The sequence below is a fragment of the Schistocerca nitens genome, chromosome 4, assembly GCF_023898315.1.
Source record: "Schistocerca nitens isolate TAMUIC-IGC-003100 chromosome 4, iqSchNite1.1, whole genome shotgun sequence".
NCBI lineage: Eukaryota > Metazoa > Arthropoda > Insecta > Orthoptera > Acrididae > Schistocerca > Schistocerca nitens.
Genome location: NC_064617.1, coordinates 125,423,451 through 125,545,346, shown reverse-complemented (window position 1 = coordinate 125,545,346; position 121,896 = coordinate 125,423,451). Strand labels below are relative to the sequence as shown.

General features: G+C 41.4%; 1 protein-coding gene across 1 annotated transcript; it reads left to right on the top strand.

The window, feature by feature from the left end:
* Positions 1-5,451: 5,451 nt before the first annotated feature.
* On the top strand, positions 5,452-67,446 carry LOC126252854 (E3 UFM1-protein ligase 1 homolog). The gene is made up of 13 exons (XM_049953805.1): positions 5,452-5,709; positions 5,797-5,942; positions 6,059-6,300; positions 6,383-6,572; positions 19,316-19,465; positions 19,576-19,751; positions 21,691-21,879; positions 34,045-34,191; positions 36,125-36,336; positions 55,447-55,744; positions 66,574-66,746; positions 66,824-67,035; positions 67,114-67,446. The coding sequence occupies exons 1-13, from the start codon at positions 5,630-5,632 to the stop codon at positions 67,266-67,268; spliced, it is 2,370 nt and encodes a 789-aa protein (XP_049809762.1). The 5' UTR covers positions 5,452-5,629; the 3' UTR covers positions 67,269-67,446.
* Positions 67,447-121,896: the final 54,450 nt, after the last annotated feature.

Below are 121,896 nucleotides of genomic sequence, written 5' to 3'. Positions count from 1 at the left end.
ACATTTCTCATGGGGAGGTTACACTTGGCGACATCCGGACCAGGATCGTATTTCTTTGTGAATCTTCTGAGAAGTAGTCATATGTCTGCTCTTATTTACATAATATAATTAGCATTTGGCGCAACGCTTTTACTAACTTTGTCACTTTCTTCCACAGATCATCAGCAATTTGTTGCTCTTTGTTGTAATAGTGTTTGTTGGATTTTGCATTGTCTTTGTTCCACTTGTGAATAATTGTGATTAGTGTTAATATGCCGCGAAAAACTGTTAATAGTACATCGCGAGGTATAGTGAGTGAAATAACCGAGTTAAACAACTTGACCGATAGTACTTGCGACATGCAGTATAATGATGACAATCCTCCATTTGCAGACAATCAGTGTGTACCGACCACCAATGTTGATTTTGATCCTAGTGATGAACAGACGAATAGGGGAGAGAGTGTGGCAGATATGATACTCGAGTTATGATGGAAGTCATTAAAGCAAAGACGTTTTTCGTCGCGGCGAAATTTACGAAATTTCAGTCACCAACTTTGTCTTCCGAATGCGAAAATATTTTGTTGAGCCCAACCTACGTAGGTAGGAATGATCATCGAAATAAAATAAGAGAAATCAGAGCTCGAACATAAAGGTTTAGGTGTTCGTTTTTCCCGTGCGCTGTTCGGGAGTGGAATGGTAGGGAGATAGTATGATTGTGGTTCGATGAACCCTCTGTCAAGCACTTAAATGTGAATTGCAGAGTAATCATGTAGATGTAGAGATGTAGAATGCGTATGTTGCTGAACTTAGTCTTTTGGATAAATCCACGATGTCGTTTGACCAATTCAGTTTGCTATCAATATGCAAGCCTAGGTATTTTGAGGAATCTACCCTGGTTATTGTCTGCTCACCTATTTTTATTACCATGTCCTCATCTTTGGATGTTTTGTGGAACTGAATGTATTTTGTTTTACAGTAATTTAAAGAAAGACCATTAATGTTGAACCAATTCACCGTTTCATTTAAAACCTTATTTGATGTGACCTCAAGTTTATCTACTGAATTATCAATAAGTAGTGTAGTGTCACCCGCAAAAACGGTGAATCTACAATATTCCGTAGAGAGAGGGAGATCATTTATAAATATAATAAAAAGTAGGGGGGCCAGAACTGTGCCCTGTGGCACTCCACATGTGATGGTACCCCATTCTGAAGATACTGGGACATCATCTTGACCATCTACTACAACTTTTTGTTTCATGTTTGACAGATATGAGTCGAGCCATTTCCCTGCTGCACCACTTATACTGAGGTGTGCAGCTTTTTGTAAAAGAATTTGGTGATTTACACAGCCAAATGCTTTTGTTAGGTCACAAAATATGCCAATCACTTTCAGTTTTTTGTTGATAGATTCCAAGAGTTTGCCAGTAAATGCAAATATTGCACCTTCTGTTGACAAACATTTCTGAAATCCAAACTGACTTTTGCTAAAGCTATTGTGTTCAATGAGATGCTTAACAATCCTGGCATGCATTAGTTTCTCTAACAGCTTTGAAAAGCTTGTCAGTAGTGATATTGGCCTATAGTTAGCAGTATCCGTCTTATCCCCCTTCTTATATAGCGGTTTTACAACTGCATACTTTAGCCTATTCCTTGCTTAAGTGACACATCAAAAATGTATCAAAGGACTTTACTTACATGGCTGGTGCAGTATTTTAATAATTTGTTAGAAATGTTGTCAATTCCAGCAGAGTTTTTACTTTTCAGGGATTTAATAACTCTTTCAATTTCTTGAACAGTGACTGTTTTTATCTTCATGTGTTGTACTGAACCAGGTACTCTAGCTTTCAAAAGATTGATGGCTTGCTTCATGGACCCTTGTAAACCTATTTTTTCTGTTACTGTTAAAACATTGTTGTTGAATGTGTCTGCAACTGTTTTTGGATCGCTAACAAAATTACCCTCACTTTTGATTTGGATATTTTCACTACAAACTGCATTTTCCCCTGTTTCCTTGTTTAGAAATTTCCAGATAGTTTTTACTTTATTGCTCGAGTTGTCAATTTCTGCCTTCAAGCACATGTTTTTGCTGCCTGAATGGTCTTATTCAGAACTTTATTGTAGATTTTATAGTGTGTAATCCTACTGTTATCATTTGAACTCCTGGCTGCCGCATATAGTTCTCTTCTTGTTTTACAAGAGAGTTCGATGCCTTTAGTAATCCGAGGCTTGTTTCCAGATTTGAACAGGTTTCCTCTCACTGATTTTTTAGGAAATGCTTTTTCAAAAAGGCTTGTAACTTCATTGATAAATATATTACATTTTGAATTAACGTCAACTGTAGCACTTCACAAGCCGTAATTGCTGATTAAAGGTTTCAGTGGTGTGTCTGTTTATAATCCTAAATGTTTTCCAAATGAAATTTTCGTTTCTTTGTAAATTCATTTGGTTTAGAGTGAGGAAATGCCCTTCATGATCAGAGAGACCATTTATAATATTTTTCATGGTTAAATTATTGTAAATATCCTTATCTACAAATACATCCTCTATTAAAGTGCTAGAGCTGGGAGTTACTCTAGTTGGAGTGTCCACCACTGGTACTAAATAAGTCTGTCTTATTTCTATTTTCTGTTAAAAGGTCCACATTGAAGTCACCTGTAACAATGATGTATTTAGTTTTCCTACATAGGTGGGCCAGAAGTGATTCAGTTTGTCTTAGAAATAGATTTCCAGCAGGTGCCCTGTAGACAGCCAGAACAATAACAGTTGCACTGTCTGCTGTTAATGGCACACACCTCAAAATGTTGCTCATCACAGTATTTGCTTAAATCTAGGGATTTATACACTATATTATTTTTTATAAATATTGCAACACCACATTTTTCCATAACAGATCTACAGTAATGAGTAGCTGAACTAAAGTTCTCAATCTGTAGCATGTGGATCCCACTCATAACGTGATGTTCTGAGAAACACAGTATATCAGGCTCACTTTCACACTCGTCTTTTAAATTTATGCAACTGGTCTTTTTTATTCTTGAGGCCACATATATTTTGGTGGAATAAAGACAAAGTTTGATTTTTTCTCACCACTGCATTTGCGTGATGTTTGCTAGGAGTGGCTTTTTTCAGTACATTAGATGATAGTATTGCTTGAGGTGTGGAGAACTCATATTGAACACACGAGGGAGATACTTCACGCAACTTTGAATCCTCATCTCTCGTGTTACTCACTATAAAAAAAGTGCTGAGTTTGTTTTCTGTTGCGTGCAGGACGGGCAGTAGTTGCCGCTGAATGTGTTGTTTTAGCTGTTGGTTCCGCCACTGACGATTCTGCTGCTTTTGAGGATGCTTCTTTTTCTTTTGCTGAGACTGGTCCCATACCGGTATATGAAATTTTTCTGTTCGTTCTCTCTCTGTTCGCAATGATTTCATTTATCATTTTACATACAAAGTTTTTTCCTTCATAATTTAGATGCATTCCGTGTTTGGTATGCTGGCATCTGTCCAATTTGCCTATATCAAGGACGCTACATTTTCCAAACAAAGAACACATCTGCTTTATTTTAATGTTAGTTTTACGAATTTCTTTTTTTACACACGAGTGATACATTAGATCATATCTGTGTGTTTATGTCATAGAGTAAATATCTCTGGAGTGAGCACTCACATGCGCAGAACAGATTTTGTGTTGTCAACATACATTGCCGGCCTGGTCACGTGATCTCGGGACGTCGTGTGTTTGATGGTATAGCGCCCTGTATATTTAGAATGTCACTACATCCTAGTACAGACGGATTCTTTTCGTACGTGTTGTCTATTATTTATATATGTTGCGAAGACATTTTAACAGTATCCATTTGATACCGGGAATAAACCAGCTACGTAACTTTTAAGGGCAAGTGATATTACATTCAGCTTCTTTGCGATAGGTGTCATAGTTCAGATGCACTCGATTTTTGGTAGTTTTTGGTATGATACCGCACTCTGTAGTATTACAGAGCCTGAAGTACATTTTTGCAGTGATAGTCCTGCAAAACGACTTGACAGTACGTTAGTACTTTCGCAAGTGTCCGAAAAACACCGAATTTACCACACATTAGCGATTATATCCCTGCTAATTCCTCCTTTTTTCTTGTATTTCTGCGTATTTATTTTCTCGTTTTTGCGACCTGAAGCACAATTTTTCTTACTGGTGGCACTTTGAGGTATTTATTTAACGCATTTTAAGTACTTGCTCCCAGTTTGTTAAATAAACAGTAGACGGGGTAATCTATATACATAATTGACAAGTCACTGATAAATGCATGGAGGATAGTATTTACTGAAACAACTAACCTTTCCTTTTCCTGTTCCACTAGCAAATTTACGAGAGGAAGCGACTGTTTGTAAGCTTTTGTACGAGCCGTAATATCTATTATATAGTCATAAAATCGTAGAAAAATATGTCTACAGAATCAAGTCTTAATTATAATGCGTCTCGAAATTTTTAAACGTATACAGTGTCTCTTACTAAAATGAAAACTATAATTAGAGCTATATGGAATGTACCCATGAAAAGTTACTATCCCTCCTTTCACATATTTTTCTTTCCATCCGTAGCAACAACGTAATTCACCATCGCTATTACACTATCAACAAACGGTGAAACACAACAAAAACTCTTGGTATTATAAACTTCAAACGCTGCAGAAAGCACACAGGCACAGCGAAGTCCCGAGATCACGTGACAATCCTGGTTTAATGTTGACAACATGCGTAGAACGCAATGCTCACTCCAGAGATATTTACTCTATGGGTTATGTTGCAACTATCGTATTTTTTTGTTTACTGCGTTCCAGGAATTTCTTTAGTTCAGTGAGACAGTTATTTGCTTCGTTTTTCGCAACATCATTTGCACCCGCTATACACACGACATAATTTATACCGACATTTTGTCTTGTAAATCAACACCAATAATGTTTTTTGCTGTTGCTCCTGGCTTCACAAAACCTGTTGTGTCGTATTTCGTGTTTTCTTTGAATAGTCTCGTCATTTTTCTGCCGTGACTGTCCGTTAAAAATAATACATTACTTTCGTGTTTGCACTGTTGTACATTTTGGTTGATAGTGTCTTTCTCATTACTACGTGCAATAGATGTCCCATTATTATGTACAATAGATGGCACGCTCAATTTCGCACCTTCATTGTTTGCGTTAATGCTGAATTCAGAGCCTGTATCACCATTCTGATTACAAAGTTTGTTCAAAAGTCCATGTTCCCTTACCGATGTTAGGCCTAAATCCGCCTCTTCCGAAGTTCAATCGCTAACAGACGGTCAAAGGACGGTTATTCTAAAGCTACGTATAATGAATTTTGTTTATCATAAAACCATGTTCACACACGCAACTACAGTGACGCCACTGCTCGTGGCACGATAGTTGCATGTGTGCACACATAAAAGTTATCTTTTATCACTGTAGCGTCAGCACATCTCTGACACCGCACAGGTGAGCGCCTGGCAGTTGTGGAGTAATATCCTGATCAACGAAAGAACATAGATTTAGTAATTAATGATATGCTGTCGGTTGTACCTTCTTTTTGCTGTTGATTCTTGAAAGGAAAGAAACGATTTAAACATAAAACTGTGCTGTGATATCGATATCAAATATGACAGCTGTTGACTGGAATGAGGTTAAGCGTTTAGCAGCTGATTTTCAAAGGGCTCAGCTAAGCTCCACTGTTCAGAGGTAAGGCGCAAAAAATCTTTTAGTTCCTGTTATGTCCATTATTCTGTGTTGAAAAGCACAACTAACAAATTTTCCGCTATGTTTTAGATTGTCGGAAAGAAACTGTATAGAAATTGTCACCAAACTTGTTGAGTTGAAGTTGTTGGATGTGATCTTCACCAATGATGGGAAGGGCTACGTCACTCCACAGCAGTTAACAACAGAAATCCGCGACGAACTGTATGTGCATGGAGGTAACGCTGATTTCTGTCCCTTTATTTAGCAGTTTTTGTCACTTTACAATAAAACTATTTCTTGCGATTGGCAGTTTGTTATATTGTTTACTGATTAGAATCCCTTGTCTGTGCAGGTCGCATTAATTTGGTGGATCTTGCAAAAATCTTATGCGTGGATTTGAGTCATATTTCAGCTCGAGCAGCAGAAATCGAACGCACAGAATCAGGATGCACTGTTGTGCTTGGCCAATTGATTGATAAAACCTATCTTAATCAGATAGCGCAAGAAATTAATGATAAACTAGTTCAGGAAGGTCAGGTGTCTATAGGAGAGCTGACTAGGATTTATGACTTACCAGCTGATTTCTTGCAGTCAGTACGTTGTTGTCATGTAAATTTTAAAGTGCAGTAATGTTTTAAGCCACTTAGCTCCATATTTATACATGGATTGTTTGCAGGTTGTCCAGAACCATCTTGGGAAGGTTATACATGCAAAACAAGACAAAACTGACCCTCGAGTTTTCTTCACAGACTCGTACATTGCTCGTAACAAAGCTTGTATACGTGGAGCATTGGCTGCAGCAACTGCGCCTATTCGTATAGCGACACTGGTTAAACAATGTGGCTTAAATGAACGGCTGTTCTATGGTATGTGGAAGTCTGAGCTTGCATTATCAACTAAAGCACTAAGCTGCATGCGCAGTTTGCTTTCCGGTGTATTAATGAGGTAGCTTTGTTAAATATCATTTTGAGTAAACACACATGGACATATTTACTTTCATATTGTGATATGTTGACATGATTGCTCTGTGTGTGTGTGTGTGTGTGTGTGTGTGTGTGTGTGTGTGTGTTAGAATATTGCTGTTATAATAGTATTAGCTGTTGTCATTATTTTATTGATTGGTGTTCATATGCAAGTTAGTGAAAGAGAAATATGGTTGTGTAGATTTCTAACGTGGTAAAGTCAGTGGTTTGGAAGGAAAAACATGGTGTCATTAACACTTTGGTATTTCTTATTTTTTTGACTGTCCTAATGCTCTTCATTTGTAGAAAAGTTATGTTTTGCATCCAGATGTGTTCTCCATGCTACACTCATCCATTCCACTTTGTCTTTACACATGTACACCAGTACCGAAAATTTGTGTAGCATGTACTTTTTATCTGTGATTTGTGTTAAAAGTGCATTTGCCTACAGTTAACACACTGCAATGTCATTGTGGGATTTCCTGGCAATTTAATTAGCAACTTGCATAAGCTTAATTAATTAATGCTGCATATGGGCTAAAGTGGAGATAAGGGCCAGCAGCAGTCACAGCAGCGCTTATTTACTGCTCATAGGTTTGAAACACTTAAGTTTCACAGTCAGTGGGATGATCCTTTGACGTAATCAATGAGAGGCAAGAAGAGAGGCAACATATTTCTAGTGTCAAAATTGAAACCATTGTTTTGTTTGCTGATTTTTGATATATCAGTGAATTTTGAGAAATATTTTGTGGTAATGGCAGTGAATGCTGTAAAGTGGATTGATGTTGGTGTATGCCTCATTGATTAATTGCAGAGTCACAAAAGTGTATCAAATGTGGTGGTGAAATGACTACCCAGTCGATCTGCGCAAGCACACAGGTGGATCAGTGTTTATTCACAATAGAGTTGCACAGTCGATATATAAATAAATATTGATTCACTTTCCATCTCCCATGATTTAATTAAAAAAAACATTAATCCACCTACCTACACCCATGATTTAGTCAAAAACATTGATCTAGCCACTTTCTCCCACGATTTAATTAAAAAATATTGATCCTTTAACTCTGGGTACTCATGCAGATTGATTGCAAAGCAACACAGACTAGAAAAATATTTCACTGCTTTTTCAAATATATCATGGGTTAAGACACTGTCCTTGGTTTGCAGATACTAGCATGGTTTAAATAGATGTCTTAAACAAGGAGCAATTAAATTTATAATTGTTATTTACAGCAATATTTAACCCTTTCTTCCAAATGTTTACATCGAAATATGTCGTCTGCTTGCTGCTCTGTCATTGGCTGCAAAACACAAACATCTGACACATCATCTTTTGTTCGCATCTTATCTCACACCAAGTGCTGACAACATTCTAGAACAAAACACAAAAGTACACGACTGGCCCTATTCTCGACTTTGATCACGCATATGACCCAGATGGCTTGATTTGGGCTTAAAATATTATTTGAGTTCAAAATATGCTGCTTGACAACAAGTAGTAAAAGTGTGTGAAGTTTAAGGGTGTTATGGGTTCCAGCAGTAGACAGCATTCTTACTGTCACGGTATCTGTGTTTAGCTCTTGCAGGAGATTATATGAAGGTGCATTCAGTGATAGTTTACCATCTTCTCTCAGTCCCAGAAATCTAATTATATTCTGCTTCACTAATCATGCCAACATCATATGGGAGCTAGATGCTAGCTGTGATCAGATTAATGTGCAAGTAATTGGACGTTCCCTGTTTTATTGCAACTGAGAGGCGACCAAGAGATACTTCTCTTTAGATTATAATTTATGATAATACTCAGTTCCTAATCTAAATCTATAACAATTATGCTTGCTTAATCTTCATACAAAACCACTTCACAATTATCTTTAATGCTTGAAGAAATGTTATTAATGTAAATTTGACATGGTTAGGTTCTGCTCGTGATTAATATGCGTGTGTCATGAGCTAACATTACATTTTTGAGAGTGAGATTTTCACTCTGCAGCAGTGTGTGCACTGGTATGAAACTTTCTGGCAGATTAATCTGCCAGGAAGTTTCATTAAGTTTTTGATTTTTCGCTTCAGCTGATCTTCCATTTGTTGACAAAATCTCATTCAAGATAGACAGACTGCGCCGGCCGAAGTGGCCTTGCGGTTAAAGGCGCTGCAGTCTGGAACCGCAAGACCGCTACGGTAGCAGGTTCGAATCCTGCCTCGGGCATGGATGTTTGTGATGTCCTTAGGTTAGTTAGGTTTAACTAGTTCTAGGTTCTAGGGGACTAATGACCTCAGCAGTTGAGTCCCATAGTGCTCAGAGCCATTTGAACCATAGACAGAATGCTTTGGAAATTTCAAGCTAAAATTGTTTTCCATCCACCATCTAACATAGCAGACATTTTTGTTCAATGAAAGGTAATCTGTTATGTTAGGCTGGAGTATATGAAATACAGTGTTAGCCAAATGATCTGCATATTTCAAAGCACCATTTATTTACAATTGTACAACCTGCAAAGATGGGTGTTACATGAGAACATAGACACACTCATAAAGTGTCTGATACATTCTACAAATGTTCAGTGTGTTCGTCACCTGGCACACATCCAAACAGTAATCCAGTTCTGTCCGTATGTTTACTAGTGCGTTTTCATCAGTGTCCATCACAGCAGCAGCTGACTGTTCCTGCAGTTCTTGCAGCATTGTTGGCATTGGGGAATATAAACTTTGTTCTCAACATAACCCCACAAGAAGAAATCATGACACAAGATCTGGCGACCTGGGGTGCCATGGAAACCATATAACACCTCCCAAACCAGCGTACCCTATCCAGTAATGTGGCAGTTCTCTCTTGAGAAAGCCGTGGACAATTGTGCTCCATTGAGATGGAGCCCTGTCCATTTCAAAGATGAAATTCGATTAGTCATTGGTATATCCATCACACGAAAACTCTTCTGCATTGCCACCATCTTGTAGAGTACTGTCACAGGGCTCCCATCTAGCACAGGATGGGCTTCTTAAACATGGTGAGTGTACCTATTTCTTCATGTATCAACTGTATTTGTACACTGCATACTTGTTAATAAATAGTGCTTTGACACCCGTTGAATCATTTAGTCTGATCCTCTACCTTGCCAATACAGTACAGCTTATTAAGGTTGGACCACATGCACAATGGAAGAACATTACGTAGGATATCAATTTTACCATTGGGTTTTGCCATTGCTGAACATTGTATTTCCACCGAGTGTACAAGGGAATACAATAAAACATCATTTTGATTACTGCTGATTCATTTTGGAGTTCCGTTATTAAAGAGTCTACTTAGGTATAAATGGCACAAAGCATTATTAATGCAACAGCAATTGTCAGTTGGTTAATGCATGGGTTGCTATTATTTCCATGACTTGCTCCCAGCAAAAACAATAGAGAATGCCTAGGGCTTAGTGAGTGGCAACCCACCAGACATCGGAGTTTCGCAATTCTGCCAATGATAGTTGTTTCATTATTGTTGGCCTTGCAGTTATGATCATGACACATGCAAATTACATACAGTGTGCTAATAAATTGTATGACATGGATAGCAACTGTCAGCCTTAGACAGCTCACCTGAAGTCACCTGACAAGTGCCCAAATGTAGTATTGTCCATGATATGAAACAAAAACTGGTTACATTCCCGAAACATAATTGAGGACATGTGTGCTGTCTGTCTTGTCTGAGTGTGTCAGTGACTTGTATTTAGTATTGGTGTTGTATGGTAACTGATGCAGCATTTGTGACTAGTGGAATATGGCAGTGGTATTTGGATACAGTAATTGCGTAACTCTTTAACTGTTATCTAGAAAGTCTGTTCCTCACACACGCCATCATCTGTACATTGCCAGCCAATATCAGTATGACAAGAGTTTTGACTTTATTTATGGAAATATGCCCCACTTGACATGATATATTTCTCAGGAAAAATTTCAGTCTCTTTTCGGTTATGGAGAAGCCTTCTTTCTGAATTATCGTGAGTGTTTTGGCCACAACCTTCAACCAAAGTGCACTTATTGTGTCTGCGACTCTTCTGTTGTGTGTGTCTGCAGCTCGTGGTGACGTTATCACTTCTTGAGCATGGGGTTCTGGGTTCGATTCCCGGTGGCATCAGGGATTTTCACCTGTCTCGAGCTGACTGGGTGTTTGTGTTGCCCTCATCATTTCATCATCATTCATGAACATGGCGAGATTGGGCTGAGCAAAGGTTGGGAATTTGTGCGGGCGCTGATAACCGCGCAGTTGAGTGCCCAACAAACCTATCATCATCTTCTTCTTCTGTTGTGTGCTTCTGTTGGCAGTTCGTTGTCATCAATCTTCGCCAATAGAATGACAGTATATGGTAGCTCAATCTCATCATGTTTTGTTTCTGAAAATCTCTCAATTTCTGAGGCTTTGGACAGGTTGAGATGTAGCCTAAATAACTATGAGTGAAAGAAGCAGCTATAATAGTTATAATGTTGGTTTTCACAAATATTTGGCTGCTTTCCCACAATACATTGCATTTCAGATTGAGGTTAGGATGTGACTTAATAGCTTATCTTACATTGCTGTGAGTGAAACACCTATGAAGGGTCTTGCGGAGCTTTCGACATAAAACTGTCTTTCATGTAAGCACACCAGTCGAAGAAAATGGATGGCTGGAAAGTACTACCTAACTTCATTGACAAAGCATAGGGAATTACAGAGAAGCAATGTGGTTGGTTACCCACATCTGACTAATAATTCATTATGTTCATTCCCCATTATTCATCACGGGAACAATTATCAATAGCAGCATGCAATGGGAAAGAATGGACACGATAAGTGCTGCTTTACCCAGCCTTCTGTGTCTCCTCATTACAATCCAGTCTTGAACCGTCCACATGCATTTTCAGTTCTGGGAAAAGTAACAGATCAGTAAATAATGTAGATGGTGTAATGTTGAGACCTTATTTTATGGCTGTTCATTGCTACAGCAGAAAAGTAAGGTAATGAGAACCAAGCAAGTTGAAGCTAGCAAGAATTTTAACACTTCCTAATGGAATTTCTTATTTATTGTTCTAGCTAGACACAAGAAGTTTTTATGTATTGTGAAGCTGCTGTAGGAAATGTAGTCAATATCAAAACTATTTTCTGATGCCTCATAAGCCTCCTGAATCAATTCACATTTCTTTTTCACTGAAAATCTGGGTTTTTAGCAATATGTATGTAGTAACACTGTTCACGTTACGTCGCACTTCACTTAGCGTAGACCGGGACTGTGTCCTAGGCATGCCCGATGTTAACTGACTGGGCACGGCCCGTGCTGCCAGAGTTGTTGTTGTTGTTGTTGTTGTTGTTGTTCTTGTTGTTACGCCGGCAGAGGTCGCGTCCGAATTCTCGCGTGCCCTCTGGTGGAAGGGACTCTACTTGCGGCAACTACCGCCCGTGACGCGCCGTGCCAATGTGCACCTCCCGCGATCTTTCTGGTGGCTACTACACTCCTCCTCCTTCGGGGGGTGAAGCCACTGTGATCCACTGCGTCGGAAGGTAGAGCGTCGGGCAGGAGCGATGACCTCCACATCCATTGGATGGCCGGAGTCGAGGGGATCTGCCAACCATCGAGCTGGAACCTTCGAATACGGCTGGAAGTGACCCACACGAAGAGGCCCCCGTCATCCCACAACCGGAGCTCGGGACAGAACGGGTGACAAGCTGTCGAACTCCGGATCCTGTTCCACGTCGGGAGGGGCAAGACCCAGTGGCGGGGACGACCACAGGTGAACTAGCCCCCTGAGAAACCGGGCCTGCTAGGGGGGCCGGCTCTCGCTGGGGCATCTCGAATGATGGCGATGCCGGTGCTGGAGCTACTGGAGGCTGCCAAGCCTGAGAACCATCGCAGTGCGGCAGAGTCACAGCGAGGAAAGGAGGTAACGTCCCCTGTGAACCCAATACAGGTGCCGGCAATGGGGAAGCCGGTGTCCGAGAGGTTGGAGGGCAGGTGCCCGAACGTGGACGTAGCTGATTTTGGTGACGACGTACCACCCGATCCCCCGCCTGCAAGGTATAGAGCCGGCGGCCATTTCGGCGCAGGACCACCGCCGGTATCCAACGTGGATTGCGACCAAACCCACGGGCCCAGACCGACATACCCAGTGGAAAGCCAGGTACTCCGTTTTGTGAAGACTGGCGAGGACCAGGCCGGAGGAGGTGCAGCAGAGTCCTAGGTTGACGCCCATGGAGGAGCTCTGCGGGGCTGCGTTCGCCCATTGGTGTGGTCCGGTATGCTGTCAAGAAAAATGTCAATGCTTCCTCTGCAGGAAATTCGTGCACATACTTTTTCATCTGAGTCTTAAATGTGCGCACCATGCGCTCGGCTTCCCCATTTGATTGTGGATGGAAGGGGGGAGAGCAAACGTGCCGAATACCGAAGCGCCTACAAAAATCCTGGAAGGTTTGCGAAATAAACTGCGGTCCATTGTCTGAGACCAGGGTGATTGGCAGACCTTCCACAGAAAAGATTTTTGCTAGTGCCTGGATTGCAACTTCTGAAGTGGTTGAGGAGCAGCGAACCACATATGGGAATCGGGAATAAGCATCAATAACAGTGAGCCAAAAGCCATTGAGAAACGGGCCCGCAAAATCGATGTGAACACGTTCCCATGCTTGGGTTGCCGGCGGCCATGAAGAGAACGCTGCCCTGGGAGATGCTTGTTGGCTCGCACACTGGGAACAGGCGGCCACCAAGTGCTCAATTTCTCTGTCAATACCGGGCCAGTACACATGTATGCGAGCCAAGGTTTTAGTACGGGAAAAACCCCAGTGCCCCGCATGTAATAACGTGAGGACCTCCCTTCGTAAACCTGCAGGAACAACCACGCGAGGAGCTGTATCATCGGTAGCCAGAAGGAGAGCTCCTTCCAAGACCGAGAGGCGGTCTCGTAGAAGAAAATAATTACGAAGAGGGTCCGCCGCCGTTTCCCTGGCGACTCGAGAACTAGTGATCGGGAAGCCATCAACTGCTTGGCGGGACGCCACGTCCAAATGAAAACACACAATCTCCTCTCGATCGAACGTAGGATCCGGGCCCACCGGAAGACGGGAAAGAGCGTCGGCGTTGGCATGCTGTCCTGTAGGGCGAAAATGAATGTCATAATGGTACTTAGAGAGGAACAAGGCCCAGCGCTGTAGTCTGTGGGCCGCCCTATCCGGAATCTGAGAGGCGGGGCCAAATAACGATATTAACGGCTTATGGTCAGTGATTAACTGAAACTTCGTGCCATACAAGAAAGGGTGAAACTTGGTAACAGCGTAGACAATGGCCAAAGCCTCTTTTTCCACCTGGGAGTAATGGGCCTGCCCGGGACTAAGCGTTTTAGACGCAAATGCCAGTGGTTGCTCGGAACCATCTGCGTTGCGATGGGCCAGGACTGCCCCCACCCCATACTGCGAAGCATCTGTAGCCAGGACCAACGGCTTATGGGGATCAAAAGTAGCCAAACAAGGGGCTGAAGTGAGGAGGCCCTTCAACGAGGTGAACGCTCGCTCGCATGCAGGCGACCAATCAAAAGGAACACCCTTGTGCAGAAGGCAGTACAGGGGGTGGGCTATAGTGGAAGCCCTGGGAATGAACCGGTGGTAATAGGCTATCTTGCCTAAAAAAGCTTGTAACTCTTTCAGTGAAGTGGGCCGAGGAAGGTTGACGATACCTTGGACCAAACTTCCTAGTGGCTGGATGCCATGCTGAGATATGGTGTAGCCCACATACTCAATGGACGGTTGGAAGAAGGTTGACTTATGCAGGTTGCAACGCAAGCCCACAGACCTGAATTTGAGAAAGAGGGTGTGAAGGTTGTGCAAGTGTTCCTTCGTGCTGCGGCCTGTGACAATTATGTCATCCAGGTAATTAATACAATGAGGGATTGTCGACGTGACATGCTCAAGATAATGCTGGAATATCGCCGGGGCACTGGATATTCCAAAAGCCAACCGCTGGTATTGGTAAACGGGGTGTTGACGACTGCCAGCCGTTTGGAGTCCTCATCAAGTGGTATCTGATGATAAGCCTCCGACAGATCGATTTTCGAAAAATATTGGCCTCCCGCCACGGCGGAGAACAATTCATCAGCATGAGGCAAAGGATAGGTGTCCACCACCAATTGGGAATTAATGGTGGCCTTGAAATCGCCACAAAGACGTAAGTTTCCCGAGGGCTTCTTGACAATAACGAGGGGCGAAGCCCACTCACTGGAAGAAACGGGAAGAACGACCCCTAGGGCTGTCAGCCGGTCTAGCTCTTCCTTTACCTGAGGGCAGAGAGCCAAGGGGATCTGCCTCGCATGTAGAAAACGCGGGCGAGCCGACTCCTTCAACGTTAAGTGAGCTTCAAACTTGGAAACACGCCCCAGACCCTCCTCAAAAATATCTGGAAAGTCTGAGATCAAAGATTCCAATGAGTGATAGGGAACGTCTTCGGAGACCAACTGTATGGTGTCAGCAATAGAAAAACCGAAAGCTTGAAAGGCATCCAGGCCAAAAAGGTTAGCGGAGCTCGCATCACTGACAACAATAAAAGTAATAGGCCGAGTGACTGATTTGTAAGTCACGTCGGTAGTGAATTGACCCAATAGGGGAATGAACTGTTTACCATAACCGCGTAGACGCCGGTAAACTGGCGCCAACGGGGGCGATCCAAGGTCGGAATAAGTTTGTGCATTCAACAACGAAACTGCCGCGCCCATATCTACTTGCAGTTGTAACCGGCGTGACCGAACCGACACCTCGATAAAGAGTTTGCGTGCCGATGCGTCGGGAGCCTGGCCCGATGAAACTTCCTGAATGTCAACGTCCATGTCCGCTGTACTTGCTTCCTTCGATTCTTTCGAGGCTGAGCGGCAAACTTTAGCAATGTGACCTTTTTTATTACATTTGCGACAAACGGCCCAACGCCGGGGGCACTCTGACCGACCATGATGTATATAGCACGACGCACGGGACGGCAACAGGGGCCGGCGGCCGGAATTCTGTTTACGCGCCGTGCGGGAGCGGCCGTAACAGCCGGATTGTACCGCTCGCACGTCGTCCACCCCGGACACAGTGGACGCGGCCGCGCCGCCCTGAACCTCCGTGACGTCGCACCACGCTTCCAGCTGTTGACCTGCTGCGTGAGAGACTTCATACGATTGAGCAATGGACAGGACTTCCTCGAGGGAAGGGTCTTCTAACTGCAGGGCCCGTTGCCGGACCTCCCTATCAGGGGCCAACGAACAATGACGTCGTGTACCATAACGTGGGCATATGACTCTCGCGACTGCTCCGTGACAAAATGACACTTGCGACTAAGACCGTGCAGGGTAGCGGCCCACGCCTGGTAAGATTGATGGGGCTGTTTCTTGCATTGATAGAACTCGACCCTAGCCGCCACAGCATGCGTGCAGCAGCGATAATATGAAGACAGCAACGAACACAATGCGTCAAAAGACAAGGACGAGGGTTCCTGCAACGGTGCTAGCTGCCGCAAAACTTGATACAGCGAGGGAGATATCCAAGACAAGAAGAGAGCACGACATACCTCCGCATCGGCAACATGAAACGCCTGGAAATACTGCCGAAGGCGATGTTCATATGCGTCCCAATCCTCCGCCGTCTCGTCATACGGGGGAAAGGGTGGAGGGAACTGCGCCGGAGCAGACGGCGTGGAGAGCAACGCCGGAAGCACTTGTTTCATGGTGGCCATGAGCTCCGTCTACTGCGCCACCAAAACCCGCACCAAATCCTCCATGCCGTGGAGAAGCTGCGGAACCGTAACAACGACGCAACACACGAAAGAATGGCCCTACTCATTGCCAATTGTGTAGTAACACTGTTCACGTTACGTCGCACTTCACTTAGCGTAGACCGGGACTGTGTCCTAGGCATGCCCGATGTTAACTGACTGGGCACGGCCCGTGCTGCCGGAGTTGTTGTTGTTCTTGTTGTTACGCCGGCAGAGGTCGCGTCCGAATTCTCGCGTGCCCTCTGGTGGACGGGACTCTACTTGCGGCAACTACCGCCCGTGACGCGCCGTGCCAATGTGCGCCTCCCGCGATCTTTCTGGTGGCTACTACAATGTAACTACTGTTGCCTGCTATTCTTCCTTACAATGTCTTGTCAGGTGTCTGTGGTATTTAACAATGATACCTAGAGTGATTCCCCTTTTGGAAAGGGAAGTAACTTCAGGTACTGTTTTTGAAATTATAAAATTTGCACCTCTTAGCTTCAGTTTTTCATCCATTCATTGTGTGTGCAGTTATCGTAAACCTCAGGAAGAATGTATAGCATTTGACTTATTTCACAGTAGCAGCTGGTTGTGTTTTACTTTAATACCAGAATATTTACAGCTAGTGCTGACGAGAGTGAAATGAAGATTTCTGCATGAATTCTCAGGCAGGTACTGTACATGATTTCTGAATATGAGGACTAAAAAGTGTGTTTATTGCCGGTTCACATTTTTTATGTAATACTTCTGCATCTCTGACAGTGCTCATAAATCTCTAGATTTGAGTCCCATTCACTGTTGTTCATATTTTGCTTTGAGACACCTCAACACCATTAACACGAGGGTAAGTAAATTATTATCCGCAAAGTAGTTATAAAAACTTGTTGTAATCAAATAGGAAACTTACAAGAACATCATTTTTCGACATAGTCTCCTTGCGTTTCAACGCACATGGTCCGTAGTTGTACAAGCTTCCTGATGCCCTCATAAAAGGAGGTTCTCGGTTGAGCTGCGAGCCAGGAATGTATCGCTTCTTTCACTGCTTCGTCTGAGGCATATTGACGTCCCCTTAATGCCTGTTTGAGTGGACCAAACAAGTGATAGTCAGAAGGGGCAAGATTGGGGCTATATGGAGGATGATTCAGTACTTCAAATTTGAGTTTCTGGAGCGTTTCAGCAGTGTGGGCAGCAGTATGTGGACAGGCATTGTCGTGCAACAACACAACACCTTTTGACAGCAATCCTCGGTATTTGCTTTGAAATGCAGGCTTTAGCCTGGCAGTAAGCATCTCACTGTAACATACGCTGTTTATTGTTATACACCTTTCCCCATAATGTTCCAGTACTGGACCTTGTGCATCCCAAAAAACCGTAAGCATCAGTTTTCCTGTGGACAGTTGGGTCTTGAACATTTTCTTGCACGGCGAATTGGATGTTTCCATTCCATACTCTGCCGTTTACTCTCTGGCTCGTAATGATGGGTCCATGTTTCGTCACCAGTAATGATCCTGTCTAAAAAGTTGTCCCCTTGATTATCATAGCAATCCAAATGTCTTTTGCAGATGTCAAGTGTGTTTGTTTATTCAACTGTGTGAGTTGTTTGGTACCCATCTTGCACAAACTTTATGAAATGCAAGTCTGTCGTGGATGATTTCGTAGGCAGAACAGTGACTAATTTGCAGACGATGTGCCACTTCATCAATAGTGAATCATCTGTCTAAGAAAATCATTTCAGGTGAACGCGCAATGGTTTCTTCATTTGTGGTGGTATCCAGTCGTCCAGCTCCTTCATCATGCGTAACACTTGTGTGACCATTTCAAAATTTTTCAATCCATTCGTAGACACTCCGTTGTGGCAAAACACTGTTCCTGTACTGTACCGAAAGTCTTCGATGAATTTCGGCCTCTGATACGCCTTCTGATGACCAAAAAACAGATCACTGAATGTTGCTTTTCTTTGGTGCAAATAGACAGTGGAGCAGGCATGATTAACAGCACTGCAGTGATAATGAAACTAAACTAGCAGCTTGAAAATTGCAAAGATATAACAACAAATAAACAAAGCATGCCATCATCACTGTAATTTTACAGTACTACCAAAATAAACAAAATATAACTAAATCGCGGATAATAATTGACTTACCCTTGTATTTATTTATTGTGATATTACCACCCTAGGCTAACATTCCAAAGCTTTTTTCAGACATTACCTTCAGTTTTGCCAGGTGTTCATGTCTAAATCTGGACAATACTTTGAAGTTTTCAGTGGTACTTTTTTAAATTCTGGTGGTTCTGGATGTTGGTTAAGTTTTTCAGGGGGTGAAATTAGTGATTTCACTGACATGTTTGTAGAAGTACGTTGTACTTCATCTGGATGTTGTAACACCACCATTATGCCACCTATGAATTTGAGATATCACAGATGTCAGCTTGCACCGTTGTCATTAGGAAAGTCCTTGGTTGTGAGAGATTTCTTTCCTTGTCATTATTTTAGTCAGACATGGAAAAGTAATCTGATTAGTGTTTGCATCCCAGAACTTCCTGTGTTTTGTATAAGTAAATGTTGTAGAACTGATTCTAGTTAGATCCAATGATCCTATATAACACAGTGAACTTCTTTTGTTGACTAATTTTGAAACCTTGCTGCACTGAGTGGTATTGACAACAATGTTTTTGCGTTGGTCTTTACTTTTGTGCACATTTCTGTTTGCTACAATTATTTCATACATTTTAATGTTTCCTGATCAACAACAAAGAATGGTCACCCAGTAGATAGCTAAATTTTCTGATCTTTTTGCGTACTTATGCACAATCCATCATTCATCTGAAGGTGAGTGGTTGTCTCCTCATTTTTGTTTCTGTTTCCTTCTTAGAATTACCTTTATAGTAATGTCTCTTAATTGGTTTCAGCTATAATAGATAACCTGATTGAGAAAAAAGAAGTGCAAGGATTTTTGAGTGGCCGACAGGCTGGAAGTAGCAGTGTTTATATGCCAGCAATTTTTGCCAAATCATTACAGGATTATGCAGACAACTTTTATAAGCAGAATGGATACTTAGGTGAGCTTTGGTTTCAGTAGTATAAGAATGATTCAGGAGAGAAAGCTAAACATAATTCTTAGTTGCATTATGAAATTAGAAAGAAAAAGTGCATTGAGTTTAATTTCCAGATTATGATGACCTCTCAAGAATGGGTGTAAACAATGTACATACTTTCGTTAATGAAAGATTCCCAAAAGAAAAGCTTATAAAAATTAAAAACTTTGCTGTGGGCCCTCAACTTATTGGTCAAATTGAATCAGTTGTTGAGGAAGCAATGTCAACTGGATCATGGGTAGACATAAAGGTAAGTTTTGAAGTGCCTTACATATAAAGCAGATTTATTTATTTCACATGTCCAGGATTTAGATATACAAAATAATTAAAATACAACATGATAAATAAAAGTACAGTACAGTAACACAAGATACTCTGTCATAACATAATACAGCAAGACACATATGGTTTTCTATTATATGGACCACAAGCTCCATAATTCCTACCTGGTTACTGTCCCTTGCCCCTGGCACTGGGTGGCTTTCCCAGTATCTTTAAGCCCTGACCAGCCTTTTTTTGTTTAATCATTTGTTTTCTTCCCAAAGAAAGAGCCCCAGATCCAAAACCTGAGTGTTTTATATACTACTTTTTCTTTTCATCTGCCACTATTTTGTGAGTATATTTTCTCTATATGTCAGATATATTCAAGAGAAGGGCTTCATAAACTCAACAAGTCAATAACACATTGGTCCACCTCTGGCCCTTATCCAAGCAGGTATTCGGCGTGACATCCATCAATAGAGCTGTTGGATTCCTCTTCAGGGATATCTTGCCAAATTCTGTCCATTTGGTGCATCAGATCATCAAAATCCTGAGATGGTTGGAGAGCTCTGCCCATAATTCTCCAAACATTTTCAATTTGGCAGTGACCTTGCTGGCCAAGGTAGGGTTTGGAAACCACAAAGACAAGCATTAGAAACTCTCAGCTGTGTGCTGATGGGCATTATCTTGGAAACGTAAGCGCAGAATGGATTGCTATGAAGGGCAACAAAACGGGGTGTAGCATATTGTCGAAGTACCGCTATGCTGTAAAAGTCCTGTTGATTATAACAAAAGGGGTCGTGCTGTCAAAAGACATCCTGCCGCTACCTGGGGCACCTCCAGACATATCATCTGACCATTGGGGCTCAGTTAATACAATTCTACTCCAGTCAATGTGATTCCAGGCTGAAGATATGACTGGAGACTCCTCAGACAGCAGTGGTATGCCCACTTTACTGTCACCCACCATATGGCCCGAAAAGCAGGGCTAATGGTCTAGGGTTCAATTATTTTTTTCTGTAGACCCCTTTAGTTGTCATCTGTGGCACCTTTTACTGCACGGTGTATGTCAACGATATTCTACCCCCTGATTTGTTGTCCTTCATGGCAAACCATCCCTGGGATGCATTTTAGCAAGATAACTCCCGCCCACACTTGGCAAGAGTTTCTAGTTTGTCTACGTGCATGCCAAACCCTAGCTTAGCTGGCTAGGTCACTGGATTTCTTCCCACTTGAGAACATTCGCAGTTTTATGGGCAGGGCCCTCCAGCTATCTGGGGATTTTGATGATCTAACACACCACATGGACCAAATTTGGTAAGATATCCCTCAGCAGGACATCCAGCCCCACTATCAATTAATGACAAGCTGAAAAACCAATGCATTATTGAATTCTTAATGTGTGAAGTTCTTAGCATTAAGATTTTTCAGAAATTGTACTCATTTGTTTGTCTGTACATGTACAACACATCTACAGATTTCTGTCCCATTTGGATGAATCCTTTGTGATTGCATCCCCCCCCCCCCCTATTTTTTTGTCTTGCAGTGTAATTTTCAATTATTTGATAATTTCTGTGTCATAAACTGCATAAACTGGACAGTATAGTAGTCAGTGGCAGGATATTGTTCTAAGATACCCAATACAAAATCTCTGTTTTACAAGCTCTCTCTTATCACTAAGTTTCCAATACATATTAAAAAGTCACTTCTCTGAAAACTATAGTGTATTTTGATTGTGAACTTATTCAATGCAGGGCACTATTTTCATATATTTTGCAAATAAATTGGTCTGCTTGCACATTGATCTGTAATTTGTAAGTGTTTGGGAAGACATCTAGCTATTCTTGCCATTGAATAGAGCACTTTCTATGTTAAAAACACACAAGTAAAGTTACAGTTATGTATATTCCTCTGCATTTTATCCACAGGATATTATTCCACCAGTATTTGAGAAAGAAGATGCTGAACATATGTTGGAAAGAGTTGTAAAGAATGTTAAAAATAAGTTCCCGAATCAAGAAATGCATATATTTAACAAGACTATTTTGGTTTCTGATGCCTTTTTACATCTGCTTCTTAAATCTTTCGACACAGTGATTCAGAAGAAAGCAGAAAATGTGAGTTGTTATATTTCTTCTTATCTTAGTTATTCACGAGAAAGTATTTTCCCTCTGATATAATGAGGCAGTTTATGCTTTTTTTTTTTTAATTATTTAATAGCACAGAATGAACAATGAGCATCCACATTATAATTGACTAAATTTATTGGCAACCATACAAAATGACTCTCATATGTTTGGTTTGGACATTTTTGATTTAATAAAATTATTATTGTATAACCACTTAGTAAACCCCAAGTTGTCTCTTTTTATTTCGACATAAACTTAAAATTCAACGTTTACTCAGGCAACTTGTGAACAAACCTTGGAAATATTAAAACTTCCCTTATACCCATTCAGTGTAGATAATTCAGTGTCACTCACTAGTGAGTTGTCAGGCAGGCATTTGTAGCCTTCCAGCTGGGTTTTGCTTCACAGAAGCGCAGCCATGATGAAATTCTGTAATCTAGTTTTCTGAAGGTGATTGATTGCCAAAAGTGGAAATAAATTATGTTGTTGTTAAGTTAGGTCTTTACAAAAATCCAACAAACCGTTCAATGAAAATGTCCTATGAAATTTGTTTTTCACAAACTGCTGCTTTAAACACTCATTGTAAGCAAACTACTTGGCCAGTTTTGAGATGTCATTGTTTCAGTAATAACAAATTACAAATTTTGGAATAACAGTCAGTAATGTCACATCTCAGTTGTGCCATCTAGTGGTCATTTGTTAAAACTAAAAAGGCAGCCCTTATAGTATTCTGTTGCTTACTCAAATGTGAGCATTATGCCATATCATTCCTATCTTACACTTACTCCCAATTTGGCTCTCCAGAGGTCAGTTCCCATGTGGACGACCCAAGGACGAGACTTGCCATTTCCTACCACTCACCACTTCCTTCTGCATTCCAGTCATAGCCACCTCCTGTATGTTGAAATATGATGCCACATATGAAAACAGCCACATCAAATAGAAATTGTGTTACGGTTACTGTGCAGTGTTCTTTGCGGATATGGCAACATATCACTTGCCTGCCTGCACTAATGGCTGACCTCAACATTGTGCCAAAGTGCAAGCTTTATGATGTGTTTGCTAAAAAAGCTACATACCACAGTACTGATGGTTCCAACAGCTGCTTCAGTATGTGTGTTTTAGGCTTTCTTACTCCCAACACTCACACATCTGAACTGCACAGGTGGGTACTGTCCATCCAGCAGATCATCAGTTCTTGCAGTGCGCGATAGAGAAAATAATTCTGTATGAGCATTGTAAAATTTAATTATAAACTTATATCCCATTACAATTTAAAAGATAAACTTGATGACACAGATGGTTCCACAGATACTAAGTTGGGTGTTCCATTGTTTACTCAAAGAGTGTCCTGCATTTTTTTACAAAATTATATATTGGTTTCACTATTGTCGAGGAGATGAAATATGCCAAGACTTAACTCATCTGCTCCAACTCGCAGAGTGCTTTTCAGAGTAACCAGAAAATGTATCCAATATAGAATCTTGCCCTGGACTTCCAGGAAATCCATCTTCCTCTTGACAAGCAGAGTATTGAATCCGTTGCAATCAAGTAGACTTGTAAATAAAATGTGTTAACATTATGAGAGATACCTTTGTGGTCGATATTGTCACTGGTGAGGACGGTCATACCTGCATCCATTCCCTCAGAAGAGACAAGGTCATTCTATTTTGCAGCGCCATATTTAAACTGTCCTGTAAAAGTGAGCAGCTTTGTTATGCTTTTAGCATTTTTTGTAACATAACTTATACAAGTATTTACTGTGACATTTAATTTCCACTTAATTTTGTAACATTTATTCTTTAATGAAGTTTTTATATGCAATGAGGTATTCAGAATATGGAATATTAATTGTCACAAAGAACACCCCCCCTCCCCCCTCTCTTGGCTACTGCTGACACGACACACGGGGCGCGGACCGCGAAGAGAACACCTCGTGAGGGGAGGGGATTTAATACGGCCACCTGTCCTCAGGAGCTCAGTTTGTCAGCGCGCCTGATGATGGCGACATGTCTGATCGCCGAAATATTGTGCCCGTTGGACACTATGGACCAGCAGTACACCTGTGGACTGTTTGAGCAACAAATATGCCAGGAGAAACTGAAGAATCAGTGATTATATGCCTATAACATGGGTTCAAAAATTTTATGAGGGGTATGAATCCCCTTGTCTTGTCAGGTTGTAGATTTTAATGTGTACCAGAGTAGCTGACTGCCATTTGGTTTGACAGCTAGTGATGCTTATCTGCGAGGCAAATAGTTTTTCATTTGCATGTTACCTGAGAGAAGACAATTGTTGTTTTATATAACTACGTGAATAGGAACAGATGCATTTTAGGCTCACACCTACAATACATAATTTTTGCAGCATCTAGTAGCATTGGCATTAGGTGCATGAATCAGAAAACCACATAATCACTTAGTTTCCAAACAGTGTTCTGAATATTGTATGTGTTCTATAATTGTGTTGTCTTATACCCTTTCAAAAATCCACACATATTATAAAAATTGTTTGTGCGTGCTCCCACATCTTGTCTTAAGCCACTGGAGTGATTTCAACCAAACTTGGTACATATATCCTTTAATGCTGGCCAAAAAGTGCTGTGGTAGCAAGAACCACCTGCATAATGTAGATCAAGATATATGAAGTCATATTCTGTACTATTGAGATACTCGTGCAATAAGACTTACGTGAAATTAGTAGCAATCTCTAGAGGTACAAAAAGGCATTGCCGTAGAGGCCTTTATAAAATCGCATTGTAGACACACAAAGCAGTTTTACCTAGTGTCCAGAAAATGTCTATTCCTAATAGAAAATTGGCAAAGTGAGTACCTGGACAGTGTCGGGTTTGCCAGCTAGTACTGTTTTAAAAGTAGTAAAAACACATTCTCAGGTCCTTTCATCAACAAGGATTCTCTGCAAATCACACTTAAATGCCTGGCAGAGGATTCCTTGAACCACATTCACAAAAATCCTGTATTATTCCACTCTCAAACAGCACACGAAAAAAATGAACACCTTTATCTTTCCGTGTGAGCCCTGATTTCACTTACTTTATTATGATGGTTGTATCTTCCTATGTAGGTTAGTGTCAACAAGATATTTTCACATTTGGAGGAGTTATTTGGTGATTGAAACTTTGTGAGGAGATCTTGCTGCAACAAGAAACGCCTTTGTTTTAATGGTATCCACCCTAAATTCCATATCATGTCCGTGAGACTCTCCCCCCTATTTCAACATAATACCAAATGTGTTGCCCTTCTACTCTGTGGATCCTATCCGGTACAGATCCCACACGATGCAGCAGTACTCCAAAAGAGGATGAGCAGGCATTGTGTAGGCAGTCTCTTAAGTAGATCTGTTGCATCTTCTAAGTGTTCTGCCGATAAAATGCAGTCTTTGGTTTGCTTTCCTGACAAAATTCTCTGTGCGTGCTTTCCAATTTAAGTTGTCAGTAATCACAATTCCTGGATATTTAGTTAAATTGACAGCATTTAGATTTTTGTGATTTATTGTGTAACCAAAATATAGCAGATTTCTTTTCATATTCATGTAGATGACCATACACTTTTCTTTATTTAGGGTCCCTTGCCAATTTTCATACCATATAGATGTCTATCTTAAATCATTTTGCAATCTGATTTGCTCTTACGATGACTTTAATAGACAATAAATGACAACATAATGTGCGAACAACCTAAGACGGCTGCTCAGATTGTCTGCTAAATTGTTCATATAGATAAGGAACAGCAGAGTGTCTATAACACTACCTTGTGTGAACACAGTATGTGTTCCAAAATTCTGTTGCATCCTCGATGTTAATGATGTGGGCCTGTAATTTAATGGATTACTCCTGTTGACTTTCTTGAATATTGGTGTGACCTTTGCAGCTTTCCAGTCTTTCGTTGTTAGAGTGATTGTATACGATTAAGTATGGTGCTATTGCGTCAGCATACTGTGAAAGGAACCTAATTCCTCTACAGTCTGGACTGGAAGACCCTCCTGCATGTCCGGGGATTAGAATAGGCCCAAGGTATTCCTGCGTGTCGTAAGAGGTGATTAAAAGGAGTCTCATATGTTTTGGTCTTTGTGATGGCACCTGTAGTGTTTGACCTCCATTTTTCAAAATTTTCCCGAAGAGCGAGCCAATTGGGGAAGGGCGCCTTACATGGTGCATAGTATCCATCGTGCATTGAGATTTAGCCCAATTTCTCATTGTCTCAATACAGACCCACTCTTTCTCCATTTCTTGGGCGAGAACAACTTCCTGGGTGCATTTTCCACCATGCACTATGCGGTGTCATTGTCTGCGTCGACGATGAACATGGACTTCTTTGCACCTGATATCCAGCACGGTAGCCAGTCTGCTGTGGTGGGGCCGCCATGTACCCTGTTTGTTGTAGCCCCCTGACCACACAGGGATTGCTCTGCTGACGCCTTTGCCCTTAACTCCCCACATATGCCAAGGGGAACATGCCCATCCCCCTGGGGCTTCGGGACTCCCGGCATGGCCATCCTGCCAGGTGGCCTTTGCTGTGGCCGGGTGGCACCTGTGGGGAGGGCCCCTGGTCGGAGTGGGTGGCATGAGGGCGGATGACATGCAATGAGGTGTAGTCCATCATTCTTGCTGGTGGTGAACCACCAGCAGTCTCTAAGCATTCACGAGCTCAATTTAACACACAGAAGTACGACCTCAAATCGTTCCCTTCCCTGGCCACACCATGGGAGGAACATCAGGCTAAGGATGGCAGCGGATCTTATTCGCCTCGGTACCTTTTATATTCGAGAGCTGATGGGGAATCTTTCATGACAATGAAGCCTCAGTTTTTTGTTGAACACTTAGAGGACAAGTTTGGGGAGGTGGAGGGATTGTCCAAAATGTGATGTGGGTCAGTCTTGATCAAAACAGCATCCTCTGCCCAGTCACGGACATTACTCGCTTGTGATAAGCTGGGGAATGTTTCTGTAACCATCATACTGCATAAGAGCTTAAATATGGTCCAGGGTATCATATTTCACAGGGACCTTCTTTTGCAGTCTGACGATGAGCTACGTGCCAGTTTAGAGCGGCAAGGTGTACATTCTATCCGGTGTGTTCACTGGGGTCCGAGGGATAATCACGTTGCCACTGGTACCTTCATCTTGGCCTTAGAGGGTGATACATTGCCCAAGAAGGTCAAGGTGATGGCCCACCGCTGTGATGCAAAGCCCTACATCCCTCCTCTGATGTGGCACTTTTAAGTGCTGGAAGTTCGGCCTTATGTCTTCCCACTGTACATCCAGTGTCACATGTCGAGATTGCGGATGCTCATCACATCCCAGTAGTCCATGTGCTCCACCTCCCATCTGTGTCAACTGCCGAGAGCACCATTAGCATTGCTCGTCAGACTGAAAGATTCTCCAGAAAGAAAGTAAAATAATGGAGTACAAGACCTTGGACCAACTGACCTACACTGAGACTAAGAGAAAATTTGAATGCCTGCCTCCTGTATGTATGACATCATCTTACACTGCCGCTACAACAGTTCTGGCACCATCAGCTCTGCCAACCCCAGTCATGTCTTAGAGACGGAAGACTACACTTGGCCTCTTGATGTGGAGCTCAAAAGCAGCTGGTTGTAGGGCTTCATGGCTCTCCTCAGTCCCTGAGACTGAATCAGTTAAGCCCTCCCAACCAGACAAACCTAATGAACAGTGAGAGAAACCTAAAAAGAAAACTACCCCCAAGAACCAAGGCACTGTGGTGGCACCCACACCACCACCATTGTGTCTGAGGATGAGGTCCCCTGAGGACCTAGATCTCACCGGACCCTCAGACACAATGGATATATACTGCTCAGGCAAAAAGTCAGTGGCAGCAGGTGACCTGAGGCATAAACTGCCTCATTGAATGTTCCATGCCTTCCCAGTATCACGATGTCATCCTCCAGTGGAATTGCAGCAGTTTTTTCCACCGTAGCGACTACAGTCGAGTGACAGGTGGAGTTTACGTTTATGTCCTAAACTCAGTCTGTAGTGAAACTGTGCCCCTTCAAACCCCTCTTCAAGCTGTGGCTGTCAGAATAAGGATGACACAGGAAATAACTGTCTGTGATTTATATCTTCCTCCAGATGGTGCATTACCCCTGAATGTATTAACTGCACTGATTGATCAACTCCCTAAACCTTTCCTACTTTCAGGAGATTTTAACCCCCATAACCCCTTGTGGGTTGGCACCATGCTTACTGGCCGAGGCAGAAATGTCGAAACTTTACTGTCTCAGTTCGACCTCTGCCTCTTAAATACTGGGGCCGCCACCCATTTCAGTGTGGCTCATGGTAGTTACTTGCCCATTGATTTATCAATTTACAGCCCAGGACTTCACTCATCTATCCACTGGAGAGCACATAACGACCTGTGTGTTAGTGACCATTTCCCCTTCTTCCTGTCACTGCCCCAGCGTCAGGCTCATGGACATCTGCCCGGATGAGCTTTAAACAAGGCAAAGTGGGAAACTTTCACCTCTGCTGTCACCACTGAATCTTCCCCACATGGTAACATCAATGTGATGGTTGAGCAGGTGACTACAACAATTGTTTCTGCGACAGAAATTGTGACACCTCACTCTTTAGAGTGCCCAAATCGTAAGGCAGTCGCTTGGTGGTAGCTGGAAGTCGCTGAAGCAATTAAGGAGCATCGGCGAGCTCTACAGTGGAATAAGTGGCACCCTTCCCTGGAGCACCTCATAGCCATTAAACGCCTCCGTGCCCGTGTTCGCCAACTTATCAGACGACGGGAGTGTTGGGAGAGATGTCTCTACCATTGGGTGCCATACATCGCCTTCCCAAGTCTGGGCAAAGATCAAATGTGTTTTTGGATACCAGACCCCAACAGGTGTTCCCAGTGTTACCATAAATGGCGTGTTATCTACCAACGCAAACACGATTACCGAGCACTTAGCTGAGCACTTTGCTCGAGCCTCTGCGTCAGAGAATTACCCCCCCAGCTTTTCGCACTCTCAAACGGCGGCTGGAAGGGAATGTCCTCTCATTCACTACACACCACAGTGAATCCTATAACACCCCATTTACGGAGTGGGAGCTCCTCAGTGCCCTTGCAAATTGCCCTGAAACAGCTCCTGGGCCAGATCAGATCCACAGTCAGATGATTAAACATCTCTCATCCGACTGCAAGCGACAGCTCCTCATCATCTTCAACCGGATATGGTGCAATATCGTCTTTCAATCGCATTGGCGATAGAGCACCATCATTCTGGTGCTGAAACCCAGTAAAAACCTGCTTGATGTGGATAGCTATAGGCCCATTAGCCTCACCAACATTCTTTGTAAGCTGTGGGAACGTATGGTATGTCAGTGGTTGGGTCGGGTCCTGGAGTCACATGGCTTACTGTCTCCATCCATGTCAGGGTGGCTTCTGCCAGGGTTGCTCTACCACTGATAATTTTGTGTCCCTTGAGTCTGCCATCGGAACAGACTTTTCGAGACGGCAAAACCTGGTTGTAGTCTTTGTTGACTTACATAAAGCATACAACACGACCTGGTGATTTCATATCCTTGTCACATTGTATGAGTGGGGTCTCTGGGTCCCACTCCAGATTTTTATCCATAACTTCCTGTCACTCCTGTGCTTCCCATAGTTCCATCCACATCCAGGAGAATGGAGTCTTGCAGGGCTCTGTATTGAGTGTGTGTCTATTTTTAGAGGCTATTAATGGTCTAGCAGCAGCTGTAGAACTGTTGGTCTTACCTTCTCTGTATACGGATGACTTCTGCATTTCATACTGCTGCTCCAGTACTGGTGTTACTCAGCGGTGCCTACAGGGAGCCATTCACAAGGTGCAGTCTAGGGCTCTAGCCCACAGCTTCCAGTTTTCAGCTGCAAAGTCGTGTGTCATGCACTTCTGTTGGTGTCATACCATTCATCCGGACCCAGAACTTTACCTTCATGACCATCCAGTCACAATAGTGGAGACCTATCAATTCTTAAGACTGGTTTTTGACACTCGATTGACTTGGTGTCCTCATCTTTGACAGCTTAAGCAGAAGTGCTGGCAGCACCTCAGTGCCCTCCGTTGCCTGAGCAGCACCAATTGGGGTGCATATCGCTCTACCCTGCTGCAGCTTTACAAAGTTGCTATCGATACTCTTTCTTTGAATTCAAGCCACATCTGGTATACACTTATGTTGTTAATTTGAAATGAATGGAGATTGTCTCTCAGGAAGGTGTCACGCAGATTTTTATCTGCGTTTTTGAACGTATATTTTTTGTTTATTTTTGGAATATTTGGGAGTTACATCCCTGTGTTTGCTGATCCCTGCATCTGTTTTGATGCTCGTTATTACATCAGGATTATTTGTTGCTTAGAGGTCAAGTGTGTGTTCACAACTGTTTACTATTGGAGTGAGCTCATGAACTAATTGCTTGAAATAATTTTCAGAAAATGTGTTTAGCACAATTTCAGATGATGTTTTATGCATACCTTGCACTTTTTCTCACATGATATACTGCAAACTATGATGAAAGGCAACAAGCGGATTTCATATTTCTAAGATTTCCAAAACGCATTTGACACAGTGCCCCACTGAAGGCTGTTAATGAAGGTACAAGCATAGGGAATACGTTCACAGATATGTGAGTGGCTCAAAGACTTCTTAAGTAATAGAACCCATTATGTTGTCCTTGGTGATGAGTGTTCATCGGAGACAAGGGTATCGTCAGGAGTGCCCCAGGGAAGTGTGATAGGCTCACTGTTGTTCTGTATATACATAATTCATTTGGTGGACAGGGTAGCCAGCAATCTTCTGTTGTTTGATGATTATGCCGTCGTGTACAGTAATGTGTCAAAGATGAGTGACTGTAGGAAGATACAAGATGACTTACACAAAACTTCCAGTTGGTGTGATGAACGGCAGCTGGTTCTAAATGTGGAAAAATATAAGTTAATGCAGATGAGTAGGAAGATCAAACCTGTAATGTTTGGATATAGTATAACAAGTGTCCTGCTTCACACAGTCAAGTTGTTTAAATATTTGGGCATAATATTGCAAAGCAATGTGAGAATGGAACAAGCATGTTAGAACTGTGGTGGGGAAGTCGAATGGTTGACTTGAGTTTATTGGAAGAATTTTAGGAAAGAGTAATTCACTTGTAAAGTAGACTGCGTGTAAGACGCCGGTGCGACGTATTCTTCAATACTTCTCAAGGATTTCATATTCATACCAGGTTGAAGGAAGACATCGAAGCGATTCAGAGGCAGGCTGTTAGTTTTGTTACCAGTAGGTTTGAACAACATGTAAGAGGTATGGAGAAGCTTCGGGAACTCAAATGGGAATTCCTGGAGGGACGGCAATTTTCTTTTCGAGAAACACTGTTGAGAAAATTTAGAGAACCGGCATTTGAAACTGACTGCCAAATGATTCTGCTATTGCCAACATACATTGCGCGTAAGAACCACGAAGATAAGAGAAATTAGGGCTCATATGAAGGCATATAGACAGTCATTTTTCCCTCACTCTATTTGCAAATGGAACAGGAGAGGAAATGACTAGTATTTCTACAGGGTACCCTTGGCCATGCACCTTACAGTGGCTGGCAGAGTACGTAAGTAGATGTAGATGTAGATACCTCCAGATTTAAACATGTACTTTCGCCAACATATTGAGCAAAAGTTGAAGTCGCTAACAACTGTAATTGTATGAGTTGAGTACACATTTGAAATGAGACTCAAATTGTTTTTAACCTTTCTGCAACTGCATCATCTGCATTGGGAGTTTGTCGAAAGGACCCAATTATTTTTTTATTCCAGTTGCCAAGAATGACCTCTACCAATACTAACTTGCAAGAGCTGTCTACTTTAATTTCACTGCAAGGCAAGCTACTTCTAACAGCATCAAACACACCACTGCCAGCTGTATTTAGCCTATCATTTCTGAACACCATTAGGCCCTTAGCTTAAATTTCGTCTGAACTTATCTTCGGTATTAGCCAGCTTTCACAGCCTATAACAATTTGAGCATCAGTGCTTTCTATTAGCACTTTGAGCTCTGGTACTTTCCCAACACAGCTACGTCAATTTACTGTTGTGATACTGATCGTTCCTAGATCTACATTCTTCCTGTGATTGACCTGAGCCCTTTGAGACTGATTCCCCGAGATGCTCTAACCTAAAAAACTGCCCAGTCCACTCCACACAGCCCCCGCTACCAGTGTAGCCACCTCATAAATCTAATGGAGTCCTGATCTGTTTAGCAGAACCTGAAACCCCACCACCCTATGGTGCAAGTTGAGGAATCTGTAGCCCACGCAGTTGCAGAACCATCTGAGCCTCTGATTCAGACCCTGCAGTGGGCTCTGTACCAGAGATCGGCAATCAGTCCTGTCGACTATGCTGCAAATGCTGAGCTCTGCTTTCATCTCGCAAGCAAGACTGACAGCCTGTACAACTTCTGATAGCTGCTTGAAACCAGAGAGTATCTCTTCCGACACAAAGCGACATGCATCATTGGTACCAATGCGAGCTACCACTTGTAGTTGGCTCTTCATGGCATCCAGGAGTACCTGTTCCATGTCTGTATTGACTCCACCCAGTAGGCACAAGGAGTGCCTGTTGGCTCTCTCTCTCTTAACCTCCCCCCCCCCCCCCTCCCTGCCCCTCCACACCAGCAGCCATGTCCATAAGAGGCCCCATAATGCATCTAACATTGGAGCTGCTAACTACAATAATCATAACCTCAGTGGCTGCCCAGATCTTGTAGGCTGAGAGGTTTTCTCTGAAACAGGACAAGTGACTGCACCTGGCTGAGAGACACTGTCAGCCACTGTCAGACTAACTGGGGAGGCCTTAGGTTCAGTCTTGCGGGAAGTATCTTGCAGACTGCCACACTTTGAGGTGACCTCCCACTCATCCACAGGGGAGGGGTCAACCTCAAAGCCAGCAGTATGTGGGCTGGCCACTGGTGCGGATCAATCGGTGGACCTTTGGGTCGTGCTGGATGTCCATTGGATCCCTACTGCTGGCCAACAACAGTGATGCCCATCAACTGCAGCCTCAATCTATGAAACTCAAATGAACACAGCCTGGAGCTGAGAGCAAAGTCTCACAATTCGGCTCACATTTGTGCACAGAAGTCACAGTCCCTATCCATACACTACACAGATAGACAAAGGACTATCAGTATTCACTGTAGAACTCTATTATACACACTGATGAAAACACAATAAGTGTGTGTATTAAATTAGATTAACATGCAGTGACTCAAAAACTCAAGTACAAAAGCGTGCATGTGATAATAATTCACTCCTTATTAGGAACTTGTAACATGTCACAAAATCAGTTTCTGACACAGATGAAAACATGACAACTGTGTCTATTAAATATTAAATTAGCACACAGAAATTCAAAAACGAAACTAACAAAGCGCAAGGTGAAACTGTATAATTCACTCCTGGTTAGGAGCCCGTAAAATGTCACAAAAACGTTTACTTCGCTGTTGCTGCTCTGTCTTGGCTGGCAGTTGCAGCCTGTCTAACTGACTAGTGCCAACAAGTGAGCAAAAGCTTCCAAAACAAACAAATAGAAAAACAACTGTTGGTGTATGCTACAAAACTCTACTGTAGACACTGGCGAAAATGCAAAATGTGTGTCTAATAAATTAGATTAACATGCAGAGATTTAAAAACGAATCTACCGAAGCATACATTTGAGCACAGATTCCTATAAACAATAACATTGTCAGCAATCTGAATGCATTGCTGATCATATCGTTTACTTGTACTAATGTACTTCAGTGGTGCTATTGCACTTCCTACAGCACACCTGATGCTACTTTTATTTCTGTTGAACACAAGGTACTTTCTCATGCTCTCAAGCTGTATCACTAAATTGTTGAGTTGGTGTTTTGGGTGCCTTCCCTAGTTCATTTCTGGATGGTGTCATGTTTCCAAACTTTTCCTATCTACTTCCATATTAAAGAAATTATAATTGTGGAAGTTACTGACTGTGTGACTAAAATTATATGCTTGTGTTTACTGCTTCTTGTTAGTATAAATTTTATGTTAAGTGATTTTTAATATTCCTGTATGTGTGTTAGGAAATGATTTTGTTTTTAGAACTTACCATTAATTTTTATGTCTACTTTTTTTGGTACTTTCAGGCAGTATCTTCTGGTGCTTACATTGCAGCACAGATAGAAAACAAACTACCAAATAAGAAAGTGGCAGTGGAACAGGAGACTAAAGTTGACCGTCGTGAAGAAAGACGCAAGAAAGCTGCTGGAGGAAAAGGTGGGGGTGGCACACAGGTAGTGTTGGAATCTGCCCTTCTTGATTCTCTTCTGTGTTGGCTGTTTTCATTTTTGCAAACCAGAAAATGTACTGTTGTCTTAATCTCAAAAAGTTCTTGACCATAACAAAAATAGACAAGGACTTCTGGGGTTCGAACTGCTTGGAAACTGCTTCTACTCCAAATAATTTTTAAAAATGTGTATAATGCTTTTATATGGGTGTGTTTGACCATGTAAATCACTGTGCATAAAAAGAATTACTAGTAGCAAAGACTAATGCAAAATCCTGGTGTTTACAAGTGGTCAGTGCTGTCCAGGGCAGCAGTTGAACATTTTCTGTATCCAGAAAGGCCCGTACAGGACCTGCAACATGCGGTCATGCATTATCCGAGCTGATAGTCCATGCTGCTGCAAACGTCATCCAACTGTTCGTGCAGATGGTTGTTGTCTTGCAAACGTCCCCATCTGTTGACTCAGGGATCGAGACATGGGTGCATGATCAGTTACAGCCATGCGGATAAGATGCCTGTCATCTCGACTGCAAGTGATACGAGGCCGTTGGGATCCAGCACGGTGTTTCGTATTACCCTCCTGAACTCACCGATTCCATATTCTGCTAACAGTCATTGGATCTCAACCAACACGAGCAGCAATGTCACAATACGATAAACCACAATCGCGATAGGCTACAATCCGACCTTTATCAAAGTCGGAAACATGATGGTATGCATTTCTCCTCCTTACACTAGGCATCACAACAACGTTTCAACAGGCAACGCTGGTCAACTGCTTTTTGTATATGAGAAATCGGTTGGAAACTTTCCTCATGTCAGCACATTGTAGGTGTTGCCTCCGGCGCCAACATTGTGTGAATGCTCTGAAAAGCTAATCATTTGCATATCGCAGCATCTTCTTCCTGTCGGTTAAATTTCGCGTCTGTGGCACGTCATCTTCGTGGTGTAGCAATTTTAATGGCCAGTAGTGTATCACAACTTTACCTGCCATTTAACAGGGCTGTTCATGGCCTTATGATGGTAGCCAAATTGATATTGGTCCTTTCAATGTCGTAGCATTAAGTAGTGCTTTAAATTCATTAGTTCTTCCATCTTTCTTGTCATACTAAGAAATTCTCTTTGTCCCTGGAATTTTCAGTTTTTACTGTGTAGCAGCGAATTTCTCCCTAAAGGTAGATTCAGAACACATGTACAGTTATTACAACACATCAATGCCTGAAACCACTTGTTTGGCAATTGATCGTATTGCTGTTTCTAATAAATGCATCAAGTTCAACACTTACTGTTTCCCACTAGACAAGCACCCCTCAAAAGTGATAATTATGTAAGAAAATGCAGTTCATTGTAGTTTCTTATTTTAATTTTATGGGAAATTGAAGTCAAGATTATCTTGAATCCATGCAGCTATGAACTTTATTAATCATCACAAAGGAAATGCTGTGATTATATATATACATCGTCAGGAAAGCTGCCCAAACTCTTTGTCTTTAAATATGTCTGCTTGTGTCTGTATATGTGTGGATGAATATGTGTGTGTGTGCGGGCGAGTGTATACCCGTCCTTTTTTCCCCCTAAGGTAAGTCTTTCCGTCCCGGGATTGGAATGACTCCTTACCCTCTCCCTTAAAACCCCACTTCCTTTCGTCTTTCCCTCTCCTTCCCTCTTTCCTGACGAAGCAACTGTTTGTTGCGAAAGCTAGAATTTTGTGTTTGTGTTTGTTTGTGTGTCTGTCGACCTGCCAGCGCTTTCGTTCGGTAAGTCACATCATCTTTGTTTTTAGATATATTTTTCCCACGTGGAATGTTTCCGAAGTAATGATATTCCAATTCAAAAACATTGCTTAAATAGAGGATTCCACTTTTAAATCATGCAGTAAACTCCATATATTTTAAGCCTGGCTCAGTTTTAATTCCCTCTTCTTTCATTCTATTTTTCAGGGTCGTGAAACAAAAATGAAATCTCTGAAGAAGAAACCTCAGCGTGGTCATGTGCAGGATGAGGATTCAGATGAAGATACTGGTCCAGTACCAACTAAGAAGCTTGAACTTCTTAGTGTTTCAGACATTGAAGAAGTTTTAAGAAAGGAGAAGTCCTTACAAGATGATGAACTTGATGAACTGGTGTCTGAAATTGCAGCAACATTACATTCGTAAGTTGTCACTGTCAATCACGATTACTCTAGCATTTTCTTCTTCTCTTCCTATTTTCTTCTGGTGGTGCTGCTCATCCCTTCTCCTATATTTCTTTTTGTCCTTTTCACCTTCCCTGCCTTCTTACCTCTTTGTATTCATTTCCTGTTCTCACATTGTTCATCTGCCTCTTGTTTCCTACTATCATACCCTTTCCAGTTTGTGGTAAAAAGAGAAGGCATAGATATTGGAGAAACTGATATTATCCCATTGCTATCTGAACTTGAAATATTGTTAAAGTTATCTTTAGATTGTGGAGAATGCTTTTCAGGAAGCCTAATCTAAAAGGGCCACTTACAAAATGTACAGTTATTCTCTCAAGTGTCCATAATCTTTGAATGAAAGGAAAGATCTACAGTTTTGTGGTCTCTGTTATTCTTGTAGTTGCATTTCAAGCATACTCAAACAAATTTGAGCCCTGTTATTGCTGACAAAATGTACAGTTATTCTCCAGACTGAACAATAATCTTTGAATGAGAGGAAACATCAAAATTTTACTGGTCTCTATTAGTCTCATAGTTGCAATTCAAGCATAGTTAAATATCACTGACAGATCTGTTGTCTCTGCAGTTGTTAAGCCTAAAATCACATTGAACAAAAAATTAGTCACTCCCAGTAGACATTATGCTAATATAATGTGATACTGCCTCTCACCCTGATAATGGCCCTAGTACTGCACGGTAGAATGTCTGCAATTCCTTCAGGTGAGCCATATGCAGCTGAACACATTCATTGATAATCAGAACCAATAGGGCTACCAAATTGTGAGGATATTGACTGCTTCATTTTAACTGCTGTTCCATATAGACCCAGGCACTTTCTGAAGGATTAAGGATGGATTATTTAGGTAGCCAGCTGAGGTGCAGTAGGGTACTCGAGTGTGGAACAAACAGGAATGTATGCATGCAGCCCAACGGACATGGCTGACTCTTGAAAAATGGGAGTGTTCACAGCATATTCATAATGAACCAGTAGGAAAAAGGGCAACTTATGGTTTCTGAGAATGTTGAAGTAAACATCCTGATTCATGTTCTCAGCAACATGTATGAGAGAGCCCAAATCATGGTACAAAACCAACCCAAAAAAATCTCAGAACCTCCTCGATCTTCAACTCTGCCTTCCACACTGTGGGTTAAATGCCACACTGTGCCACCAGTGCACCCAACATCTTGCATCTTCTGAAAAGAAGCAAAATCGTGAGTTGTTGGACCACATTATGTGCCTCCAGTCAGATACTGTCCAGCTTCTGCATTGTTTGACTCTGAAAATGTGCAGCTTTGTGTATTGCTGCGAGCAATGACCTTCCCTTGGAAATATTCACTCAGACTCTAGTCAAAGTGAACCTGCATTCACTGACGGCAGAAATTCCTGTCCGGTTGCAAACTGATTGTCAGTGACAAAGGTGTGACATTCACCCCTATTTCCTGTTGGTTGTGATCTTTTTATTACTACTGTCCACATTCATCTTTAGATGGCGAGAGTGATAGAACATTCCTTGTAGATGGAGCATGTTGATACGCCAACAAATTGAGCAACATCATTCACAGTATGGTCATGGGCGTGCCCAAATGTGACAGTTCCTTTCTATCATTCTGTTACATCACCATATGAGCCCATTTTACTGCACTGGTTGCATATAATGGATCTGCGCGTGCTTAATATTGTGCAGAGCCCCCACAAGTGTACAGAAGTGTCACAACATGACGTGTCATGGACTTGACAATGTCTGAAGTAATGCTGGAAGGAATTGACATGATGAGTCATGCAGGGCTGTCCATAAATCCGTAAGAGTATGAAGGGGTGGAGATCTCTTCTGAACAGCACATTTTAAGGCATCCCAGATATGCTCAGTGATGTTCATGTCAGAGGGGTTTGGTGGCCAGAGGAGTGCTTAAACTGAGAAGGGCGTTCCTGGAACCACTCTGTAGCAATTCTGGACACATGGGTGTCGCATTGTCCTGCTGGAATTGCCCAAGTCTGTTGGAATGAACAATGGACATAAATGGATGCAGGTCATCAGACAGGATGCTTACATATGTGTCACCTGTCAGAGTCATATCTAGACATATCAGAGGTCCCATATTGCTCCAACTGCACACGCCCCACGGCTTTACAGAGCCTCCACCAACTTGAACAGTCCCCTGCTGTCATGCAGGGTCCATGGATTCAAGAGGTTGTCTCCATACCCGTATACATCCACTCGATACAATTTAAAATGAGACTCATCCGACCGGGCAACATGTTTCCAGTCATCAACAGTCCAATTTTAATGTTGATGGGCCTTGGCGAGGCATACAGCTTGCATTGTGCAGTCATCAAGGGTACAAGAGTGGGTTTCGGCTCCCATATCGATGATGTTTCGTTGAATGTTTCACATGCTGACACCTGTTGGTGGCCCAGCATTGAAATCTGCAGCAGTTTGCGGAAGGGTTGCACTTACTTTTCACATTGAAGGATTCTCTTCAGTTATTGTTGTTCCCACTCTGGAAGGATCTTTTCCAGCGGCAGCGATGTTGGAGATTTGACGTTTTACTGGATGGTTGTACGGGAAAATCCCCACGTCATCTCTACCTCGGAGGTGCTGTGTCCCATCATTCATGCACTGAATATAACCCCACGTTCAAACTCACATACGTTCAAACTCACATAAATCTTAATAACCTGCCATTGTAGCAGCAGTAACCGATCTGACAACTGCGACAAACAACTGTTGTGCTATAGAGGCATTGCCGACCACAGTGCCATCTACTGTCTGTTTACATATCATTGTATTTGAATACACACGTCTATACCAGTGACTTCGGTGCTTCAGTGTATATCTATGGTGAAGAATTGGTATCAGCTCTACACCATTTACAGTGACATTCTACTGTGGCCGATGACCTCTTTTAAAGTATGACTTATATTTTGTCCAGTGACTTTATATGGGAGACCACACAGATGAGTCATAGTTTTTCCTGAATTTAGTTATAGAAGATACACTTTGTAGAAAAGTATTAAACTGGAATAGTTCCATTGGGAATTTGCCAAGCTATAAAGTAAAGAATGGTTTTTTGAACTATTAAGGGAGACACAGCAAATTCATATGCTACCAAGAAATTTAAAATATTCCAGGTGTTCCAGAGGAAAAATCTTCTGATACAAATAAAAATAATTATTTTTTGTAAAAAAATTTGGTTTTTTTGTTTTTTTTGTTTTTTGATGAGTGGTCTTGCATGGACACCTTAGAATTTCATCTCTGGGGTGTGAAGCAGTGGATGAACTGAGAGAAAAAACATTGGTGATGAATAAGCACACAGTAGGAAAGGGTATGAAATTAGGGAAGGATCCTTTCATTATAAAAGGAAAATTCCAAGACAGAAATAACTGGCAAAAAAGATGGAGAAATTCAGTCACTCACTCACAGAAGTACCGCGTGTGGCGCATAGGCACACAGAAAGGTCAGATAATCATAATCAGAGCTTAGATTTTGTTTTTCCCATACGACGTCAGTTTTCCGCAAGCCACTTAACAGTGTGTACCACTACTATATCCCTCTTAGCTTTGAATTTGTGAACGGAGTATGTGAAGAACAACTGCCAATAAGCCTCCATATAGCTCAGTTTTCTGTTACTTTCCTTCATGGTAATCTTGTGCGGTGTTGCTTGACTCATCCTGAAACACACATTACCAGATTTTTAACAGAGTGCCTATCCAGAATAAACTATACTTTTTTGTGATCTGCCACTGGAGTTGGACAAGCAGTTTCATAATGCTCTTGTGCATAGTAAACAAACCCCTGGCAAAATGTACAGCTCTCCCTTGGATGAACTCTTTATCTCCTCTATTAATCCTACTAAATACAGATACCAGACTGATGGGCAATACTCGAAAGTTGGTTGAGTCAGTTGTGTTCTTAGTGGGTGAATCAAATTTCTATGCATAGGCATGTGCTGTTCTGCACTTGCCTCGGTGGGCCATAGCAACACTAACTGTTAATGAATATTAACATGGACATGTGGATGTAAGAGATGTAACAGAAAGGAATATAGTGTTTTAGTGGGGGAGAGTTGGTAAGATTTATGGTGCCAAGAGGGTTAGGGAAGCACCAGGAGGCAGGAGGAGAGTCATATGTCTGTGGGTGGCAGTGGGGAAACTCTGGATTGTTGGGATATCAGTCACCAAACTGCAGGGGCTGAATGGGAAAATTGAGTAAAATGTTTAGGACATAAATTTATTGAGATCAGGAATGGATAATTAAAAGGATCTGTTGACAGTTAGGGCAAGAGAGTGGAAAGGGTTCAGATACTAATAAATCACAGTAAATAAAACATCCTGACACTTCTTGAATGAAGAAGATAAAAATACTTCCAGAGTTGGCAATTAAAGTACTCTGGAAATTTACTGATTAAGTTAAACATTTATTATGATGTGCACATAAGGCAGCTGGTAGGGCAGAGCACAGTAGCCAAGGAGCAGTGTACCACATGACACTTCAGTCAATAGTGTCATCCTCAGATGTCTGCCTGTCATCGAGGTCCATATGGATCATGTAGTGTGGATTTTTATCTTAGTATGGAAGGTTACTTAGCCAGTGTACTGTTCATGATGGGTGGCATAAAGCAAATACAAAAAGTATTTAGTTAAGAAGTGACAGCTGTAGTTTTCTAAGATGTAAATGCTGCTGAGGAGGATCAGGAGCATAAACAGTGGTATGGTGTAGCAGTAGCACTCATTACAGCATAGCCAGTTACCAGGGTAGGCAACAGTAGGAGCATGAGGTGTGGGACAGAGATCCAGAGCACAATGGTGTCTCTCTCTCTCTCTCTCTCTCTCTCTCTCTCTGCAAAGAATCTATTGCACTGCTGCATGCTTATGAGCACTCCACTACAATGCTGGAAAGCATTGTAACTTTGTCATGCTGGGAATTTCTCTTAATATAAACCGCTCTCACTGCCCACACATGCTGTTGGTGCACGCACAGCAGGCGATATGTATAAGAGAGTCCAAATCAATGCCCATGGATTCAGCAAGTTTCAAAAGGTCGCTGTAAATTAGTCCGCAGGAGAGCACATGATACATATCAGCTGGCGTAGACAAGTGTGGCCGAGATGGTCTGCGACAGTCCTAAAAAATGCTGGTGCTGTTTACCCACGTGACTTGGCACCAACAGACGTATCACTCTGTGCCATGCTTAATTACATCACCAGATGTATGCCTAATTGTTGAAGTGAAGTGTTTCAGGTTGATGTGGCCTGCATGGTGGTTTGTTATACTTCACTTCATGCACCAAGCCTTAAATAAATTGCCACATGAACACTCCTTTTATATACAATGAATGTTACTTACTGAACATTTGGTTGCTGATAAATATTATTAACTTTGTTCAGACTTCCTCCTTACAGACTGCAGATAAAACAGCTGAAAATTAGTCATTCTCATTCACTCCTTGACATAAATAAGAAGTGAGATTCAATTCACCTTCTTATATTATCTTCAAAATTACAACTTAATACGTGATATATGGGGACAGCTTCCAACTCGTATACTGCCTCTCCGTACTATGTATATAACAGAGCTCTTATTCAACTTCAGTTGCAATCCATTCATTGTGTTTGACACTTCACGTTCTTAGGTTTGATGGAGCTCTTTTTTCCCCACTGTCCTTTCCATGGAACTCTTATCTCCATCTCAGTAGGTATGGTCGTGTGACTACTACCCCCTTCCATACAGTCACTGGATTGTTAGCTGTGGTATTAGCACCTACGATTTAAAGCACCTCCCAACAGTGCTCACAACTTATTGACTACTGTTACTAACATATTTTCTCTGACGTTTGTATTTAAGGACGTGATACTCCTCATTCAAGGAGTTGGATGTATCACTACATTGTATTGATTGATGCATCATATCTAGTCAGTGGGTAAGAACAGTTCTCAGAATGTAAAGAAACAAAGTTAATTTCCTACCAGTAAACACAGATTCCTTTATAGTGGTGGTGACCATGGCTCAAGGCTGAAATACGAAACAATAATTGGCTGATGGCCGAATTACAACAATAACAAAAAATGTCTGACTAAATACTCAGATCACAAAATAGCTCTTGGCAGAAGGCCAATTCTAATAGAACAACATGAATATCGCCACTAACTAGTCTGTCAGAAAGCCGATATGGAAAATTACTTAAACCAGCCTGAATTTGGCTGTCAACATAGATCAGAAAATAAACAAGTATATCAGTTATATTATCTGGAGTTTGATATAATAAATGTCCACAACAGGTGAGAGTTTCAGAGTTTATTACAGCCAAAATCAACAATCAGTATGATTTACAGATCCAGACTTTTGATACAACTTCGTAGGCTACACATGGACTGGTAGTGGTCTGGAGTGTAGTGGTTGCTCCGGGAGGAAGACTCAGCATTGTAATGGCAGTAGACTGTGATGCGTCTTCCTGGATGCACTGGAGTAAGCCCCTAATTGTGGAAGAATGATTACTCTCAGCTCTTACTCGGTGAAGACTGCCTCCTGTGGTGTGTGCGCGACCTTGAGTGGGCTACCTTTGGCAGAAAACTCTGTGCACTATTTTTAGTCCCATGTCTGTGTGCAATATACTAATCTGTGTATGTTGCAACCTCTAGGGGCATATCTGATGCCTCCTGGTGGCTTGTGGTGTGACCTGGACTCTGCTTGGTGGCCAGCAGGCTAGCCCACACTCATTTCAGGACCCACTTGAAAGATATATTCTACAGGCGACTGATGTGTGTACCCACTTGGCTGAGATATGTTATACCTTTTGCCCCCCCACCCTTCCCTCCCCCCCCCCCCCCCCAATAGCAAAGAGAAAGCACAGCATATGTCAACCTCCTATGGGGCCTCCAGATCAACAGTGGTTCCGGTGGCACTGAAAGGATGGGGTGCATTTCCATCTCTGTAGGTGGAGCATTGGCCAGCACTGCAGAGGAAGTGGGGGCAACTGGATTTGGTTGTGCTACAATGAAGGTACCATATCTGTGAACAAAGGAGGTGAGGAGGTAGTTGGACCTGAACAGCCCCCATGGCAAGGTCACAAATGATTGGTATGTTTTCGAAAAACCGTGCTGGTGAAGAGAGTGACTTCAGTTATCAATAGCCCCAGCAAGCAAGACACACACCTGGGGGGGGCCCTATTGCAAAAGTCCATTTGGAAAAGCCAGTGCCCACACTGGGCTGTGGACAGGAAAATGGTACTGCTTTTGTTGCTCACTGGGAAGATTTTGCTGTGCTGGAAGCAGCAAGGAAACCAGATAGCAATGTAAGTGCCCATGGAGACATTCGCCTGGAGATGAACCATGTTGCAGAGCAGATCAGTAAAAAGCCAAAAAGAGGGGCAATGCTACTTTGACAGGATGTTGAACAGTCAGCTTAGACATTTGTGTCTTAAATGTGCAAATGGGATGTTCGGCCAGGTCATTAGAGGCTGGATGGAATGGAGCTCTACGAATAAGCTGAATATCATTTTTTGCGCAGAACAGTTATCCATCTCATGTAGGCCCTCAATACAAAAAATTGCGAGAAAGGATTTGGAAAGTTTCATGATCAGAAGTATTTGCTATTCGAGAGACACATGGGAAACTGTGTATGAATTAATAAGGAGCTCTCAAAATCAAAGTGGATACAGGATTGAAGGTCCAACATCTCCATCCAGGGAAAAAACCTTCGGTGTGTTGCTGCTTGCTTGGTTGGACAAGTATGACACGCCATAACCATAGTGGTGATGTCTCCATCCATGCAGTGCTGATAGATGTGCTGTCACCCCAACTATATAGTTAGAAACTCTCCCCAAAGTCCTACGTGAAGAAGGTTGAAGACTCGTTTCTGTAGAATGGGGAGTATGACGACCCAGGTTCACTTGTTGTCTCCATGAAAGAGGACGACCCCACTGAGAACTGAGAGTTCATGATGTTGATATGCTTCTACCTCCGGATGCTGGAGCTGTTTCTGATTGGCCAGCCACCATATCTCTGTAGTATCTCATGCAGAACTGGATCTTCTGCCATGTGTTGAGTGATGAGAATAGCATCCAGCGGCAGTGTGGACACTGGTTCCTCAGCTGATGTATCCAAATGGAAAGCCAGATAAAGCTTTGCTTCAAAGGCCAGATCCCATCCCAGAGATAACCTAGAAAGTACATCAGCATAGCATGATGAACAGTACACTGATATTGAATCTCATATCGATAACTGGAGAGAAAAAGAGCCCATCGCTGTAGATGTTGTACCGTCTTTGTAGGCACCAAAGCAGAGAAGGGAGAGAGGTTTCTGATCTGTGAGAAGAGTGGATGGGTGACCATAGACGGTCATGAAACTTTTTAACTTCAAAAATGACTGTCAGGGTCTCATTCTTTACTTGTCTATGCGTTCTTTGGGCTGGGTTTAGGAAAAAAGTGTGATAGGGTGCACTACACTGTCCATGATTTGAGAAAGGGCTGTCCTTTCCCTGTAATCCGATTCATCTACTCCCAAGATCAGTGGTCAGAATGGATCACATTCTGCCAAACAAGTGGGCTGCAACAGTGCCTGTTTCAAAAGCTTGGAAGGCCTTATCACACTCCAATGACGAGTGCCACATCACTTTCTTGCTGAGCAGTCTATGTAAGGGTTCAGCAGTGGCAGCTGCCTGTGGTATAAGCTTACAATAATAATATAAACTTAATAATAATAATAATTGATGTGACCAAGAACAGACTTCAGTTGGCTTTTAGTAATAATAATTAAGGTGAAGAAGAAGAAAAGACTTCGAAACATGTCCGAGATATTCTTCTTGGTGGACAAAAAAAGAACATTTATCCTTGTTATACTTTGTTAGCTTGGTGCATCATCTTGAAGGTGCATCATCTTGAAGAGAGTGCAGATTGTCCACCAAGTCCAGGGCAGTCTTGCCTGCAGTAGGTATGTCATTGAGGTAGTTTGCTACTCTGTCGATCTCCCTTTTGAGCTGTTCCAAATACCTCTAAAAATAGCTGGTGCATATGGAATGCTAAAAGGCAGTCTATTATACTTGAAAAGACCAAAAGAGTTGTTGATTACCAAACGCCATCGGGAGTCCTCGTCCAGCAGTAACCTGAATTCAGCATCCATAAGGTCTGTTTTGGCAAAGAGTTATCCCTCGGATAAACGTGAGAAGATATGCTCGACTTTGAGGATCGGGTAGGCATCTACTACTGACTTATCATTAATGGTGTCCTCAAAATCCCCACAGATTGGCAGCACTCTGTTGGGCTTCTTAATAAGCTCAGCCGAGACATATTAATGTTGAAGCAACTGTTGAAACCATTTATGCTCAAACATGTGGCATGTTTGGCAACAGGATGGTCAAGCTAGCATTAGTGATAGTATGGCAGTTTTCATTCATTCTGACACACACAAATTAGGCATAAAAACATAGAATGATGCACAGCAGTAGATATGCAGAAAGTTGGTATAAATACATAGAATGATGCCAAGTAATAGCAATTTAGCTGTGTAATATTGCTTTTTTCATGTGTGATTCTGCTTCTGATTGCATACAAAATGTCTGTAACAGGTTTGCAACAGTAGATAGTAGGTATTTCACCTGGTTTTAGAGCAGTGGTCAGGGGAGGGGTGGGTGTGATGCTGGCATGTGGATAGATTAAGATATTGTGAAGGGCAGTCAAATGAAAACCAAACACCTACCACAGTGGGAGCATGGAGTTGTTCCATTCAAAAGTAATAACCACATGTGTTAAGACTTTTATCCCGCTGGAAGAGGAGACAATCAGTTCCTGTTTTGTACAATGTGGCTAGCTGCTGATGGCTCTACAACCGCATCCACTCTTGCACTTCCTTGTCCAATTGACCCCAACATCCATGCAAGAGTTTCTTCAGGTTGCCAAAATGTGAAAATCACACAGTGAAGGATCTGGGCTGTATGGAGGATGTTGCAGTATCTCCCACCGAAATTGCTGAAGCGTAGCCTTCGTTTGATTGGTAGTGTGGGGGCAGGCATTAACAGGTAAGAGAATGATTCTGTCAGACAGCATTCAAACAGGTGAAGGGCAAGTGGCATATTTAGCTCTGGAAACATCTGATGTCTCCCTGCAAAAGAAATCCAAAACTGTACCCACAAGTACTGGTGAGATCATGATGATCTTCTCAGGGTCTATATGCCCTGGAGCAATTGGGTAATCTGGGAAAAACTTGGAAATTTTTTTATCCAGAAGAAAGCTGGGAAGAACCCGTGAATTTTTTAGAATTCTGGGATTTTTTCACTGTTTCAGTTTTCATTAAAATTTTTGTAATTTCAACTGCTAAGAACCAAACTCTAACAAACAATTTTAGTTTAGTTCAATCTGCTGAATTATACTGCAGCAGTAAAACATAAATGACAGAAAAATGCCAAAATATAAATTTAATTGCAAAGAAAATGTGCCATTTACAAGAACAAGGACACAGGGCACACACGTGTCTACCGACAGCAAAATGTATCAAAGGCTTTGGCACAAAAACTATGCAACACTTTGTAACAATAAACTTCTGTCGATGAGTGTGATGTCACAATTGTTTTCATTAGGTCAGTTGAGTAGTTGCCAGTGGGCTCATGTGCATGTGCAGAGCTGAAGTCATGCATGAGTAGCTCTTCATCCAGCATCTGGTTACTTGAGGTGTGGCTCAGTTGTGTAAACAGTAGCAGCAAACAGCCAAATCCTAACCAGAAAAATTATTCTGGCACACCCAGGCTGCCAGTTTTGTGTGTGCAGACCAGTGAGCAGTCTTGAGTCAATGTGGGGGATAAGTCGCCACATGTCCCATGTCTACATTTAATGATTTTGCTGTTTTCTCTATTCTACATCTCTCATGTGAAATGAAAACGAAGGGGGGTTTCAGTGTCTGCGAGCTATCAAGTGAATTAAAATACATTCATATAGTTACAGAAGACCAAAAATATGTTTTTAGTTTCAGTTTTCTGATTTTATTTTACCTCGACGTTATTGGCAGTCAAACATTAATTGTCTTGCAGAACAGTGATGTTATTTTTGTTGGTTTGTTAAAGAATTTTCGCTACATTAATCTTTTCCACAAAGGCAGTCTATTTATTTGAAGCAAATTGTTTCATTACACATTATAGGCTAGTTTCAACTGATCACTGAATTTCAAGTGCACATTTTTCATCTTCTAGTATGTATGGCATAATGCCATAATAAAGAATGAATCATGACATAATACAGCACTGGTACTGCAAGAAAACTGGCATCCAGAAAATCTCACTGAAAAGTTAATACCAGGTAGGGGCCTACTTCAGTGTGAATCTGGACATATGAATGTGTACTTTAAGCCCAATTATGCATTTAAGTATTGTTTACAAAATTCCAATGCTCTTGGAGTATTCTCTGATGTGTTCCTTTTATGACATAATGTAAGCTCTCTTAATACTGTATACATATGTAAAAGTTCACTTGAGGATGACTAAGCAGGCAAATTTGGTCAGTAGTATTGAATAAAATGTTTTGTTTCAAATACATTGACAGCCTAAGCAAAATTTTACAAATCTGCCTTCTGTGAAATACAGTGGTTTTCAATCACAAGACATGTTTCATCACTTGTCTGATACCTCCTCTAGGCTTTGTTATTTTTTAATTTGTGTTGCTTGCATCTTAAATTTACAGAATACCATTCTTCAATAAATTATTGGCTAGCAGCCCACTGTGTTTTCTTAATGTAACGCCCCACAAGGCTGTCTTTTTACTCCTGGAGTAGAGCATAAATGGCTAATCTCACAATTTCTTAGCTTCACAGATAACCTTCTTGATTTTTTTCCATTTGAAAAAATCATGGAAAACTTATTGTTATTAGTTTTGTTTTTCTGCAGAGTATGAATAAAAAACATATGTTTAAGTCACCACATAGCAAAATATTAGGGTATTTTGAGTTGTATAGTCTAGTTTTGAAACTAATATTATTCCAAGGACTGCTTTTCTTATTTTGCATTCGTTATCTGGATAGGATATGAAAAAACAACTGCCCTAAGTACAATAATGCTATGTGTCACATCTGAAAAACATACGAGGGTTGTTTTTTAAGTAAGGGCCGTTTGCGCGTATAGTCCCGTAGTTCGCGCGGACACCGCAACAAGCCACCGTGCCACTTGCCGGCATCCTTACCGTTCACACTGATGCAAGTTGCAGCTCTGTAGCTGACGTGTACGCATTGCTGTGCTACTTTATAATGTTTATGATTATTGAATTGCCTGCCGCGTGTGAGATATGGTCAGTGATACGTTTTTTGACCGCGAGAAGCCTATCAGCTGTAGAAATTCATCGTCAGTTAACAGAAGTTTATGGCTTGAATGCAATGAGTGAAGGTAAAGTGCGTCAATGGGTTAGAGAGTTTAAAAATGGCCGTCAAAACGTCCATGACGAAGAACGCTCAGGGCGGCCCTCTGTGATCACTGATGATTTGGTGGCTGCAGTCGAAACAAAGATTTGTGAGGACAGAAGATTCACAATTTCCACTCTTTCTTTGGAATTTCCGCAAGTTTCAAGATCGGTTCTGTACAGAACTGTCTGAAAACCTAAACTTTAAGAAACTGTGTTCTCGGTGGGTACCCAGACTCCTCACAGAGGACCACAAAGGGAAGAGATTTGCCACTTCATTGGACTTTTTGATTTGTTACGAGGAAGAAGGGGATGACATGTTGAGTCAAATTGTCACTGGAGATGAAACATGGGTATCCCACATCACTCCCGAAAGCAAGCGACAATCGATGGAATGGCGACACACAACCTCACTCATCAAGGTCAAAGCCAAACGGACGCTGTCAAAGCGCAAGATTATGGCAACTGTGTTCTGGGACCAGCGCGGTGTTTTGCTTGTGGACTTTATGCCATGAGGAACGACAACCAACTCAGATGCCTAATGTGCAACTCTAAAGAAGCTCCGCAGAGCAATTCAAAACAAAAGGCGCGGCATGCTGACAAAAGGAGTTTTGCTCCTGCACGATAACGCTAGGCCTCACACCTCTCAAGACTCGGGATTTGATTGATTCTTTTGGCTGGGAAGTTTTGGACCATGCACCATACAGCCCCGACCTTGCTCCTAGCGATTTTCACCTTTTCCGGTACCTGAAACACCATCTTGGCGGGCAGCGCTTCAATGACAACAGTGAAGTGAAAGCGGCTGTGAACTCTTGGCTGTCGGAGCAGGCGGCCAAATTCTTTGAAGATGGAATTAAAAACTTAGTTGTACGGTATGACAAGTGCTTAAATAAACTAGGCAACTATGTAGAAAAATAGGTAAAACTGTGTAGAATCAGAAAATAAAACTTTTTTTACAAAATTATTTGTATCTTTCTAAAAATAAATACGGCCCTTACTTAAAAAACAACCCTCGTACTACAATGCTGCACAGGGTCTCATGATGCCGCACTATGCACGAAATACCAAACAGAAATGCAACAAAAGGTGTATGAGCAGAGCAAAGTACCAATCACAGGCTTCTTCTTTCATCGTAGCTGTGCATGTGCAGTAATGCTTGTTTTGTGGCGCACTCTGGCAACTATTCGAACAAACCTGTTTGAAGCAGGCCATGCAAAAATGTTGTGAATGGTGGTTTGAGAAACATTACTTTCAAAGTAAATTTCCTTTTGTGCAAAATAAATTATGTTACATGAGGGAATATGCAATGGATTACTTAAATCACAAAGCATTTGACTTTCATTCAAAACTTTTCACTTTTGAGGACCAGCCCCTTCAAAAAATTTTGTGCGCAGAAGACCCATTTAGGTTCTTATTTCAAATTTTACTGGTGCATTTGTGTATGATATATCTTAGAGTTGTTGTTGTTGTTGTTGTGGTCTTCAGTCCTGAGACTGGTTTGATGCAGCTCTCCATGCTACTCTATCCTGTGCAAGCTTCTTCATCTCCCAGTACCTACTGCAACCTACATCCTTCTGAATCTGCTTAGTGTATTGATCTCTTGGTCTCCCTCTACGATTTTTATCCTCCACGCTGCCCTCCAATGCTAAATTTGTGATCCCTTGATGCCTCAAAACATGTCCTACCAACCGATCCCTTCTTCTAGTCAAGTTGTGCCACAAACTTCTCTTCTCCCCAATCCTATTCAATACCTCCTCATTAGTTACGTGATCTACCCACCTTATCTTCAGCATTCTTCTGTAGCACCACATTTCGAAAGCTTCTATTCTCTTCTTGTCCAAACTGGTTATCGTACATGTTTCACTTCCATACATGGCTACACTCCATACAAATACTTTCAGAAACGACTTCCTGACACTTAAATCTATACTCGATGTTAACAAATTTCTCTTCTTCACAAACGATTTCCTTGCCATTGCCAGTCTACATTTTATATCCTCTCTACTTCGACCATCATCGGTTATTTTACTCCCTAAATAGCAAAACTCCTTTACTACTTTAAGTGTCTCATTTCCTAATGTAATTCCCTCAGCATCACCCGACTTAATTTGACTACATTCCATTATCCTCGTTTTGCTTTTGTTGATGTTCATCTTATATCCTCCTTTCAAGACACTGTCCATTCCGTTCAACTGCTCTTCCAAGTCCTTTGCTGTCTCTGAAAGAATTACAATGTCATCGGCGAACCTCAAAGTTTTTACTTCTTCTCCATGAATTTTAATACCTACTCCGAATTTTTCTTTTGTTTCCTTTACTGCTTGCTCAATATACAGATTGAATAACATCGGGGAGAGGCTACAACCCTGTCTCACTCCTTTCCCAACCACTGCTTCCCTTTCATGCCCCTCGACTCTTATAACTGCCATCTGGTTTCTGTACAAATTGTAAATAGCCTTTCGCTCCCTGTATTTTACCCCTGCCACCTTCAGAATTTGAAAGAGAGTATTCCAGTCAACATTGTCAAAAGCTTTCTCTAAGTCTACAAATGCTAGAAACGTAGGTTTGCCTTTTCTTAATCTTTCTTCCAAGATAAGTCGTAAGGTCAGTATTGCCTCACGTGTTCCAACATTCCTACGGAATCCAAACTGATCTTCCCCGAGGTCAGCTTCTACCAGTTTTTCCATTCGTCTGTAAAGAATTCGCGTTAGTATTTTGCAGCTGTGACTTATTAAACTGATAGTTCGGTAATTTTCACATCTGTCAACACCTGCTTTCTTTGGGATTGGAATTATTATATTCTTCTTGAAGTCTGAGGGTATTTCGCCTGTCTCATACATCGTGCCCACCAGATGGTAGAGTTTTGTCATGACTGGCTCTCCCGAGGCCATCAGTAGTTCTAGTGGAATGTTGTCTACTCCCGGGGCCTTGTTTCGACTCAGGTCTTTCAGTGCTCTGTCAAACTCTTCACGCAGTATCTTATCTCCCATTTCGTCTTCATCTACATCCTCTTCCATTTCCATAATATTGTCCTCAAGTACATCTCCCTTGTATAAACCCTCTATATACTCCTTCCACCTTTCTACCTTCCCTTCTTTGCTTAGAACTGGGTTTCCATCTGAGCTCTTGATATTCATACAAGTGGTTCTCTTCTCTCCAAAGGTCTCTTTAATTTTCCTGTAGGCAGTATCTATCTTACCCCTAGTGAGACAAGCCTCTACATCCTTACATTTGTCCTCTAGCCATCCCTGCTTAGCCATTTTGCACTTCCTGTCGATCTCATTTTTGAGACGTTTGTATTCCTTTTTGCCTGCTTCATTTACTGCATTTTTATATTTTCTCCTTTCATCAATTAAATTCAATATTTCTTCTGTTACCCAAGGATTTCTATTAGCCCTCGTCTTTTTACCTACTTGATCGTCTGCTGCCTTCACCACTTCATCCCTCAGAGCTACCCATTCTTCTTCTACTGTATTTCTTTCCCCCATTCCTGTCAATTGTTCCCTTATGCTCTCCCTGAAACTCTCTACAACCTCTGGTTCTTTCAGTTTATCCAGGTCCCATCTCCTTAAATTCCCACCTTTTTGCAGTTTCTTCAGTTTCAATCTGCAGTTCATAACCAATAGATTGTGGTCAGAATCCACATCTGCCCCAGGAAATGTCTTACAATTTAAAACCTGGTTCCTAAATCTCTGTCTTACCATTATATAATCTATCTGAAACCTGTCAGTATCTCCTGGCTTCTTCCATGTATACAGCCTCCTTTCATGATTCTTGAACCAAGTGTTAGCTATGATTAAGTTATGCTCTGTGCAAAATTCTACAAGGCGGCTTCCTCTTTCATTCCTTCCCCCCAATCCATATTCACCTACTATGTTTCCTTCTCTCCCTTTTCCTACTGACGAATTCCAGTCACCCATGACTATTAAATTTTCGTCTCCCTTCACTACCTGAATAATTTCTTTTATCTCGTCATACATTTCATCTATTTCTTCATCATCTGCAGAGCTAGTTGGCATATAAACTTGTACTACTGTAGTAGGCATGGGCTTTGTGTCTATCTTGGCCACAATAATGCGTTCACTATGCTGTTTGTAGTAGCTAACCCGCACTCCTATTTTTTTATTCATTATTAAACCTACTCCTGCATTACCCCTATTTGATTTTGTATTTATAACCCTGTAATCACCTGACCAAAAGTCTTGTTCCTCCTGCCACCGAACTTCACTAATTCCCACTATATCTAACTTTAACCTATCCATTTCCCTTTTTAAATTTTCTAACCTACCTGCCCGATTAAGTGATCTGACATTCCACGCTCCGATCACTCACAAAAAGACCAGAACTTAGATTTTCTTGTAGCTATGCTACGGTATGAGGGTTGGAACTTAAATAGTGGCAGCTATTTATTCACAACCGATACAAAAGAGTTACATGTTTGCACCTGTTACTGTCCTTCAAAGTAGTCACCAGCGTTGTGTAGAACCTGTTGCCAGTGATGTGGAAGGCATAGTGTACTGTTAGCAGAGCCTGTTCTGATGATGGTGCAAATGGAGCGATCTACTGCCTGTCGAATCTCTGGAACAGTTCTAAAGCAAATGCCACGAAGTGGTTCCTTCATCTTCAGAATCAGTCACAAGGACTTAAGTCTGGGGAGTACGGTGTGTGGTACAATACTTCCCTTTCCCATTGACCGAACAAAGCAGCCACAGTTTGCACTGTATGCGCACGCGCGTTGTCGTGCAAAATGATGGGAAGGTTGCACAGGTGATTCTCCAAAAACAAACAGTGATAATGTGCATTGACAGTCTGCCGGGGAGGAACGTAATGCATTAGAATAACACCATCACAGTTGTACACGAGAATCACCTTAACTTTAGACCACTCCATCCGCACCATCAACAGAACAGGCTCTGCTAACGGTATACTACACCTTCTACATCGTTGGCAATGGGTTCTACACAATGCTGGGGACTACTTTGAAGGACAGTAACAGGTGCAAACATGTAACTCTTTTGTATTGGTTGTGAATAAATAGTTGCCACTATTTAAGTTCCAACCCTCATATGTTAATTTAAACCTTTAACTGTTTCTATTTTTGTGGTTGCGCTACTTAACAGTGATGTTCCTATTGGCTGTCTACATCATGTCTTATGCTCTGAATGTCTGATATCATTGGTTGGTGAGATCACATGATGTGAGCTATGATTGGTTAACAAAAGGACATAGCAATCTCAATGTCAGTGCTTCGGAGACTAAAATGGTGGAACTGGTATTTATACTTTCGTAATAAGAAAATATGGAGTGTACATATTGTTGCCGCATCAAAGATATTTTCGAAACACATTATTTAACATAGAAAAAGTTCATTTGCATCCAGTGAAAAGCATATTTTAACCGGGAAATCCAGGAACAATCCAAGATTTTTTTTTTCGTGACCTTGTATACATCCTGCCTTGTTGTATGACTGCAGGGGCCCTGTGCTCATTGAGTTCCTCGAGTGTGGAACCACAATCAATGTGCTGCACTATGAAGACACTTTGCAGAAAGTACAACAGACTATGAAGTCATAATGTCCAGGTATGCTGTCGGATGGACTTACTTTGTTGCATGATAACGCCCGGCCTACACTGCCAATCGGATGAAGGCTACGCTTCAGTGATTTGGTTGGGAAACATTGCAACATCCTCCATACAGCCCAGATCCTTAACCGTGTGATTTTCACATCTTTGGCTGCATGGACAGCAGTTTGTTAGATGAGGGAGTACAAGAGTGGGTCCAGTTGTGGATCCATCAGCGACTAACCGCCTTCTCCAAAACAGGAATTGATTATCTCATCTCCCAGTGGGATAAACATCCTAATGTGTGTGGTGATTACTTTTGAATCCAACTATTCCATGGTTGTATTGTAGTGGGTGTTCAGTTTTCATTTGACTGCTGGTTGTATGTAGATTGAATGGACAACAGATCATCAATTTGCAGGAAAGTGGCATTGTGTAAGAATATAGAAGCAATGTTGAGGACAGAAACAAGCTAAACATTCTTAAAGAAAATAGCTTTATGGCAAAAGTTACTTTTCTGGAATTGAACAAGAAGTTAGTGAGATATTATAGTTGAAAAGGTAAAGAAAAGAGCTCATAAAGAGGTGTTCAGAAACTTCTTAGTATATTGTATCACAACAAGATATTTATAATTAAGGCAAATGAGAGCAGATGACATCCTGGTTAATGAACTGGGGAACTCAGAGTAGTAGAGCATGTTAATTACAGAAAATGACAGGAATTGAAGCAAGCAATACATGTTTTCAAAATTTTAATTACTTTTAATTTGGTATGGATAACATGGCACAAAGTGGAAAGAACTGGAGAATTTTTTGATTCCAGACATATGATTGATTACTGAAGGAAGAAGAAAATAAAAATGTATTATTTCAGTATAATATTTTATAAGGTACCACATAAGTTTCTTTTTGTAAGCAAAGCTGTAGTGTGTAGGTAACAAAATAGTCAAATACATCCTGCCAGCAGGCTATTGCCTTATCATAATTTTATGTACAATGTTTGATATTTGAACATTTATGTAATGTCTTCACTTAAATTTGTTCTCCAGCAAAAGTTTACTTTTCATGATGCATATGATGTCTGTTACTGTAAAGAAATATCTTAAATTTGAAGATTGGTTCCTTAAAACAACAAATTATTAAATTGCTATTGTTCTACAGTACCTTAAACAACCAGGCTGAAGCAGCAGCCCAGAAAATATTTGAAAGCAGCATGGCCTCTACTGCACAGAATCGTCGAAAAACCCATAGTGAATTACAGGAGAAACTGAACAATCTCTTGATCGATGTACGATTATTTGAAAAAGGGCTCCGCTCTTTTAATGACAAAGATTTACAGCAACAATTAACAAAATATCTCTTGAAGAGTCTATGCACTGACATAGTTACTGATCTTTTTACATATGTTGCACAGGAAAATATGCTTCAGTGTGACTTAACAAAGGAGCTAACAGCAGAGGTAATTTCTTGTTCTTCTTTTTATAGCACTGCTATTGCTATTAATAATGATGATGATGATGATGATGATGATGATGATGATGATGATGATTTGTTAGTCAGCCATGTAATGATCATGATAGCTTACAACAATTACGACAGTTGTTCTTATTTTTGTGGACCCCCCCTGCCTCTCCCTCCCTTCCTCCCACTCTCACTCTAATCATCTTATAGCCACACTCAGAAAGTTCTGTAGAAGGCCTGCCATGGCATTGTTGTTTTGATTTTGAATCACAGATGGAGGAGACACATTTTGTTCATTTGGAGTAATTTGTTCTTTGTATGATCATAAAAACAAATTCTGGATTTACAATTTGTGTCAATTTTTTTCTACTTTGTAATATATTTTTGGTATGGATTTTTTAAATTGTGGATTTCATCTCTGTTATTTGGACCTAGTATGTTGTGTGAGATCATTCTCTCTTTTCGTTTTAATTCGGATATTAAACATAACACACTCTAACTGAGATATATGTAATGAAAATCATGTCTTTTGGAAATCTATTTTCATTTATTTGTGCCTCACTTTCAGTTTAATATTATTAAAATTATTTCAAACTTTTCCTTCCTTGCTTTACACTACTAAATCTTCTAGTGATTTTTCTTTATTTTACACCCTTACTTAACTGCTTTGTGAGACAGATTAGGGCTCCGGATTTTTCCACAGTTGTTACCTTAAATTATGCTGCCAGTGTATTATGACCAGCTAGTACTTAGAAAATAATTTAAGAGTGAAGGAGGCCGCACACCTAATAGCAGAAGCGATAAGTTGTTGATAGGCACATACAAAGGAGAACGAAAACATGCTTGCCATGATTGCATTTTCGTAGGTGGACTAGGGTGGGATGGGGATTGTGTTGCACGAGATGGGTTGAGGGAGAAAAATCAGGGAGAAGCATTACAGATGGGTAGCTAGTGGCTCAAAGGGAGGCAACAGGTTTGCTGGCTAGGAATACAGGAAGGAGTGGCAAATGGACAGCTAGGCATGTGATAATGTGTATCGGAGCAAGCGAGATGTGGTGCATAGTTAAGATGATATGGAGGAGTGGCTTTAGACCTAGTGACGGGGGGGGGGGGGGGGGGAGGGAGGGAAAGGAGGGAGGGAAAGGAGGAACTACCGTTGGCGTTGGGTAGAGGATATGACGACAGTGAGTTAGCAGAGATTGAGGCCAGGAGGGTTTTGGGAGTGAAAGATGTGCTGTAAGGAAAACTCCCATCTGTGTAGTTCAGAAAAACTGGTGCTGGAGGGAAGGCTCCAAAACGGCATGGGCTGTAAAGCATCCATTGAACTCAAAACATGTTGTGCTCAGGAGTCTGTTATGCCACTGTGAGGTCAACTTTGTTCTTGGTCAAGATTTGATGGTGGCCTTTCATCCTGGGGAACAGCTGGGTGGTTGTTGTGCTGGTACAAACAGATGTGCATGTACTTTAGCTCATCAAAGAATTTCTTCCGAAACCTAGCAAGTTTTCATTCTCTTGTGCTTGTGGCTGTTGGAACTCAACACTTGTGCTATTCGATGAGTGGTCTCTTTTACACCTAAATTATTTACATTCTGCAGAATTTTCCTTAGCATTTAGCAATCTTATCATGTGGGTCATATGCAAATTTGGATTTCAGATGGACTTTGTTTCGTACTAGCATTGTTTACAAGTGCATATTCAAACGTATTTTATTTTTGTGAAATTGATAAATTGCTTCTGACTGTATAGAGGAGATGGTGACTCACGGACAGGCACAGCAAAAAAACTGCTATACCTTTGAGCTTCAGTCAAAAAGCCTTCTTCTAAAGTAGAAAACACACACACACACACAACTTCCATCTCTGGTCTCTGAGGCCAAACTGCATGCAGCAACTGCACGTGATGGGAGAACCAGTCTGTTGGTGGTGGGTATAAGGAGGCAGCTGCGGTTGGGAGGGGGAGAGATAGTAGCAAAGGGGTAGAGGAGGGTGCAGTGATGCTTCTGGGAGCATGCAGAGACATGGTAGGGATAGGGTAGGGATTTGGGGACAGCGGCTTGGGGTGGGGGTGGGGGGATGGAAAAAGAGAGAAGTGGCTGTGTAGTGATGGAGTTGGAGCAGGTAAGATGACAGGTGAGTGAAGGACAGAGAGTAGCAGAGGCTGAGGCAAGGGGGCAGTTACAAGAATGCAGGATACAGTGGAACTTTTGATTTTGCTTTCTCTGATAAATATAGCCCCTGTGAAAAACCCAAAAGATCAATGCTAAAAATTCTTCCATTTTACATTTTGTCCAACTAAGGTTTACCTCGATTATAAGTTCATACTCAATGTCTTGCTTGACTTCATCTCATTTTCTTCCCATTGACATTTTATGTCATTAAACAATTTACAAGTGGCTCAAATGACATATGGTTTGCACCACAGGCGATGGCAGAATTAGGGAAATATCTTTGGCCATTGTGGAGAGGGGAGAGGGGAGATGTGAGACAGGAAATGCTGATATAATCCATCATCGGTGTTGCCAGCACAACTTGCAACATTTACCTTCACCACGCAGTTATGATAAAACTACTGCAAGGTTGCTGCTGTAAAGGAAAAACAAGACAGTCAACGTGAAGCATTCCAGACCAAGCCACTATTTGATGAGTCCCAGCCACCACCTTTTGTGCCACTTATAATTCAGTCTCATCGTTTTTCACATATTTCCCATATACGGTGTTCAGCAGCAATATGTCGTCAATCTTTTATATTTGAAGTCTGAGGCTAAAAGAATATGTTCAGTCATAATCGAGGAAACATCGAGCATTTCAGGCTAGTGAACTCTTATTGGCTGGTGACTTGTTAAGTAACGCAGTAGCCAGTGCAGCCATCAATACATGCCAAATGAGCTCACCTACTGGATGTGTGTAAAGGGGGTGTGACCCTTCAGTGTCGGGAGTGCAGGTTGGGGCGAAAGCATTTTGTGAAGTGCTGAAAATACACTTTTTGTGCAAATTATGTGCTATGACAGAGATGTCACATGGAAATAGAACAAGGGTTTTGCGATAGTGCATTTTAAAGACTTTCGTGTTCAAATCTGACATGATAAAGTTCCAACAACTGCGTACACTAATCATGCATATACTTTGCACCACACACTGTAGCTCATAAAGATTGGCATCAGTGACAGAGGGCATGAAATGAAACTGTAGCACCTGAGCTTTCTTTCAAATTAACATTTTACACAGTATGCAGAAATTCACCAAGCCGACTATAATAAGCTTGTAACATCAATTGAGAAAGTAAACTCATTTTTTCACATCTTTGTTTCTCTCAACAAGCCTGAAATAACACTTTAATGGTGGTGAGCATATGAAGTGCAGCTCGTAAGGAAAACAGTAAACAATAACAGCAATAGTGACAAAACATGTCATTAAGCAGATGTCCACATTTATGCTTATGGCTTAAATGCTAAGCTGCTGTGATGTTTTTGGTTTAATTCACCATGTTCATCAATTTTTACTTTTTTCTGGGTGAACACAAAGGATGATCTCTCAAAAATGTGTGTTTGAACATGTAATTTGCGGTCATAGAATGTCGAAAAATAGCTAGATTACCTTGTACCCAGATACCAGTTTCAATTTTTTGATGAGTTTGAGTTTTTACTTGCTGTTACACATCTTTGATTTTTTTAAGAAACTGATTAAATCCATTGCCACAAATTATTGTATAAACATTGTTTTGTACATTTAATTTCCTCACTTAGACAGATTTTATACAAAATATTGGATAGGATTGTGATTTTTAATCACATATGCCAATTACAGTGTTTTTGCTTATATATATATATATATATATATATATATATATATATATATATATATATATATATATATATATATATATATATATATTTTGCGGGGGGGGGTTAACATTTTTCTCAGTTTTGCATTTTTAAAGTCTGGACCACACAAAAACATAAAATAGGGTTTCACTGTATATTGCAGGGAGAGTTCACACCTGTATAATTCAGAAAAGCTGGTGTTGTTAGGAATGATCCGGATGGTGCAGGCTGTGAAGTAGTAGTTGAAGCTACGAATGTTGTGTTGAGCAGGATGTTCAGCAACTGTACGCTCCAGCTGTCTCTCAGCTTCAGTTTGTTGGTAGTGATTCATGCGGACAGACAGCTTGTTGGCTGTCATGCTTACGTAGAAAGCAGCACAGTGGTTGCCAGCTTAGTTTGCAGATCACATGACTGCTTTTATAGGTAGCCCTGCCTTTGATGGGGTAGATAGGTGATGCCTGTGACCAGACTGGGGTAGGTGGTAGTGGGAGGATGTATGGGACAGGTCTTGCATGTAGATCTATTGCAGAGACATGAGCCAAGAGGCAAGGGATTGGAAGAAAGGGTAGAGTAGGGATTGACAAGGATGATGTGTAGGTTCAGTGGGTGGTGGAATACTGTGGGAGTGTTAGGAAGGATAGTGGGTAGGATATTCCTCCTTTCAGAACACAAGAGGTAGTCAAAACCCTGGTGGAGAATGCAGTTCAATTGCCTCAGTTCTGGGTGGCACCAAGTCATGAGGGAAGTCATCATTTGTGGCCTGATGGTGGGAATGTTGGAGGCGGTATATGTTTGGAGGGACAAGGCAAGGAAGGCAAGGGAGATCTGTTTCTGAACAAGGTTGTGAGGGGAATTTTGTCTGTAAAGGCCTCTGTGAGACCCTTTGTATATTTGGAGGAGGACTACTCATCACTAGGCTGTGGTGCTGAGCAGTTCCCCTCCAGACTGCATCCATACTTGGTTCACCATAAAACTAAACCTCATGTAAACATTAAATGCTGAAACCTCATTGGATTTCATTTTGCATGGAGCAGAACACAAGCTGTCTCAAGTACAGTCAATTATGACAATGAGGATACATTTTATGCTGTGTGTTGTGTGTACATTGACTCAGCGATAATACGGGACAGCAGCTTTACTGGCGCATTTAACTTGGATGGCACTGGCCAGCCACCTGATACAACTAACCTGCAGTGATGTGAACAGTTGTAGTAGAGACATAAAAAGAGATGAGCAGAGAACAATATAGCATTGAATGTCATTTAAGTTTTGAACTTGAGGAAATAATGGTAAAACACAGGAAATATGCTTCATCGGTGATCTGATGGAAAACATAACATGCTCTCGATCTTAGCTAACATAGCATTATAATTAAAAATAAGAGTGATGGAAATTCCTGAATTTTAAAAGGGTAATTTTTCTACACGAGCTATGTCCAGCATAAAAGCGCAGTGCTAGGATTTCACCGTGTAATTAAATATTGAAGCCACTGAAGGTAATACAGTCAGTCGTCTGATAATTTGTGAATGCCTTCCGTATTGGACTTCGAGGAATATGGTACGCTTCGGTACTGCTACATTGATAACGAGGCAATCAGCAGCAGAATTCCAAGCCACCAGAAAGTCCACATTCCTTCCTTGTCTTTTATGACATACTATTCTGCATTTCACCATCATTCAGTAGTGACATGTCACAAAACTTCTTGCATTAGTTCAGTATGTTTGGCAGCTTAAATATCTTGTTATTTCTAGTGACAAATTCCTTAGGTTGGCTCCATATCAATTCTATTGGGTTCAGATTGCAGTGTTAAGCTGACAACTGTAAAAATGCAGCATTTGTACAGTGTGCTCAACACCTTGAAAATTACTGTTTTCCATGTTTCTGTGACACTTAAAACTCTGGCTCGTGTGAGACCACATCTGTCCTACAAAACAATGGACATATTCAAACAAAGCCTGTTTGATTTTTCATTTATCTCTGAAAAATTTAACTGTGTAGTGTTTTATTAACTTCAGCAGTCTTTAACAATCTTTTATAAAATGTCAATAACTAAGAATATGCATTTGCAATGAAAACCAGAATTTTGCATGTGATATGTTGTTAGAAACCAGATGATGTTCATTTTTCTTGAAAAAATGGTGGTTAAGTCTGAATTAATTACACAACAAGATGTGTTCAGAAAGTAAAGTGACTTTATATTTCTATGAAAAAATATGTATTTATTCATCAATATTCAAGTTGTACCCTATGCTTCTTCCAATCCTCGAAACACTTCTCATAAGCACTTTTAGGTGTAGCCTGAGTACTTCCATTGATGCAGTTTTTATTTCCTCAGTCATTGAAAATCTTCATCCTTTAATAGATCTCTTCAGTTTTGGGGACAGAAAAAAGTCGCAGGGGGCCAAATCCATTGAATATGGTGGCCGAGGCTTGTTTTTGTGTTGTTTTTGGCCGAAAAATCTCTCACAAGCAACAATGAATCAGCAGGTGCATTGTTGTGATGCAAAAGCCATGAATTGTTTTTCCACAATTCTGGGAGTTTTTTGCTTATTGCTTCTCGCAAACTGTTTATAATATCAATGTAATACTCCTTATTGACCGTATGACTCTTGAGGCGAAAATTCATGATGCACTTGCCACAGTACTTAAAAAAAAAAACAGTGAGCAAGACTTTTACATTTGATCGAACTTGGTATGCTTTTTTCAGTCTTGGCTCTCCGGGATGCTTCCATTGGGGGCGATTCGTATCTGGTTTTGACATTGTAATCGTGTACCCATGTTTCGTCACCAGTTATGACCCTTTTGAGCAAATCAGGATCATTGACATCATGCAAGAGTTCCTGAGTGATGCTCATGCAACAGTTCTTCTGATCAAGATTGAGAAGTTTCAGAGAAAAACTTTGCCGACACACATCTTGTGCCCAGAACATCCAAAAACGTTGCACGACACGAGCTGACTGATATGCTAACATCCTCAGCAACTTCTTACAGTAATTCGATGATTTTCCAAAACAATTAAACAATTTTCTTTGCAGCTTCGATGTTGTCATCTGTTGTTGATATACTGGGGCGTCCAAAGCATACCAGAAAATTAAAAAGAGCAGTTGCTGAAATAATGAGCAAGTCCATAACTACTATTGAATCTAAAAAGCATGATGCCAACATGCTAAAAAGGAAAGGACGCTTGGGAAAAAATACACATTGAATACAACACAGAGGCTCTTACACGAAGATCAGGAGAGCAACTTAAATTAATTTAGAAGGACATGAAAGTGAAAGCAAAGAAAATGAAAGCTAAATGTTATAGAGAACAATTTCAAACTGGCCGTGGAGTAGGTGAGATGAAGGTCAACGATATAAGCCAAATGATTGTTGATAAGATCACGCAAGTTTTCAAGGGGATAGCTAGAGTTAACGACAATGACACATCTGAAGACAATGTGATACTTTCATTCAACTTCAATGATGATAACTACTCTGAAGGTAGCAATGAAACTGCTGAAGATGGAACTTTATCCCATAGTCATGAACCTCGGCCTACATTCTCTGGTGGGAACTTGTCAGACAATGTGCCCAGCAAAAGAGGGAGAGAACATGCAGTTGTAGTGAAACACCGAGAGTTCTTGAAAAGAGCAGATGAGCTTCATTCCTTAAAAAATGTGTTTAATGTGAGAGGAATACAATGCAAAAATGTTATTAATAAAAAGACAAAGAGAAATCATAGAAGAGCATAATCTTAAAATGGAAATTATGAATAAGTTCATGAACGTTATGGATCAAACTTCAGGTTCCAGTTCTCCAACCGATGTGCTCAAAAAATTTGGGTGTTTGTGAATGATTAAGATAATATCCATATGTTTAAAACATCTTTTATTTCCTTGATATTTTTTCAAATGGTTAATATGTTCTTGTATGGCATAATATTTGTGTTTATCATTTCAGCATTGGTACTAATTTTTGTTAACATCACATTCTAATATTTATCTGAATTTGCAGTATTATAAAATAAACCTTTTTTTTAGAAATAATTAAATCATTATATGACTTTGTATGCTCAATTAAGAAATAAAATGAGAATATTAATCCCCTAGCAAAAAAACAAGAAAGAAAGAATGAAAGAAGAACATAATTATAAAATTACACATAAATAAAATGAGTCACTTTTCATGCAGTAGTGACAATCCGTTGGCATATTTATTCACTTAAGAAGGAAAAGTCTTTACACTAACTTCTAATTTTACTAGCAAACAAGGCACAATTTTAATAAAGTAGTTAAGTATTATAGACAATCTGACAGTTTGTCTTGCAGCATCTGCCTTTGGCTGGAATGCATATTGTTCGATGTCATTCACCTCCAGAGCATCAGGGTGAAACACATCTCTAACTTTTATTCCAAAGTTGTGTATAAGTGCAGCAGCCGCAATAACATTACCACACTTGTTTGGTTTGAATCACATTGTTTTAGTGACAATTTGGTAATGTTTCTTCCAAACACTGAACGCTCCCCCGTTACACATCTGGTAGCAATATGGGCTCTATTGTAGTGCCATTCAGCTCCTGTGTGGACTCGGACCACAGGCGTCATAAGATGTTTGGAGAGAGCATAACCACTATTCAAACAAGCAACCCATCATATTGTCGATTATCAAATCCTGCAGCAACTCTACTATTGTCCCAAATGCATGCATCATACATGGTACCCGGCCAATGGCTTACCACTTTCAAGATTTTCATATTGGCATCACAGATGATTTGTATATTGATAGAAAAGAAATTCTTGCGATTTCTGTATTGTTCTGCTTGTGCTTCAGAAGGACAGTGTGTGGGTATGTGTACACTATCTATAGCCCCTATGATATTTGGGAATCCACCAGTTTAGTAGAATTCCCTTTTGTTCTTTGATATACAAGGGTAAGTCGATTATTATCCACAAAGTAGCTATAAAATTATATTGTAATCAAATAGGAAACTTACAAGAACATCATTTTTGACAGTCTCCTTGCATTTCAATGCACTTGGTCCATCGTTGTACAAGCTTCCTGATGCCCTCATAAAAGAAGGTTCTCGGTTGAGCTACAAGCCAGGAATGCACCGCTTCTTTCACTGCTTTGTCAGAGGCAAATCGATGCTCCTTTAATGCTTGTCTGAGTGGACCAAACAAGTGATTGTCAGAAGGGACAAGAATACAAATTTGAGTTTCTGGAGCGTTTCAGCAGTGTGGTCAGCAGTATGCGGACAGGCATTGTTGTGCAACAACACAACACCTTTTGACAGCAATCCTTGGTGTTTGCTTTGAAATGCAGGCTTTAGCCTGGCAGTAAGCATCTCACTTTAATGTACGCTGTTTATTGTTGTGCCCCTTTTCCCATAATGTTCCAGTACTGGACCGTGTGCATCCCAAAAAAATCCATAAGCATCCGTTTTCCTGCAAACGGTTGGGTCTTGAACTTTTTCTTGCACGCTGAATTTGGGTGTTTCCATTCCATTCTCTGCCATTTACTCTCCGGCTCGTAATGATGTATCACCAGTAATGATCCTGTCTAAGAAGTTGTCCCCTTTGTTACCATAGTGATCCAAATATTTTTTGCAGATGTCCAAGTGCGTTTGTTCATGCAACTGTTCGAGTTGTTTTGGGAACCATCTGGCACAAACTTTATGAAACCCAAGTCTGTTGTAGATGATTTCGTAGGTAGAAATTTGCAGACGATGTGCCACTTTGTCAATAGTTAATCGTCTGTCTAAGAGAATCATTTAACATGAATGCTCAATGGATTCTTCATTTGTGGTGGTAAATGATCGTCCGGCTCCTTCATAGTGTGTAACACTTGTGTGACCATTTCGGAATTTTTCAATCCATTTGTAGACACTCTGTTGTAGGAAAACACTGTTCCCGTACTGTACTGAAAGTCTTCGATGAATTTCAGCCCCTGATACGCCTTCCGACCACAAAAAACGGATCACTGAACGTTGCTCCTCTTTGCTGCAAATAGACAGTGGAGGAGCCATGATTAACAGCATGGCAGCGATAACCTAACTAATCTAGCATCTTGAAAATTGCAAAGATATAACAACAAATAAACAAAGCAAGCGTCGTCAACGTAAAATGACAGTACTACCAAAATAAACCAAAATATAACTAAATTGCGGATAATAATTGACTTACCCTCGTATTTTCTCGGCTCTGTGGCATGGACACACAGAGTGGCTTCAAGGCAATTAAACTGTTTATCACACCGTAAAAAGCTCTTCCTGCAGTAGTACGATGGATATTAATGAGTTCCCATGCTGCAGTTGGATAAGTACCTGTGCAAAGGATTCGCAGTCCACAAAGAAATTGCAGCCTAGGAGATAAAGCACAGTTCCTGTCAGATTTATGCTGCAGTAAAGGCTCCTGTATACCAAGCAGCAACTCAAAAGATTCCTTACGAAATCCAATTCGTTCTTTTAAATCACTGTTGTTAACATCACAAATGGGTCTCTTTTCTCCATTACTATCCCCATTCTTGGGATGATCACCTCTTCCTCCATCTCCATATATTCTTCATAGTCCAGGTAATCCGTAGAGTTTGGCACTTAAAACACAGAATGTGAAGATTGCACCTTACTCTCTCACTTTACTACTACTAGTGCCTAAGAGTAAGTTTTGGCCTTATTTCCTCCTTACGTTACTAGCATAGTAATGTACTCCTCAATGGTGCTCTCTACCAGTAATGGATTAAATAAATTTACTTTGGAAGTAAATGAAAAATTTCCTCTGGAGTAATTTACACATGCAGTAATTGACTCCTTTAGTTCAGTACTATCGACTTGGAAGTCGCTGATTTCCTTCCCTCTTAGTATCTTACTACTTTAGTTTCACTTACTCCTGGTTGGCGCTCGCCACCCTTAGGTTAAGCCTCATTGAATCGTAGTTGAGTTGTCATAAATTTAATTTATTATTTTAGTGAAGCAATCTAGGTAATATCAGATCGTTATATAATACTAACCCCATTCACATTTCTTTTCAGGCAAGAATGAAGATCATAAATGAAGTGTCAAATGATATGAAGGAACCACTTTTGAAGCTTCACAAGTCACTCAGTGGAAGTTCAGTGGAAGACTTCATGTCTGCAGTAGAAGTTGTAATGGGTCAAGGAATATGTGACATGATAGTACGTAAGCCAGATAAAAAGAAAGAAAGGTATATTTATTTCTTTCTGTATGCATTTAACATTTAACTTTATTTGTCCAGTCATATCTGATTCTTCACTTTTTCAGAATCCATCTGCTGAATCGCCGACAGAGTCTCTTGGATGAGCTGTCTACCTCACAAGAGCCGGCTAAAGTACTTCTTATTACTGTGCTACTGATATTTCAAGCTGTGACCCAGAGCACAGTACATGCATCTGGCAGATTTGTTAACAACATTCTGTCATTTTTACAACCAAACTTGCCTGCAGACACATTCAACACACTGCAGGAATATTATGGTACTTTATTCAGCAAATGTCTAGCCTGTACTTTGCTCAGTGTTAGCTGTTACCAATTTATTTCTCCTTTGCTTCCAGGCCTAGTGTGGAAGAATTTACAGGCTGAGCAGAGTCCTGACAGTTCTTCAGAATGTATGGCATCTTTGGTGGATAAAATGCCAGCTATAAAGGAGATAGCAAACACATTCAAGAAGTTGACAGCCTCTGAAAGACAACAGAAAGTTTCAGAGTAACTTACAGTTTCAGGATAAGTTCAAGCAAAACTCTGGATATGTGATTACCATGTGCCTTTTCAGTTAATTTAATCTGTTGGAAAGTGGAAATATATGGCTGTAAAACACGAAGTGGTGTACAATAAAAATGTATAACTGTGGTTTCTTTATTAAAATAAAGAAAAGGCCTTACAATAAAGCTGTTGTGTCTCAGAAATAGTCTCTGTATGAGGCAAATCAGTTTTTGTCCAACTAAGGACATTCATTCTTTCCCAACAAACTGTTATATCCACAAAACTTTGTGTACTTGAAACACAGACACAAAGCCATAGTGTACACATTCAGAATTATATTGTAGACACTTAAGAAACAGGAAATAAAGCTAGAGTGATGAAACATGCAGGATGAGTGATCTTAAGTGTTTGTCTCAAATGTTTTTGGAACCATTTAGATGTGCATCACGGTTTCACTGTCGTTTACACTGATGGCTCCAAACAGGAGAATTTCCTTGGCTGTTCTGTGGTGTTCCCTGATCATGTTACCCGGATTCGCCTCCCTGCTGAATATACCGTTTTCGCAGCGGAGCTCCGCGCGATTCTGAAGGCACTGGAGCTGATGCATCGTGTTCGGGGCGATCGATTTCTTCTCTGCTCCGATTCTCTTAGTGCCTTACAATCACTGCAGAACCTATACCCGACTGAGGAGATGGTCCAGCTGATATATGACCAACTGTACTTGCTCCAACGGTGGGGTAAAGAGGTATCCTTCTGCTGGGTGCCTGGTCATGTCTGCATATGGAGCAATGAACAGGCCGATCGGGCTGCCAAGGAGGCCTGCAGAGAGCAGGATGTGGTCCAGTGTCCTATCCCCTTGCAGTCGGTCATTGCTGCACTCCACAGGAAGTGCATGGAGTTGTGGGAGGACGAATGGCTGGCGGTGACAGCCAATAAACTGCGGTTGGTAAAGTCAACCACTCGGCCGTGGCGTTCCTCCTGCCGGTTGCTCAGGCGGGAAGAGGTGGCCCTCACACGTCTTCGGATCGGGCACTGTCCTCTCACACATAGCTTTTTATTACGGTGGGAGGATCCTCTGTTTTGTGATGCTTGTGGTGTGCACATTGTAACATACTGCATTTTATACCGTGATGCATGGGCAGAAGCACAAGTTGATGGGGATCTGCCTTCTGTTTTAGCTAACGATGAGACGAGTGTGTCTAGGGTTTTTAAGTTTTGTGATGTGTCTGGACTCTGGCCTAAACTTTTAGGCTGGAGGTTTTAGTGTATTGCAGAGTGGCTGACTCCTCCCCCTTTTTCCTTGTGGTCAGCCAGCCACTTCCATCTGCTACACTGTTTTAGCTCCCTCTATCATTTTCTTCCTGTGTTGTCCATGTTTTACTGCTGACACCCTGCTTCATCCCACGCTTCGGTGTGGGTGAGCACATATTTTTCAACGATTATTACCCGTGTTTTGTTCCGTTTTATATTCCTGTTCTGGGAATTTTCTTGACACCCATCTCCCTCTGTTACTGAATGGGCGCTGAAGACCTTGCTGTCGTGTGCCCAAAACCCGTCTCCTACTGGAACCATTTAATACATCATAACTAGTGAAATGTGCTTTTGCTTGTCACAAGACATGTTTCATCTTACTCAGTTAAAATATCATTAAATATTGTGTACCTCATCTGTTTCTTGCATGCAGTGAGGGTTTGATGTCTGCATGCGCATATGATAAAAATTTTCAATTTTTTTGACTTACACAGTAAATCAAAAAAAGTGAAAAAACAAGTGTCAAGGGTAAAAAAAGAAAAGTGCAAGCAGGCAACACGTTTGTTTCTAAGTGAGAAACAGATGATAGAATGCCACAACTAACAAGTTTTAAGTAAATAATGTGACGTAAATAGTGACAAGAACACATCTTAGTAGTTGCATACACAGTATTACTATGAGTAGTGTGTTCATATCAATCTGTGCCCTATGTCTTGCCCTGTTATGCATATACTAATTTAATGACCAAAAACATGCCTCAGTCACTCTGACAGACACACACCCTAAAGTGAGAACATAATCCTGTAGTTGTTTGGTTGCTGGTTCTTCAAAAAGCAACATAGTTTGTTTTTTCAGTCACAGTCAGTGCACTCTGATGTATAATATTTAGGTGCCCAATTAGTTTTCTTGTTACTAGTCCATCTTTCTCAGTTAAATCCTATTGCATGTAAGTGTCTCCTTAATGTTTTGACAGTTATTTCCCTGATTGCTGTGAGGAGCCCAGTGTAGGAGGAACACTCTTCCCTGCAAGTATAAAAGAAGTGTCTTTTATTGCGCTGTATCACATCCCTGTGAAATTATCACAATGAAACTAGTATTCTTTAGATCTCTGATACTTTTTCCAGGAGTACGAAGAGAAGATTCAACAACAGATGTCTCCCTTTTCAAATTTTTTGTTGGTTCTTGCAGGTTCACCAGAATAATTGGCAGCAAGCAGATTACTTTGTTTCACTACATATTCTACGGCTTTGCCCCCTACATAGCTTGCATTTATTGTGAACATCTAACAACGCACGAAGCCCCACGCGAGTGGAAAAAAGCACAGATAACTGTTGTATGCAGCAAGGGTAGAACAATGGTCCTGCAAAATTACAGACCAATGTCCTTAATATGGGGTTGCTGCAGAATTCTTGAACATATTATGAGATTGAATATAATAAAGTTCCTTGAGACTGAAATGCTACTGTCCATAAATTGACAAGGGTTTAGAAAGCATCACTGGTGCCCTTTTCTCACATATCCAGTGAACCATGGATGAAGGGCAAAGATGGATTCCATATTCCTAGATTTCTGGGAAGTGTTTGACATAGGGCATTGCTACAGACTGTTAATTAAGGTCCAAGCATATGGATTAGGTTCTTGGGTATATGTTGGGTATATGGGTGGCTCGAAAACTTCTTAATATAGAGCACTAGTGTGACCCAATTTTGAATATTGCTTGAGGGTGTAATGGACCTGTCGGTAGAGACTTGGCCACACTCACAGGCCCTGACTGCCCTGGTTGGAAGTAGGCAGGTGCTGACAGATGAAATAGATTTCCAGGACATAAAAGCTGTAATCTGAAAGATTGTTCTGTGCTCTCGAGAAGAATGGAAGGGATGCGGAAAAACTGCAGTTTGCCACTTACGGGGACAACTGGATTCCTCTACAGGACATGAGTCGCCTATGTGAAATGACAATATGCAGTTTGCTATGAAAAGAATGCTTGGTATCAAGTGCCTTTTAGTGGCTATGTATGCTCTCTTGCCAAGAGAAGTGTGGGAAAGAAGGTTTTACCAGAGGAGGGGGCGTAGGTGACAAATTGATGGGGCACAGGTTGTCTATTCTTAACTGGTAACAAGGAGCTTGCACAGTGACGGAATTCTACGATGATGAGCCGTGCATGTGGTCAGCAGTCTTACCACAAGAATTTGGAAATTGTGGGCAGTACAAAATTGTTTAATATTGATAGTGAACAATGATCTGATTGACCAGAGAAGAATATGAGGCAGCTAGCTGTATGTATAGCCATGTGCAGGGACATTCCTCTGGAGGATGCAAAGAGGTTGTGTAGAAGGGAAACTGGTGATGGAGCTGGGAAAGAACACACTTGCTGTCCAGACAGAAAAGGAGAGACCTCCTGATGAGGGGCAAGAGATGACATTTGGTTGCTGAGTGTCTTCCGTGGGATGCCCAGCTCCGTCTGCTGCCAGAAAGGCATTACCTCTTGATTACATGCTGCAACCAAGGTACTGCCAACCATCTGCAGCATCCCTTCCTTCGTGCCGATAACAGCAGGATCTATGCCCAGTAAAAATACACTTCAACTATCATCTAAGTCTGCCTGACAGTTCCATTTCTCTCATAGCAACCACAATTTAAACATCCTAGTAATGACACTGAGAAATTTGCAGTCAATAATGGGCAAATTATTATTACCTTTTTTTTATAAATATATGTAATTTGTAAATTTATTTGAATAGCTGTGTTACAAAGGCATTTTGCTTCTACACATAATACTAATCACTAATCTTTTGAAATTCTTTCTGCTGGCACTCCTAATGATTTTTATTGAATATGCTAATGCCGCACTTGATTGCAGTTTTATATACAGGGTTGGAGTGTGTATTAGTGGCTGATGATTGCTGTATTTAGCTAGTGTGGCGATGTTTTGACTGCTTGAGCAATGTCTGTTCTAGACATATTACTCCATGCAGCTAAAACTAACACTGCTGCCTTAACACTATCTTATTAGATTGGTGTAGATATTTAGCCTTGCAACTCTTATGATTTACGTCAGAGTCCAGCTATGCTGTCCCCTATTCTTCCTTGGCATCGAACTTCTTTCTTCCATGCAGATTTCTATAAGTGCAGTGGGTATGAAACAAAACCCTGCTTCTCTACATAGAGTTTGGATTGGTTCCAATTACCTTACCTCTATGTATTGTCACAACCTTTCACAAAAGGTTACCAACTACATGGGCACCAACTAATGTTACTGTCTCAAAGACCTCTTGTTAACATTCTATGAGGGTGGTTTTAAAAATTCTTGGAATCACCACGAGAGGTCAGCACTAGTGCAATGAGTTGTACACGTGATATTCCTTGGACTATTGGTTGTAGACATGTGCCACGTCAGTACTCTTGGAAGAGAGCTGTGGCGGTGACATGGCTCTGTTGTTGTTCCTGCGTATTGATTTGTGAAGATGGAAAAAATCGAGATTCGAGCAGTGATTAAGTACTTCGTGAAGAAAGGTATGAAAGCGAAGAACATTCATGCTGATTTCCAAAATATACTGGGGGGACTCTGCTCCTTCATATTCAACTGTTGCCAAGTGGACAAATGAATTTAAATTTGGTCGGGAGAGCTTAGGTGATGATCTGTGCAGTGGTTGCCCAAGATGTGTCACTACTCCAGAAATCATTGCAAAAGTGCTCAAAATGGTCATGGAAGATTGCCGATTGAAAGTGCGTGAAATTGCTTATGCTTGCCAAGTGTCGTCTGAAAGGGTATATCACATTTTAACCTAAGAATTAGAAAGGAAAAAATTATCTGCAAGATGGGTTCACAACTCTTGACACTGGATCAAAAACACACGAGAATGGACATATCGGGACAATGTTTGGCCTGTTTTAGGAGAAATGAACAAGATCTTTTGTGCCAGTTTGTGACCACAGGTGAAAGTTGTGCTACTATACCCCAGAGACAAAACAACAGTTAAAGCAGTGGAAACATCCTGATTCTCCGCCACCAAAGAAAGCAAAGACAATTCCTTTGGCGGGAAAGGCCATGGCATCAGTGTTCTGGGATGCGAAGGGGATTCTGTTTGTGGTTTATCTCCCCACTGGGCAAACAATTACTGGAGAATACTATGCTAACATCCTGGACAAATTGCAACAAAAGATAAGCGAAAAAAGGCCAGGTTTAGCAAGGAAGAAAGTCATCTTCCATCAAGACAATGCACGCCCGCACACATGTGCCATCGCCGTGGCAAAGTTACATGAACTAAGGTATGAATTATTGTTGTCCCCCCCCCCCCTCCCTTATTCAGCTGATTCGGCTCCGTCAGACTTCCATCTCTTCCCAGAACTGAAAATTTTTCATGGTAGACAAAGACTCACTTCAAACGAAAAATTGATAGCTGCAGTTGACAACTATTTTGCAGGCCTCGAGGAAACTCATTTTTGAGATGGGATCAAAGCACTGGAACATTGTTGGACCAAGTGCATTAATCTACAAGGAGACTACATTGGAAAATAAAAAAAAAGTTTCAGTGATGTAAGTGCTTTTTTCTATTCCATTCTGAGAACATTTCAAACCACCCTCGTATGAATAATATATAACAACAATTGCCTGCATACCATATATATTTTTCTTTCATGGTGCTGGAGATCTTCCATGATACCAGAGCTCTTTCCTTCAGGCTTGCTGCATGGAGATTACAAATGCTCTCCAGCAAGTAGACTCCCCACCTGTTGAATATTACTTTCCCACAGTATGCGGCCTGATGTTTAAAGACTGATTGCAATCATGTACATCTTTACTCTGAAGTCTATATTTGACATCTGATCGCAATCATGTAAATCTTTACTCGGAGCTCTATATTTGATGTATGTGATATTTGCCCTTCTGTGAATGAAATGGATCACTATGGGGTGAACGTTAATAAAACTGACAAACTACGGGGACAATTTCCTGACTGGAAATTGAGGTAAAAAGAGCCTATGGACATGTCTGGAAATGCGTCATTGCCATGTTGATGGCACTGACGAATGAAAGTTGCTCTGACCATGAGCCGTGCATTCCTTTTGTGTTGCAGGCTGTGTGATTGTTGCAACATACTGTAAGCAGCAGAATGGTCCAGTATTCATGTCACCAACAAGCTGAGATGGTGTTTGTGTACAGCCAAGCAGTGGAAACAGTCGAGAGGCAGTATGACTATATCAAACCAAGTACCCTCACAGATGCCAACTACATCACACAACGCTCATCTGTCTGAAGGGACCCATGATTATACACACACTTAAAAATGGCTTGAAATGTTGTGTGATGTGGTTGGTGTCTGTGAGGGTACTTGTTCGGGTATAGCCGTGCTGCCTCTTGACCATTTTAATCTGCTTGGCTGTTCACAAACATCAGCTTGACTCGTTCCTGACACGAGTACCAGACTATTCTGTTGCTTACAGCATGTTGCGTTAATCACACAACCTGCAACACACAAGGAATGCATGGCTCATGGTCAGTGCCATCTACTGTGGCAATGATGCGTTTCCAGACACATGTTAAGAGGACCTTATTTCCTCCATTTCCAGTCAGGAATGTGTTCTGGCAGTTTGTCGGTTTTATTACTGATTGCCTTGTATATTGTAATGGCCTTAAAATTTCAACCGCTGCAAGTGACTGGAATCCACACCAGCTCACATTAAAGGAAGACATCGAAACAGTTTAGAGGCATGCTGCAGGACTGGTTACCAGTAGAGTCAATCAATAAGCAAGTATGGGGATGTTTCATTAACTTGTTAGCAAAGCCAGCTCTTAATAAATTCCGAAATAATTACCAGTTTCATCAAAACTATTGTTTGTATATCTATATCTGTTAATTTCATCATTTAAACAAATAATTCGGCTTAACCCCTGTGGTAGAAGAAACTGTTAAAAAGAACCAATTTTTCAATGTATTCAGTTAATTTAATGAGTTATGTTTTGATTGTAGTTTCTGTAAATTAAACATAAAATAATGAATAGTTTCAGTAACTATTATTGTGATGATATATAAAGGCCCAGTTTTTGGTCTCGAAATAGTCAGTCCAAGGCCGAGTTTCAGAAAAGAAACCTGTGATGGTGAGAACAACAACAGTGCATCAACTTAACTGTGAAATAAATATAACGCAATTAGGTCATGTGTTAAAAACAATTAAAACAATTACAGTGTCCGTTCAATACATACCGTACTATTCTGCAAGAACTGTGAACTGTGTGGTTATGTTTTTACTGCTCATAGATGTTCAACAGTTAACTATTGTAGCAGTATGCTGATGTCTGCCTCAAACTATTTATGAGGCTTATCAAAAGTTAAACAATAGTGAACTGGCCATGTAACTGTGAATTATTGGGGGGGGGGGGGGGGTGATCAGTTAAAGTAAAGAACGATGAAAAGCGACTGTGCAACTTTTGGTTACATCAGTTAAAGCAGTCAGTGTTGAAATTCCACCCCCTATTTTTCAGCCAGTACACAGTGAGTTGGCACTGAGGACTATCAACAGAGTAACAAAGCCGGTGAACATCACAAACTCAAATGGAAATCATGGAGGGAACATGATGTTCCTTTTGCAAAAGACTATTGAGAAAATTTAGATAATGGGCATTTGAGGCAGAAGCAGAACAATTCTACTGCTGCCAACATAAATTTTGTGTAAGGACCATGAAGATAAGGAAAAGTTTTTCCCTCTCTCTAGTTGTGACATTTGTGAATAGAACAGAAAAGGAAATGACCAGTAGTGATACAAGACATGCTCTGTCATGCACTATGCAGTGGCCTATGGAGTTTGTATGTAGATGTAGGTATGACTATAGCACATAAAAATCGATGAACTGAGGATCTGTCTGTAGATGAGTCTTTAGGCCAATGGACAGACCAAACTAAAACTTTATCATGTTTTAGTTATAGTTGTAATTGCAGTAGTATCTAATGAGTGTGTGGTCATCACTGTAGGACAGTGAGAACTGTACACAAGCTAATATGTTCCTATGTCTATTTCAGTTTGAGATATTTGTTGTTCAAGAACTGTGGAAGGTAATAAAATGGAATGCATATCACAACTCTACCCACTATGGGCAGTGTTGGATTGTCAGTGCAGTTAGGTCCACACCTGTAGTTCTCCAGTATTGAACCAACACTGTGAGTGATGCATTATCATCTTGTAGACATTGTGGGGTTTGTTCCTGTGCATAGTTCCAATTCTTTGTCCAGTAGCTCTATAACCACTGTGTATGGCCTTCATATTTCCACTGGTGGCTGTTGTAATGTTTGCAATACATTGTAAAGTGATTTATTATTATGGCATGGCCTATCATTCACATCTGCAGGTGTCATGGCCAACAGGATTCAGTGCTTATTACTATCCTATACATGATAGCTATTATTGTGAAAACTATATTGCACACAAATTAAATTTCTACTTCACTTGATTTAAAATTCTTATCTGCTGATACAGAATACTGGGCCTCCCATTTTGTGAAGCCAGCCTTTTTGGTGTACAGTCATTTTGTCCCAAAGATCTCACTTCTGTCAATTCCTTGTCATACTCAACTCATGGTATTGATTGTTATGCATGTCATACAGCTTTTCAGTGATGCTTCAATTAATGCAACTATTTGTAAATGCTTGTACAGCTGATCAATATTATTTTCTCACCTACTTTCTTGGCATCTGATATGCTTGCTCTGGTGCCCTCTGCAGTAGCATTTAATATGAGTGAACTGAGTCATCTAATTAAAGAGAGGGAGGGGAAGGGGGAAAGAGAGAGAGAGAGAGAGAGAGAGAGAGAGAGAGAGAGAGAGAGGAAACTGTGCATTTGAGACACAGCCACAGTGGTGGTTGCTGCTACCAGTTTTGATATATTCCTCTGCCATTTGCAGGGAACCTTCATCTCTCGATCATGCTCTGCAACTCTAGAAAGCTGCAATCTAGATTGTCACAGCACCTCTAAATTCTTTGATTACAGCCTTCCACCCAGATCAAAGCCATTCCACAGACAGTTCTATGGCCAACACTGTAAACTGTTAACTTCGTTGAAACATTATGAACAAGCCTGATTGTTTTATCATACTCTTCCAGAACCAAGGCAACATGGATTGCTTGTTCCAATGTGCACTATAAATTGCAACCTGTGGCTTCAAGCAATGCTGGGATGACCTTTACACGTATTTAATTAGTACTAGTGGAAATACACACTGAATGCACATGGTTCTCATATTCATACCTACCTTCCATATATCCCAAAGGGATATTGTTACTCACTGTTCATTATATCAACGATCTGCTTTGACCTGACACAGGATACTGAGGTTTTGCTACAGTGGAAACCTATGGTACTAGCCCAGTTCCACACTCTGTTTCCCATCACTTAGTACATGTTGATGAGGGGTATGACTCCTGATTTTTGGCCTGGTCTTTCTTTATACTGATTCCTCAGTACATGCACCCAGTCCTTTGACTGAAATTCCATCCACAGTCAATGGAACAGACAGTTTGCAGGCAATCTTTTTTCTGAGAAAACAATGTCTGTGGAAGTGGATTGTACCATGGCCATCTGCAGAAATTTATCCAAGATAGGGCAAGATTGTAAAACTGTTACAGTTGATGTACCGTTAACTGATTGAGGAATTCAAAGACATATCATGCTCCAAGAACAAATTTGACAAGGAATACACTAAATTTATTGTATTTATACTATGTTCTAGTTAACCACTTACATTTTTTAAGGTAAACTGTTTTGGTACCTAAAATATAAAGATACTTCATTATTAAAAGCAAGGTGCATCCTTCCATACACTGAATATGATGGAAATTAGTAGATGTGATGTGCATTACAAACAAAAAATAAACTGGATGATTTATTCAAGAGAAACAGCTTCACAAATTGAGGAAGTCAATAACACTTTGGTACACCTCTAGCTCTTATGCAAGCAGTTATTTGGCTTGGCATTTACTGATAGTTGTTGGAAGTCCTCTTGAGGGACATTATGCCAAACTCTGTCCAGATGGCACATTAGATTGTAAAAGTCCCTAGCTGTTTGGAGGACCCTGCCCTTAATGCTCCAAACATTTTCAGTACAGGAGACATCCATTGACCTTTCTGGTCAAGGTAGCATTTGGCAAGCACAAAGACAAGCAATACAAGCTCTCGCCATGTGCAACCAGGCATTATCTTGCTGAAATGTAAGCCCAGGATGGCTATCCATTAAGGGCAACAAAATGATGTACTGAATATCGTCAATGTACTGCTGTGCTGTAAAGGTGCCACAGATGACAACCAAGGGCACTCCAGACCATCACTCTTGGCTGTCAAGCCATATGATAGTCAAATTGGTATTCCATGACTGTCTGGGTGGTCCCCAGACACATATCCGCTGGTTACTGGGACCTGGAATCTCATTGACTGAAGCAGACACATCTTCAATGATGAGTGCCATTTCAAGGTGATTCCTGATGACCAGCAAAGATGAATCTGGAGATGCCCTGGACTATGGTGGGATACTAAGCTGACTGTCACCTCCATATGGCCTGACAATCAAGAGTGATGGTCTCGGGTGCCATTTCATTTCATAGTAGGACCTCTTTGGTTATTATCTGCGGCAAGCTTTCAGCACAGTGGTATGTTGATGATATTCCACGCCTCATTTTGTTGTCGTTTATGGCAAGCCATCCTGGGCTTAAATTTCAGCAAGATAATGCCTGCCCATACTTGGTGAGAGTTTATACTAGTTGTCTTAATGCTTGACAAACCCTATCTTGGCCAGCAAGGTCACTGGATCTCTCCCCAATTGAGAACATTAGGAGTGTTATGGGCAGGGCAGGTGGGGGAGAGACAAACACTGTCTGGTGGAGTGGGCACAGGGGGGGGGGGGGGAGGAGCAAAAAAGTAGAGGCACGGGGAAAGATGAGTGGAGGTATCAGCAGAGGGCTGCAAATAAACAGGGTGGGAGATGAGACTGGAGAGGAGATGACAGGACAGAGGGTTGGAAACTGTTGGGTGGAGGGTATGGGGACAATATGTTACCATAGATTGAGACCAGGATAATTCTGGAGCAGAGAATGTGTTGTAAGGATAACACCCATCTGTGCAGTCCATAGAAGCTGTTGGTGGAGGGAATTGAAATCAAGTGTGTTATGTTCAGCTGCATGTTGTGCCACCAGATGGTCTAATTTGCTCTTGACCACAATTGGCAGTGGCCGTTCATCCTGGTGGACAGCTGATTGGTAGTCATACCAATATAAAAAGCTGTGCAATGATTGCAACAGAGCTGGTAAATGACATGGGTGCTTTCACATGTGGCCCAGCCCTTGATGGGATAGAATAAACCTGTGACAGGACTGGAGTAGGAAGTACCAGGTGGATAGATTGGACAGGTTTTGTACCTGGGTCTTCCATAGGGATATGATCCTTGTAGCAAGGGGTTGGATTGGGAGTGGCATAGGGATGGACTAGGATGTTGTGGAGGTTGGATGGGTGACGGAACACCATTCTATGAGGGGTGGGAAGTATGTCTCTCATTTCAGGGTGTGATGATAAATAATGAAAAGCCTGATGAAGAATTTGGTTCAGTTGTTTCTTTCTGGGATGGTACTGGGTGACGAAGGGGCACTCCTTTGTGGCTGGTTTGTGGGGGTGGTGAAAGGATTGAGGACATGGGGGGAAATGGTATGGATGATCTGTTTGCAAGTAGATCTGGAGGATCTCTGTGAAGGCCTTGGTGAGATCCTCAGTACACCTAGCAAGGGAGCTCTTGTCACTGCAGATATGCCATCCCTGGGTGGCCAGGCTCCATAGGAGGGATTTTTTGGTGCACAAGCTGTCAAAATGCAGGTGCTGTTGATGATCAGTGAGTTTAATGTGGACAGAGGTGCAGATGGAGCCATCAGAGAGGAGAAGGTTAACATGTAGGAATGTGGCATGGTGGGTTAAGTAGGACTATCATTGCACAGCTTTTTATATTGCATCAGCCAATATGTACGGCCACCTCCAAACTATGGCCAAGAGCGAAGTAGACAACCTGGTGGCTCAACATGCAGCTGAACATAACGCACTTGATTTCTGTGGTGGCTTCACTACCAGAACCAGCTTCTTCCTTCCACCACTAGCTTTTCTGAACTGTGCAGATGGGAGTTATCTTTATAACACATTCTCCACTCCTGTCTTGGCCTTGACCTACTGTAACATACTATTCCTACACCCTGACACTCAACAGTTTCCACCCTCTCTGTCCTATCATCTCCTGCCCATTCTCATCTCCCACCCTGTTTATTTGCAGCCTTCTGCCAATGCCTCCACTCATCCTTCCCCATTCCTCTTTTTTGCTCCTTTTCTCCCCACCTACCTGCCCCAAAACCTCCTAATGCTGCATCTGTTGGCAGTTTAGCTCCTGCACACTCCATCAGACAGTGTTCATCTCGCTCGCCACTCATATGATACCATCCCTTCCCCTTCTGTGCCCCCTCCAGATTGCTGCTTGCATCCCACATGATAGCTGCATTCTGGCCTGTGACGCTGGTATTGGCAGTTGTGTGTGTGTGTGTGTGTGCAGTTGTGTGTGTGTGTGTGTGTGTGTGTGTGTGTGTGTGTGTGTGTGTGTGTGTGTGTCTGTCTCTCTTTTACTGATGAAGGCTGTGGCTGAAAGCTTTATGTAAGTGCCTCTTAATTGTGCCTGTCTGCTGCTTGATGTGTCTTCTTTACAGTAAGTAGCAATCTGTCTTTTCGTACATTGTTGATATTCCTACCTGGAGTTTCCATTGTTTGATCTCCCCTGCTTTTCCTTTAACCTAAGAGTGTATTAATGATACAGGGCTATTACAAATGATTGAAGCGATTTCATAAATTCACTGTAGCTCCATTCATTGACATATGGTCATGACACACTACAGATACATAGAAAAACTCATAAAGTTTTGTTCGGCTGAAGCTGCACTTCAGGTTTCTGCCGCCAGAGCGCTCGAGAGCTCAGTGAGACAAAATGGCGACAGGAGCCGAGAAAGCGTATGTCGTGCTTGAAATGCACTCACATCAGTCAGTCATAACAGTGCAACGACACTTCAGGACGAAGTTCAACAAAGATCCACCAACTGCTAACTCCATTCGGCTATGGTATGCACAGTTTAAAGCTTCTGGATGCCTCTGTAAGGGGAAATCAACGGGTCGGCCTGCAGTGAGCGAAGAAACGGTTGAACGCCTGCGGGCAAGTTTCACGCGTAGCCCGCGGAAGTCGACGAATAAAGCAAGCAGGGAGCTAAACGTACCACGGCCGACGGTTTGGAAAATCTTACGGAAAAGGCTAAAGCAGAAGCCTTACCGTTTACAATTGCTACAAGCCCTGACACCCGATGACAAAGTCAAACGCTTTGAATTTTCGGCGCGGTTGCAACAGCTCATGGAAGAGGATGCGTTCAGTGCGAAACTTGTTTTTCAGTGATGAAGCAACATTTTTTCTTAATGGTGAAGTGAACAGACACAATGTGCGAATCTGGGCAGTAGAGAATCCTCACGCATTCGTGTAGCAAATTTGCAATTCACCAAAAGTTAACGTGTTTTGTGCAATCTCACGGTTTCAAGTTTACGGCCCCTTTTTCTTCTGCGAAAAAAATGTTACAGGACATGTGTATCTGGACATGCTGGAAAATTGGCTCATGCCACAACTGGAGACCGACAGCGCTGACTTCATCTTTCAACAGGATGGTGCTCCACCGCACTTCCATCATGATGTTCGGCATTTCTTAAACAGGAGATTGGAAAACCGATGGATCGGTCGTGGTGGAGATCATGATCAGCAATTCATATCATGGCCTCCACGCTCTCTCAACTTAACCCCATGCGATTTCTTTCTGTGGGGTTGTGTGAAAGATTCAGCGTTTAAACCTCCTCTACCAAGAAACGTGCCAGAACTGCGAGCTCGCATCAACGATGCTTTCGAACTCATTGATGGGGACATGCTGTGCCGAGTGTGGGAGGAACATGATTATCGGCTTGATGTCTGCCGAATCACTAAAGGGGCACATATCGAACATTCGTGAATGCCTAAAAAAACTTTTTGAGTTTTTGTATGTGTGTGCAAAGCATTGTGAAAATATCTCAAATAATAAAGTTATTGTAGAGCTGTGAAATCGCTTCAATCATTTGTGCCAATATTTGAGTTATAGATCTGTAATTACATCCTCAGATGATTAAATGAATCATATCTAATGAGTTATAAATCAAAGCTATAAAATATTAACAAACTACATTGAAGCATCAAAGAAACTGGTATTGGTATGCGCTTTCAAATACAGACAGATGTAAACAGGCAGAATCGGTGCTGCAGTCGGCAACCCATATATAAGACAAGAAGTCTCTGTTGCAGTTGTTAGATAGGTTACTGCTGCTGCAATGGCAGTTATCAAGAGTTAAGTGAGTTTGAACGTGGTGTTATAGTCAGTGCATGAGCAACAGGACACAGCATCTCCGATGTAGCGATGACGTGAGGATTTTCCTGTACGGCCATTTCACGTGTGTACCAGGAATATCAGAAATCCAGTAAAACATCAAATCTCTGACATCGCTGCAGGCGGAAAAGGATCCTGCAACAATGGGACCAATGACGACTGAAGAGAATCATTGAACGTGACAGAAGTGCATGCCTTCCGCAGATTGCTGCAGATTTCAATGCTGGGCCATCACCAAGTGTCAGCGTGTGAACCATTCAATGAAACATGGGCTTTCGGGGCTGAAGGCCCACTCGTGTACCATTGATGACTGCATGAAACAAAGCTTCATGCCTCGTCTGGGCCCATGAACACCGACATTGGACTGTTGATGGCTGGAAATGTTGCATGGTTGGACGTGTTTTGTTTCAAATTGTATGGAGCAGATGGGTGTCTATGGATATTGAGACAACCTCAAGAATCCATGGACCCTACATGTCAGCAAGGGACTGTTTAAGCTGTTGGACGCTCTATAATGGTGTGGGGCATGTGCAGTTGGAGTGATATGGGACCCCTGATACGTCTAGACATGACTTTGACAGGTGACAAATACGTAAACATCCTGTCTGATCACCAGTGTTCATTCATGTCCATTGTGATTGGGCAATTCCAGCAGGACAATGTGACACACCATGCATCTGGAATTGCTACACGGTGGCTCCAGGAACATTTTTCTGAGTTTAAATACTTCCGCTGGCGACCAAACTCCCCAGACATGAACATTATTGAGCATATCTGGGATGCCTTGCAACATGCTGTTCAGAAGGGATCTCCACCCCCTCATATTCTTATAAATTTATGGATAGCCCTGCAGGATTCATGGTGTCAATTTCCTCCAGCACTACTTCAGACATTAGTCAATGCTATGCCACTTGTGCAGTCTCGCAGAGGTCCTATATGATATTAGGCAGGTGTAACAAGTTTCTTTATATCTTCAGTGTATATTTTCTGTCATTAGGCTGACACAGAAAATAAAAAAATTAGAAATAGAAGTGGAATAAGAACAACAGAGAAATCTTTACTAGACATCAGCAAAACAACCAGTGAGAAATGTTATTGATAAATACTCTTCAGTATGGAGAAACATGAAATCAATTTCAAACAATCATTTATACAGCTTTGGCGCCATAAATAATTATTTGTTTGCCTATGAAGCATTACATTTGAATCATTTTAATGTATTTATGGGACTAATTTCATTCCTTTTATTTTTTAATGTTTACTGGCATAACTGAAGTGGAACAAAATGTGTTGTGAAAGCTACATTGTTCGGTTGTTTGTGTGAAGTGTAAACTATGGCCAGTACATGAATTGGAAAGGCTTCCAAAACCACCCAGAAATTGTCTGAAAGATCAGACTTAACAGTCTAGACCCGACCTAATAGTGTCCTTGTCTCTCTAATGCGATAGTAGTGCAATTACATCAGTTGGGTTGCAGAATTTGCAACTGTATTATTCGTTGTGTTTCATTCTACAGAATTAAATATGATGCTGACTTACGAGGTGGACATCCATTTCAACCTTGAAATTTCTCACTTTTCTTATGCTTTCCAGTGCAAAAAATTTTTTATTTTCCTTCTGACTGCCATAATTGGGTCCACGCGTGAAGCACAGACGAGCACACCTCCAGTATAAAATGACGGTATACTCTATGGTTCACTAAAATGGCTCCCGATATGTAAAACTGTGTGTAGTTTTCCATAGCAACTACATGTCTTGTTTGTTCATGGAGAGATGTAAACTACAGTACTAGTAGTGATGAGACAAGTAGTGTATCCTTCTGGAAAGTGGTAGCAGCTGTTTAGTAGGTATATGTCAGTCACGTTCGATCCTTTACTGCAACTTGATAAGGGGCATACAAGGAAGTGCCAGAGAAAGAAATGGGAGAGACTAATTTGGCATCGTTATCTTGCATTTCTCATCAACCCTGATATTGGGGCAGCATTGAAACTGTCATAGTGTCAAGGAAATGAGTCATATAGTGATTACTGAAGCCTCAGTGTCTCCAATCATGCTTCGCAATGTTTAATAAGTTGTACAGTAAGTCTACACTCTGGATTCCAGGAAGAGGAAAGTTGCACGCAGCTGATGCAGCATTTTGCCATATTGACAGCTTCCTCAATACTGATCCAAGTTCTTGGAGCAATGACTAGCCTTCAGGAAGTTTTGGTTGCACTGAATATGTGTAGAACGTGCCATCCACATTAACAGGCCCTATTTTGTTACATTTATATCTGCAGGCCAGCTGAGCAGTTCAGATCCAAGTTCTTGGAGCAATGACTAGCCTTCAGGAAGTTTTGGTTGCACTGAATATGTGTAGAACGTGCCATCCACATTAACAGGCCCTATTTTGTTACATTTATATCTGCAGGCCAGCTGAGCAGTTCATCGGCATGAGTAGGTTATTAGTTAGCAATTGTCGTGTGTTGGTCTCTGCCATGGAGTCGTCAACACTCTCATCATAAATGCAACAGGATTACAAACCAGTGAGCGATGCAAGACAGCTTTCGTCGTCCAACCATCTACGCTTTGCTGCCATCTCCATGGAACCACCTGCCGGAGGCCCATCTGTCACCTCTTGGTCTGAGGTATGAACTGTTGGCCTTCCAGCCATGAGCTGACTGCAATCCACTGATTCCAGTTGCTGCTCCCCAGTGACCAGTCTGACCCTGAGCAACATTGCCGACTAGGCTACCTTGCCAACTGCCATTGATACTGTTGTGGGCTCACACCACCTGTAGCCACAAGAGCCGAGGCACCACAGCAGAGCCGTGTGGATGAGGAGACATCAACATATCTGCATCTGTTCCCTACCTCCTACAGAGAACCACTCGCCAACAACCAGCCACACAATTTCAACTCTAATCACTTAATACACTGCAATTAAGGGTAAACTATAAGTGGCCTGTTATTACAGTGTTTATAAATTAGTTATACAAAAGCAGCATTTAACAGTTTTATTTACAAATGTCCAATGTGGTTACGTTTCGTAACAAGACAAGTGTCGCATCTGCAGTCAGTTTCCTGTCAAATTCTATGAAGCAAGTCTTGATGTATGATGGCTACTTCTTTTGTTATCCACTGTCTGAGCTCGTCGACGTCTTCTGAAAGTAGAGGAACAAACCCTCTGTCTTTAAAGTGGCCCCATACTTATAAGTCCATTCGGGTTAAGTCAGGTGATTGTGCTGGCCAGGATATTGTTCCACCACGTCCAGTCCAAGCTGGCACATCCCTACAGAGATGTGCAACAGCTTCACGACGATGAAGTGGTGGTGCGCGTTTCTGTAATACTTTCCACCCTTTAAACGCTAGGCATATTCAGTTCTAACCTGGCACGTCTAATTTATTTACTCAGGCTTGTTGAGTCAAAACACTCGTACTTATACTCTTAGGTGTTTTTAGAAGCTCCATGGTCAAGTGACTTCTTGTGTAAACCGACGAATTTATTCAACTGCTGCATCAGAGACCACCGGTCGATCTTCACCTGGCATCCTATGTGATAGACAGCCGGTTTCGGCGAAACAGTTGCATCAATTAATATAACAGTTTGTCTGTGAGGTGGTAGCTTGCGACATTTAGTACTGAATTGTCTGTGAACTGCAGCAGCGGATTTGGATTTATGAAACCATAAACAACACTGCACACACTCTGCGCCGTTATACAATTCCATGATGACAGTTGGAATAACTATTTGTGGCTGTCATCTAGCGGGAACTCGGAAACTATCAGTGTTAGGCGGGAATAAAACTTTTATTGCATTTAGCGCTGCACCAAACATTTCTGTAAGTTATTTACCCTTTTCACAATTAAAGGATACTTCTGTGTGGCTAATTTATAAACACCCTGTATCTGTATTGTACAAAAATGTTAACTGTAACTATCCATTCCTTATGAACTAGACGAAGGGCGACACCCATAAACAAACGAGAATTTTCGAAAAAGGACAATATGTCAAAGCATAACCAAATTATTACGCGGCCAACAAATCATAACTATAGACACAAGTTACATGTTTCACTTGCAAGTAAGGTACCAAAATTGTCAAAGCATAACCAAATTATTACGCGGCCAACAAATCATAACTATAGACACAAGTTACATGTTTCACTTGCAAGTAAGGTACCAAAATAAAGAATTTTTATCTTTGCCTCATTTAGTCTGACCCACACACAAAGGGAAAACGCTTGACAACATCTACAACTATAATGCGTTCATCATAAGAATAAACCTGATGTAAACATTGCACTATGTATTCTTCCACGTTTACTGGAACAGCATTGGATTTCGGCGGGCCGGGGTGGCCGAGCGGTTCTAGGCGCTACAGTCTGGAACCGCGCGACCGCTACGGTCGCAGGTTCGAATCCTGCCTCGGGCATGGGTGTGTGTGGTGTCCTTAGGTTGGTTAGGTTGAAGTAGTTCTAAGTTCTAGGGGACTGATGACCTCAGAAGTTAAGTCCCATAGTGCTCAGAGCCATTTGAACCATTTGAACCGCATTGGATTTTCGCTTCGTTAAAGTAAATGCTTTTTATTATCGTATTTAAAAAGAAGTTTTGTGTCAAATTATTGATCAACATTATATATGAGTATAATGTTTTGTTTATATCTGTTTTCTATTTTGAGTCACAACACTCGCACTTTTACTCTTAGGTGTTTTTAGACGCTCCTTGGTCGAGTGACTTCTCGTGTAAACAGTGCCTCCAGATTCAGAAATAAATCGAAGTATTTCAAAACCAATCAGTACTACGGGTCCTTGCTTCCAGCACCTGGGTCAATGAAAGGACGTAGAGCGTCTGGATGGGCAGTGCATCCAACCAACTATTGATGTGCTCTAGAGGAAAAGAACAGAAATTAAAAAAAAAAGAAAGAATGAAGAAGTTTTGCAATAAAAATTTGTCAGCCCCGAACATCCTCACTCTCAAGTCCCCCTTTCCCATGTTCTCTGCACGTTTCAAACATGTAGGAACAACGTGGGTGGTAGCAGAATACCATAATGCATGGATAAATCTAGCAGAGGCATTTATTGAGTAGTGGCTGTCAAACGGACGACATTGACGAGGCGCTTTAGAATTAAAAGTAGGTACTTATCCAGTGCCTAGACTTGAAGAGCTTATCACAAAATTTGAAAAAGGTAGTAATATGAAAATGATAGATGTAGCGGTTATGTTCATCTTCGTAGCTGAGTGGTCAGTGCATATGACTGCTATACGGATGACCAAGTTTCACTTCCAATTACTGCCAAGGATGTTTCCTTGGTGGGGCGACTGGAACAGTGTGCACTCAACCTTGTGATGCTAGTTGAGGAGCTATTTGAATGACAAGTAGTAGCTCCAAGGTTCGGAAACCTGGTAATGGCTGGGGAAGTGGTTTGCTGGCCAGTAGTGCCTGAGGCGTCTGACAAGTTACCCACCTTACATCACGAAACAATCGCCTCGTCAGAGCGAGTTCTACATGAAATCCCTCTGTAGAATTGGGTGGTATCGTGGGATACGGGTTAGTTGTAATCTCATAGACTGTAGCTCTGTGCTCCATGGTTACAGTAAGCATTTGGCGTTCGATCAAGGACCATTGGCTGCCTTAGGGCTTCGTTGGAGTTTGAAAGATTGCTAGTTTGAAAGATTTAAAAGTCCTTCATCATTCAGAAGAGGGTAAAGTAATCAAACTGGCACCATCTTTGTCAAAGACAATATTGCATCATTCAAATAGTCAGAGTCAAAATGTTTCACTGGCAGTTCGTCTTTTTTCTTAAACAGTGATGTTCAATAGGTAGCGCTGAATTTATTGTTTCGTGATGGAAGATTTTGAACATTAGTTGCCCTTAGAGTGGTTGTCACTCTGAGATCCGTTGCAAAGACCAGTACTTGAGAAGCTTTTTATTTCCCAACGGACTGGAAATGTTTACCACTAGCCCTAGCTTCCTTTTACGTCTTGGAACACTTACACCTACACTTGTATGTAGCACTACTTGTGTTGCATACAACAACCAGAACCACTTATTTAATTGAATTCGTTTTCAGCGATTTTGTCCGCCGCAGATGTTTGTTATTGCATAGTTTGAAACAGATCCTCTAGAAAAGGCTGTTTCAACGCTACCCCATGGGACAAGCGCGACCCACATAGTCCTCACAGGCATGTACAGATAGTATAGGCTATCTGCCACGCAGCTGTATGGCACAAACTCTGCGCATGCGCGAGCTGCTTGGCCATTCTTGCCTGCGGGCAAGGGTACAGGTACGATAGCGTAAGCGGCTGCCAGACTGGTCGCACATCAGCCGTTTAGTTAGCCGATCTCTACCAACACCGACTCGGCGCTTGTTGGTGACGTCACGTCTGTTGCAGGCAGAAACGCCTGGGCGTGCTTATCACTATAATTCTCTTATTTCTGGACAAAATGTTTGGTATTGTTTTGGATTCTGCAGTTTTATTTAGATGAAAGATTTTTTTTTACTATCGTAAAGCTACAAATGAAGATCATAGTTCTGTGTTACTGAATCCTGTCGAAACAAACGTAGATCAATATGAGAAGATGCTTTGCCCCATTGCAAGCTTCGGAAATTTTACATTCAAGTAACTATATTTACTTGATCCATTTTGCTATCGAAACTTACCCCAACCCCCTTACAATTAACTCGTTTCTTTTATTTATTTATTTTCGTTTGACATCGTCACTGGAAATGTGAACTAATTTACATGTGTAAATGTTCAACTGTTGCCAGTTATTAGATTAAAGTTGTTTTCAACGAAAGGAATTCTAAAGAGGAAACAAAATAGCTTCATACATCGAAAATACTGCTGAGCTTAAACTTTTTTAAACATCCCCATTAGAAAAGATAAATATTCCCCTCTTGCAACTGAAAGGAGAAACTTTGTAAGATAAAAAAAAATTATTTGATAAAACAAGTATCTCTCTTTTGCCTCTTCTTCTGTCCCCCACGCCCTCCACCAACGTGCACAATCGCAAAATATTTCATTAACATTCAGTGCTCCTCACGCCATAGTCAACCAAGATACCTAAAGAAGAGCACCAATATGTTCACAGTTTCTTGTAAAAGCAACCCAGTACAAACGTAGCTACCTCAGATTTACAAATAAGGTAAAGAAGCACGAATTCGGTTGCTGTTTTTGTATGTCAATCCTTAAAACAGGTGGAAATTTAAGTTCAGGACTACACTATTTGTTAAGAAGTGTAATGAATTGCACAATTAATTGATTGCAGAAATCTCTCAGAACAATGTGTGTTGGTCAACTACCGCCAATAGTTTCACATTTTCCTGTGTCAGAGAGGGAGACACCACCATTATGAGTATGCCTGTAACAGACCTGGCGTTCGCCGTGCCTAGCTGACGTGACGTCACGAACAAGCGCCGAGGCCTTCCTTTGAGTCGGTGTTGTCTCTACCCATCTGTGCGCGCGTACGCCCGGCTGCTCCTGGACAGACATGCAAGCTGCAACAAGCCATGTGTAAGGACAGAAAAAAGCTGGTTGTCGGCGTGCCAACTCGACACACTGTCAAGTGCAACGATACGCTCCTACGGGAGCACTCAGACAACGCTGGTTAGCCTGATACAGCTGGAGTCACAAAGGATGGCGATCAATTAAGGTGTATTGATAATTTTGAACCGTCTAACTACAAGTGAACGAAACACAATTTTCATGGCATACCAGAAGTAAAAATTATCAATATACCATAGTATTACACGCAACTGAGCAAGACAGAACTACAAAGTTGAAAGATGGCTCCTTCTGTGCACTGAACGTCAGATTTTCTCCGACAGCCAACGCGCGTTCAGTAGTGTTCTGTGCGTTCTGCTGTGAATGTCGTAACTAATGTGAGCATTAATCGTGATCATAGCGAGTTATTTAGTGAATTTTCATTCCATTTGTTGCGCGTTGACATTGATGGTGGTGGTTCACAAACAAATCTGCAGAATACAGGCTTTCATCATTCGCAATGCACTTATATGCTCTTACCATAACTATCGATTTGGACTGGCAACAATGCAGTCGCCATCGGTGTCACGATCTGCGCAAACCGCCAAAGTTTGTGGCTCGGGCTACAGCCAAGATGCAGCAGTGCCATTGCGTATAGAACGTCAAGCGTGCTCCATTATCCCTGTAGTCCTTAGCAAACGATTTTGCAGGAAATATTCATAAAAAAAAGATTTATACGTTACATATAGCTTTATAATATGTCAGCTTCATGGTGAAGTGCCCCTCATCTCGCTGGAAAATCGTCTTCTGCAGACATGCTGTCTCTGAATGTGCAAAGTGTTGGACTTGCCGACTTAGCTTGAAAATCATGAAATAACGTATGCTAAAACAAGTAAAAAAACCTTATGTCGTTGCTTTTGGTTTCCAGACAGAGCGATACTTAGAGGATTTCTTGGTTATTTGCTGGAGAATGCAGTGCAATGTGTTGCCATATCGACTAGTGCATGTGAACGTCGGTTTTTTTTCAAATGAATCTCTTTATTACACATACTAGAGCTAACACTTGGTTCAAGAATCATAAAAGAAGGTTGTATACATGGAAGAAGCCTGGAGATGCCGACAAGTTTCAGATAGATTATATAATGGTAAGACAGATATTTAGGAACCAGGTTTTAAATTGTAAGACATTTCCAGGGGCAGATGTGGACTCTGACCACAATTAGATTAGTACTTGTTCCATAGATCACGAATACGACACTTCGTAATGATGTGAAACGTGTCAGGCCAATCTATTGGTTATGAAATGTAGATTAAAACTGACGAAACTGCAAAAAGGTGGAAATTCAAGGAGATGGGACCTGGATAAACTGACTAAACCAGAGGTTGTACAGAGTTTCAGGAAGAGCATCAGGGAACAATTGACAGGAGCTTTGAGGGATGAAGTAGTGAAGGCAGTAGAGGATCAAGTAGGTAAAAAGACGAGGGTTAGTAGAAGTCCTTGGGTAACATAAGAAATATTGAATTTGATTGATGAAAAGAGAAAATATAAAAATGCGGTAAATGAAGTAGGCAAAAAGGAATATAAACGTCTCAAAAATGAGATCGACAGGAAGTGCAAAATGGCTAACAAGGGGAGGCCGCCAATTGTGAAATTCAGATTCGATTCATACTGCGCATAATAAAAGCTCATGGCCAGAGGTGTAATGTGGCAAAGCACCAAGATGCACTTCTCAGCCGTTGTCGAGAAAATCGACAGTTAAAAGAACCGTTGCGGTGAAATATTCTCTACGATTAGTAATTTTCTGTAGCGTCGTGGCGCACCGGTAAGCGCTCGGGTTCGTAATCCAAAGGTCGCCGGATCGAATCTCGCGCCATGCAATTTTTTTTAATAATTAGTTTTTTGTAATTTATATATATATATATATATATATATATATATATATATATATATATATATATATATATATGAATTGCTTATGCGTGTTGGTGAAGGCGGATCGCTCTCCAATTGTACCGCCTCCATTTTTCCGTTTGTTTAACAGGATGTACCAAAGCTCTCCCGTCCGCACTGATTTTCGGCGATGTTATAAGTTGCGCTAGGGACCGCATCTATCTTCTTTCGAAGTTAGCAGGCAACTACGCTAGTTATGCGGCGGCTCGTTTCGGCCCATTCAACGTCTGTTCTTCAAGTGTAACGAGCGAGTAAAGGAGTTTATATTTCATACCTGCCACAGCAAATTTGTGTTCGTGGGGTCTCTATTCTAATTCGAACGTCTGACTTGCGCTATACGTATTCGTTTCGGAATATCGTTTCTACGTCTTCCGTTAACTATACGTGGTTAACATTATGAAGACAACATGAAATACAACTTTGTTTACGGAAAACATAATGATGTTCGAAGTCGCCAGTTTTTCCACGACAAACGACTCTCAACAACTTATTATATGCATAGTTGTTGAAACTGATTGCCGGGAATTTTATATATATATATATATATATATATATATATATATATATATATATATAATTACAAAAAACAAATACTAAAAAAAAAGGCTGCATAGCGTGAGATTCGATCTGGCGACCTTCGGATTACGAGCCCGAGCGCTTACCGCTGCACCACGACGCTGTAGAAGGTTATTAATCGTAGAGAGTATTTCACCGCAACGGTTTGTTTTAACTGTCGATTTTCTCGACAACGGCTGAGAAGTGCATCTTGGTGCTTTGCCACATTACACCTCTGGCCATGAGCTTTTATTATGCGCAGTATGAATCGAATCTGAATTTCACAATTGGCGGCCTCCCCTAAGCAGGCATGGCTAGAGGACAAATGTAAGGATGTAGAGGCTTATCTCACTAGGGGTAAGATAGATACTGCCTACAGGAAAATTAAAGAGATCTTTGGAGAAAAGAGAACCACTTGTATGAATATCAAGAGCTCAGATGGAAACCCTGTTCTAAGCAAAGAAAGGAAAACAGAAAGGTGGAAGGAGTATTTAGAGGGTCTATACAAGGGAGTACTTGAGGGCAATATTATGGAAATGGGAGAGGATGTAGATGAAGATGAAATGGGAGATATGATACTGCGTGAAGAGTTTGACAGAGCACTGAAAGAACTGAGTCAAAACAAGGCCCCAGGAGTAGACAACATTCCATTAGAACTACTGACGGCCTTGGGAGAGCCAGTCCTGACAAAACTGTAATAGGATGACCGGAGCGGCTGATGTGGTTGGGGTTGTAGGGCGTGGCTGGGTACAAGAAGGTGGCTGTTTTTAGCAATCTTCCTCTTTATTGTTGGTTCTTCCAGTACATTTTCTGGTAGCTCAGCCCCACTGCTTGTGTCATGGTGGAGACGTGCTGATGCACGCAGCCTGGGGAACGTGACGCTGTGCTCGGTCAGCGGCTGCACAGGCGGTAGGAGTTTAGCAGCATGAGGCCCAGCCTAGCTCACCTCGTGCAGACACGGTGGCTCATGATGACGCTGGGAGCGTCACTGATGACGACGGCGTGACAGTGACCGAACGCCCAATCGGTCGAACAGATGCCGACGCCCACCTCTGATGCCCTTAAATAGTGCAGACCGCTGCTGAATCCGCCAGTTACGCGGCGCCGTGTTTATTAGAAGGTTCTCGATGAGTTGGCTAACGCAACCGTGCCACACACGGCCTATGCCTGCGTAATTATGCTAATGCTGCATTCTGGCTGTTGATGGCTGCCGCGCACGTACACACATACCGATGCTCATTGTAAAACTGTGTCACCTGCATAACGCCCCGGCCTGCCTTCGTCCGCCGTCTGCTGTGAGGCTGGCGCATTGTGCACTGAAACACACTAAATCACAATTTCGCACCATATTTCCTAAAAATAACCCCTTGTTCTCTACAATTCCTCCCTCGTACGAAAAGAATTCATCCCTGAATTCAACCAAAAAGTCAAAACAACTATAGTTCACTTCACAAGCACCACAAAATGCGATTCATTCACTATTTACACAGTGTTCATTCACTTCTATCCTCAGTCTAATCTTTGTTCATAAACATTACTCAGTGTTCTGCTGCAGTGCCTCACAACTGTTCAGTGATTTTGTCTGGACCCTTACGTTAAGGGTTGGAAGGGTCGGGATTTGGGCTACCTTCCTCTTGAGCCGATAGTACACTAATCCTATGACAAAGATAAAAATACAGGTGGCGGTGGTTGATGATCCAATAACTAGAAAGCGTTGCTTATGCTCATTACGGTACTCATGCACTTGTTGGAAAAGATGTTCCATAGTTGTACATCCATCCTGAGCTGCTAGCATCCAGTCCAAAGAGGTGAGCAAAGTTGTGTCTAATGTGCTATTCAAAAGAGTGAGATTTTCTTTCGTGACGAATTGCACCGGTTGGTTGGATACATAGATCAATGTGCGTGTTATGTTCATGGTTGTAGCTCCAGTAATCACGGCTGGTAAACGGAAAGTTGGCCCTGAAATGTCACACTGTGTGCCATTAACAGTCCCTGCTTATCCTGCTCGTAACAAACAAAAATAACGACTGTGTTTTCCATTACTGAAAATTCCCAATCATGGACCCACATGCTGAAAGAACTGCACCGTGCCTGCTATAATTTCCTTAGGGCACTCCACAACTGGTTCCTGAGAGCGGAATAGAGAATACTCACAAGATTTGGGGACAGTGTGTAACAATTTCGCGGGGCAGGTGGTAACTGGACCTGCTTGACAACGCAGCAAGTCTTGTGCAGTGAGGAACACATAAGCTTGTCTGTTACGTGCCACTAACTAACAGTACGGTTAATTGTACGAATTTCTGCAAAATTTCCCACTTTACTGGATACGTATGCAAGGCGTAACATCCAAATTTACAATCCTTACATGTTAATGGTATTATGATATGAATTCTCAGCAGGGTACCCGTCCACGTACTGGTAACAGTGGCCATTTTGTAGTACAGAGATAAGTGTTCGTCTGTTAATTTCGTCAGTAGCAGCAGGGATGCGGGCAGTTCCGATTGAACTTTCCGTAATCCTTCCCGAAGTTGTTGCAAAGGTAACAGCACCGGGGTTAGGTGCCCTCGCATTGTGTGCAACAAAGCCTCCTGTAGTTCTGTGGCTTCTATGCGTGCTTCCGTAATATTATCAGCAAGAAAACGGAGCAGCTTAGCGATTATCGGCTGTGAATCGATGTTATCCAACCGGTACTTGATTATACCCAAGTTGTAATTTGTTGTGTCGGCTGTGGCCTTAATGTGGGACTTCAAGGTCGCGGCCAAAGCTCGCAGTTGGTGCGTATTATTAACTACGTCTTTCTCCAAACTCTCTAATTGGATTGTGTGAAGATCTAGCATTCCCTGGTTGCTATTCACATTATCCTGTACCTGCCGTAGCGTTTCATTAATACCTTTAATATCTTCCGCGTCAGTGGTCCCAAAAACAGTTTTTAGGATACGGCCACCTGTGTCTAACCATCCTCTTTTCCTACGGACGTGCGGGATTAACCCTGCAGTTTGCCACAACTCAGCTTGTAAGCGTGCAAAAGCTGATCGTAGTAGCTGATATTCCCCCCTGTGTGTCATTAAACCTTGAATGGAATGAAGTTCATTAAATGTATCCTCTAAGTTACAGATTTCGTCGTCAACGGCCCAAATATTACAGTCCGCCCTTAAGGTCCATTGATGTCTGGACATAATTATGTCCGCTTGTCGCGAGAACAAAACACCACTTGATATAGGATGTACCTTCAAGGCTTCAGCTAAGTTGCAACAGCAAAACAGAATAACTGTGCTGAGAGATAGTGCAAACCTTCCCTCTACCCTCTTCAGCGCAACCCATGACGCTGTAACCGCTGGTCTTACCAGAACGTCACGCCTTATGAGAAACAAAAGAAAAACAACTCACATAAGCTCTTCCTTTTTACACGTGACCTAAGAGCATAATAGCATGTCTGATAGCTTCCACAATTAACTTGGTTCTCTTGTTTATCTACTCCCTTCATATTCTTTTTCTTAGATTCATCTTTCTCTCAACAAGAAGTTACTACAGACAAAGAAGGAAGCTCCTCAAAATTCCACTTGAAAGGCCTAATTTGGGTCACATGCACAATTGTAGGGCGAGTTGGAAGCTATAATTTCACATTCACCTGCGATATCATCTCGATCACCTGGATAGAACCTTGATAATGGGATACAAATTTTTTCATTTTGCCTTTTGGCACATACGGATTAGTCATCATCACTCATTGTCCTACACGATATTTGGGTAAAGCCGCCTTTCTATTGTGAACTTTGTCCTGCCTCTCTAACGCTTTAGTGTTCATTTTTTTCACCTGCCGCCAGATTGTTTTCAACTTTGTGGATAAGTCTTTAACGGCCGAAATATCGGTTCCTGGTGGGATCTTGAGCAATTCAAACAGAGATGGCATCTTCTGACCGAGCAATACTTCATACGGAGACAATCCTGTACTTTCATGCACTTTTGAGTTATACGCCACGGTTACAAACGCCAATAGGGTATCCCAGTTGTTGTGTTGCGAATTTACATAATAACTTAACATTATTAAGTTATGAACTCTCTCAGTCCGACCATTAGCCTGCGGGTGCAACGTGCTCATTCTCAATTTCTTTACATGCAACAACTTACATAACTCTTTCATCAAATCGGACAAAAAGTTTGTCCCTTGATCTGTAATTATAGTTTCAGGTGTTCTGAATTTCAGTATCCATTGATGTACCACGGCGTGAGACACTGTTTTGGCTTGCTGGTCCAGAATAGTTGTCATAGACACATAGCACGAAAAATGATCTATTATTGTTAAAACATAGCGATTACCCGCTGGTGTTTGTACAAACGGTCCCAAGACGTCTACGCCAAGTAACTGGAGAGGTCTATCCGCTTCCGTCGTCGCAACACAATTTTCTGATGACTCAATTCCGCCCGTTGAATACACGGAATGCAATTCTTTACGTACTGATCGACATCTTGCCTTCGCATTGACCACCAATAATTCTGTGCTACCCTATTTTCCGTTGCTTTTCGACCCGAATGACCAGAAAACAATGAATCATGTGCTTGCCTTAAAATTTCGCTTTGCAATTTTTTCTGGTACGACTATGCATGGACCGTTCCTAGTTTTATGGTACAATATCCCGTCTTCCATGACGAACTGTCGCTGCGAGGTAAATCGTTGACAATCTGTGTCTGTGGTTCGTGCCTCCACCCATTCGTTCTTATTTATTCCTGTGCATTCCGTGGCGCATACTTTACGACTCAGACCATGCGCGTTTCTGTGCGATTTACCTGGTTGATGAATCACTTCAAAATCGTACTCACTAAGATCAAAAGCCCATTTAGTTAATCTACTTGTTGGGTCTTTAAGCCCTAACAACCACTTAAGTGTTGCATTGTCAGTAATCACCTTGAAACGTCGTCCATACAAATAACATCGGAAATAGGTTATTCCGAAAATTAATGCCAATAACTCCCTCTCGGTTGTTGAGTAATTTCTTTCTGCACTGTTTAGCTGTCTGGAAGCATATGCTGTTGGGTGTTCCTGCCCATCTATTTCCTGAGATAATACAATGCCAAAAGCAAAATTGCTAGAGTCACAAGATAATATAAATTGTTTACTAAAATCTGGAAAAGCCAAAACCGGACTAGATGTTAACAATTTTTTTAACTTTTGTAAAGCCTCTTCGCATTCTGCTGACGAGTGAAATTTTGCTCCATTCTTCAACAACTGCGTGAGGGGCCTTGCAATTTCCACAAATTTTGGAATATACCTCCTGTAAAAATTGGTGAGACCTAAATAAGACTGCAACTCTTTTACTTTTGTAGGTGTCAGAAAATTCATTACCGCCTCTACAAGTTTTGGATCCGTGTGGACACCCTTCTGTTCTATAATATGACCTAAATAACGGACTTCTTGCAACAAAAAATGACATTTTTCCATATGAAGAGTTAACCGCGCTGCTTTCAGACAATCGAAAACTTCGCACAAATGGTGCACATGTTCTTCCACGTCCTTTGAGAAAACAATTATGTCATCCAAATGTACCATACACTGATTAGGTTTCAGCCCTCATAACATGCTATGCTGGCCAAAGTGGCCATGCGGTTCTAGGCGCTGCAGTCTGGAACCGCGAGACTGCTACAGTCGCAGGTTCGAATCCTGCCTTGGGCATGGATGTGTGTGATGTTCTTAGGTTAGTTAGGTTTAACTAGTTCTAAGTTCTAGGGGACTAATGACCTCAGAAGTGCTCAGAGCCATTTTTTTTAACACGCTATCTAGTAACCGTTGGAAGGTTGCCAGAGCATTTTTGAGTCCGAAAGGCATTCACCAATACTGAAAATGACCTGTAGATGCTGAAAAAGCTGTCTTCAGTCGGGCTTCCAGGGCGACCTCCATCTGACCCAAATTATCCAGTTTCAGTGATATTAGGCATTGGGTATGCATACGATACAGTTTTTTGATTCAGGAAACGATAATCACTACAAAAACGATATGCCTTGCCCAAATCAGGTGATTTTTGTACCCACTATTACGACAGGAGCGGACCAGGGACTACTACTGGTTTTTATTAACCCATCCCTAACCTGTTGATTAATAAGTTCTTCCATGACAGGCTGTAAACCTTTTGGAACACGATATGGACGTTTATACACCGGTGCTTCATTCCCAGTGGGGATGTAATGCTGAACTAACGGTGTGGTGGGTAGTGGGCCATGAGAATTAAATAATTCTTTATATTCCTTCAAAAGATTCTCCATGACTTCTCTGTCTTGCGCTTCTAAATGTGATACTTTACCCCACAGTGCGGACCAGCTGACAGACTCTCCCGGTATTGTGTAAACTGCTGCGAAATTCTTATCCAGTTCATCTTCCCCTATTATCTCCAGATTCGCTATTACGGTCCTTCGTGCTAACTGCACCTCTTCAAGGCCAAAATTATCAATACTGAAAGGCACAACCTTTTTTCCTTCTATCTCCTGCACGTAGGACATGCTACGGCGCGTAAAACACTTCATTTTATCCAGCGGCTCATTCTCAGACAAAGGTTCAACGACACACAACGAATTTACCGGCACACTTGCTTCAATATCTGCCCAGATTATTTTCCCTGTACCCTTCGGTACAGTATCCCTCAAGTTAACCCTAAGGGACCTTGTACGTTGTTTAGGTGGCCCACCCAACGTCTGGGCGGTTCCTTCTGACAGTAATGGTTTTTCGGCTGCAGAACCTAGGCGAAATTCTATTCCATCCAGTTCTACTGTACGCTGTTTCAGGTTAACTTTTGCGTGATGCGCAACTAGGAAATCCAATCCGAGTGTGACATCATAGCTGCTGCCAACAACTGGAAGAACTTCTACCTTCAGCTGGAAGTTCCTCATTTCCACTCGGAAGTTTAACACCGCTGATCCGATTGACTTCACCTGTCCCCCATCTTCGCCACTTAACGCCCAGTGTGGTGGTTTTAATTCTACTTTACCGAGTACATTTCTACTCGCCACGGATACCTGAGACCTGGTATCCAATAAAAGTTTGCACTGTCTGCCCCTCACCAAGCTGGTCAGAAAAAAGTCTGCCACTGATTCTGCACTAGCATTAATCCTTACCAGGGGTGTTGCACAGTGGACACACCACCCCCTGCCCCATTTAACTGAGGGGAGTGAGGCCCACCTTGCGGTTTCCTATCATGTTTCTGCCAGGAACCATTGCAATTATGCTCCCGATGATCCCAACGTCTGCATTTCCTGCACTGCACTTCCTTGCAAATCGCGTCTAATGTATCCCATCCGACCACATCTGAAACATTTTATTTCTGCATTAAACATTACTTTCCTCTCCCGCGTCTTTGTTATTGCTTCAACTTCCTCTAACGCCACAGAAATTCTGATTGCCTCATTGAGAGTTTTAGGGAATCCCACCCTAATCTTGTGGGAGGTGTCGGGTTGTAATCCCCGCAAAAATGCGTCTGGTGCCCTCTACTCAGCTTCCTGCAGAATGGCTTCATTAACCCCATCGGAATCCATTAGCTCATAGGTGTTAACATTAATTTTTCGAATTCGATCAACAAAAGTTTCTATTGATTCCTTTGATAAATTCTATTCAATTGTTCCTGATAATATCTAGACATATTTTTAATCTGATACCTTTCCAGCAATCCTTTTTTGAATACTTCAAATGTCAGAGCATCCCTTAATTCTTCATGGCATGTAACGTACGCTCTGGCATCCCCAGTTTCTTTCAACTTAGCCACATGCAAAACTTTTTCTGCACCCCAATTTCCCAATTTAGCGGCCGTGCTAAGGTTCTCAAAAAAAATCATAACATCCTCCCCAGCTTTTCCCGGAAAAAGGGGTGGCCAAAGACGCAGCGTTAGTGTCAAGAATTACTGCATTAACAGGAAACCGTTCCTTGCTCGCTTCTTTAGACCGAGCAAGCTCTTTCTTTAATTCCAACACTCGCTCAAATATCTGCTGAATAGTCACCTCAGCTGACACAGACTGCTCCATCACTACCAGCTATCGAATCAAGACTACAGTAAGCCCAGAAAGAAGAACAGGAAGGGAAGACAGACTATGCTACAGGTTCAGACAAACCACCAAACGAAAAATTGGCATGTACTTGTCATGTTGCAGGAGTTGCTGATCCATTGTTGCCCTTCTCAGATGCCACATATCCTCGTCGGCTACCAGCCACAATTTCCTCCAAATCCAGGGAGAAGACCACTACTGTCACCAATTGTAACAGGAATGTGGGATGCACAGGTTGCCCGACTGACACCACTTGTAATAGGATGACCGGAGCGGGTGACGTGGTCGGGGTTGTAGAGCGTAGTTGGGTAGAAGAAGGTGTCTGTTTTTAGCAATCTTCATCTTTATTGTTGGTTCTTCCAATACATTTTCCGGTAGCTCAGCCCCACCACTCGTGTTGGGGTGGAGACGTGCTGATCCATGCAGCCCGGGGAACGCGAAGCCGTGCTCGGTCAATAGCTGCGCAGGCAGTAGGAGGTTAGCAGCATGAGGCCTGGCCCAGCCCGCTTCTAGCAAACGCGGCGGCTCGTGACGACGTAGGGAGTCGCCGGTGCAGCAGTGGGCAACGCCCTGCGCCAGCCGGTTCTTGGGGACAGCGTCACTGATGACGACGACGTAACAGCGACCGAACGCCCAATCGGTCAAACCGATGCCGACGCCCACCTCTGATGCCCTTAAATAGTGCAGACCGCTGCTGAATCCGCCAGTTACGCGGCGCCGTGTTTATTAGAAGGTTCTTGATGAGTTGGCTAACGCAACCGTGCCACACGCAGCCTGTGCCTGCATAATTCTGCTAATGCTGCGTTCTGGCTGTTGATGGCTGCCGCGCATGTACACACATACCGACGCTCGTTGCAAAACTGTGTCACCTGCATAACGCGCTGGCCTGCCTTCATCCGCTGTCTGCTGCGAGGCTGGCGCATCATGCACGGAAACACACTAAATCACAATTTCGCACCATATTTCTTAAAAATAACCCCTTGTCCTCTACAAAACTCTACCATCTGGTGAGCAAGTTGTATGAGACAGGCGAAATATCCTCAGACTTCAAGAAGAATATAATAATGCCAATTCCAAAGAAAGTGGGTGTTGACAGATGTGAAAATTACCGAAGTATCAGTTTAGTAAGTCATGGCTGTAAAATACTAACTCGAATTCTTTACAGACAAATGGAAAAACCAGTAGAAGCCGACCTTCGTGAAGATCAGTTTGGATTGCGTAGAAATATTGGAACATGTGAGGCAATACTGACCCTACGACTTATCTTAGAAGCTAGATCAAGGAAAGGCAAACCTACGTTTCTAGCGTTTGTAGACTTAGAGAAAGCTTTTGACAATGTTGACTGGAATACTCTCTTCAAATTCTGAAGGTGGCAGGGGTAAAATACGGGGAGCAAAAGGCTATTTACAATTTGTACAGAACCCAGATGGCAGTTATAAGGGTCGAGGGACATGAAAGGGAAGCAGTGGTTGGGAAGGGAGTTAGTCAGGGTTTTAGCCTCTCCCCGATGTTATTCAATCTGTATATTGAAAGCAGTGAAGGAAACAAAAGAAAAATTCGGAGTAGGTATTAAAGTCCATGGAGAAGAAATAAAAATTTTAAGGTTCGCCGATGTCATTGTAATTCCGTCAGAGACAGCAAAGGACTTGGAAGATAATTTGAAAGGAATGGATAGTGTCTTGAAAGCAAGATATAAGATGAACATCAACAAAAGCAAAGCGAGGATAATGGAATGAAGTCAAATTAAGTCGGGTGATGATGAGGGAATTAGATTAGGAAATGAGACACGTAAAGCAGTAAAGGAGTTTTGCTATTTGGGGAGCAAAATTACTGACGATGATCGAAGTAGAGAGGATATAAAATGTAGACTGGCAATGGCAAGGAAAGCGTTTCTGAAGAATAGAAATTTGTTAACATCGAGTATAGATTTAAATGTTAGGAAGTCGTTTCTGAAAGTATTTGTGTGGAGTGTAGCCATGTATGGAAGTGAAACATGGACGATAAATAGTTTAGACAAGAAGAGAATATGTTTTCGAAATGTGGTGCTACAGAAGAATGCTGAATATTAGATGGGTCGATCACATAACTAATGAGGAGGTATTGAATAGGATTGGGGAGAAGAGAAGTTTGTGGCACAACTTGACTAGAAGAAGGGATCGGTTGGTAGGACATGTTCTGAGGCATCAAGGGATCACCAATTTAGTACTGGAGGGCAGTGCGGAGGGCAAAAATCGTAGAGGGAGACCAAGAGATGAATACACCAAGCAGATTCAGAAGGATGTAGGTTGTAGTAGGTACTGGGAGATGAAGAAGCTTGCACAGGATAGGGTAGCATGGAGAGCTGCATCAAACCAGTATCAGGACTGAAGATCACAACAACAACACTAGAGCTTAATCCCATATTTCTAAAGTCAGCAATCAGATTTTCATTCAGTTCGTTGGTCATCCTGTATGTAGGCGAGCTAATCGGCCGCCGAGAATTGGCACGAGATAAAGTGAATTTGTTGCACAGATGGACACGAGAGGGCCCAAGGCAGAGGGCGCGCCGCGGCCAGTCCAGTTATGTAGTTGACTGTTTCCTCCCCAGACGAGCTCAGGTACAGAGTGTAATGGTACTTGAATTACGCAACCATTACGGCACCTCACCTGAACCTCTCGATACCAGTAATATTCTACTGTATTTCTGGTAACTACTTAACATATTTATGAGACAACATTCAGATTTGATTTCATTTGTTATACATCGATATGTTTATATTGCAATGATATTATTCTTATGTGTATTCTTTCTTTTGTCACTATGATCTTTGACGGACTTGTAACTCTGATTTTTGGGCGCGTAAGCGATAGTTAGTTTTAGTTGTTGAGTTGTTAGAGAGTCGGACCTTGAGAAAGTCAAGTGTTGGACGTCATGTTGGAAAGACGCATAATGTAGTCAGCTTATAAAATGTGAACTTTAACAGTGACTGTGAGGAAGATGTTTTCAATAAAAGTGTAATCTCCAAGAATGGTTTGTGAAGCGCATCTACATAACTTTTGAATATAGCAGGATAAAACCTAGGCCTCTTTGCATCCAAGCTTGGAATCATAACCACCTAGATTTTCAACGATTGAGCCATGATTTTACGACGAGACCAGCGTGGGAAACAAAAAAGTTGAGTGCCTAGTTTATTAATTATTACATGAAATGACATTATTAACTGTGCTCTAATGACTCCTGGCACATAATATGACTGTTGTTGCCCGAAAATGCAGTTTTTAGCATCGTGAGCAACACCACAATCGTTATTAAATGCTGACCTTTGTTGTGGTAGGGTTGTTAGAAGAGACAATGAGTGCGTCTCCGGAAAGGGGTAAATCCCAGAGCTGGGAGCTCTGCCTTTGTGCAGAATATGCTCCAGGAAATGGCGGAGAGTCAGACACTCTTTAAAGATGGCCAAGTTACAGCTCTCTGAGGTTCGATAATAACTCACAGTCAAATATTAACGCAAATACATTTGCGATCTCAGCAAAATGAGGTGCATCCAGTGACACAACAATATTTCAATATCATTGAAACTACAGAAGCTAATATTTCAGTGTAAATAAACATTCACACAATGAACCTCTGAATTGGTTCAAATGGCTCTGAGCACTATGGGACTTAACTACTGAGGTCATCAGTCCCCTAGAACTTAGAACTACTTAAACCTAACTAACCTAATGACATCACACACATCCTTGCCCGAGGCAGGATTCGAACCTGCGACCGTTGCGGTCGCGCGGTTCCAGACTGTTGCGCCTAAAAGCGCTCGGCCACAACGGCCGGCGAACCTCTGAATTAAGAACTTGTAATCGCTTAGTGCGATTTCAACAAACGGTATCTCAGATGGTAGCATTGCCTTATAGCTATCATCCCTGAAAGCTACATATCTGTATTTATTGGTTTTGGACGTCTTTTACATCTTCATCATTATGCAAATGCTTGTGAGAACATCGTATTCTCCACATTTACGCAGCAAATGGACACAGGATCAGTACCTCACATTTTATCATACTTGTGTTTTTATTTAATTAACAATGTACTATCTTGCTAGTAACTTTATTTAAGTGTTAATTGCAAGTGTTATTAAGAAACTGTGCTAATTTAAAAGTGCTCAGTCGCATGTGTTAGCTGACACCACCATTAAAAAGTGCTAAAAGATGCTTCTGTAAAACAGGCATAAACAATTGTTTAAACAATATTTAACAACAATTTGTTGTAATTTATCGTGAGTGCAGTTGCGCAAGAATGCTGGCTTATTTATTAATGACGAACCTTTATTTATAGTTACTGTAAATTGTCTGAGTGTGACAGAATGTTTATGAAATTTCTTTATTTAAATATTTTTGTGATATAGTAGGTTAGTGCAGGAAGCGGTCAACTTAAATCAAATACTCAATGGGAAATGGACAGTGGCGGGACATTGCTGGAGTAAAGTGGTGACCGAGACTTCTCGAGTGACAATCTCAAGCAGGCGATTTTGGACACCCTTACGTTTGTGTTGGAAGGAGACAAACCTGCCTGTGGTAACACACCTAGTATGAGCTACATATTTACGATGGAATTCGAAGTGTGCAATGCACACAAGAAGTTGTAATGAGAAACAGAATATGGTGAAACCAGGTTCTGTAAGTTCTATTAACCACAAAAAGGAAAACAAACGCGAAACACTAAAAAAAATCAGCCAGTAAGGAACCGAGAAGATGCATTGATAAACTTGCAGCGCTCCAAGTGGCCTGGCAGCGAACAAAGGTCGTGTTACTGGAAGTCCCTGTATGACTTTCACACCATTGGAGGTAAGTAGTGCAGCCACCGAGGGGTGAAAGCAAATGAAATGGGTGTTGTATAGTTTGTCTTCCAGTACCGACAACTCGTGGGCGTGTGGCCCTCGTACCGATCAGTTACTATCGTATAAAGCGAAAGTAACATGGATTCGTAATGGACATTAAAGAGTTGATGATCTACAAATGCGGTGCATATTTGTAACAAGAAATATTAAATTTGGGCTGATGTAATGCAGAACAATGAGTAGAAGATAAATGACATTAAAACAGTTGGTAAACATTTAGAATCATATTTCATATTGCATAATGCATTTAAATGTAAGTAATTAATTATTCATCAGTTCACACAGACAACACAACACCTTATCGGGCAATTAAAGTGTCATAATTTTGCTGTCACTGAAGCTAGCACCAACTTGTAAAGGAACAGCGGACACGAAGTGTTCCGAATGATGCCGACTTTTAACGATGAGTAGTAGGGAGCCGGTGGCCAACTTATCACGCCTTTACTATAGCAAGAATATTAGGGGCTCGAACATACTGACATTAGCTAGGCAGTGAAGGGTGTTGTGTGCAACATTGGCTCGGTTTCAAGTAGTGCAGTTCATGACTTAAGTTCATGGCGTGTAGAAAATAAACTAATGCTAAATCATAGTAAGACTCCGTTTTTACAGATTCTAACAAACAATTCGACAAAACCCGATGTTTTAATTTCACAGAATGGGCAAATGATTAGTGAAACTGAACAGTTCAAATTTCTAGGTGTTCAGACAGATAGTAAATTGTCTTGGAAAGCCCACGTTCAGGATCTTGTTCTAAGACTTGGTGCTGCCATTTTTACTATTCAAATGGTATCAGAAGTGAGTGATCATTCGACACAAAAATTAGTCTACTTTGCTTATTTTCATTCGCTTATGTCATGTGGTATTATATTTTGGGGTAATTCTTCCCATTCTGAAAGGATATTTTTGGCTCATAAAAGAGCGATTCGGGCAATAAGTGGTGACGTTCACGAACCTCTTGTCGACTCCTGTTCCAGAGTCTGTTTTTTTGACATTAGCCTCTCAATATATAGTATAGTCCTTAGTGTCATTTCTTGTTAACAATATTAGGTTATTCCCAAGAATAATCTACACTCAGTTAATACTCGGCAGAAAGCAAACCTGCATTTGGCTCTGACTTCCCTAACTCTAGTGCGGAAAGGTGTGCAGTATACTGCTACATCCATTTTCATTAAGCTACCACTCGAATTCAAAAATCTTAGCAGCAATCCATGTGCTTACAAATCGAAACTGAAGAGTTTCTTCATGGGTCACTCCCTCTATTCTGTCGAAGTTCCTTGAAAAATTAAGCTGATTCTTGTAGTATTGTTGATTGCGTTTACTTAAAGTTATGGCTTGACTTTTTTTGGGCTCATAAATATTCTATTTTTATCTGTTATTTCTTTTACTTTGTAATTTCATGTACTAACACGTTCCATGACCTTGGAGATTTGCTCCTTAATTTGGTCCTATGGAACTTGACGTATAAATAAATAAATAAAAAATGTGTCAGGTTCCAATTATTAATAAGATCAGTACGTATGTGTCCCAAGGTGCCTTTCGACAACGTCAGTATTGCTCGTGAACAAAGAGTTTGACCACTGCTAGTCTAGAGAGTAGGTTCGATAAGCAACATTCAAATGCTATTTCTGAAAGAGAAATCCATTACATAATCTTTCTTTACGAAGAGGATTAAACGGTGTTACTCCTACTTTTGCGCTATCATCTGCGTATCCAAGATTTAGGATACTTGATGTTCACTTGGCGTTTATTGCTCCTTTGTGCAATGACGTTGTACCTTTGAGCAGATGTTTTCATCCTAGTTTTATATTCATAATTTGCAGTGTTTTTTGAGGAGAGAGAGTAACTTGTGATGATTAAAGACATGGAACCGTTGTCAAAATATTTCTTTTCTCGCAGAGCTCACTACAGCATGTTCCAAAACTAACATCAAATGTAATTTTTATAGACTCATTCTATGTATAGAAAATATAATCCGCTTGAGTTCTCACCCTCCCCCTCCCCCCTCTCCCTCCTCCTGTCATCTCCAAAATGATTCCATAACTCAGTAATGAATCTAGATATGCAGAATAAAGTAATTTCTTCATCTGTAATTCACCTACAGCGGTAATGATACGTACTGCTAATGTAATTGAACTAAGCACTTCATTAATTTTAAGGCGTACCTTCTGAAAGTAAGGTTACAGGAGCAGGATCAACCCCATAGTGGCAGCAGTCCGCGTTTTTAGAGCTCTAGGAAGGGCAGAGTGACGGCTTTATTGTACTCATCTGGCAGTAAATCTGCCTGCGCCATTCCGTTCTAAACAAGCTTCCAATCAGAGGAAGCGAAATACTAATAAAGAAAAGATTTACTGACACCCGTCGCGCAGTGGCTGGGGGAGAGAGGGGGGGGGGGGAATGTCAAGGGATGTGCGCTTGATGATAGCATTGGGGGCGGAAAGGATAATCGACTCGTTTGATATAGGGGGCGCCATGGGGGACCGATGCGGGACATGTGACCACTGAAACAGTAGAACTGCCTAGTTTACGATATTACAGATTGCGTCTCATAGCAGGGTGTGTCACGAAGGCGTCACAAAATAGCATGCGAGACACAACAGCCATTTGCAGAGCGGCATCTGAGGACATTGCGCCACATTACTGGTTCCGTATTTTAGGTTAGTTCGACTGGTCAAACGGGTTATAACACTACCGTCCGCTACTGCTATACCATAACCTCGAAGCTGGAGGCAGTTTGTAAATTAGAACTATTTTGTTAGAGTAATTATGGTATAAAGCAACAGAGCAGTGTTACCCTCTGAGAGGAATTTTGTTATGTCGCCCGTGTTGTGCCTAACGGAGGTGGCTTATCGGAAATAAAAGTCAGAATTACGTAAATATTCGAACAGTAACAAACAATATTTTTGCCTGTCTACACTGTTTAAAGAATAAAGAAAACGGTCGGCAGCCTAATTAGGCAACAGAATGATTAACATTCTTGTTTAAGAAATTAGATATGAGTAACTTCAACGGACAAACACAACCTATATTTTGTCACACGCGAGTGCAATGAACTCTGACACCTGCGTATGTTCACGGTTAAGATTGGAAGCTGACAGGTTAGGACAACTATTTGCATAAATACAACAGATACCAGAACACACTATTACTTTCATGGCTTATTCAAACCGAATAAGTTTTATAACATTACTATTAATATTCACCGCTGAATCATAAATTGGACATAGGTTAAGTATTATTTTTCAAACACTTTCCTAGTTGACATAAAATTATAAATGTAGTTCATTGCAAAATTATGAACTGATCACAGGTTAAGTCTCTCTCAGTTAAATACTTTACTATTTAAAATGAATGTTAATTGGAATTCACTAACATGTTACTTCTCACTGTCTTTTGAATAAAGAAATTATTGTTTTCATAGATAGTTGTCTTTCTATTAATCGTTATGCAGTATGAGCACAATAGGCAAACTGTGGATCCTGTTACAACATTAATATGCACTTTTATTACACATAAAAACAAGTACTTAGCAAGCATGAGTATATAACTTTCCACTATTGCAGTTTTCCACTTTTACTGCAGTGAGACACAGTGTTGACAAATTTGCAAGAAACTGACTCACCTTTTAAAATTTACTACTGGCAGCACTATGATCATTAACTAGGCAAAACTTTATAAGTCTCAGTTTTAAGAACTTCTAATCTTTAAAAGAAACAGCAAACTGTCTTTATCACCACAATATTCTACTTTCAAGTAAATGATTAAATAGGTGACTTTGAAACTCCACAAAACTTTAAATTGAACTGTTTCCATCACTGGGAGCCTTTCACAAAGCTCCCACAATTTCACTAAAACCACAGTAAATCTGAATACTCCCTTCTTACCAAAGATCAAACAACATTATTTAATTATTTGGCATTGACGCTTTCATTTTTTCCACAAACTATGACACTCGGTAATCATAGTTCAAGTGGAGTGGAACCTGAGAGGAGTTGTGACAGGGAAAAAATCAAGGTAGGTACATGAATTCAGTTATCAGTTACCTCATATTTGTGCACACTAAAACATCCAGTGAGATGATCCTTCACTCTACATTACTATCGTGCTCCATTATAGTGATTGCGCAATGTGGTGGCGACTGCATGTTGGTAGGTGGAATTTCAGGTAGAATTACTGGACTCCGTTATTTCTAGGTGGCGATGATAGATACCAATTCCAGAATAGTTCCAGCTATTTATCCATCCATCCGAGGCATTGGAAAGCGGCAGGAAAAGCTTCTCTCGGAACCAGCACAATATACAACTTTTAAATGGCCAGTGCACAGTTTGGTAGCTCGTCCCCGACTGACTCTTGTTCCACCTTTTCTACCTAGGCCAACCACAACTTGCGCGCGCTACTCAATTCCGTTCCCGAGGGGAACTACCACACCTTTCACATACAACATAAATAAGAACCCTAAGTGAAGGTCAGCAGTTTACATAACAGCAAACAATCATTTTAAACAAAACAGACCCTTTGCACATATTGACGTTTCTATAAAAAATTATTTAAACAAAATTACAATTATATACAGTAAGTTTTGTCTCCCTCCAAATGAGATAAAGAATTGAAATGACAGATATACTACATAACATAGAATCAAACCATGACATCACAGTTTTTACAAAGAAACGAGTATACAATTTTGTGTTATCGATTCAATACACCAATCTTTACAGGTACTCAGTGTTATAACATTAAATAAAACAAAAAGGAAAAATAAATCAGTAGAGTATTAGAGCTATGGTGTTACAGGGTACCTTGATTACTTTAGCGGTAGGCATTTTATTCAGTTTGAGAAGACATGTTGAAAGCTTGGCAAATCGTTGAAATAGCAAACGCCTATGATATCATCTTCAGTAAAATAAGGCGGAGGTTTTATTGGAAGAGTTGTCGGAAGAATCAAGCCAAACAGTTTTAAAATATTACGTCAAGAAAGTAGTCATTTTACCAAGGAAATACGTTTTAAATATGAATTCAGTTGATTACATTTGTCAACGAAATTTTTGTTACAAACAATGAAAATGTTGATGTTTGCGAAGTCGAGAGTTCTGAATACGACAATGAAATCAGTTTTTTGGCCATCGAATTCAAATTTCTTGTGACACGCCGTTGCCGTAGAAACAGGGGAAGAGGACCACCTCTGTAACTACTAGAGTACAGAAAAATTTTCTGGCTTCCATGCCCCACTTTTTTCGTAGAGCAATCCGTGAAGTGTTGCAAATACTGCCGGTGGCACTGCTTAGCTGCTTGAGTGATGACAGCTAATATACACTCCTGGAAATTGAAATAAGAACACCGTGAATTCATTGTCCCAGGAAGGGGAAACTTTATTGACACATTCCTGGGGTCAGATACATCACATGATCACACTGACAGAACCACAGGCACATAGACACAGGCAACAGAGCATGCACAATGTCGGCACTAGTACAGTGTATATCCACCTTTCGCAGCAATGCAGGCTGCTATTCTCCCATGGAGACGATCGTAGAGATGCTGGATGTAGTCCTGTGGAACGGCTTGCCATGCCATTTCCACCTGGCGCCTCAGTTGGACCAGCGTTCGTGCTGGACGTGCAGACCGCGTGAGACGACGCTTCATCCAGTCCCAAACATGCTCAATGGGGGACAGATCCGGAGATCCTGCTGGCCAGGGTAGTTGACTTACACCTTCTAGAGCACGTTGGGTGGCACGGGATACATGCGGACGTGCATTGTCCTGTTGGAACAGCAAGTTCCCTTGCCGATCTAGGAATGGTAGAACGATGGGTTCGATGACGGTTTGGATGTACCGTGCACTATTCAGTGTCCCCTCGACGATCACCAGTGGTGTACGGCCAGTGTAGGAGATCGCTCCCCACACCATGATGCCGGGTGTTGGCCCTGTGTGCCTCGGTCGTATGCAGTCCTGATTGTGGCGCTCACCTGCACGGCGCCAAACACGCATACGACCATCATTGGCACCAAGGCAGAAGCGACTCTCATCGCTGAAGACGACACGTCTCCATTCGTCCCTCCATTCACGCCTGTCGCGACACCACTGGAGGCGGGCTGCACGATGTTGGGGCGTGAGCGGAAGACGGCCTAACGGTGTGCGGGACCGTAGCCCAGCTTCATGGAGACGGTTGCGAATGGTCCTCGCCGATACCCCAGGAGCAACAGTGTCCCTAATTTGCTGGCAAGTGGCGGTGCGGTCCCCTACGGCACTGCGTAGGATCCTACGGTCTTGGCGTGCATCCGTGCGTCGCTGCGGTCCGGTCCCAGGTCGACGGGCACGTGCACCTTCCGCCGACCACTGGCGACAACATCGATGTACTGTGGAGACCTCACGCCCCACGTGTTGAGCAATTCGGCGGTACGTCCACCCGGCCTCCCGCATGCCCACTATACGCCCTCGCTCAAAGTCCGTCAACTGCACATACGGTTCACGTCCACGCTGTCGCGGCATGCTACCAGTGTTAAAGACTGCGATGGAGCTCCGTATGCCACGGCAAACTGGCTGACACTGACGGCGGCGGTGCACAAATGCTGCGCAGCTAGCGCCATTCGACGGCCAACACCGCGGTTCCTGGTGTGTCCGCTGTGCCGTGCGTGTGATCATTGCTTGTACAGCCCTCTCGCAGTGTCCGGAGCAAGTATGGTGGGTCCGACACACCGGTGTCAATGTGTTCTTTTTTCCATTTCCAGGAGTGTATTTGCATAAATACAACAGATACCGGAACACACTATTACTTTCATGGCTTATTCAAACCGAATAAGTTTTATAACATTACTATTAATATTCACCGCTGAATCATAAATTGGACATAGGTTAAGTATTATTTTTCAAACACTTTCCTAGTTGACATAAAATTATAAATGTAGTTCATTGCAAAATTATGAACTGATCACAGGTTAAGTCTCTCTCAGTTAAATACTTTACTATTTAAAATGAAAGTTAATTGGAATTCACTAACATGTTACTTCTCACTGTCTTTTGAATAAAGAAATTATTGTTTTCATAGATAGTTGTCTTTCTATTAATCGTTATGCAGTATGAGCACAATAGGCAAACTGTGGATCCTGTTACAACATTAATATGCCCTTTTATTACACATAAAAACAAGTACTTAGCAAGCATGAGTATATAACTTTCCACTATTGCAGTTTTCCACTTTTACTTCAGTGAGACACAGTGTTGACAAATTTGCAAGAAACTGACTCACCTTTTAAAATTTACTACTGGCAGCACTATGATCATTAACTAAGCAAAACTTTATAAGCCTCAGTTTTAAGAACTTCTAATCTTTAAAAGAAACAGCAAACTGTCTTTATCACCACAGTATTCTACTTTCAAGTAAATGATTAAATAGGTGACTTTGAAACTCCACAAAACTTTAAATTGAACTGTTTCCATCACTGGGAGGCTTTCACAAAGCTCCCACAATTTCACTAAATCCACAGTAAATCTGATTACTCCCTTCTTACCAAAGATCAAACAACATTATTTAATTATTTGGCATTGAGGCTTTCATTTTTTCCACAAACTATGACACTCGGTAATGATAGTTCAAATGGAGTGGAACCTGAGAGGAGTTGTGATAGGGAAAAAATCAAGGTAGGTACATGAATTCAGTTATAAGTTACCTTATATTTGTGCACACTAAAACATTCAATGAGCTGATCCTTCACTCTACATTACTATATTGCTCCATTATAGTGATTGCGCAATGTGGTGGCGACTGCATGTTGGTAGGTGGAATTTCAGGTAGAATTACTGGACTCTGTTATTTCTAGGTGGCGATGATAGATACCAATTCCAGAATAGTTCCAGCTATTTATCCATCCATCCGAGGCATTGGAAAGCGGCAGGCAAAGCTTCTCTCGGAACCAGCTCAATATACAACTTTTAAATGGCCAGTGCACAGTTTGGTAGCTCGTCCCCGACTGACTCTTGTTCCACCTTTTCTACCTAGGCCAACCACAACTTGCGCGCGCTACTCAATTCCGTTCCCGAGGGGAACTACCACACCTTTCACATACGACATAAATAAGAACCCTAAGTGAAGGTCAGCAGTTTACATAACAGCAAACAATCATTTTAAACAAAACAGACCCTTTGCACATATTGACGTTTCTATAAAAATTATTTAAACAAAATTACAATTATATACAGTAAGTTTTGTCTCCCTCCAAATGAGACAAAGAATTTAAATGACAGATATACTACATAGCATAGAATCAAACCATGACATCACAGTTTTTACAAAGAAACGAGTATACAATTTTGTGTTATCGATTCAATACACCAATCTTTACAGGTACTCAATGTTATAACATTAAATAAAACAAAAAGGAAAAATAAATCAGTAGAGTATTAGAGCTATGGTGTTACAGGGTACCTTGATTACTTTAGCGGTAGGCATTTTATTCAGTTTGAGAAGACATGTTGAAAGCTTGGCAAATCGTTGAAATAGCAAACGCCTATGATATCATTTACAGTAAAATAAGGCGGAGGTTTTATTGGAAGAGTTGTCGGAAGAATCAAGCCAAACAGTTTTAAAATATTACGTCAAGAAAGTAGTCATTTTACCAAGAAAATACGTTTTAAATATGAATTCAGTTGATTACATTTGTCAACGAAATTTTTGTTACAAAGAATGAAAATGTTGATGTTTGCGAAGTCGAGAGTGCTGAATACGACAATGAAATCAGTTTTTTGGCCATCGAATTCAAATTTCTTGTGACACGCCGTTGCCGTAGAAACAGGGAAAGAGGACCACCTCTCTAACTACTAGAGTACAGAAAAATTTTCTGGCTTCCATGCCCCACTTTTTTCGTAGAGCAATCCGTGAAGTGTTGCAAATACTGCCGGTGGCATTGCTTAGCTGCTTGAGTGATGACAGGTTAATATTTACGTTTTAATATTTCAATGTCTTTACGAAAATCATGTTTCAATAGGGCATATTCACACAATCCTTTTTTTTTTTTTTTTTTTTTTTTTGGTTTCTTGTAGAGTTAACGGGAATGGTTCCAATGCGATATCGTCTTCGTCACTCGACCCAAATCTAGACAGGGTTGTTATTTGTGATGTATTAGCCGAGGTCGGACGACAATGAGAAGATAAGAGTCCGCTTTGCGAAAAGCTTCGCAGCACTTTATTAAAGAACTTTTTTTAAAAAAAAAAACACTAACTCGTATGAAAGAACATTAAAAAAAACATTAAATCGAGCTGCATTTAAGCTGTCAGTGTGGTACTGTTGTGAGCATCTACGGGAAAGTGGTTGAAGCGCTGTGAAACCACGAGCAGCTGCAAAAGTCCACGTGTCGTCAGAGAACGAGAAATGCCCACTCTGTGAAGCAAGACAGGCGACGATCTATGCCAGATCCGTGGACCGAGCATAGCGCTAGTTAGGGTACAACTATTTCGGATTACACGGTTCAGCCGCTGTTTTGAACATGGAGCTCCTTATCAGACGATTCGTACGTATTGCCATGTCGACCCAACGACATCCTCTCATCTGATGTTTGTAAATAATACAGATGAAGCCGGCTGCGGTGGCCGAGCGGTTCTAGGCGCTTCAGTCTGGATCGCGCGACTGCTACGGTCGCAGGTTCGAATCCTGCCTCGGGCATGGATGCGTGTGATGTGCTTAGGTTAGTTAAGTTTAAGTAGTTGTAAGTTCTAGGGGACTGATGACATCTGATAGTGCTCAGAGCCATTTGAGCCAATACAGATGAAGAAGCGATAAGATAGCTTCAGTGAAAAAACAAAAATGTCAAAAGCTGCTAGTAGGTTCAGGTGCGCCCACAGAGGAGAGAGAGGGGGGGGGGGGGGAGGAGCAGTGGGGAGAGCTAGCCCTGGTAATAATTCACTGTGAATACGAAAAAGGACCCCTAGCCGCGGGGCCTGGATTTTTATCAATAACATTATAACTGTCGATAAAATGGCCTAAATATGATATATGTGACGTGGGTTATAAAATGAACTAGGACAAGAGTTTTTAAACTGTTCGTCGCGAGCGTCGAGGCCTTACAATAGGAGCGTCGCGGTGGATTCATAATAATAATAATTTGGTCCATTGTTGTTCCGAGTAAATGAAAACGTGTTGTAGATGGAAATCCAATTTTACTATGCAGAATGGCTACTAAAATTTGAAAAAAAAAATCCCTGAGAATTCCAAGTACAGGGAGCAAGATGGTGTCTTAAGAAGCTCCTGATAATTAATGGTGAGTGGGAGAAGTGAGTGTGCGTCTCACAATAACGACTTTTCTTTCCTCTCGGTTGAGATAATTTGACCGCAGATTTAAAAAAAAAAAAAATGTGTGAAATCTTATGGGACATAACTGCTAAGGTCATCAGTCCCTAAGCTTACACACTACTTAACCTAAATTATCCTAAGGACAAACACACACACCCATGCGCAAGGGAGGACTCGAACCTCCGCCGGGCCAGCCGCACAGTCCATGACTGCAGCGCCTCAGACCGCTCGGCTAATCCCGCGAGTCCGCAGGTTTTAAACATCGATAATTTATATGGAATGGTATACATATAATTAACATACTTTGAAATATTAAGTATTTTAAAATATGTGATTTATCAAACGTCAATAAAACTGAATTCCAGTGCTAGGTTAAAAACACAGAATTCTCCGAGATTTTGTGAAATTCCCTGAGATTTCCCTGATTTTTCGGGTAAAATGTAATTCTCTGAGAATTTCAGGTTTTCTAGAAGAATAGCCACACTGACTATGTGACACCACTTTGACTGCGAATCGTACTCCAGTTGAAATCAAAGTTCATTCCCTCATCACTGCTTGAATTTTGGAACTTTATGAAGCTGTAGTATCCACAAGTACATCAAAGGTCTGTAGAGTTTGTATTCAGTAACAGTTACTTTCTCTATGTGTCTTGTCGAATGTTGATCGTTTTTAATTGTTTGTATTCTGTGATTTGTGTTTCTCTGTCTGCATGGACAACTTTTTAAATGTGAGTATGAAACGTGATACTTCAAATGTATCATGCAATTCTAAAGATGAATAGACGAATATGTAGGAAGTCTGACGAGAGCTATTCTGATTTTAGTTTTACGTGCACTATTACTGAAAATGAAAAACGACCACAATGTCATTTGTTTCAAAGCTCTGTTTACTGAAAGCATGCATTCTAATAAAATGTAATGTCATTTGAAATCAAATTATGGAGTTTATATAGAAAAGCATTTTATTTGCCAGTCAGCTGTATAAATATACTTTATTTGACCGGTTTCGGTTGTTTCAACCATCATCGAGTAACTGAAAAAACAGAAAAACGAAATGTTATATATACGGACAAGAAGGAAAAAATTAAAGTTGTACCTATGAAAACCACCAGCATGTGCAGTACTTACAAAATTATAACATATGTTGGTTTATAAATGCATATTTCTCGTAGAAAACAGTTTCATATACCAAATATAGCGTTGGCAAAACGTAAAATGGGACAAAATTACAGATGCGTTCTTGAACAGTTGCCGGCCGGGGTGGCCGAGCGGTTAGAGCGCTACAGTCTGGAACCGCGCCAACGTTACGGTCGCACGTTCGAATCCTGCCGCGGGCATGGATGTGTGTGATGTCCTTAGGTTCGTTAGGTTTAAGTAGTTTTAAGTTCTAGGGGACTGATGACCTCAGAAGTTAAGTCCCATAGTGCTCAGAGCCATTTGAACCATCTTGAACAGTTAATAGGTGAATAATATCTCAGGAGTACGTACCTACAGATGTCCAAAGAGTCTAACACCACAGAATAAAAACATACAATCTGTAAGACAATCATTGGTGATATCAGAGGGAACAAGATAATTTCAAAGGTGGACCAATGTAGTGCTGTGAACAAACAACATACTGTGAGTATAGTATACAGAAAATAAAGACTACACGAACTTCAACTTGCAAAACATGTGAAACAAATGCAATGTACGTATGAAAATGTTGCAGTTTAAGAGCCATGTAATGGTGTATTAATGGCTATGACAAAGTAATCTTGTAGAAAGTAATTACGACAGTTAAGCTTATCATTCATTGAGGAAGTGTGAAGTTTACAAATTTTCATTACAGTACCAATAAGTGTCATCTTTATCGCCAATAAAATGACAGGTCAACCACCGTAATAGTTGATGACAGTGAATTTTTGTCGAATCACGTATTATATGGAAAATGAGCTTTTATACAAAATCATGGAAGTAAAATGTGTGATATTGCAAATGAGCTTTTAAGCAAAATCATGGAAGTAAAATATTTGTTTGCACCTTAAACATTCAACGTTCAAAAATAGCGAGGTGAAACTGTTGTATATATAATACAAAGAATTAGTGTATAGTTGTAGAAGAAGAAGATGTCAGAAAATTATGTTAAATAATAACCTACATTACAATTCAGTAAGACGCCTATGTGACACAATGTAGACCTTGGGTCACAGTGGACATGAAACAATACCTCGTGCTACTAATAACATAAAACCTGGACCTCGAACTACATCCACAATAAACACTGGGTGTACCTGATTATAAATCAAAGTAGCAATATTTACATGCCAATAATGATAATAAAAAGTAAGTAAGTGATAGTACACAAGGAAATATCATTTGTACATCATTGTGTCAATTAAATACAAAAACAAATTTGAAGGATAAAACTGTATACAAATAAAAATACAAAATGTTCAATGATAGGAAGCTAAAGATTAAGCGCCATGGGGCACAATTTAATTTTTTCGTTCTTTTCTGTATGTATTACATATCGTTTCTTTTGTTTGATCAGTTCCTCCAGTTGATGATGGTTTGAACAACCAAACCGGTCGAATAAATGTACACTACCGGAAAAAATTAGCATACCCTTTTAGAGGTTTCCAATTCACTCAAGAAACTAGTGTTTCAAAAGTGCATATGGGCTACACAAAATTGTAACATTTACAGATCAATAGCACAAGCGGTTCTGAAGTACCAGTTATTGACCCATGCTAGAACACCCATATTTATACATGGTGTAGCCAGTCGATCGTACAGATGGCGAATACTGTCCAGGAATACGTTATGCTACGCCTGATCGACCTGTTTACATAGTTCCTGTAAGAGTCGTTGGTTGACGAGTCGCACGAGTCACTTCTAGTTGCGTCACATCCCACACGTGCTCGATTGGAGACGTCCGGAAATGGTGCTGGGCGGGAAAGCTGGTGCACGTCTTGCAGAGCACGTTGAGTTTCACAGGTAGTGTGTGGTCGAGTATTATCCTGTTGGAACAACAAAATCACCTTGCTGCAAGCACGGCAAAAGAATGGCTCTAACAACATCCTGCTTGTACCGAGGACTGGTTAGTGTCCCCTCCAGAAATGCCAAAGATGAACGAGATTTGTATCTTATCGCACCCCAGACCATAAGGCCTGGGGTGGGGCCACTGTATCTTGGACTATAGTTCAATTCTTTTATCTTGGCGGCTCGCGCATGCCCGCCCAGACGCTGGAGATTGCTGTGTTGCCAGTTGCACACGACGCACGCGCCAATAGAAGCAGCGCCATAGTATAGCATAGTTCGCAAGCTTACGTGTAGGGGGGAGCGCGCAGTTCATGAAGTAAAGCCACCACGGCCGCATTAACCCTTTCGCTGCTACAAAGACGTGCTCCCTGCATTCCGCGCTGTGGGCGATTTTGTCACTGCACTGCTCGCCTGTGCAGACACATTGTGTTCCGACTGCTTTGACACTCTTTATCTTTCGATTCCACAAAAACTATTTGGCTCAAAAATTAGATTTTTACCTATCTTCTTGACTGATACCTTCCCCCCATAAATGACTTAATTTTGTTTCGATGTTCAACGCAGTTACTATGCAGCATTAAATATAGTAAACCTTTGCACGAAATTTTGAAGAGTTTGCAGAGGTAAAAGTCCATAGAGTATACTTTCCGTATGGTCGATTTTAGTTGACACAATGTTGAGAATGAAATGTGGACAAGATACCTACATATTTCATTTAATTTAAGTACCACATAAGTGTCGTATGTAATATTGAGAAATATTCCACCTTTCGCGACTGTAACAAAAGTTTTACTTACACTGGGCACGTTTGGCTTTATTTTAAAGCACTTCAATCAATCAAAAGGAAGTAGACAAAATACATTAAACAAAACTGTGGACTTACAAAAACATTAGGACTTGAATATACCGTCTGTCAGTGAAGTGCTCAGAGCTATGTGAAATATAATTTTGTGTGTGGCACACACAAACAGCATTTATTTGCTAAAACACTGATGAGCCAACACAAACGTTGAATATTGTGCTACCGCAGCACAAAACTACGAAAGGTGACTTGGCAATGGAGGACACAAAATACAGTCCTCTTATGATGCTTCAAAAGAGAGAAACGCGTCTGGTCTAAATAAGTCGCTTATTCCAGTTACAGAAGAGGGATATATTTCAATACCATTGGTAAAACTGCGACTGTGGAACAAAAACAAGAAATAGAACATGAATACCATTGTGTATGTGCCATACCTTTCACCAATGGAAGTGCTTTAAAATAAAGCCAAACGCGCCGTGTGTATATAAAACTTTTATTACAGTCGCGAAAGACGGAATATTTCTCAATATTACATACGACACCTATGTGGTACTTAAATTAAATGAGATATTGTTATACAGTAAATATTATATGAAATTTAGGTATCTTGTCCACATTTCATTCTCAACATTGTGGCAACTAAAATCGACCATACGGAAAGTATACGCTATGGACTTTTACCTCTGCAAACTCTTCAAAATTTCGTGCAATGGTTTACTACATTTAATGCTGCACATCAAAACAAAATTAAGTCATTTATGGGGGGAAGGTATCAGGCAAGAAGACGTGTAAAAATCAAATTTTTTGGCCAAATAGTTTTTATGAAATCGAATGATAAGTGTGTCAAAGCAGTGGGAACACCATGTGTCTGCACAGGCGAGAAGTGCAGTGATGACAAAATCGCGCACAGCGCGGAATGCGGGGAGCACGTGTCTGCAGCAGCGAAAAAGTTAATGAAGAGGCAAAGCACTAGAAATTTCATTCAAACGAATAAAATTCGTGAAGTAAGGCACTCCAATATTGTTTTTAAATAAAGAAAATATTAAGCATCACACAAGGTTTAAACTCATAACCTTTCACTTGGCAGCCCCACACCTTAACCGTTCCGCTACCTCAGCTCATCAAACAGTGTAACTCCATAAGGACTCTCACGCAACTACTTATAAACACTGTTGGTATGACTATGAATTACTCACGCTTCGTCGAAGTACAATAGGAAATAAACAATTACCGCTGTTCTTTCTTGCGAAAAAGCAGTTCGTGAGATTGAAACAAACACCATTCCTTGCTATCGCCTGAATTAGGAGTCTTATTGCTTGTTTGGTTTAATTAATTAATAGAATATGAAGCAATTGGTATAAAGAATGCTTTTTCCAAACTTTCTGTAAAAGAAAGTCTGCTATCAAGACATTGCTTTTGTTCTATTACTTTATTTATGACTGAACGTTTCTAAAACTGAAGACACTCGTCCGTGCTCTGCACTGCTGTCGAGATCTGGCAACGTCGTTCTCTGTTCATTGGCTGACTGTGTTTTGTGACGTCAGATGCGCAGAACGAACCTAAACTCGGCCGCCAAGATATATGACGCGCACTTTAATGCAATATACGAGACAGCCCTCACCAGGTCTACGTCGCAAGCTCAAACGACCATCAGTTGCGTGCAGGCAGAACGTGCTTTCATCGCTGAACACAATGGTGTGCCATTCTAGCTTCGAAGTGATCCTCTGACGGCACCATTGGAGGCATGCACGTCGATGCCGTAAAGTGAGTGGAAGATGGACTAGAGGTGCTTGTGCCCGTAGTCCCAGTGCTAACAACCGCTTCGCAACAGTTTGTGTTAAGGGGCTCTGGAACGCCCTATACTTGCAATGTTAAAATAACGCTTATAAATTACATCATTCCTCACAAAGTATTTGAGGTAGGAAGTTGAACTTTTTACAGATTATTTATTGGAATATGGGCTACAACTTAACACAGGGATTTTACAAAATTTTAGTTCAGTTATTAAAGATGATTTTTTTTCAATTGTAATGAAAATTCACAACATTTTTTTGCAATTTTTTATTTATATATTCAAAAATATACAGTTTTTTTCGAAAAAAGGCTGTGTCAAATTATGCAGAAGGTACTGTGTAACATTTACTGAAAGTTTGAAACAAATACGTTTGGAAGATCCTTAGAAAACATGTAATTAGTATGAGAAAAAAAAAAGTTTTGGGAATCGAGCGACAAAGATTGGATTAACTTTTTAGTGCATTCCAGGTCCATAGGATGGATTATCTTCATCCTCTGCAAACTCCTCCTCCAGCTTCCTCTTGTTCCTCCTCCTGTTTACTCTTGCTTGTATTTCTAGACTCTTTACAGCCCTGTCTGCAGCCCGAAGGCGTTCCTTGTCTAAAGCAAGCATCGCTCGTACCATGTTAGAACCTATCTTCATTCCCATATTTCTAAATACCTTGCACCTTACAATGTTGCCATCATTGAAAGTCGCAACAGCATCATACACACCAAAGTGAAGTGTTCCTATTCCAACAAATACAGTCTTGGGGATTCTCGACCATATAACACTATTTACACTTTCATTGGGGTTTTGAGTTTTTCCGTGAATACACTTTTTCAAAAGTTCAGGTGCTGCTAAGTCTCTGAAAATAGGTTTTATACTTTATCTCACAGCACTAAAATGTACCTGATGAACACGGACGTTAATAATAACACCATTTGACAGCAGTTTAACAGCGCCACAGTGGGTCACGCCCATGTAGAACACATTTCAAAAAAAATTTAAAAACAGTTGTAGCCTTCGGAATTGAACAAATTATATATCTATTAAAAGGTAATAGTCTGCAGATTCAGAAAACGGAAAAAAGTAAAAATTGAACTTTTCATGCTTTTGAGCCTTTCCGGAGCCCCTTAACACGCCTGGGCTCACAAGCCCTCTGATCTGTGCTTCGGTAGCTGTA

Excerpts from the sequence above, each read along its gene's own strand:
- LOC126252854 (XM_049953805.1), top strand. The coding sequence starts at position 5,630 with ATGACAGCTGTTGACTGGAATGAGGTTAAGCGTTTAGCAGCTGATTTT. Across the intron at positions 6,301-6,382 it reads CAGCTGATTTCTTGCAGTCA|GTTGTCCAGAACCATCTTGG; the intron begins GTACGTTGTTGT and ends GATTGTTTGCAG. Across the intron at positions 55,745-66,573 it reads CAAAGGAGCTAACAGCAGAG|GCAAGAATGAAGATCATAAA; the intron begins GTAATTTCTTGT and ends ATTTCTTTTCAG.